Source organism: Pteropus vampyrus, unplaced genomic scaffold (assembly GCF_000151845.1).
Source record: "Pteropus vampyrus isolate Shadow unplaced genomic scaffold, Pvam_2.0 Scaffold97, whole genome shotgun sequence".
In the NCBI taxonomy this organism is placed as follows: Eukaryota; Metazoa; Chordata; class Mammalia; order Chiroptera; family Pteropodidae; genus Pteropus; species Pteropus vampyrus.
Genome location: NW_011888878.1, coordinates 6213923 through 6315260, shown reverse-complemented (window position 1 = coordinate 6315260; position 101338 = coordinate 6213923). Strand labels below are relative to the sequence as shown.

General features: G+C 36.4%; 2 protein-coding genes and 1 non-coding gene across 9 annotated transcripts in view; 2 read left to right on the top strand and 1 right to left on the bottom strand.

The window, feature by feature from the left end:
- The window catches only part of TRPC1 (transient receptor potential cation channel subfamily C member 1), a 90265-nt gene extending 72363 nt beyond the window's left edge, over nucleotides 1–17902 (top strand). For all 6 annotated transcript variants that reach the window (XM_011364447.2, XM_023533159.1, XM_023533162.1 and 3 more), the window contains 4 exons: nucleotides 12757–12932; nucleotides 14414–14615; nucleotides 14943–15137; nucleotides 16008–17902. In XM_011364447.2, the coding sequence (XP_011362749.1) occupies nucleotides 12757–12932; nucleotides 14414–14615; nucleotides 14943–15137; nucleotides 16008–16235 (801 nt within the window). In that variant the 3' untranslated portion in view covers nucleotides 16236–17902. The remainder of the gene's footprint in view (nucleotides 1–12756; nucleotides 12933–14413; nucleotides 14616–14942; nucleotides 15138–16007) is intronic.
- Nucleotides 17903–24745: 6843 nt separating this feature from the next.
- On the bottom strand, nucleotides 24746–86579 carry PCOLCE2 (procollagen C-endopeptidase enhancer 2). 2 transcript variants are annotated; one of them, XM_011364446.2, is made up of 9 exons: nucleotides 86370–86579; nucleotides 85223–85331; nucleotides 49681–49936; nucleotides 45081–45205; nucleotides 42161–42297; nucleotides 34368–34522; nucleotides 29584–29667; nucleotides 27321–27488; nucleotides 24746–25326 (listed from the first exon to the last, which is right to left on the bottom strand). In XM_011364446.2, the coding sequence occupies exons 1-9, from the start codon at nucleotides 86450–86452 to the stop codon at nucleotides 25196–25198; spliced, it is 1248 nt and encodes a 415-aa protein (XP_011362748.1). In that variant the 5' UTR covers nucleotides 86453–86579; the 3' UTR covers nucleotides 24746–25195. The 2 variants fall into 2 exon arrangements, with proteins under 2 accessions (XP_011362748.1, XP_023388926.1); XM_023533158.1 differs by having other exon boundaries at nucleotides 86513–86531.
- LOC111742582 lies at nucleotides 35392–35510 on the top strand. Its single transcript, XR_002781389.1, has one exon. It is a non-coding gene; the product is annotated as a 5S ribosomal RNA (ribosomal RNA).
- Nucleotides 86580–101338: the final 14759 nt, after the last annotated feature.

Below are 101338 nucleotides of genomic sequence, written 5' to 3'. Positions count from 1 at the left end.
ATTGTTTCAGGTCTTATATTCAGGTCCTTAATCCATTTTGAGTTAATTTTGGTGTGTGGCGATAGACAATAGCCTAGTTTCATTCTTTTGCAGGTGGCTTTTCAGTCATCCCAGCACCATTTGTTGAAGAAGCTTTCCTTTCTCCACTGTATGTTTTTGGCTTTTTTGTTGAAAATTATTTGACCATATAAATACGGATTTACTGCTTGACTCTTGATTCTGTTCCACTTGTCCATGTGTCTATTTTTGTGCCAATATCATGCCATTTTGATTACTGTCACTTTGTAGTATAATTTAAAGTCAGGTAGAGTGATGCCTCCAGCCTTGTTCTTTTTCCTCAGGATGACTTTGGCAATTTGGGGTCTTTTGTGCTTCCATGCAAATCTAATGATTTTTTGTTCTATTTCTTTAAAAAATGGCAATGGAATTTCGATGGGGATTGCATTAAATCTGTATAATGTTTTAGGTAATATGATCATTTCAACTATGTTAATTCTTCCAATCCAAGAACATGGAATATCTTTCCATGTCTTTATATTTTCTTTGATTTTTTTAAATAGTATCTTGTAATTTTTATTATATAGATCTTTCATATGTTTTGTTAAATTCATTCCTAGGTATTTCATTTTTTTGTTGCAATTGCAAAAGGAATTTTTTTTTCCACTTCTTTTTCTGACACTTCATTATTAGAGTATAGGAATGCTATGAATTTTTGAACATTGATTTTTGTATCCAGAAACTCTTTTGCTTACTGTTTCTAGTAGTGTTCTTGTGGAGTCTTTAGGGTTTTCTATATAGAGAATCATGTCATCCGCTAATAGTGACAGTTTGACTTCTTTGTTTCCTATTTGGATGCCTTTTATATTTTTCTCTTGTCTGATTGCACTCGCTAGGACTTCCAATGTTATATTGAATCACAGTAGCGATAGTGGACAGTCTTGCCTTGTTCCTGATCTTAGAGGGAAGGTTTTTAGTTTTTCATCATTAAGTATAATGTTGGCTGAGGGTTTGTCATAGATGGCCTTTATTATGTTAAGGTACTTTTCTTCTATACCAGTTTTGTTAAGTGTTTTGATCATAAATGGATGAAGCCCACTTGATCGTGGTATGTAATCTTTTTAATATGTTGCTGTATTCAGTTCGCTAGTATCTTATTTAGGATTTTTGCATCTATATTCATGAGAGATATTGGTCTATAGTTTGTGTGTGTGTGTGTGTGTGTGTTATCTTTACCAGGTTTTGGTATCAAGGTAATATGGGCCTCGTAAAATGAGTTGGAAAGTATTGCCTCCTCTTTGAATTTTAGAAGAGTCTGTGGAGAATAGGTATTAAATCTTCTTTGAATGTTTGGTAGAATTCACTGGTAAAGCCATCTGGTCCTGGACTTTTACTTTTTGGTAGGTTTTTGATGATTGTTTCAATTTTCATACTGCTGAACGGTCTATTTAGATTGTCCAGATCTTCTTAATTCAGTCTACAAAGGTTGTATTTTTCTAAGTACCGGTCCATTTGTTCTAGGTTATTAAATTTGCCATTATATACTTTTTCATAGTTTTTGTATGATCCTTTGTATTTCTGCTATGTTTGTTGTAATTTCCCCTCTTTCATCCCTGATTTTCTTTATTTGTGTCTTTTCTCTTTTTTCTTTAGTGAGTCTAGCCAGGGATTTGACAATTTTATTAACCTTCTCAAAGAACCAGCTCTTTGTTGCATTTATTTTTTCTATTTTTTTTTTGTTTGTTTGTTTTCATTTTCATTTATTTCTGCTCTAATTTTGATTATTTCTTTCCTTATGCTGACTTTAGGCTTCATTTGTTCTTCTTTTTCTAGTTTTTTAAGATGAAGCATTAGATTGTTTATTTGGGCTCATTCTTGTTTTTGGAGATAGGCCTGTAATGATATGAATGTACCTCTTATGACTGCTTTTGCCATGTCCCAAAAGTTGTGATATGTTATACTGTTATTATCATTTGTTTCTATGTATCTCTTGATCTCTCTTTTTATTTCTTCTCTGACCCAATTATTCTTCAGTAGCATGTTGTTTAATCTCCATATATTTGCGGTTCTTCCTGATTTCTTTTTGGAGTTGATCTTTAGTTTCAGAGTAGTATCATCAGAGAATACGGTTGGTATGATTTCAACCCTCTTTTATTAGTTGAGGTTATCTCTGTGCCCCAGTATGTGGTCAATCCTTGGGAATATTCCATGTGCACTAGAGAAGAATGTATAAGCAGCTTTTTTTGGAGGAAGTCTCTGTAAATGTCAATTATGCCAAGTTGGTCTAATGTATCATTTAAAGTTGTAATTTCCTTATTGATTTTCTGTTTGGATGATCTGTCCTTATCCAACAGTAGAGTATTTAAGTCCCCTACTATGATAGTGTTTTGGTCTCTTTCCCCCTTTAATGCTGTTAGTAATTGCTTTACATATTTCGGGGCTCCCTGATTGGGAGCATAGATATTAATAATTGTTATGTCTTCCTGGTGCATGATTCCCTTTATCATTATGAAGTGTCCCTCAGTATCTTTCTTTACCTTTCTGATTTTGAAGTCTATTTCATCTGATATTAGTACCGCTGCTCCTGCTTTTCTCTGAATGCCGTTTGCTTGAAATATCATTTCCCACCCTTTCACTTTGAGTCTATATTTGTCTTTGGAGCTGAGATGTGTCTCCTGAAGGCAGCACATGGTTGGGTTTGTTTTTTGATCCATTCTGCAACTCTTTGCCTTTTTATTGGTGAGTTCAGTCCATTTACATTTAGAGTGATTATTGAAATATGAGGTCCTCTTATAGGCATTTTATATTTTGCTTTCTGGTAGCTTGGTGTTTCCATTGCTTCCTTGTCTTTGTATTTCTGGTTGGCTTTTGTGGGTTTTCTCTCTGGTTCTTCTTGTTTTAATGTTATATACTTCAGTTCTGAATCTTTGGTGTGTGGTTACCATTACAAATATGTAAAGGATAATTATATGTGTGTGTGTGTGTGTGTGTGTGTAATAGTGTGTGTAATATATATATATATTACATATATATATTATATATATATAATAGATGACTGTGTATGTGTGTATATATATATATATATACACACATACACAGACCTCCATTTTCTTCTGCGCATGCCTTATCTTCATTCCTCTTTGCAAATTTGGATATTTGAATCTTCCCTTTATCAGTCATTGTTATCTCAATTTGTCCCTATGTATGCTGAACGTTCATTACTATCTTGTTATAACAATTTTCTTCTTATTATTTAAGCTTATAATGCCCTGTTCTAAGTAAAGCTTGCACTCCTCTGCTTCTATTGGCCTGATAGGCACTTTACTCCTAATTATGCTTTTTTTTTTTTTTTTGTCATTTTGTTTTAGGTGAGCTGACCCCTTTCAGTATTTCCTGTAGTGCAGGCCTTGTAATGGAAAATTCCATCAATTTTTGTATGCCTGGAAAGGTCTTAATTACTCCTTCATATCTAAAGGAGTGCTTAGCTAGATACATTATTCTAGGCTAGTAGTTCCTTTCACTTAATAATTTAATTATTTGATTCCATTCCTTTCTGGCTTGTAAGCTTTGTTCTGAGAAGTCCAAGGATAATCTAATGGGATAATCTAATGGGTTACTGTTTTCTTTTCCCTGGCTGCCCTGAGAATTCTGTCTTTGTCACTGATTTTTGATAATTTTACTACACTCTGTCCTGGTGAAGGCCTTTTTGGGTTGAGATAATCGGATGTTCTGTTGAATTCTTGGATTCCAAGCTTTAGTTCATTCCTTAGATTTGGGAAATTCTCATCCACTATTTGTCTGAAAATGCTTTCTAATCCCTGCTTCTTTTCCTGGCCTTCAATATTGCCTGTTATTCTTATGTTTCCTGTCCTGATGGTATCAGCTAATTCTTGTATTTCTCTTTCATTATTTTTTATTCTGTGGTTTCTCTCTTCTTCCTTCTGATTTATTTCTAGATTTCTGTCTTCAATATCACTGATCCTTTCCTCCATTTGGTCGACTCTATTTCCTAAGCTTGCTATTTCATTTTCAACTCTTGATGTGCGGTCTTTATCTCCAGAAGTTCTATTCGTTTCTTTTTGAGAGTTTCAGTCTCCTTGCTAAAGAACTCATTCTGCTCATCTAGTTTTTTTTCAATTCCTGAAATTATTGATATGATTTGTTTTGGATCTCATTGAGTTTTTTCAGAAGTACCATCTTGAATTCTCTGTCATTTAAGTTGCATATTTCTATGTCTGTAAGCTTATTTTCTGGAGATTTTTCTCTGTCTTTCTGAGAAACCTTGTTACCTTGGTTGTTCATAGCGTTTATTGGACTATTTTGCACTTGGGCATTAATAGAAGTGTATTCTGCTGTTTTTCCAGAAAGAATATTTATTATATAAAGGTCCCTCTTTAGCCTTCTACAAAGAAGGCGCTTTGTTTTTGGTTTCCAGTAGGTGGCATCTAACCTCTTGTATCTCTGATTTATATAAGTCCTTAAAAATGCCTTTTTATTTTTGATATTTATTTAATCATGCTTGCTACCCTCAGTTTCAGTCCATGCCAGTGTTAGCAACAGTTTTGGTAGCATTTGCTCAGATTCCCTTGAGGCTCTGCAGTGTTTGGTCACAGAGCTTATGGGGGGAGGGGCCCTCTGGATTGAGGATTGAGGGCTGCGGCTCAGCCTCTATTTTGCAACCATGGCCGGTAATAATCAACTGTTTTTTTCTGCCGTCCTGCTTCTCTGCCTTCTGCCCTGATGACTGGATCCTTACACTGGTCGGCCACAGGGAGCTCACAGCACTCCCAGGCAGGGCTGTTCAGGGAACTCACCACACTTTCTCCCCTTCTCCTCCTCCTACAAGAAGCTCCAGCTGCAAGTGGCTGCTTCTTTGTTTCTCCCAGTCCACTGCCCAACACGTGGGGTTCTGACCTGTGGTAGCTCTTATGCGCAAATCCTATGCTCAGACACTCAAAGCTAGTATGTAGTTTGGTGTTTTTTGTTGAGTTTTAGGTGTTCAGCTTATTGTTGTTTCAAGGGGAGAAATCCGGGGACGTCTCTCACTCCGCCATGTTTCCAAAGATCCTGTATGTGTGTCTTTTAATTTGAAGTGATTCTCTTGTAGGCAATATATGTAGGTATCTTGTTTTCTTATCCATTCAGCCACCCTATCTTTTGGTTGGAACACTTAATTCTTTTCCATTTGAGGTACTTGTTGATAGTTATTACCATTCTTTATTCATGTTTTTGATACATGTTTTTTCTTCTTAAAGAAGTCCCTCCAACATTTCCTGTAATACTGCCTTGGTCTTGATAAATTCCTTTAGCTTATTTTTGTTCGAGAAGCTCTTTATCTGTTCTAAGACTCTAAATGGTAGCTTTGCTAGATAAAGAATTCTTGGTTGTAGATCCTGGGTTTTCCTCTTCTCGGCTATTTTGTGCCAAGCCCTTCTGTCCTGCATAGTTTTTTGTTTGTTTGTTTGTTTGTTTGTTTGTTTGTTTTTTGAGAAATCAGCCACCAGTCTTATGGGTGCTTCCTTATAGGTAACTAACTGCTTTTCTCTTGATGCTTTTAAAATTCTTTCTTTGCATTTATTTAACCTTTGGCATTTTAATGATGATGTGTCTTGGTGTGGGCCTTTTTGGGTTCCTGGTTTGGGGGACTCTCAGAGCTTCCTAGCGTTGTATGTCTATCTCCTTCACTAGGTTAGGGAAATTTTCCATCATTATTTCTTCAAATAGCTCATCAGCTTCTTGTTCCCCTTCATGTACCCCTATGACCCAATGTTTTTAAATTTAATTTTGTCCCATAGACACCTTAAATTATTATTATAGTCTTGGCTTCTTTTTTCTTGCTGTTCTGATTGGGTGTTCTTGACTTCCCCATACTCTATATTGGTGACTTTATCCTCTTTATCCACTCTGTTTATTCCCTCTAATATACTCTTCATCTCAGATAATGTGTTCTTCATCTCTGACTTGTTCCCTTTTATAATTTCCATTTCAGTGTTTGTGTTTTTTATATCTTTGTTAAAGTTCTTACTGAGTTCATCTACACTTCCCCTAAGTTCATTGAGCAACTTTTTAACCAGTGTTTTGAACTCTGCATCTGTTAGATTGCTTGACTCCATTATTCCAGGATCTCTATTCTGTTCTGTCATATTGATTCTGCTTCTTTGTCTTCTCATTTTGGCTGCCTTTCTGTGTCTGCTTCCATGTACTAAGCAAAATCCTAAGTCTCCCAGTCTTTTAGCGTGGCTTTGTGTGGTAGATGTCCAGTGGCACAGACCTGAGAGGGGTTCAGCTGCAGACCAATTTTAGCCGCAGCCTGTGCCCCTCCCAGGCCACCTGTTAAGATTCAGCAAGCAATCCACAAATGCTGTGCTTATAGTTGCCTCAAGAAACCACACCAGAAACTAAGGCCAACTGCCACCAGTGTGAATCTTGATGCTGCTCAGCAAAGAGCACTGGATTCGCCGAGGAACACCTACATGTGGCTTGGGTGGGGCCATGAGTTGGAGGAGGCAGAGTTTCAGGGAATTCTCTGGGTGGAACGACCTTTGTTATCCAGTTTGATGATATTTCAGCTATGGTAGTGCGACCCACACACTGGGAGTGGGGAGGGCTCAACAGAAGAATAATGGATACCACCGGCACTTCTGCCTGGGAGAAAGCCTCGCCTCCCACTCTCACTTCGACAACTCAGTCTACCTGTAAGTCCCTAGTGCCCCTCGTGCAGCCGACGTGGCACTGGTGCTCAGAGCGAGCAGGTCCTTCACAGTGAGAGTCCTCTTGGGGGCATAGCCCCTGTAAGAGGCGTCTGTAGCTCCTACAGTCTCTGTCCCACTCAGCTGCTGAGGACTGGCAGCCTCGTGTCTTCGCCCCCTCCTACTTTCTACCATTGCAGGGTGATTTTTTATTTCTCTCCCTAGTTGTAGTGCTTGTCTTCATCTAGACCCCAACTCTGCTTGCTCTTTGCTCCATGTTTCCGTCCCAACTTTGATGTGGTTGCAAGGGGGATGAACAAAGTTTCTATCATCTATGCCATTTTTAGGGGTTTATTGTTTTTAATAGTTGTTCAGTGGAGTCTTTAGGGTTTTCTATATAAAAAATCATGATGTCTGTAAAAAGTGACAATTTGACTTCTTTATTCCCAATCTGGATGCCTTTTTTTTCTTTCTCTTGCCTGAGTGCTCTAGTAAGAACTTTCAATACCATGTTGAATATGTCTAATTCCTGATCTTAGAGGAAAAGCTTTCAGTTTTTCACCATTAAGTATGATATTACCTGAAGATTTCTCATATATTGCCTTTATTATGTTGAGGTACTTTCCTTCTATACCAATTTTATTAAGTGTTTTAATCCTAAATGGATGCTGTATCTTGTCAAATGCTTTTCTGCATCTATTGATACGATTATATGAATTTTTTTCTGTATTTTGTTAATGTGGTGTATCATATTGATCGATTTGCATATGTCGAACCGTCCTTGTGCCCCTAAGGCTAACCCTACTTGATCATGACATATAATCTTTTTAACATCTAACAGTACATTAGTTTAGTGTCTATATTTTCGATACTAGTATTTGATTTGCTAATATTTTGTTTAGGACTTTTGCATTTGTATTCATCAGAGACATTGATCTGTATTTTTTTCTGTGTTATCCTTACTAGATTTTGGTATCAGGGTAATGTTGGCCTCTAAAAATGAGTTAGGACATATTTTTGAATTGTACACTTGAAACTTGTATAATTTTATTATCCAATACCGCCTCAATAAATTTAATTAAAAATAAAAAAATTAAATAACAATTTAAAAATTTTTTAAAAAGACGTAAGGTGGCTAAAAAAATGAGTCAGGAAGCATTGCCTCTTCTTCAATTTATTTTAAGTGTTTGAGAAAGACAGGTATTAAATCATCTTTGGATGTTTGGTAGAATTCATTAGTGAAGCCATCTGGTCCTGGACTTTTATTTTTTGGGAGGTTTTTGATGATTCAATTTCTTTACTGTTGATTGGTCTATTTAAATTTTCCAGTTTTTTTGTGATTCAGTATAGGAAGGTTATATATTTTTAAGAACTTGTCCATTTGATCCAATTAAATTTGGTGGCATATAGTCTTCATAGTTTTCTTGTATGTTCCTTTGTATTTGTATTTGTATGATGTCTTCCGTAACTTCTCTTTCATTTCTGATTTCTTTTCTCTTTTTTTCCTTAATGAGTCTAGCCAGGAGTTTGTCAACTTTATTAATCTTTCCAAAGAACCAGCTCTTTGTTGCATTAACTTTTTTCTATTGTTGTTGTTGTTCTCTATTTCATTTAATTCTGCTCTAATTTTTATTATTTCCTTCCTTCCGCTGACTTTGGGCTTCATTTGTTCTTTTTTTCCTAGTTCTTTAAGATGTAATTTTAGCTTGTTTATTTGAGATTTTTCTTGTTTCTTGAGATAGGCCTATAATGATATAGGCTTTTCTCTTATTACCACTTTTGCTGTATCCCAAAAGTTTTGATATATTTTCATTCTCATTCGTTTCTATGTATATTTTGATCTCTTTTATTTTCTCTTTGACTCAGTCATTCTTTAGTAGCATGTTGTTTAATCTCCACATATTTGTGCTTTTCCCTGCTTTCTTTTTGCAGTTGATCTCCAGTTTCAAAACATTGTGGTCAGAGAATGTGCTTGGTATGATTTCAATCTTCTTAAATTTTTTGAAGCTAGTTTTGTGTCCCAACATATGGTCTGTCCTTGAGAATGTTCTGTGTGTACTAGAGAACATTTTTCCCTCTTATTTATGTTATGTGTCTCAGTTCTGGTGTTTTAAGATGAAAGGCTCTGTGAATATCAATTATGGCCATCTGGTCTAATGTGCCATTTAAGGCCAATATTTCCTTGATTTTCTGTTTGGATCATCTATCCATAGCTGTCCAAGGGATATTTAGGTCTCCTACTATAATTGTATTTTGTCAGTTTCTGCCTTTAGTTCTGTTAGTAGTTGCTTTATATTTTATGGTGCTCCCTAATTGGGAACATATATCTATTAAGTATCATGTCTTCTTGATGGATTGTCCCCTTTATCATTATGAAATGTTCATCTTTATCTCTTGTTATTCTTTTTATCCTGAAGTCGGTTTCATCAGATATAAATACAGCTACACCTGCTTTTCTCTAGATGCCATTTGCCTGGAGTATTGTTTTCCACTCTTTCACTTTGAGTCTATATTTGTCCTTGCCAGCTCAGTTGTGTCTCTTGAAGGCAACATATTGTTGGGTTTTTTTTTTTTTGATCCAATCTGCTATTCCATGCCTTTTTTGGGGGGTGAGGGAGTTCAGTCTATTTACATTTAGGATGATTATTGATATGTGATGATTTTCTATAACCATTTTATCTTTTGTTTTCTTATAGCTCAATCTCTCCATTGTTTCTTTGCCCTTATGTTTCTGTCTGTTAATTTCATTTGGTGGTATTTTATGATTTTTTTCCTTTCTTCATTCAGTTTTATGTTATGTGTCTCAGTTCTGGATTTTTTTGTATGTAGTTACCATTAAGTTTATGTAAAGGGAATTTATACACATATACAGACATCCTTTTTCTTCTGCATGCGTCTTACCTTCATTCCCCTTAGCATATTCAGACCTTTACTCCCCTTTTCTGTTTTTGTTGTCTCAGATTATCCCTATTTATGCTATGAGTTCATTTCTAGGTTGCACTAATTGTTGTCTTCTTCTCTTTTAAAGTGTTTTTTTTTTTTACCTTTACCATTATGTAATATTTAAGCTTATAATATTCTGTTCTTAATAAGGGCAGCACTTTACTGTTTCTGTCTTTCTGTTAGTCATCTTACCCATAGTTAGATAATTTTTTGTCCTTTTATTTCCAGTAGAATGACCCCCTTCAGTATTTCCTGTAATGCAGGCCTTGTGGTGGAAAATTCCCTCAGCTTTTGTATGTCTGAAAATGTCTTTCCTTCTTCATATCTAAAGAACTTTGCTGGATATATTATTCTTGTCTGGTAATTTCTGTCTTTCAGTAGTTCAAATATTTGATTTCACTCCCTCCTAGCTTGTAGAGTTTCTGCTGAAAAATCCAATAATAATTTAATGGGATTTCCTTTATAGGATACTGTCATTTTTCTCTGGCAGCCAAGAGAATTTTTCTTTGTCCTTAATTTTTAGCAGTTTTAATATAATGTGCCTTGGAGAAGGCCTTTTGAGATTGAGATAGGTGTTCTGTTTGCTTCTTGGATTCGAGGATCCAGTTCTTTCCATAGGTTTGGGAAGTTCTCATCAACTACTTGTGTGAATAGGCTGTCTGTTCCCTTCTCCCTCTCTTCTCCTTCTTGTATACCATTATTCTTATATTGCTCTTTCCAATGGAATCAGATAGTTCTTGTAGAGTTCCTTTTTGTTTGTTTTTTTGTTTTTGTTTTTACTCTCAAGTCTGTTCTTCCATCCACTTCATTTTGAGATTCCTATCTTTGCTATCACTAATTTTTTTCTCCATCTGGGCAACTCTATTTCCTAAGCTTGCTAGTTCATTCTTCATCTCTTTTATTGAGTTCTTCAGCTCCAGAATTTCTGATTCTTTTTTAAAGTTTCAGTCTCTTATGCAAAGTAATCTTTTTGTTCATTGATTTTATTTATGATTTCATTAAACTGCCTGAGTTTTCTTGCATGTCTTTGAGTTTTTTCAGAACTGCAATCTTGAATTCTCTGTTATTTAAATAATATATTTCCATGTCTTTAAGTTGATTTTATGGAGCCATTTCATTTTCTTTCTGAGCTACTTTGTTGCCTTGGTTGTTCATGGTATTTGGCGGATTATTTCTCTGCCTAGACATTTATGGGAATGAACTCTTATATATATATATATTTTTTTTTAAGAGTGATACCACTTTAGCAGGTTGATTAGCAGAGGTTTTTCTTCTTTTCTTCCAGTAGGTGGCACTGAAGCACAAATGTTTCATTTTCTCTAGCACTGCTCAGGCTTCTGGATCTCTGGCAGGAGGTGTAAAATGTTTTTTATTCCCTGAGAAAGTGGGCCTCTCTTCTGTGATCAGGTCAACCAGGTCTCAGGACACTGCTCGGGTGATCCGTGAAATTTCAATGCTGCCCCAGCAGCCAGATATAGTGTTGCACTACCTGAGGTGTCCCAGGTGCCCTGTCTTGGATCAGCCTTGATGGGTGGGGGTGGGGTGGGCTAGGAGAGGCCTCTGGTGTGTTGTGGCTTTATTATTCTCCCAGTAATGGCTGCTGTCAGACCTCAGCTGCCTTTCCTCTGCATCTCACTCCTGTCACTGGGACTAGCCACAGTGTGTATCTGCCTCTCAGGAGCTGTCTCTCAACTTCTCAGGGCTGTAGATATTCTGGTTTTTAACCCGACAATCACTGCTATAGTTTCTTCTGGGGCCCACTGCTAGTTCTGGGAAGGTGCAGAGAGGTGACCAGGCTCTGTAGCTTTGTTTTCTGCTGGGCAATGGCAGCTGCTAGAACCCAGCTGTCACACTTCTATATTCAGTGTCTCCCCCATCACTGATTTCAGCCATATTCTATACTGATCACTCAGGCAGGAATGCCTGGGGCTACAGAGAGCACACTTTTAGCCTGATTCCTCCCCCTTCTTTGAGTCATGCAGTGAGCTCTGGGCTGCATCCTGAGCACCCATCCATGGCACCTGTCTCTGCTCTTCTCCCTTCCCTTCTCCCCTGTTCACTCAGATTCTCCCTTCTTCACATGTTTTCATGTGGGGATCTCAGATGTGTTTGTGTGTTGAGGAGGGAATCCTTTGTTGAATTATAGCTGTTCAACTTGTAACTTCAAAGGGGGACCTCTCGCGCCGCCATGCTTCAGAAGTCACTAAGTTTGTGGTTTTCTTATTAAATATTGCTCATCTTGATGTTAAAATCGAATTACTATTACTCTTTAAAACAGTATTGTTAAATTAAGGCTTTTACTTTGGGACTAAATTTTTAAGTTAAAATGTCATACATGGTCATTCTTGGAAAAGCCTATTTATCTATAAGCTTACAGCATTTAAATTTTCCTCAAAGACAACCTTTTCTGTAGTTATTTAAAATAGTTACTATGGTCTTACTGTCATAGCTTATTATGTCCTCTACTATTATGGTTTTACTTTATTCTAAGCACCCATGAACTGAATAAGTGACCCATACATTTTTAGCTTTCCAATTCTAAACCTCCCTGATTTTTTTGATAGAATTTTTGCAAAGGGGCCAAGTGAGGTAAGCATAAGATTTTGAAAAGTACCACATGGCCTTATCACATGTGCAAATCATACATATTGAACCTCTCACTACTGCAGAGCCCAGGTTACTAGCTTGTAGTGTGCCTAAGAAATTTTAGCATACCTCTTATACTTAATTAGCTGGCCCACAAAAGTGAGCTAGAAGGGCTTGACCACTTGCCTGCTGCTCCCATTTTGTATCACCGGTGAGTGGCATGTGTTATTTTGGCAGGTTTGAGGCAATTAGGAATTTTATTTGAAGATGGGTTTAATTAATTATATAAATTTGACCTCGTTAAATTTGAGGAAGGATTATTTCTAAACACTATGTTTTGTACCTTAAAAGTAATAAATGCATATAGTGAAGAAGATTCCAAATGAGAAAGCCTGCCTTCCAACCCCTGGCTGTACCTCCCATAGATAAGGAGTAGACTGTGGCTGATGTGTTTGTCTTCCTTTCATTGCTTGGTCATTTAATATTTAATATTTTATTTTCCTGATAATTTTAATGAACACCTATGTAATATATTCCACAGATTTCTATGGGACAGATGCTACAAGATTTTGGAAAATTTCTTGGGATGTTCCTTCTTGTTTTGTTTTCTTTCACAATTGGATTGACACAATTGTATGATAAAGGCTATACTCCAAAAGAACAGAAAGACTGTGTAGGCATCTTCTGTGAACAGCAAAGCAATGATACCTTTCATTCGTGAGTGTCTTTTGTAATTTTTAGTAAATATATTTCTCTCTATTGTGTTACGTATGCATTAGTATCTATAGAAATAGGACTTCAAATTTTTTAAAAGAAATTTTCTAATAAGAATTTCTTATTTTTCATGAATCATTTGATAGTTATTTTTACATATAGAGTCTTAAATAATTCGTAGGCCCAAGTTATTTCATTGTCTCCCCTACTGCAGTATATCTTCACAGAGGAACTCTTCGCATTTTGTGCACCTGTAGCATTTTGAACAGGACAGTTCTTTGTCAGCTGTATGTATTGCAAGATTTCGACATCTCAGTTCCTCAAGTATTAAATGAGTAGCAACTCTCAGTCATTGTTGTAACCAAAACACTCTTTTACATTTTCAACACTTGTTAGTTTATTAGAAGTGAGAATTATTAGAGCTTAACGAACAAATTTTTTTCTCCAATTTATTGTTATAATACATAATGCAATTATGTTCAGTAAGGAATTGAACAACCAGTTGTGAGGCAGACAAAATACCTCCCCTCATTCTTAAATAAGATAATGGAGAAGAGGTGTGGAATTGCACATTCGTTGTGTTCTTATTTTGTACCAACTAGTCTTCAGTTACTTTCATGTCATCTTATTTAAGGATTAAGATGAAATGAATAATAAATATATATCTAACACTTTCTATATACCAGACACTTTTCTAAGTGTTGAGTGAATGAAATATGAGTGAACAAAACTACATCACGGAACTTATATTCTAGTGAGGTGATACAGGCAATAAAAAGAGAAATGAAATACACAGGATATTACACAGTGATAAGGGCTAAAGAGACAAAGCTTGGGCCGGGGGAATATATGTGTTAGAGGGTACAGTTTTAGATAGGAGGTTAGGGGTGGTCTCATAAGAGTTGACATTCAAGTAAAGATTGTAAAGCTGATGAAGGATCAAGCAATGAAGAAGATTAAATTTAGAGGAAGAGCTTTGGCAGATACAGGGAGTGGCAAAGGCAAATGCCCTGCGATGAGAACATGGCTGACATATTCAAGGGAAAGCCAGGAGGCAGGTGTGATTAGAATGTAGTGAATTCGAGGGAGAATGGTAAGAGATGAGGTAAGAAAGGTAACGGGGATCATATAGGACCTTGTTGGCCTTTTTAAGGACTTTGGACTATTGAGATATCCATTTGAAATTTTTGAACATAGCAGTGACAAAATCTAATTAGGCTTTAACAGGATCATAGATACCATTATGTTGAGAACGGACAGAAAGTCAATAAGAGATTAAACAGGAATAATTTATTTTCTTTTCGAGTCTGTTTCCTTGTTTAAAGTAAGGCATATCTGTACTGTTGGGTTCAACCTCACTTATAAAGTATTATTCTTGGATTATCAATATTTTCTTTAGGTAATGTTGATATAAATAAATTCTTCATTTTTCCTAATTAGTTTCTTTAATTTTCTCTTAAACAGAAATGTAATTGTCTTTACAGGTTCATTGGCACTTGCTTTGCTTTGTTCTGGTATATTTTCTCCTTAGCGCATGTGGCAATCTTTGTCACAAGATTTAGCTACGGAGAAGAATTGCAGTCCTTTGTTGGAGCCGTTATTGTTGGGACATACAACGTGGTGGTTGTGATTGTGCTTACCAAGCTACTGGTGGCAATGCTTCACAAAAGCTTTCAGTTGATAGCAGTAAGTGTTCGCTCTTTTAAAAACTGTATAGTCTCTTCAGATCTTACCAAATATATGCAGATAAGGCAACCAAAGAGTGTAAGAATTAAGAATTAGTATCATTTAAAAATTAGATTTTTTTAAATGTAATAATGTTTATTAACTGCAAATTAAACCAAATTTTTACCTACAAGGTATGGAAAAATTTGACAGTTTGAAACAATCTTTCTCTCTTTTTCTCCTCCATTCCCCCGTGTGTGTGTGTGTGTGTGTGTGTGTGTGTGCGCGCGCGTGCGCGCACGTGTGTGTGTTCATATCCTCTATTGCTTTTTCATTTGCCTCTTATAGAATCATGAAGACAAAGAATGGAAGTTTGCTCGAGCAAAGTTGTGGCTTAGCTACTTTGATGACAAATGTACATTACCCCCACCTTTTAACATCATTCCTTCACCCAAAACAATCTGCTACATGATTAGCAGCCTCAGTAAATGGATTTGCTCTCATACATCGAAAGGCAAGGTTAAACGGCAAAACAGTTTAAAGGTGAGAGATTAGAATTGCAACATGGAAGTTTTAACAATTCCTAATCTCAGATGTTTCCTAAGGCATAAATATGCAGTCTCCTTAAGGCCTGAGACTGATTTTTTTCACTCCTATATCCCCTGATGCATGGCATAGATATAACATAAAGTAAGGATTCAATAAATGTTTATTGAGAATGAGAGTCAGTTCTTTTTCTGGTCCTTCTGAAAGTTATTTAATACATGATTAATTCAATACATGTTGCTATAAACCAGAGGCTGGCAAACTTTTTCTGTAAAGGTCCAGATAATAAATAACTTAGACTTTGCAAGCCAAGATAAAATCGAAGGTTTATGTGAGTAGTAATATAACAAGAAAGAACATAAATTCCCACTAAATTTTTATTGATGAAATTAAAAGGGTAACCATTGAGTAATAATTTAAAAAAATTTTTTTTTATTATGGTGACATTGGTTAATGAAATCCAGTAAGTTTTATGTGTAGTAATTTTTTGTAATACAGGTCTATTAATGAAAAGAATGGACTTTCATTTTTTTGGTGGGGGGAATAATATTTTGTTTAATTGGGGTTCAAAATTATTGTTCCCTATTATCAAATTAATTTCAAATGTTCATCAGGAAAAACCGTTCTTAGCTCACAGGCCATAAAAAAACAGGAAGTGGGCCGTATTTGGCCTGTGGGTCATAGTTTGCTAATCCCTCCTATAAACTAAGCCTTCCTAAGACTACTTTTAAATCAAAATAAGCATACAGGTGAGTAGATTAAAGAAATATGCCTGCTATATGTGTTTGTGTCTGCAAATTTTTTAAAAAATCTACCTACTTTTAAATATCATTTATGCACATTGTATCATTATTGCTTGTTTTGAAGGAATGGAGAAATTTGAAACAAAAGAGAGATGAAAACTACCAAAAAGTGATGTGCTGCTTAGTGCATCGTTACTTGACTTCCATGAGACAGAAGATGCAAAGTACAGATCAGGCAACTGTGGAAAATCTAAATGAATTGCGCCAAGATCTGTCAAAATTCCGAAATGAAATAAGGGATTTACTCGGCTTTCGGACTTCTAAATATGCTATGTTTTATCCAAGAAATTAATCACTTTCTAAATTATGTAGAGAGTAATTTTCAGTAATAAAGACTATGTTTGCATAACTTGCAATTAAATCAATAAGATACATATTGAAACAATTATGTAAAAGCCATTCTTTAAAATATTTATAGCATAAATATGTTATGTAAAATATGTATATAGAATTAGTTTTTTAAAAACTTTCTGTTAATGGCTTTTTCCAGGAGCAAAACAGATTAAGGAGGTAGATTTTGTAAGCATGCTGCTTGGTTTTCTTACTTGAATAGTGCTCTAAAATTTTTTCTTTTTATGTTCAAGAAGGTCAGTTATAATTGTACACATTGCCAGAAAGTTCTATAAATGAAAATCAGTAAATACAGCTGATCTCCATCCATAGGATAACTTGAAATAATAGAATTCATGGTTTTTAAAATCTCTGTGTCAGGACTTCACATATAATTCAGTATTTATCATTTAAGAGTATAGTTTTATTTAAAATAATAGTCTATTTTTTTTATTTTGTTATAATCCTATTAAAAAACCTTAATGAATATTTGAATCTATTCATGTCTCTATAAATTTAAATTTACTTAAATTTTGTTATTGTACTATATTTACTTTTACATGGTTGTAATCACTATATTTTTAATTTTGCTTTTTTCACTTAATAATATTTTACATATACATTTCCATGTATTGATATAGTCCATGTATTTAAGTTTTTATAGAATTATACAATTTTTGAAAAATATAGTTAGTAGATTCTTCATTTTGTAGCTATAGAGTATTTATGTTGATAGGTTTGCACAGGTTCTTCTCTAAGATTAGGCATTTGGTGGCTTTTATTTTTTCCATATCATAATAGTGCTATAGTTCTTTTTCAAGTTGGAGTGAATGTTCAAACTTATAAAGCTAACCCAAAATAAGGATTTAGAAAATACTTCTTGATCATGTGTGGTCACAGCCTGTTTTGTTTTTGTAAACATTGAAAAACTCTTTGATGCAAGGATGCGTTTTATATTTGGACTAAGGTTCTTGAGTTTGTCTCCCAAATTATTTTTCACAGAATTTAACATAGCTTCTGTAAATGTGACTCCATGCTTATTTATGGATCTCTCTTGCTGCTTAAGGTGAAAAGTGTTCATTTTTTTTTTTTAATTGGAGAATAAAATGTATATTAAAATTTTTTTCCTGTGTTCATGCAAGAGATGTAGTTTAAATTTTTTAACAAGCCATCGCTTATATATTCTTGCAGCATTTCCAGTTAAGAGATTATTAGATATGTAATTATCTTCTTAACTGAATGTCAGATGGTCTTAAGGCCACAGGGTGCAGGTAGCCCTTGGTCCATAAGCACCACTGGCCCAGGGATCATTGTCTGAATATATTAGTATTGTGTTTCATCTTGCATTTTACTTTTTAATTTCCAAGTTGTGAGTGTTCCCTCTTTGGGGCTAATTCTTATAAAAACATTTATTGTAAAGTTATATATTTTGTCTACAATGGGATTATGCACTTCCCAGTTGGGATTTGACATCAGGATTTTTAGTCATTCTAAAAAATATCTAATTATTAAATCGAAATATTTATTGAGTGCCTACTGTATGCATGAATTGCTTATGAGGTATATTTTGAATGATAGCATATTGTAAGAAAAAAGGTGAATAAAACTTGACATTAGATTCTAAATTGACAGTCTGTCCACTGTATTATTGTATATTTTATACTTTCTTTGAGATATAACTCACATGTCATAAAATTCACTCTTTTAAAGTATACAATTGAGTAGTTTTTTAAAAAATAATGCTAAGGCCTAAAATGCAAACATTAACATCAGACCCCTTTGTGTCCCTTTCTTCTTCCAGTGGCAATCACATTTAACTTTTAAGCTGTTTCTTCCAATATTTATAAATACCATGATTTTAAATAATATGTCCTCGCAAAGACCTGTATGTGAATGATTATAGCAGCTTTATTTATTATCCCAAACTGAGAACAAGAAAAATGTTCATCAACTAGCGAATGGATAAACAAACTGTACATCTGTTCAATGGAAATCTATTCAGTAATACAAAGGAAATTGTATCAGTCAGAGTTCAATCAGAGAAGCAGAACAACTAAGATATTTGCAGGCAACGTATATGTTTGTATAGTGATTTGTTTACAGGGATTTGATGTTACACAATTGGAATTGGTTAAGCAATCTCGATGAGGCTGTTGTTTTTACATCCAGTGCTGGAGCTTGGAGTTCACGGGGTAGGCAGTTGGGAGGGGAAGAAAGGTATAACATGCAAGAAACACAGACAAGCTGGAACCTATGAGGATGGACTGACATTCCCATGTCACTTTTCAACCTTGATTGGTGATGTGGGTATCCTGTCGGAAAAGTTGCCCTTAGCTGACATACACTTGTCCCAGGAATCAGAGGAGTTGAAAGAGGATCCAAGGAAAGGTAGAATATTGTAAGCTAGACTGCTGCTTTACTTCTGCTATCCGAACTTCACACTAAAATATGTCTTGTGGCTCACCCTAGTTGGAAGCATACAACGAAGAGGATTCTGGGAAACATAATTCAGCCTAACCAAGTTGACACAGAAACAAACTGATACATGCAATAATATAGATGAATCTTAAAAGTATTATGTTAAGTGAGGAAGCTTGTCACAAAAGGTTACATACTATATGAATTCATTTATATGACATTCTAGAAAAGACAAATCTATAGAAACCAAAATCAGATCATTGGATACCAGCATCTGGTAGGAGGAGAAGACTGGTTGCACAACTCATCAAACTGCACACTTAAAAAGGGTATATTTTAGTTTATAGAAATTATACTTCAGTAAACCGGACAAATATACATAATGCTATAATATACTAAAATAAAGAATACGAAAATAATGGTAGAATCTTGTAATTTATTATCACTCTAAAAGAAAACTGTTTGAATATTCAGTTTGGTAACATCATTAACACAACATAGAGAGGTGAAGTACAGTATTAAATAACCAGTTGAAGAATTTTATTTAATTTTTTCAAAATTATTTGACTATTCTAGCTTCTTGACTTTTTCATGTTAGTAAATTGGAATCTATCAATTTCTACCAAAAAAACTTTGTTGGGATTTTTATTGGAATTGTATTGAAATTGAAGATTTTGTTTTCCTCAGAAAATATATTTGTAGAATACCAAGTAGGCTGAGTTTATGAGCCCTGGCAGTAAACCAGTTGAGTCTAATTCAGAATTACACTAAGAAAATGTTAATGTTACCAGGGATAGTGGCTGCTCTGAATTTCTCAATTTTAAGTTAATTTGTTAGCTTTCTTACATCACTGCCCCATTAATAAACATGTGTTTTTTGAAGATATTAGAAGAATTTCCAATTACGCTGTTTCCCTTCATTGATAATTTCACAGTGTTTTTCTTTTCCTGCTCCTGCTATCCCCAGTTTGAAATAAATACTTAAGATAGGCAACTCAGAATTGGGAAAAATTTCATGTGCTATTTACATGCTTTAAAAATATCCATCTTTAAGAGACATGATTTTTGATGAAGTTACAGTAATAAGAGAGGCAAAACAGGATTATCTAGGAAGCGAATGTATGTTTTAAAAAAAGAACTGCTTCAGCCAATCAGGTAAATAACAGGTAAACTCCATTTTCTTCATCCATCTATTGGCAATCTAGAGATCCCTCTTTCTCTCTCTCTCCTTGTGTCTCTGTATAGCTCTCTCCCTTCATTAAAAGGCTGTTTAATCTATCCTTCAATTTTAGATAAAATTATTGTTATTGAAAGATGTTAAAAATTATCAGGTACAATTTGAAAAGTATTTTGAAGAGGAAAATATACTAACTGCTTCAGTAACTTATCCAGAAATTGAATTAATTCTCTGAGGTAATTTAAAAATATTTCAAATTTTAAATATTTTAAAATTTATTTTCTCCATTTTATATTTCAGTGGAAATAGCAAGCTCACTGCATTTCCTATAACAATTGTTTTAAAGTATAAAACTAGGTGGAAACACTTCTCTTATTCTCCTTTGTAGCCTCAGTTTAAGTGATGTTGATGCCGAATGGCACAAGTTTATTGAATGAAAATTTAGCCATTATCAATTTGAGTAAATATACTAGGACTGACATCCAGTCAGATACCCATCTAACAACTGCGTGCCCTAGAATCTATTTCATCAAATTGGATTAGAAGAAAACTTAGATCATCTACTTCAACCTTCTCATTTTATAGCTAAGAAACTGGCATTGTAAGTAATTTGTCCAAGCTTCTATGATGACTGACTGGAGATCCTAAACTCAATTTATTGTTTTTATGAGGTAATATATATACAAAAGCTTTGCTTTTTTAAATTAATTTCTCATTTAGGTTCATCTTGGTCAGAGAACAGAACTTAAGATGTCCAGTCCCTGCTTTTCTAAATAACTAGTTTATTAAAGACTTTTCATTTATGACCAAGGACAGAAACAGAGACCAATGAGGTAAGAGTCATAGGGAAAAGATGAGCAGTGAAGTGAGTTAGGAAACATAAATAGAAAAGGAGTCAGTCTCAAAAAATAAGGCAGGCCATGAAGGAACCAAAAATATAGAATGGAGAAACTGGTTAATTTTCTCTATGTCCCGATCTATGTGGTTATTCAAGGACCTAGAAACAATGTAAGACCTATAAGATACCACAGAAAGAATCCAATTCAACTTAATCACTTTGCAGATAAGGAAACTAAAGTTCTCCCAGGGCTACACTGCGCAGAAGAATCTAAGCCTCCTCCTCGTCCCGGAAGCTCTTAATTGCATTACTGTTAATATTAATTACTGTTAATATTTATTTTTCATTTGTGAGATAAATTAATTAGCTATATGAAGTCTTATTTTAAGCTTGTAAACTTTCTTAATAGATTTCCATACTTAAAAGATGCATTTCACTGTTTAACCTAATCTTAGTATCAAAATGCCACAGGGACACCTTTCAAGCAAAAGATAATGTTTCAGATTTATGGCTAATCAAATTTTAACTTTTTAAACCTAATTGTTGACTTTGTTTTTAAGAGGAAGAAACAAATGACAAAAACAAAGTAAAAGTTAGGATTTAAAATAATTTTAAAATTCTTCAGAACAGTGTATGTCCCGGAGCTGCTCTGTCTGAATACCCAATTCTGTATATCGATGTCCCACTCTTGGACATCTATAAGATCCTATGTTAAAAAGAGGCTGTTAGTGTGTGAATAATGACCCTCATATATTTAATTCAAGATATTTAATTAACTATAAAAGATAAAATAAGATTCAATAGTTTGTCCTGGGGCTAAGGTTTATATATATCCATCTAAGGGACAAACTTATGAAACTATTAATTCTAATCACTTGCAAGTTACTTTGGGTTTTGTATTTGAATAATTATATCATCTTTGCGTTACAATAGTCTCATTTCTTTCTAATATCATTTATTTTTTTTTCTTGCCTTACTAAACTGACCAGACTCTGCAGGACAATTTTTAATAGAAATATTGATTTCAAGTATTCTTGTCTTATCTCTGATCTTAAAGAAAATACTCTCAATATTTCACCATTAAGTACAAGATTTACTGCAGGTTTTCTTGTCAGTTTAAGGAAGTTTCCTTCTATTCATAGTTTGCTCAGGGTTTGCTTTGCCATGAATAAATATTAAATTATACAAATGCTTTTCTGCGTTATTAAGATCAAATGATTTTTCTCCTTTATTATGAACAGGGCTTAACAAAACCTTTCCCCATTCTCTTAAGAGTTGACCTTTGTTTGACTCACCTAGTAATCTGATAATACATTATGCCGCCTATATTGCTAGGCAAACTGGCTTATAATAAAAATGACCCCTGATTGATAAATCGTGTTGGATTGGGAGAAATTATAAATAGCTTGTAGAGGAGCCATAGCTTTGGGCTTTTCTGAGTAACACTTTTAACTAGGCTTGTCATCTATGAGGAGTCTGGAAGCTATGCCTATGGAATTCTTATAAGAGATCTTGGTTTCTGAGGAGTTGTGGACTTTAAACTGGAGTGTTTGCACTCACCTGACATGAATCTTGTCTCCTGGCATCTGAGGCAGCCCTAGAAGTAAGCCAAAGAAAAGAGGTCAGGGATGGCTGTGTGAACTGCTGCCAAACTGCTGCAAAGACTCCCAAAGAAGAAAGTCTGACAGGGTCCGGTTACGCTCTGGTCCCCGGGCTATATCTTTTTGAGGCTATGTGGTACTGTTATGAGTCTAGTTGCATTAAGACTGCCTTCTCAACATTTGCAAATCCGTTAATGCAGTGAAGCATGATCATTGATTTTCTAATGATAAATCAATCTTTTGTTTCTGGGATAAATCCAACTTGATCATGACCTATTTTATTTGCTAAGTTTTGCTTGCTAACATTTTGTTTAAGATTTTTCACCTATGGTCATAAGTGAAATCAGACTGGTAATTTTCCTGGATCCTATTGTCTGCTCAAGTTTTGCTATTAAGATTATATTAATCTCATAGAATTGCTGAGTGTTACTTCTTCACTGACACTCTGGAATAGTACATTGGCAGTATTTGTCTCTAGACCTGGAATTTTGTTCAAAGATTTTTAATTGCTGACTAAATTTTTTAAAATGTTTATAGGACTGTTTCGGTGTTCTATTTCCACTTGAGTATGAGTTGATAAATTCTCCCGATTAGAAATTTGTCCACTTCATCTAAGCTTTCATCTCTGTTGACATAAAGTAGTTCAGAATATCCTCTTATTATCTCTGAAGATTATGTAACATCTGTAGTAAGGTCTATTTTCAGTTCCAAATTGTTTTGTTTGTCCTTTTTCACTTCTTGCTTAATCTTTTCAGACCTTTAGCAATTATATTAGTCATTTTAGATAACCAATTTTTGGCTTTGTTAACTTTCTCTTTATTTATTTTTACTATTTTCCTCTATTTCTGCTTTTATGCTTATTTCTTCCTATCTTTTAAAAGTTTATTCTTTTGTTCTTTTATTAACTTCCTAATTATTTTTTACCCTTTAAAAATAATGTAAACATTTAAGGTTGTGAATTTTAAAGTGCTATTTAAGCTGCTTTCCGCACATTTAAAATTCAGCATTTTTATTATTGTTCCGTTCTTAATATTTTTCTATTTTCCATTCTAATTTCCTCATGATCATGCATTTTTAAAATCACATTTCTCATTTTCAAACATCAGGTTTTTCTTATCTTTTTCTATTGTTTATTTTTTGTTATTAATTTCTAATTATTAATTGTTGTTGGAGAAGGACGTTTGTACATTCTCAGTTCTTTGAAATTTGTTGGGGTTTGTTTCATAGTACAGTAAATGGGCAAGTTTTGAAATTTTTCCATGCTGAAATTAAAAATGTGCTTTTGGTTCTGTTCTATATATATCCATCAGGTAAATCTAGTTAACTGTGTGGTTCAAATCTTCTATATCTTTATTCTTTTAAATCTGCCAGCTATTGAGAGATATATGTTTTAAATCTCCCATTATGTTAATGAATTTACCAATTTCCATTTACACTATACCAGATTGTTATATATTTTGAAAGATGTTAACTGCATGCAAATTTTAGAATTGTTATCTCTTTGTAACTCTCGAGTAATGCCTTCATTTTTTTCTATTAATAAAGCCACATTAGTTTTGTTAATAGTTTCCTGATATTTTTTTCTATCCTTTTTCTCTCAACTTTTTTGTCATTATGTTTTAGATAACTCTTTCAAATAGCATGTAGTTGGATTTTCACCCAAAAGAGTATTCCCTTATTTCTAACACTTTGCTTCTAGTAGTATGGGAGGCCTCGTGACTCAAGTCTTTGTTCATCCCTCATGCTCTTTCTACCTCCTCGACCGGGGTGGTCGGCCCCTCTTCCGCAGCTCCTGAGGGCTGGTGGCCACACCTATTGCAGGTACAGAGACATTTTAAGCAGCTCTGTGCGAATGATGGGAGTTCTTTTACAGTTCTTCCACCGCTGAGTGAAAATAGATTTTTCAAAGGCAACTGCAGAGTGCATCCTAGCTGACACAGCCTGATTCAGTTAACTTGAACAGGATAGGAGTGTTCATTTCAAGTCTTATAAAGTGACCAATTATGATTTAGGCTAGGAAAACAAGAATTGAACTCTGCAAGTGAAGATAAGAGGGCTTTCCTCTGGGGCAGCAAGGATCTCTCCTAGGGGCTTAAAGGGCACCGGGTTTGGAATTAGGACTTCTGAGCTTGAGTGCCTGCTCTGTCTCATGGGAGATGTGTGCCTGGACAAGTCACTAAATATACCTGAGCTTGTTTCTATTACAAATGGGGCAGTTGAACTAGATCCCTGAGGGATACCGTTCAAGCGCTAACATTTCTGTTTCTGCAGAGAAGAATCATAATCTGTTTACATTACTGAACCCATCCAGCCCCCGAAGTTCTGTGAAGGCTAACTCTTTGAGCATGGTGTAAATTGTTACAAAGACAAACATATAAGTAAATAGCAGAAAATATTCTTTTTATAGTGTCCCACTTTCTATAAAAACAAGTTTAATGGTTGTTATATAATCATTTAAAATATTTTATTAAGCATTGATTTAAAAATGCAAGAGAAGAATATGACACCTTGAAGCAAGCGCTTGAAGGTAAAACAAATACCACTATAAATATCGCACTTATAAAATCTTTTTTACATCTTCACAAAACTCATTTCTAAAATACCCTTGTACAGACATGTATAAATAAACTGCTTCCAAACTGTCAACGCTTGATACAGGTAGTCTCCTATCACCACAGTGAGTCTGCAGGTTCTCCATTAGATATTGCTCCTCTTGGTACAGGCACAGAACTTCCATCAGCAATATCAGAGGTCTCATACCTCCATCATGTGAAGAGTAAATCTTTCCGAATGCTCAATATTTAATATTACAAGATTGTTTTTCTACTGAGAAAAATAGATCTTTCCAAGGCAATGACAGAATGAAGCTTATATTGACACAGTTCACTGTTAACATTGCTTGTTTTCCAAGGCATTCAGGAACTTCTGATTCTTGGTCTTGAACATCATGATAAAGCTGTTTGGCATAATTTTGCCTCGCCCATCTTCGCCTACTTGGCCCATAATAATGTAATTTTGACCTAAAAAAAGAGAACATAAAATTAATTTTTTTCTCTATGTGTGTTTGTTTGAAACAACTTAGACTATAACTTACCTCTAGATAAATGTTCTGTAGGGATACAATTAAATATTTATTCTACTGGTTTAAGACTCTCATCAGCAAAAACCTAAAAACTGAGTAACATGTTCCAGCTCTGCTGACACTGGGAAATTGGCTGGAATAACTAGATCCGGTCATGTCTTGCTCTGCAGCGCTGTAGGTCTGGTGTATTTACTGAGTGTCTACCAAGAATGATGCACTATGCTCATGGGAAAGGCTCTCAACTGCTCCAGGGGCCTCCCGTGAGTGCCCCAGACACGCCATCCTCAGATGGCCTCTCGAAATCCCATAGCGCTTCTGGATTTCTCAGGTATTTGGCAACTAATGATCTACTGTCTTCAGTTGTCTTGAATGTTTTTGCAATATCTCAAGCATATATACTATGTAAGTTTCCTGAGGGCATGATTTCATCATATACTTCTTTGCAGTCCTATAGTCTCTTACAAAAACAGGTACTACAAAGTACTTACATCAGTTACACTATTTTTAAAATATATATAAGTGTGTCTGACTAAGTTTATGCCTGGACTGACTGGTGCCTAAGCTGACACATGTTGGGTTCAACTCTGAAGATTTATACTGCCTCAGAAAAATGCCATAAAGGAAGTGCATATTACTACCTTCTTTATCTTCCTTCCCTCTTCCCCAGAGCATCATAAGAAAAATACGTGTTTCTCTTTTCTCTTGTGTAATCCTTCCTCTGTGGGATAACACTGTCATCACAGTGGTCTTGAGCCTGTAAAAGCTTGGTAGGCTGGACAGGTAAATGCCACCTCAAGTCTGGACTGCTAGCATCATTATTTGCTGTTCCTGGCAGTTCTGGAAAGAAGCGTTATCTTTTAGAGAGCCTTTGCTGTTCCCTCTAAAAAGTCAGTGTGACGCTGCTGGCTTCCTGGCTTTTCTGAACGATCCAGATTCATAGTAAAGCCTTCTTGAAGTGAATATTCTGTATTTCTGTGTCTGTGTGTGTGTGCACACACACATGTGGTTTGGTTTGTTTTGGTTGTGGGAGAGGTTTGTAACGAGACCGAGGAAAGGAATGAGCTGAGATTGGATAATCATGGCATATCACACACGGGAATACCAGGCATTATTTACCATTCTAAAGAGAGAGATCTATCTATATGTGCTATTTGCAGAAAGGCATCTACGTAAATATCATGTGGGGGCAAGTTGCAGTAGATGTGTATAGCATGATTCCATTTCTCTAAGTGAGTACGTGCATGTTTTATATGGACAGAAACTTTCTGGAAGAAACTTTTCATAGGACCACTGGTTTTGAAAATGAAAATGCTTCACATTTTATTTCTGTACTTATTTAAACTTTTTAAAAACTATAGAACAGACATTACTTTTTCTTGAACATACACTACTTCGACAATGTTAACGAGCGTGTTTAAAAACAATGTGCCTCTGGCTCTGGAGCAACTCCCCTTTTTCCAAAATTTCTCTTAATAAACTCATTCCTACATATGGATTTAATGATCCTTTATCTAAAAATGATTCCCAAATCTCTTAATTCTAGCCCCTAATACCTTTCTCTTCTGAACTTCAGCTCTGAATTTCCTTTTTCTTACAATATTGGCACCTTAAGTGCAATGACTGACAATTTTCTCCTGAACTGCTCCTTTGTGTCTGTTCCCTGTTATCCAACTTCAAATGCTTCTTGGACTCGTTCATCATTTCTACTACCTTGTCTTTTTCACAAGTTATAAGAACTGGAATTAGAGCCCAGTTCTGCCTGACTCCAAAGGCCTTCCTTCTATACCAGAAGTGGGCAATATATTAGCCCTGATTTGATTCCCTAGACCAGCCATGGCATAGACAGACCCATGGCTTGCTCTGAGATACTCTCTTGTTCCCTTCTCTGTCCCTGAGTTCCTCTACAAGACGAAAGTTTTCCTTTTTACTTACCCCTTCTCAGGAGAGGGCACTGCTTGCAGACCACAATGACCTTGGCACTCATGTTCTTGCCGGCCTGCTGAATTGCCAGATTTCCCTCTTTGTAGATGTTGATGAGTGAGACTGTGGCATGCAGACTTCCACCTCGAGTGACCGTTGTGATAACGGTGCCGGCCAATACTGCAGAAGAAAACATTTTTGAAGTAATGTAACAGTGAAGGCAAATGTAAGCGAACTGAAAATTTTTTATTTTTCTAAGTTTCAGATGGGAAACATTTTAATGTTAGAGCGAATGCCTTAATAGAGCAATTGATTCTGTACATTTGTCTCCAAAATTCAAGTTGAGAAAAGGAGCCGTGGAGCTGTAATGTTGCCCAGGTGGTTGCCTAGGACAGAAACCCAGATAGCCGCTGCATTGCAGTCTGTCGCTGAGATGGGGACTCTTTGCAACGTCTCACCCAACGTGTGGTACAGGCCTATGAGCTGCTATTTAAGAAGGCCTTGAATCTTTAGAGGTGATACCATACTAGGAGGTTGCATGAGGGGTTTGAGACATGAAGATCAGAGTCTTTGTGTCTCTACAGGTGGGTGCCTACCTTTCTGTGTTTCCCCGACCTCTCTTTTAGCTGTCCACCCTCCTAGAACTTTGGTTCATCTCTTGGGTCCTCATCTCTCTTTAATTATCAGTAATATCTGTCTCTTTACGGGTCTTTGATATTCCCTTTCTTATCCATCTTGTTTATCTCATTTAACAAGTCAAAATATAGAACTGAGGGGTAACTTAAATCATTTTCTTGCTTAAAAAAAACTCTAGCAAAATTCAGTTGCTTTTCATTATGTAACTCCTTTTTCTATTGTGACACTCAGAGGAAAAAGTCTCATTTCTGAGCCATAGAAGGAAAGATGCTGTGTTTCTCGAAGGCATGCTTTTGGCATTTTGGTGGAGATAATTCGGTGTGGTGCAGGACTTGTATCGAATGACTTTTTATGAGTCCTGTCTCTGCCTAGAAAAACCAGTAGTGCCCCCCAGTTATTGTGACAACCGCAAACTACCCCTAGAGGAGTATTATCAGTGCTGGCTGAGAACCAGTAGGCCACTGCTGATAATATGTGGTCGTTTTGCCATACAAGTGACACACATTGGAATAAATCAAGTTTTGTACTTGGCTGTACTACCCTTATTGGGCAAAGTGCGAACTCATTGCTTACACAGTATGCAAAGCTCATAAAATCAGAATTCCTGTCATGCCTTACTTTGATTCCAGGTGATTAGTGTTCACTGCAAAATGTCAGTCTGTAGCTCAGTGGAATCAGGTGGCTCCAAAGGACAGGGAGGGAGATTTCCTTCAGCACCTCCTACAGAAGACTAAACTAAATATGGTTGGTGGCAATGACACCTGATGCTATTTGTTTTCATTTTTATGCCAGTTACTTGAATTTTGGCATGCAAACTCCAGAGGGGTGTCGGGCCCCAGATTTCTCAGTGCCTTCACTTCACTGCTATATAGTCTGACTGAGCTGCAGACAGTTACCACTTTAAGGCACAGAAAAAGCAAGCAAAGTTGCTTCTGGGAGGCCCTTTCTTTTGGGTAACCTATTTAGACTACAGCAATTTTCTTTTCCTCATACTTTTTTTAAATGTTCCTTTTGAAAATAACATAATTAAATTTGGTTATCTTTTGCTCTTGAGTGCTTTTCACAGAAAGTACAACTATTTTTTATTGGAAAAATCTCTTAGAAATTCTAAGTCATTAAGTAATATCTCCTCAGGTTCCAAATTATGAGTCTCCAAATAGATTTCAGGTTTCCAAGTTTTAATTTAGTATTTGGAAGGACACTGAAGAGGACATACCTGAATATCTTGTGAGAGAGACCAGCCTGGATATGTTTCTAATTTACTTAAGTTGAATTACAGATGTTTGAAAAAATACTCAGTACATGAAAAATATGTGAGAAAAGAGGCACGTGGGTTTTTTTTTTTTTTTCAAGAATACTGAGCTAGCCAGAATATGCAGAGTAGCAGTATCATGTACCAGGAGTCAAATTAAGTTTATGTGAAAAAGTACTTTGTCTGTATAAATATTTTTCTCAGTTGTGAAATCTAACACTTTGAACAGCACAAGTCAATATACCTTAGTGTGCAAGAAAATATTTTCTTGGGTAAATGAAGAGTGTAACTGACCCTTTCCCATCACCGTCATGGCGATTCCTTTGAGACTAAGCATGCAGTCTCAAGTTTCTTACTAAAGAGAAAAGGCTGGGTTTTATTTCTTACCAAAGTTACTTGCACAATAATTGCTCTCCAGAGTCCCTGTCCATCTACACTTTTGTTGACACAGGGCCACAGTGGGTTTTAAACCTTAATTAAAAGAAGAAAGACATAAGATTCAGGAAAATGAATTCAAATATAATTGGCATTTAGATATGAATCTATCCTTTTAAAATTCTCATTTATTTCCCCGAGCCACCAATCTGTCATTGCAATGAAATAATTAGAAAGCGTACAAAAGAAATTCTTCGTGCTACCAACTACTGCTCCAATTTCCTCAGTGTAACTCAATACCCTCTGCTGAATTTTAAACCTGAGATCAAAGATAACCCAAATTTAGCCCTATTCTCCTCTTCGTTTACATTTAACACTACAACCCAAAATAGATATAGTCACCCATGTGTCCTGCTTAGGAAAACCCATATTCACAACAAATATGAAATCAGAAAATATAGGTAAACTCTTCACTTCGCACAAGGAATCCTATGATGTTTCTCCTGAGGATGGAGGGAGGTTTTTTTGGTGCAGTTAAAACATGCAATTACCTAAATGTGGATAGTACAGGTTTTTTAGAAATACTGCTCACATGTAACGTGTTACATCTGTAATTAGATGCAACCAATTACTAAACATTTCTGTTGAGCCTGTTACTGCTTCTAAGGATATTAAGAATTGAGAAGCAGAGAAATTTAAAAGTAAAACTAAAAGATAAACACATTGGTTCTCAACTGGGGGTAATTTTGCCACCTGAGTGATATTTAGCAGTGCCTGGAAATATTTTGGTTGTCACAACGAGGAGGTGATACCAGCCTCTAGTGGGCAGGTACCAGGGTTACTGTGAGACACCCGTAATGGACAGGACAGTGCTCAAGAGCGACGAATTATCTGGCTTAAAATGTTAATAGTGCCAAGGTTGAGAAACCTTGGGTTAACGAAATGAAAATATTTAATCCTTATTTATCATCATTAAAAATGAATTGTACTTGGTAAGGATTTGTAATTGTAATATTGCCCTTTTAATATGTTCTGCCGAGCCTTTTGTGAATTTTTTATTTATTTACTTACTCTTAATTTGTATCCCTACTTAACTGCAAAAAAACATCTGAAGTGGATTACAATATTAAAATATATACAATTTAATGTTAAACTACATAAAATGGCTTACACACATAAACATACATACACACACATACACACTTTTTTTTTTTTTTTTTTATGAAAAAGAACTCAGCAACCATTTAGAGGGAACATTGTTCCAGAAGTTAGGGACCTAAATTTACTTAATTAACTAAGTCAAAAAGTAGTGGCATTAGTGGTTCTCCTGGGCCAATGAAAGGGCACCTTTCTAGGCGGACCACTGGAAACCAGCTCCTTCTCAGCCGCAGGACATCAGTTTGGAAGTTGGGTGGGTATCCCACATTGCTCCCTCTTTCCCTAAGTAGATCCCTGCTCTCTTGCCCTTAGATCATCAGCTATACTCCCCTGACCCTCCTCATCCTCCTGTGGTCTCTCTAACACCTACCCTCCTCAGCATGGCACCTAGCTCTCAGCCTCCCTGTGTGTTCCTGAGGCCACCTCACTGTCGACAATCCCTCTCAGTGCTGTGGCCTCATCCTTCCCAGAGACTTTTCCTCTGCTCCATCTCACTCAGTCCTAAGCTCACATGTTCTCCTGCAAAAGTCTTTAGTCACCAATCTTTCAAATTTAGACTTCCTCATATCCAGTATAGCCTCTCCTCTCCTTAGAGTTTAGCTATTTATTTACTTTCATGACTACTTTTTTTTTCCTGTCTTTAGAGGTTCAACACATTGACCTCTCTCATTTTCACCAATCACCTTTACTTCCTTGGCTACTCCACTTAGTTTTCGTGGTCCATTATTTCAGTCATTTTCTTGACAATATCGTAAACTCTCTTTCCTTCTGTCCTTCGACCCTGTTCGAATTCTGTAGGAGCCTGTTTATCTATGTTCACACTCAGCCGAGTGCACAAACAGACCCTCATCAAAGTGACAAGCTGTTTGGTGGATCAACTCACTCTCCAATTTCCACAGCTGTGTTTCAAATTCTTTCTCATTCTCCTAACCACGCGCACCTCCACCCAGTCTTCTACCTCCCTTCTCATTCTCAGTAGGTGGCTTCACTTATTTTCTAGAGAGAACAAAGATCATAGAAGAAAATGTCGAGATCCCCACCAAACGTCTGAGTTGTCTTTATCTGTACCCTCTCTCTTGCTTTCCTCCCCTGAGAGAGAAGGATGTCCCACCTCTAGTCTAAGATCTGTCCTTCTGAGCCCTCTGGAGGCCACACCTCACCTTCATAGAAATCACTTCTTCAATTTATTCTTTTTGTCCATCAATATGTTCTCCTTTATAGGTGATTTCCCATTAGCTTTAACTTGTTCCAGACACTCAAGGCTTCTCTCCTTCCTTAGGGCCAAACTTGTGAAATGAGTTGCTGGAATTTATTGTCTCAGTTTCTTTGCCTTGTTCCACACACCCCCTCAGCCCATTCTGTCTGGCTTCTGCCTACACAACTCCACTCACACGACTTTTGCTAGGGTCTCCAGGAGCCTCCACGTCATGAAATCAAGTGGAAACATTTTAATACTTCCCTTTTTTGAAGTCTCATCAACATTTGAATTACTCACCATTCCCTTCTTAAAACATTTTCATCCATGGCTTCTATGACACCTACTGCTGGCTTCCTTGCCTCTTCTTAGCTGCTGATTTTCAGTCTCCTTTGCCAGCATATCCTCCTCTTTAAAATGCTGGAGATTCTACAGATTTAATTCCAGCCCTTCTCCTTTTTTCATCCCTAATTTCTTCCTAGGTAATCTCACTCTGGATCATGATGTCAGCCATGTATATACTGATGACTCTCAAATTTAAATCTCTCTTCTGGTCTGGGGACCCATGTATAGCTATCTACACGACATCTCCACTTGAGTCTCTTACAGACACCTCAAACTCAACAAGGTCATACCCCTAAACTCAGTGCTTGACTTTGCCAAATGGTAACATTATCTCCTGTGTTTTGCAAGCCAGGGACCTGGGAAACACTCTTGATACTGCTCTGATCTCCCTACTCAAATTAATCATCAAGCCCTGTCAATATCTCCCAAGGTCCCTGGCTTGCACAAAGGTCAATACCTCTTGATGATCTCTTTATCTCTGTTATCGCACACGTAGTTCACATGGACAACCACGAGAATCTGTGGATCCTGTTGACCTCTACAATCCATTCACCTCACAGTAGCCAGAGTGATCTCCATAGTGTGAATCTAATCCTGAACTTGGCTTAAATCCATCAACAGCTTTTCCCACACTTAGAATAAAATTGAAAATACTTAGAGCACAAGGAGAGAGGTGGTAGGGACTAAAGATAAAACTACAGAGAGGCTAGAGATCAAATGTGAAGGGACTTACATACCACTTAAAGGAGCTGGGCTCCTGTGCTATCCAATATGGCAGCCACAAGCCACATGAGGCTTTTAAAATTTAAGTAAGTTAAAATTTCAGTTCCTCAGTATCATTAGCCACATTCCAAGTGTTTGGTAGTGCCTACTGTATTAGATGGCACAGGTGTAGATAATGAATTTAAGGGGGAAAAATGACATGGTCTGCTCTGTGGTGGTGGGGCATGCAGTGGGGAGATAAGACAGAGGAAGTAAAAAATGACCCTAAGAGGTGCTGTGTGTGGGCCATGCCAGGGAAAAAAGGTAGAAAAGCAGGTTTGAGGCAGAAAACTGTGATAAAAACAAGAGTTTCCTAAATTTTCACTGAAATGTTTAGCAGTTGCAAAACTCTAGAAGATAAATTACAAACCCATGTTTGCAATTTCAGTTTAGGACTCAAGATAAAAGCTGGGGAACCACTAAACCCCATGCTTATGACCATATAGATAATTCACTGAAAAGAATAAGGCCACCAGGGTTTACTGAGATGAGCTGGAGAAATACTGCTGTAACATGAGGCAGTATACTTCCAGGCCACAAGATGGCACAATTGGGGAGTGCTCAGAAAAATCAGCCTTTTGGTAAGTGCTTGTACTCAGGATGGCCCTACCCAGGGTACATACGGAAAATAGTTGGCAATACAATTGGTCTTATTTCAGTCCATTTCATATCTTAACCTTAGATCCTTCCCTTCCACTTTTTTCCCTCCTTGCATTTAGATGTTGAGATCTGAGGCCTGAAATCCCAGTGGGTGGAGCTGACAGAATGTAGAGACTAGATACAGACAGTGACCCACTCCTGCCTCTCCACTTCTTAGACCATACCCCAGACCAGAGTTTCCCACTGGCTTCTATGATACAGTGAATATTTTTGTTTGATTTACTCCAATTTGAAAAAATAATATATTTTGTATGACACATTTTGGAGCAAAGGGGGAAAAAAAGCCCAAATACCGGCATATGTGAAAACAGGTTAGCATCAAGCCTTAGAACTTCAACCTAAGATACTACAATTCTATGTAGTAAAAAGAAAACCATAATTTTATAATTGCCAGGAAAGAAAAATTAGTATTATAATGATCTGTGCCTATAATAGGGTTCCTAGTAATTGTTAAGTGGTCATAATTTTCTTAGATGACTTTTAAAAATTATTATTTTTATTCTTACATTTTATACTTTTCTTTCACTAATGGAGTTGCATTATTCTCTGACATAGGTTTTCATCTTATTTAACTTATTTTAGTTTCAAATATCCCCTTCTTATTTTTTCCTACTTCAGAAGAACTTTTCTTATACTCCTTAAGTTTGTGTATGAACTTCGAAACTGAAAAACTTACCTGTAGTTATAGGGAATGTGGTGGTAACAGGTAGTGCTGTAGTTGTAGGTAGTTTTTTTGGCCTGAATTTGTAGTGACCAATAAATCCATCTGCAGTTAAGCTTAAGTCTGAGAAAAACTGAATAAGAAGTTCATTTTTCTCAGATATAATTGGTCTAAAAGAAGAAAAACATGTTTAAGTATATATGTATATATTTCAAAGTTTAAGTGTAGAAATACACTCTAGTTGGTACTAAAATGTAGAATTTTCTAGCTTTCCATTAATTTCTGACAAAAGATTACTATTTGTTTAAACTTAAGAGCTAAAATACTTTTTAAAAAGGTGAAAGCTTTAATCTACTCAATCTTAATGCTTAATAGCTAACATTTACTGTTTGCTCAGTAAGGCACTGTTGAATTCTGTCTACACATCAATCCTATTACTATCCCCTTTTCATAGAACAGGTAACTGAAGTTCAGAGAGTTCAAGTGATTTGCCCAAGACTCTACAGCTAGTATGCAGGGGAGTCAGAATTTGAACCCAAGACCAGATGACTCTAGGGACAAGTATTTTTGAAACAAGTTATTTGAGTTAATTGGTGGTTTGACTAAAGTCCTTTTTTGAGGCATCTTCTCTCAGCCAAACCACTTCTTAGGCATCACGGACATATAAATAATTTTTTCCCACCTATCAGCTACTTTGAGTGGGAGTGTATAGAGGGGAGAGTAGATCTGTACTTGATCCAACCAGTAAGAAATACTGCAAGACCTTTTCTTACCTAAAGTTCTTATCTTCTGAGCCAAGGGATGGAGCAAACCTAAGAGTGGGCTTCATGACTTTTACAGTTCTGGTCACGAAAGTGGCCAAGGTCATTTAAATAATGCTTCTGAGAATCAAGTCTTTAACAAAAATATTCTATCTTGCTTTTGAAAACAAATTCCATTAAATAAATACAAATAGTGTGTATGAAACACAACTGTCAACTACAATTACAAACAAATGTTACTCTTGTTTAAATGATAAAATTACAAAAAGCAGTTATTAGTCTACGGCCATGCTACCCTGAACACTCCCGATCCCGTCTGATCTTGGAAGCTAAGCAGGGTTGGGCCTGGTTAGTACTTGAATGGGAGACCACCTAGGAAGACCAGGTGCTGTAGGCGTAAAAAAAAAAAAAAAAAAAAAAAAAAAGGGCAGTTATTATAAGCACCAGAGGAAACCTAAGTCCCAACCAGATCAGCCTTTTAGGCTATAATGATAGTGATCATTCACTGCCTTTTCTGTGAACTAATCTTCGAAGAATACATTGGAAACTAAATTTTCTCAGAGTATTTTAGTAACAAAGACATATTTTTGTTATGCTGCTACTGAACTTTAGTAAGAATGTAACATATTGGAAACCGAATTTTCTCAAGGAAGAGTATTTTAGTAACAGTCATATTTTTGTTATGCTGCTACTAAGCTTTAGTATGAATGTGACAGAATCAAAGTGACATAAATGTATTGAGGGCCAAGTGTTGTATCTGTAAATTAATGTTACAAATCACTAGAAAGACAAGAAGAAATTTCATTTGAATCCACCCCAGGAAATCCCAAGAATGAACTAAGGATACTGTTTCATGTCTTATAGCTGGTTATGTTGTCTGACTACTTTGTCATCCCACAGTGTTCCTCTTCTTCAATCACTACATTCAATCACCATGTCTTGCCAATTTTGCCTCCTAATATTTCTTGATCCACATCCTCCTCTTCATCTCTGTCACCCCTCCCTACCTTTGCATTTCAAGTACCTAACCTAGTGCCCACCACATGGCTGGGATGTAATAAATGTTTTGAACTGAATTCAGTGTTATTGATACTGCATTGAACCAGACATAGGTGATGTCCCACCAAGCACAACACTTCTCCTTCTATTCATACTTTTAACAGGGGAAAACCTCCCCAAACAGATTTTCTCATTTTCTACACTGCCCCATCCCAGAAATACTCTATGAAAAATTATCCCTCTGGTAAAAGTGTTAGTTGATGGTAGGCAGGCAGGCTATTCCAGACAAACTCCTCAGAAGTGAGTGGTGTTCAACAGCCTCCTCCATCGCCTCCCCCTCCCCGACCCCAACCACTGCCCTCAATGGTGTGTTTATACTTTTCTTTTATCTATAGATTTACCGATATACATATGCATCACTAAATAATATATTGTATAAGTTTGCATGCTTTTAAACTTCATATAAATGAAAGGGTATGGTGTGTATTTTTGTTATTTTTTTCACCTTCAACATTATAATGGTGAGAGTCATCTACTGTTTTCACTGCTGTGTAGTGTGTGCTAAAACACAATTTAACTATTCTCTTGTTCATAAACATTTGGCTGTTTACCCCTCTTCCACACCAGTTACAAACAATATTGCTGAGAACACTCTTTGTATATGTCTCGTGGTGCACGTGGGCAAACGTACCATTAGTGGGCACACTAGGAGGGTAGGATAAATGCTCTATGCTGTGTCACAGGATAGATGCTCATTTTCAACTTCATTAGATAACACCAAACCAATTGCCAAAATGGTTGTACCAATTTACACTCTTTTCAAAGACTATTCACTGTGTAGCTTTCTTCTTTTGGGAATGCCTTTCATGTCTTTTAACCATTTTTTTTCTATTTGTTATCTTTTATTAATTTTTAGGATTTCTTGATACATTTTGGAACCTAGTTCTTTGTAAAATATGTTACAAATATCCGTTTTGTGCCTTCTCTTTCCCCTCTCTTTAAGGTGAATTTTGATGAGCAGAAATTCTCATTTGGGTTTCTCATTGAAGTCCCAATCCATCTGGTAGTTGATGTTTGTGATATTAGATATGAATGTGATCCATTTTTCCCACATGAATAAAAATTGTCCCTGCCTTATTTTGCAATAGGGCTATTCTTTACCTGCTGACCTGTGAGTTTCTGTGATGTGCCCAATCTTTGGACACATGTGGAACCTTTCTGGCCTCTTTTTGGTGTTTTCACTACTCAATTTGTCTATCTCTTTGATGAAACCACATTGTCTTAATTACAACATCTTTCTGACATGGCTACATCATGGTGAGGCAAATCCTCCTGCCAGGTTCTTCTTCTTCAGAACTGACTTAGTATCACCCCTCCCACCCCCTTTGCAATTCCATGCACATTTTAGAACCAGGCTCTCAGATTTAATGGAAAACCAATTTCGATATTTTTAATGGTACTGATTCTTCCTATTCATGAGAACAATGTATAGCTCTATTTATTTAGGTCCTTTAAAATGTCTTTTAGTAAGGTTTTATAATTTTTTCTATCAAGGCCTTGCATAGAATTTGTTAAATTTATTCTTGAGTATTTTACATATTTTTTGCTATTAAAATAATATCTTTTAAAAATACAAATTTTAAATTCAAGCTATTTAAGAAAAGATATTTTTAATAAATTAATGTTTTCAACAAATAAAAACATAAATCTACAAGTCATACATCTGATAATGTATAAATTTAATAGATTTTCTAAATTCAAGCCAACCTTGAATTCCTGGTCAAAAGATATTTTTATAAATTTGGCTTGCTAGTATGTTTTCTTTTAGGATTTAATTTTTTTTATCACATTCATAAGTGAGATTTGTCTTTAATATTATTTTCTCATATTGTCCTTACCTTGTTTTGTTGCCGACTTATATAAGCCTTATAAAATTAGTTGTGGCACAATCCCTATTTTTCTCTGAAAGCATCTGTGTAGTGTAGAAATTATCTGTCAGCAAACATTTGTTAGAATTCACGGAAAAAAGCAATTTGGGCCTGTTCCCCTGCATGATAACTTTTAACTATAGATCAAACTTCTTTAGTGATTATTTGGCAATTCTGGTTTTTTCTTTTTCCTGTGTCCATTTTTTTGCTTGGAAAAAAAAATACATTTTCTCATCGTTGGACGCAGTGTTCTCTAGCCATTAGAACAAGCCTGTTAATTGTTTTTTCTTTTTTTGCATCCTGATTTTCCATCTTTCTGTAATTCAGTTAATCTGTCAATTATTAAAAGATGTGTTTGAAATCTACTACAAAAATGGTCTTTTAATTTTTATTCATTTTTTTGCTTTGCATATTTTTGATGTACATACAATTACTCCCTGCTTGGACCCTGAGCTTTGTCTCCTGTCCCCAAGCATGGTCTATTAAAAATGAAGTTCTAGGTCATCAAGAACTAGTACATGTCCTGATAAACTGCACTTTTTATCATTATATGGAACATTTCTAGTAATGCTTTCTGCCAAAAATCTGCTTTTTCTTGATATCAATAAAGCTATGCCAGTTTTCTTTCAATTAGCATTTGCCACCAATATCTTTTTTATCATTTTATTCTCAAATGCTGGGTTCTTATATTTTGAAGATGTGTCTTAAAAACAGTATATAACTGGATTTTGCTTTGTTATCCAGTCTGATACTCTTTGGCTTTTCATTAATGATTTGATTCATCAGCATTTATACTGATTACAGATACATCTAGAGATATTTCTCCTATTTTATTTTGTGCTTTTTATTTGGCCGCATTTTTTATGTTTCTCTTTTTCCCTTTATTTTGGATCAAACTTTTTTTCTCCTTTTATGTTTTTCCTCCAGTGTTTTGGAAATTAAAGACTATTTCTACTTTTCCTGTAAGTTACCCTAAATTTAACATCCATATTTACTTTAGCGTATTATAAAGTTTAATATCTTCACCCTGTTCTCAAATAATACAAAGACCTCAGAATCTTTCAACTCTTATGACCACTATGTGTTCAGTGTTTCTTCCTGCATCTCAGTCTTTTATCTGTGATCATTATCTTTCTGCCTGAAGAACATAATGAAGTTTCTTTGGTTAGGGGCTTTTGGTTGTAAACTCTCTCAGCTTTTGTTTAACTGAAAAGGCCTTCATTTCACCCAAATTCACAAAAGAGAGGTTTTTCTGGGTAAATAACTCAAGCTTGACAGTTATTTTGTCTCAGCACTTTGAAGATCTTCTAAGATCTTCTAACTTCCATTGTTGCTATTGAGAAGCTGAGTATTAGGTTAATTTTCTTTCCTTTGTCATAATCTGTCTTTTCTCTCTGGCTATTTTCAACATCTTTGTTATTTAGTGGTTTTACTATAATGCATGTAGAAATGGATATATTACTATATTTGTTGCTTAGGATTTATTGAGTTCTTGAATTTGATAATTGACATCTTTCATCTGTATTGGAAAAGTCTCAGCTATTATTTCTTCAAACATTAAACTCCCTACATTCTCTATTCTTTATCTGGGAACTCTTGATTAAATGTTTATTAGACACTTTCACTCTAGCCTCTGTGACTCTTAATCTATCCTTTATATTTTCCATCTGCTTGTCTCTTTGTGCTATATTCCAGGTAATTATTTCTCAGTTCCCTAATTCTTTCTGGATCTATGTCTTATCAGTTATTTACTCATGTATTAAGTTTTTTTTATATTATCATGTCTCAGTTCTAGAAATTCTATTAGGCTCTTTTCTAATCATTTCTGAAAGTCTCTTGTTTCTTATTCATACTTTTAAATAGCTGTACTTTATAGTCTCTTGTTTAATGTTTCACATGAATTTAAGCGTATTTATTTCACATTCTGTGTCTCATAATTTTACTACATATAGCCTCTGTGGGTCTGACTATACTGTTTGTTTCTGTTGATTTTGTTTATGTTGGCTTTCCTTTGTGTTTTGTGATTCTCCTTTTTTTTTTTTTTATTGAGAACTTATGTTCCTTGAAACTTTATAGGCACTCTTAAAGCCTAAGTTAAGATGCATTCTTCCAGACAGAATTTGAGTTTTCTTTTGTCACCCTGGAGAAACTATCAAATTGTAAACTCTTTTAAACTAAATTCTTGACTGTGTTTTTTGGGAACAGTGTTTTTTGGTAGTGTAAATTGTAACCTTCAAATGCACATGTTGACTGGTTTTTTATTAGGAATACTCATCAGAGGCTACCTCTTCTTCTCTTTACCAAAAGCCAAAACCAAAACAGCCAATATTTCTTATTATTTTCTTTGGGGAAGGGAGAGGATTAGTTCAATCACATTCGTGTCACTTTCTATTAGGTCCCTTCTTTATGCCGTGGTCTGTGATCCAATCTCCTTCCTTTTTGGACCCTGAGCTTTGTCTCCTCTCCCCAAGCATGATCTATTAAGAATGAAGTTCTAGGTCATCAAAAACTAGCACATGTCCTGAAGGAAGCTGTCACCTTCAAGTACTAGTTTATCTCTCTGGATTTGGGCTTCTCATCATTTCTGACCTCTGAGATTTTTGCCAATTCAGCAATGCTTCAACTTTTTTATTATTAATATTTACTTAAGGAACATTGGTGTTTATTCTGAGATGGTTTTAAAAGGTAGCTTATTTTCCATATTGCTAGGAAATGAAACAAAATTATTTTTTAAAATATTTGGATATTGACAGAAGGAGAGATATTGCAAAAATGCTAGAGCAGGACAGAGAGTCAAGAGAGTTTTTTCTTTTAATTTTGGAGAACTTAAGTTTATAGGTTATAGAGAAAGAACAAAAAAAGAAGGCAGAGGTGAAGATGGAGAAAGAGGACTACTAGGTAGAGGAAAGTTTCAAGGGACACAATGAGGAGGTTAGAAGGAGGATACAAATAAAAAAGACTGGTTTGGAATAAAGGAGGGCTCAATAATGGCCCCAAAAGATGTCTACATTCTAATCCCTGGAATTTGGGAATAGGTCACCGTATATGCAAGGGACTTTGCAGAGATGCTTAAGTTAAGAATCTTGAGGAAAGACTATCCTGGATTATCTAGGTGAGGCGTAAATGTAACCATGATTGTCCTCATAAGAGGAAGGTTTGACTCTCAGAGAGGACAAGGCAACACGATGACAGAAGCAGAGATAGGAGTTAATGTGCTTCAAAGATGGAGGAAGGGAGCCACAGCCAAGGAATGTAAGCAGCCTCTAGAAGCTGAAAAAAGACAAGGAAACGGATTCCCCTCAGAGCTGATGACACTTTGATTTCAGCCTTGTAAAACTGATTTCAGACTTCCAACCTCCAGAAATGTAAGACGATAAATGTGTTGTTTTAAGTCACTCCGTTTATGGTAATTTGTTACAACAGCACTAGAAAAAGAATACAAGGAACACTTTCTTTAGGAATGTAGAAATGGGCCTTTCTCCAACAAATTTGGGTATAGTAATATTTAAATTATAACTAACTTGAATATGTTAAAAATTCTTAATTATTAAAGTAACACGCCCAATGTCACACAGCTAGTAAGTGGCAGAGCATTTAGCACCATAAATGTTTGCTGATAAATACACAGAACCTTTCAGGCTCACTCAGCTGAGATTTGAGTAACAATGTGATGAGGTGCCACAAGGTTCTGAAAGGTCCAGGACAGATCTCTGATTAAGTAAGCTTCCTGGTTTCCTTCTCTGGATCCTCAGTATTCAGGCCCCTGCTTATTTTCTTAGAATTTTCCCCATTCTACTGTGATGCTGAACTTCACCTTTGCAGGGCAGTGACATATCCAGGAAACTGACGCAGTATCTGCCCCTGGGGCATCACCAACTCGGCTTCTGTTTATCTCTTCGGCTGTTGAGGCCTCTCTACAGTTGGTAATGTTGCCTTACTTTCTGGGTTGACTACTCTTCGTTTTGGTGCTGTATGGAACTCCACTGTCATGGAACCCAAGAATTTGTGAACAAAACAACAATAACATAAAGTCTTCCCCAAAATAAGATATAACTGGGCAATTTAATAGGAAAAGTCTTGGGCCACCAAAATATTATGAAATAAAACAGGTGCTACTTACGCAGGTGGACTATCACCACAATACTTTCCAATTCTTTTAGCATCATTGACTTCTCCACCATTAAACACAGCCACATAATCATATCGGCAGTAGTTATCGCGCTCAACATCAAACTTCTCAAACTTTAATTCTATAAGCTTTAGTGAAAGCACAACATTAGAAGCATCAAAATATCACTGCTGAATAACCTCAATGGAATTCCTTCTCTTCCCAGATTTATAGGGTACCATGATTTTCCTTTGTAAAAATGTATTGTTTAAATTATTTGTTTTTGTTTTTATATTTCTTCTGTGATATTTGTATTTCTTGTAGTATTCTTTGCTTTAATTTTTAATCATCTCAAAAGATCATCTCAACCCCAGATGAACCCTAGTTAGGATCTTAAACTTAGGAGCTCTGTTCACTTACATCTAAGAAAGTATGGAAACACTATGTAACCCTGGCAACCTACATTGAGACCATAATTGGGTATGTGTTGGAGTGGAAAGAGGGACTACCTACCAACTTCATTCTTCTTTAGAAGAAAACTAATAGAAATTAAAAAGTATCATCTAAGATGTCCCCTATATTAATGTGTGTCAGAGTGTGGTGTACGTGTGTTTGGGTGGGTGAGATGGTAGAGTTGTTGCCGTTTTGAGGGAAGGAAACTGATAGTCCCATCACATGTAAAGGAGTCAAATTCTTTTTGACTAGGGGCTCAGGGAAGTGGGCCTGTGGTGTCTTCTTGATTTATGTCTGAAGAATGTGCCTAGCACAGCCGATTGGTAATGTGGTTGATTTTTAAAGAGGCTTCATAAAAGCATGATACACAAAGTCGATGTTAGAGTTCTGAAGTATTTCTTAAATTTTTTTTGCACTAGTACCAATAGTAGAGACCTAAATTATTCAAATTAATAGGAAGTTTTGTTTTAATAGGCACTCATTCCCCTGTACAAGCAGATTTGTTCCAGAGCACTTCCAATGTGTGAATCAAAGTAAATTGTACTGTGTTCATAAATACCCATGGCTCCCAGACATCTGGTCCCCACTCTTGTGGGGCAGCAGGTGGGCTGGCAACCCTTCCTACTCTTAGGGATGATAATGGTCATTAATTCCTGTGAAGACAGGCATGTAGTTACCAACCAAAGAAGACTCAGACACAGCAATCTGGATGAAGATGATAATGGCAACAGCATCAGAGAGGGACCAAAGGTAAATTTTGGCTTTGAACATAACTGCCACATATCTACATAGTTACCCACCTTTAAAAAAGTCAAAAAACAGTGATGGGTGAATAATGTCTTATTCATACTTAGCATTGCTTTAAATTGTATTAAAATATTTCCACTTTGTGTCTAGTAACTTCTCACCAGTTAGTAATAAAATGCCTTCCAGGGTATTAAAAAATTGGCTGAACTTTCTCTAATTAGAGATTAGTCACATAACAATTTTTGTAGACAAGATAAATAAATAAATACGAGGCGAAAGAGAAAGCTATGATTAAAAAATAATGAAGGTAAGTATGTAGTAGAAGAAAATGCCCTTAGATTTGCAAAGAAATTTAGGACTATTCTCATTATATTTTTCTTTTTTGGACAGAGCTTCCAGTGATTTCACATACTACAACAATGATTAAAAACTCAATTGGCTGAAGCCAAAAATCATGTTAATAAAATAAAATCCAAATTTAAATTTAAATAATCAAAGAAAAAGACAATGAAAAAAAGATGCTGAATTGTAATCTCTTCAGTATAATTAAGCTGAAATTATTTAGTCTAATATGTATGCAATTGTCACAGAGAAAGATGACCAATACGATCTCAAGAACTACATAATAGTTTGTTTGAGAAATGTAATTTTTAAATGTTATTTTAAATTTTAAAATGTTCAATAGATTTATAGACTCGTTCATTAATACATTAAACAACCATGTTTTTCTTCTAAAAAATAAAAGTTTTGGAATTATGATCAAAGTGCCTACATGCATGTGGATGTGCATTCTAATCATTAAGTTGCATAGTATATTTGCCTAATTTTCCATTAAAAATGAATTTATGGCAAATAGTATTTGTCTAAGTGATACAAAAGATCAGATTAGAAACTTTTTAAAGAACAATGCTCACCATAGAGTGTTTGATTAAAGAACAATATCACAATGCTCACCATAGAGTGTTTGATTAAAGTCTATAGTGTTTGTAATAATAAGAATTTTTTAAAGTTATCTTCAAAAGTCCATAAAGTAGGCTTGGTCTAGTTCTATGCTAAGTTCTGTCCTGCAATTAATATCTGAAAGTGGTTCTCAGAAAGGGTAAAAAATTCATATAACCACAAACTAATAAATACTGGAAAACTAGACCTTCTCTGTTGATTGTTTTAGAGCAACGAATAAAGTTATTTGTGGGGAAGCTGCACAATTTTATTTTCAAAAACAACCAAAAGAAACCACAAAGCATGCTAGCTTTCACATCAGACCACTTGTTCTTTGAAGAGAAGACATGGCGTGCTTGCATTGGTTTTGTCAAAGTGAAGCAGTAAGGCTGTTTTCAATCTGGTGACTAGGATAGCTAATATGAGGACATATGATGGGTTTGCTATGTGAACAAATGGTAACCTGAAACACACGTGTACTTGGGGATTTTTATCTTCTCACAATTAGTCACTGCTGCTTATAACATCTTCCAAATCACATGGGATTTGCTTACCATTTGTAATTCAAAACTTGTTTTGAAAACTGCAGTTATATAATAGGAAACTGAATCCATGACTTTGCAAGTTAAATAACTTGCAAAGGCAATTTTAATCTAGGTCTTCATATGGAGAAATACCTGTGTCCAGCAGAGCCTTCTTTGCCCTGCATCTACAGCTCTTGAGAGCTGGGCCCCTCACAGTGTCTAGACAATTCACACAACCATACTTTCTTAGTATTTTCAGGGAATCTCACCTGATTTTTTGGAGCTACAATATGCCACACACAAGTGACTCCTGCAGGGTAATCACGGTCTGGCCAGTTGGGGGTTTTAAAAGAGCCGGAAGGTCTTTCAAGGCGTCCTCCACAATATTGATCTCCTGAAGTTATTAAATATTAAAAAAAAAAGTCCAAGTTTATATCCTCATATAAGTTATGGCAATGTGACCATGAGGAGATTAGGAATTTAGAATATCAGATAGATAGTACAGTAAATAAAGGCAATGGCAGAAGTTCTTAAATTTTCTCTTAAAAATGGTCACACTCTCCTCAATACACACACACACACACACACACACACACAGAGTGAGTGATCTTTGTTACTTGACACATCACATCAGCAACAAGAGAGTAAAGGAATGGAGTCAGGGCCATAGCTTCTTTTCTTTCTTTCATTTTTGGACAAGACAAAACATTTGGATGTGCATCAGAAATCACGTAGGCTCTACAAATTACATAGATTTTAAGAACCCTCTAGGCAGGTGTGTTAATAAACAGGGTTAAAATCCATGCCCATGGACATTTGAATTAGTTGGTATAGAAAACTTTCATTACCAGAAAATTTTATATGTTTGACATCTTTAAACATTTTTAAGAATAATCTGTTTGTAAAAACAATACGTTTTAAAAATTTCAACAATATAGAAAAGCATAACGAAGTAAAAAAATTACCCCAAATACCACCTCCTAAATCTAACCACAGTTAATATTTAATAAACATCATTTCAGACATCATCACTATGCATGTGTTGATGGACTGACAGTAATAATTTTAGAAAGATATTTTAGCACATAGTTCTAAATTTAATTTTTCTTGGATTTAACAAAGAAAAACTGAATTGAAAATAAAGGAATTAATATAATAAAATATTTCTTTGACACAGAAGATAATCATTCTTAAAAGAAATCTCTAAAATTAAGAAGATGTATTTTAAAAACTGAGGTTGGAAAAATGTCTAAAATTTTTTATTCACGCAACATTTCGAGCACATACAAGGTAAATAGAAAAATATAACTTCTACCCAGTTTCAACAATTATCATCACTCTACTATTCTTTTTATGAATACTGCTACCTAATCCCCACCACCTGCTTTTTTATTAACAAATTTAGGAGAGATAAATTCATATACTCTGAAATGCACAAAACTTAGTGGTAAAATTTTGAAAAATTAGTATATCTATGTAAGCCACACTCTCATGATGATATAGAACCATTTTCCACAAAATTCCTGTATCCCTTCCCAGTCAGTCTGCTGACTCTCCACACTACTTTTCTGAGCAATTCTACATTAGATTAGTTTTATTCTAGATCTTTATATAAATGAAATCATTTAGTATGTATTCTTCTGTGTCTGGCTTCTCCTGCTTATTAGCACAATGTATGAGATTCATTTGCATTGCTGTATTGGTAATCTGTTCCTTTACATTGCTGAGTAGTATTCTAGTGTATGCAAACACAATTTGTTTACCTATTCTCCTGTTGATATTCACTTAGATATTTCCAGTTTCCATTATTGGGTGAATAAAGCCAAGTGAACATTTTTGTACAAATTTCTTTGTAGAATGTATTTTCACTTTTCTTGCATAAATACCCAGAAATGCAATTCTTAGGCCAAGAGTGGGTGTAGACATTTAATCTCATATAAAACTACTGAAAAAATTTTCCCAAGTAGTATAAGTACTTTGGTTGCATTACATGCTTGCCATCATTTGATGTTTTAGCCAATCTGGTGGGTATGTAATGGTATCCCAATGTGGTTTTAATTTGTATTTCCCTGGTAATTAATGATACTGAGTAGTTTTTCATGTACTTATTAGTCATTCAGATAACTTCCTTTGTGAAGTGTCTGTTCAATTGTTGGTCCATTTTTATATTTATTGCAATCTTTATATTTTTATTGTTAAGTTTATAAGTTTTTGTTTATTTTGAATAAAAGTCCTTTATTAGATATTTTTGTGAACATTTTCTCCCATTCTATAGGTTGCCTATTGATCTTTGTAACAATGTCTTTTTATAAGTATTGGTTTTAATTTTAATGAAGTTTGCATGATACATATTTTTCCATCCTTTTACATTCAATTTTGATTTTACATTTCAAGTGTTTTCTTGTAGATCACAGTGCTGGCCTTTGCTTTTTAACCCATTCTAATAATCCTCTGCATTTAATGTATTTATTGAAATGCTTGGATTTAGTGTGTCATTTTCTATTTTGTTCTATTTGTTTCACCTTTCTTTTGTTCCATCTGTTCTTCTTTTCCTGCCTTCTTTGGGTTAGTTGAATAATGTTAGTATTCTAATTTAATATTTTCCCTTTTAGCTCTAACTCTTGCATTTTTAATGGTTACTTTAGGGATTACACCTTAAATTTATCACAATCTCACAATATGCCTAGAGTTAATATTGTATTTCCTCGTGTATTTTATATGTGTGTATATATACATCGGTATAGTTTCCATTTATGTTATATATGTGTGTGTGTGTGTGTGTGTATATATATATTCCATACACTATATATATTCCACACACACACATATATATATAAAATGTATGGTGTGTATATATATACATATACTATACATTCTACAATACAGTGTTAAATTTTTTTTTGTTTTGAACAGAAATAAGAAATTAAGAGAAAATAAAATAATATATAGTCCTTTATATTTACCATTTCCAGTGGCCTTCAATCTTTCCATTACCTTTGTGTTACCCTGTAGAGCCATTTCCCTTCAACCTGAGGAAATTCCTTCAGTATTTCTTGTGATACAAGTATTTATTTGAAAATGTCTTTACTTTACTTTCTTTTCTGAAGATTGGATATAGAATTCTGAATTGACAATTTTATTCCAGCACTTTAAAAATGCTGTTCCACTGCCTTCTAGCCTCTATTGTTTTTGATTAAAAGAATGCTATCATTCATACCATCTTTTCCCTTGTATGTAATTTGGTTTTATGATTGATTTTAAGGTTTTCTCTTTGTCTTTAGATTTCTGTAATTTAGTTTTGATGTGCCTAGGTATGGCTTCATTTTTATTTATGTTGTTTGTGGTTTGTTGATCTTGGTCTATAAATTGATGCTCTTCACTAAATTTTGGTAGCTTTAAGCCATTATTTCTTCAGGTACTTTTTCTGCACTATTATCACTCTCTTATTCTTCTCAGACCCAAATTACACATTAGACCACTTGATATAATTGCCTCACTAGTTTGGGGGGCTCTTTTTCTTTACATTTTTACTCTTGGTTCTTCAAATTAGATCATTTCTAATCAAATTCACTGACTCTCTTTTACTATCTCCAATCTGCCTGTAAGCCCATCAGGTAAACTTTAAACTTTGAAATTCTGTATCTTTCAGGTCTAAAATTACCATTTTATTCTTTTTTTATAGTTTCTTTCTGTTTCTCTTCTGAGATTCACAATCTATTATACATATATTTCCATTTATGTTCTTAAACGTATTTATAATAGCTGCTTTAAAATGCTTGTCTGCTAATTACAACATCTAAATTGCTTTAGGGTCGGTTTTTATTGACTGCTTTTTTCTTGAATATAGACACGCTTTTCTTGTGTCATCACGTGATTGGATTCTGGACATTATGAATGATACATTATAGAGACTCTAGATTCTGTTGTGTTCCTATGAAAAATTATTTTTGTTCAAGCAGGCATTTAACTTGGCTAGATCCAAGTTCAGAATATGTCTCTCTAGCAGTGGGCAGTAGCTGTAATATCTGTTAGTTCTTTCATCTTCCAGCTGATGCTTTCATGCAAGTCCAATTGAGCTCTTCCGCACATATGCAGAATTCAGCTGCCAGCTAAAGATTAGATTTTTGGTAGATTTTATATGTATATTTTGTGCTTCAATTCCTCTGTAGCTCCCAGCCAGAATTTCCTCTCAAATATTCTGGCTGCTCTGTCAGACCCAGATTCTGTCAGACCCAGATTCTGTCCTCTGATATCTCAAAGCAGTAATGTTGCTCTACAGCCCAAAGCAAGAGCAAATTCGGGAGTGTCATCAGGCAAAAGGTTGCAAACCTAACAGATCTTACCTCTGCAGTTATCTTTCAAGGGTAGAGATTTCTATCTTTGGGTTACTCACATATACTGACATGAAAATATCCCAACACGCAGTGTGAAGCGAAAAGAAAAAGTTTTGAAACAATATGAATGCATGATCCCACTAATACTTTTTAAAAGCTAATGTAAAAGTACATACATATAAATAAGTACACATAGAAAGGTATGGCACTTATTTCTAGGAGAGGACTGCAATGGGATGAAGGGGTATGTTTCTATATCTGAATGTGTATATATGTATGCAAATTTCACATTTTTACTCTATGAATTTCTATTTTGAATTTTTACAAGAATATATATGAGATTTTTTTTTAAAAGATTGATTTTTTTTAAATGATCTTTTGGTGGTTTGGTGGCATTTATTAGCTAAGAACTTCTCTTAAACCTTAAAGGAGTAAATCCATATAAAGTGCCTAGAACAGTGTCTGACACATTGTAGGCATTCAATAACTGTGAGCTATCCTTATTGCTGCTTTTGCCATAATGTGAAAACGATACCTCTTTCATTTGGTTCAGCGGCAGAGAACATGGCCATGAAGCCATTCCCAGCTGTGTTGGCATCGGAAATCATCTGCACCATCATCTTGTTGCCACTGGACACAAGGGCTCCAGGCCGGAACGTCCCACAGAAGCGTCCAATACGCTGACCATTGGCATGGCCATTGTACACATCCACAAAGTCATAGCGGCACAGGTTGTCACTCTCGAGGTCTATGAATCGGAAATTAAGAACGACTACTTTTCCCTTGGGAACCTGCCAAGAAAAAGGCCAATTGGAAAACCATGTCATGGAAACAATGTCTAAGGCTTCACAAGTAGCTGAGTACTAAAGAAATGATCTAATTTGAAGAACAGATAAAAGTTTAATATCCAACATGATGCTTTTTCTTCCCTTAAATCTGCACTAAGCTAGAAAAGGCATTCCTAAAAAAATATATAACTATTCTGACAAATTCCACAATTCTCTAGGGCACACAATGTTATTCTTAAGTAGTTTATCTCAACAAAGCTTCAAAATGTTGGATCAATTTTATTAATTGATAAGTCACTGCTTACAAAGAATACCAGTCCTGACTGGACCTTAGCACAGATTTTCATATTCTAAAACACCAAGTCATCCAGCGATACTGTTTGGCAAAGAAGCATTTGAAATGTCACGTCTCATAAATAATACAATCGGATAATCTCAATATATTGAATATTTCTAACAAGTTAAAACCGAAGGGATTATTTGGCAATTGTGCAGCTAATTTATAGATAATTCACTTTGGTTCCTGAAAAATACAGACCAGAAAAATACAGACCAACTACGTATACTGATTACATGAATTGAGTAATTGTTGAATCACCTCTTTTCAAAGTCACCGAATTTTTCATTGTTTGTTTTCTAGATGAAAACTTTATTTACAGGTAACCTTGAAACATAATGCACTGATGAAAAAGATGACTTTTCACTTTCTCTTAAGACTTGTTTCACCATAATTTCCTCCATATAATTCTTATGATGTGTCCCTCCTTGTTCTCTGAACAGGTAGAAAAAAATGGCTGCAAAAGCATTTGGAAGAATTCTTACAAAAGCCCCATTTCCTTCCCAGTTCACACCATCTTTTAATTTCTTTGTTCAAGTTGTTTAGTCATAAAGTCTCAATGAAATTAATCTCACATTTTCAACTAGATGAGGTCCCCATTCAATAGCATAAGAATTCCATTCTGTAAAAATTATGGATGAAAAAGTCAGTGATTTAAATAAAACATGACCCACAAGCAACACTGGTTGGTTTATATTCACCTTAATTAACTATCTCAGACTCAAGAGTCAATAGATGCTTTAACATAAATATGGCTTCCCCATGTTGGTCAGTTCAGTGCCATAATTTTTTTCTCTGTGATAAAAGGAAGTGTTTCAGTGCAACCATCTTTTGTGTCAAACATATACACATTCCAACATAGAAATTTTAATGGAGTAGTCACAAGAAGGTAAAGATTTTGGCTTGGTCATGGTTTCATTCTAATTGCTATCTTAATGGTGTGAATTTCAGAATGTCCAAAGCCATGGTCTAAGAAGCCGATGGCAGAAAATGCAATTTAATTTTTAAACATTCTCACTGAGATACCTGTTATAGAACTTCCTTGGTTTTTGTTGTTTTGTTGCATGCAATCTCCATTTATCCCATGATCAGAAAATTGTCAAAATGTGATCCCATGTTACCTTAAATATAAGCAAGCTCTCTATGAGTTGTAGAAAAATTCCCAGCTAAGGAAAACATTTTGAACTAAATTAATTTAATTTGTGCTGTCCTTGCATGAATAATGACTATCTGTATAAATGCATTGATAAACATTACGGAGGGTAGTTCAAACCTATGAGAATACCCACAGAGTGAGTAGATGAAAAAAAGGGATGAAGTCTAAGGATAGAGCCCTGGGGCAATCCAATGTCATCAGTTCCTCAAGATGAAGTCAAACCACCACAAAGACTGAGTCAGTAGGTAGAAGGCAATCAGAGCAGTGGGGTGCCCAGAAGCCAAGTGAATAGAGTGTGTCCAGGAGAAAGAACTGGTAGGTTGAATCAAGAGGAAGATGAGGATTTGTTAGGTCAGTGGTGACTCTAACAAAGCTGTTTTTGTGGAGCAGTAGGGACAAAGCCTGATAAGAGAAGAATAAGGATCTGAGAAAAAATACAGTGAGAGAAACTGGTGATAATGAATATAAATAAGCTTTTCAAGAAGTTTTGCTGGGAGGATGAAGAGAGTAATATGAGGGTTGCTGGAAGGGGAAGTGAGGTCAAGGCAGGATTTTACAATGGGCTATATTAAGGCATGTTTGCATGCCAATGGGAATAATTCTGTAGAGAGGGCAAAACTGATGAAGTAGAAGAGAAGGAGAATTACTGGAAAAATGAGCAAGAAAGGGGAGATTTGATCTGAGGCACAGACAGAGGAGGCAGCCTTACATAACAGTATGGATGGTTCTCCCAGTGAGAGGAGGGAAGGCAATACAGGCAGGTTAGCAGATGAGATTGTGAGAGCATAAGAAACTTTTCTTCTGATAGCTTTTCTTTTCTTAGTGAAATAGGTAAAAAGGACATCAGCAACAAGAGTGGATGCAAGAGTAGCTTTGAGAGTCTGAGAACAGAGATGTGTAAATGGACTAGAGAAATGCAGCAGCCTGCCATGCCGCATTCAGTTCCCTGGGTGGAGATGCAGAGTAGGTGAAGAGTTGGATTTAAGCAGTGGTAGGTTAGGGGCTGGAGGGGTAGGGGTGGCGGGTGTTTGTCAAGTGAGGACTAAGGACTAAGAGAGGGCCAAGAGAGTTGAGGATATAGGCAGGGGAATGACTGTAATGGTGGACCCCAAGCTAGGTAAGGACAAAAATCAGGATATAGTGGTGAAGGCAAGGTTATGACAATGGAAGTGGGCAGTTGAGAAATGATAGAGGAGAAGCTCATTGGAGGAGAGGAGGTTAAAGACTCAAAAAGATCATTCACAAAGATATTGAAATTATTGTGAATTATGACAAGGAAGAATGTTGAAGACAGCAACAGTGAACCAGGAGTTAAAATTTATAAGAAATGAAAAGGGCTGTCCTGAGGTCTTTAGATGACTACAACGAAGAGAGGCATGGGGCAACACAGTCTTGTTTCATTTAAGTTCTCGGTTCTTTGAAACTAAGAAAATTCTGCTGATTCACTTCTGTGGTCAGGCTGTTGAAATGGACACAGGCCTTGGATACTCATCTCCAATGAGATAAATCATTCCTTCTCAAAAGTTCTTTACTTGGTCTCACTGCAATGAAAAGTCGAAGCTTCTCTGAGAATTAGAGACAATATGTTCAGCAATAGAAACTGATTACATGATTGCAATTTTGAATACATGTTGATCCTAAGAACCCTGGCAAATATTCTTTTGAAGGAAGGATAAAGAAGAAATCTATGCCAGTAGTGGGTCTGCTGTAACCAGAGACGAATGCCATCTTGCACTGAAAGTCAAAGAGAAATTCTGTGGCAAGTGAGATGCGTCCTGCAGCAAACCCTTTTGCTATAACACAGGAGCTATTCTTCATATTTACGTGACTAATCAAGATTGTCTAATGCCCTGTGATGCAAACTTTGCTAAGAGTTCCAGTATTACCATTCTAAAGGACTTTGGAAAGCATATTCTCTGAAGATGACCCTTCCACTTGAAGAATCTATGGTCTTACTTGATTTTTCTTTGTTAAGAATATTTTTAAAATAGAGAAAGATACTTAGGATAACATAACAAACACCTGGGTACCAACAATTCAGAAGTGACTATTGCTAACATTTTGTCAACATATTTTTAAAGTCTCCTTTAATAAAGTAAATTAAAATTTTCCGATAAAATGAGGTTTCCTTGCCCTTGTTTTAGGTTCTATTTCTCCCTCCTTTCTCAAAAACAATCACTTATCATTTAAAATACTTTTATATACATGTATACATATCCATGCAAAATATATTGTAGTTTTGTGTCTGTTTTAAAAATTAATGAAAATGGGATAATGCTGTACATATCACTTGACAACCTGGGCATCCTGGGGAGGAAGAAGCGGAGAGAAATAAAAACAAAAACAAAAACAAAAACACATAGGGCTTTCACAAGCTATTCCTTCTGCCTAGAACACTTTCCCACTTCTGCCCTTCAGTAATTCATGCTTAGGATCTCAGTTTAAAGGTCACCTCTTCCTGGAAGCACCCCCAGACCTCCCAGAACTTTTACTCAAGATGGGCTGTGACCAGTTAGCAGCCTGTTTGTTCTTCGGATCTCTGAGCGTGAGATGGCTCAACCCATTTACTCTCTCATTGTCAGTTTTCCCTGAAAGATAAGAGTTCTAAGAGGCAAGGATCCCTCCGCTTTGTCCATTGTTGCATCCCAAGCCTCTGGACAGTGTGTGATCCCAAGGAGAGGTGCATCATAAAGATTTGTTAAATGCATGAATCCATCCGGAGCTAAATGGAACACCAGCTTCTTTGGACAAATCTTGGACAAGGCATTTCCTGAGCGACTCCACCTCTTGCAGTTCTAATAGCTCCTACCCTGTCCAGCATCAGATCTCCAGAAGGCTGTTCTCTTTTCTAAGCCATTCTTTACAAAATGAAAGATAAATATCTTTTGGGAAACTTTATACTTCATATCTCCTGTACTACTAACACTTAATGTGGAAACTCAATTAAGAAGCTTTTTTGGTGGCAATTAGACATTGACCAGGGGATTCGTTATCTGCCTGTAGAAAAACAATTCTATGCTTGTGTTTTCTCCTATCAACAGCTGAGTCCTATGTGAGCCAAAGCCTAGTTCTGCAACAATAACCTCAGCTCACCCCACAGCCCCTGGGATGTCCTTGTTGTCACAGGCTAATGTGCCAAGTCTCTCAACACTGATGCCAATGCTGGGGTTGCTGACAGAGAATGAATAGGAAACTGCATTTTAAGCTGATGGTTTGCGTTTTCAAGATAATATGAGCAAAATGCAAATATGAGACCAGCTTCTTTTGTATAGTAGATTTCTGTAGAAATGATAACATTCCTTTGTGTCTGCAGTGTCTTCCCCCAACACACCATTTACTAACTTGAGTAAAATGTCCTCTTTCTGCAGAATGTCTGATTTTTTATCATTCTGGTGAATGATATCACTAGGACCCTACTGTGGATGTAAGTGATGACAAATCATCTGAGCAAGTTATGCATTCATCATCAACTTTCCTGACAACTGAGCTTTTTTAGCTGCTCTTGAAAGGGTTTACTGCAAAATAAAGTATTACCAAATGATAAAATTACAAAGCACTATCAAACAATGAAATAAAGGTTTATAAACGAAGAGCTGTAGATTTATGCATAGCAATAAATAAGATACCACTGTAGTAAAAGCAGTCAGACTATTCAACAGCAGGAGGCTTAGCCTCCATTTCCCAGCATGCACAGCAAACCTGTACTTCTCATGTTGTCCACAAAAACAGGCAACTGGTATCCTGGCGGCTTCATGCATCTCATTGGCCATGGCACCAACCACGGCACTGGTACCATGTGACTGACAGCAGCAGCAGCATCAAATACTCATCCCCTACCCCTGCCCAAGACTGGAAGAAGTAGCTGAACCTACCTGTTGATGTCTAAGCTGTTTCCCATGACTCTTGTGGGTAAAGAATGCTATCCTTGAAATATGTTAGTTGTGTCAGAAAAGGGTTAGGAAAAGATAAATGGTTCTTACTGGTTGTCTTTCACTTTTAACTACATGTTGAAGGGAGAATTCTGCACATGTGTATGACACACTTCTAGACAAGACTATGGCAGAAGATGGAAGTACAAAATGAAGCTCCACCAAACCCATCCTGGATTACTTTAAAGCAATAATTAGGAGTAGTATTTCTTTAAAACAATGAAAAATCTATGACAAATGATAAATCATATGAGATGCCCGGAATGACAGGTACATATTGGAGCTGTCTAGGAAAAATGAGGACAAATAATCACCCTAGCCTTAGGGCATCAAGGTCTCTCCTCGAAAGTTTGAAGCTGCCCCACTGTATCCTAAAAAACCACACGTCAACTAAATGAATAGCTGCTGAAAGAATAAAAGGATGAAATAAAAACAATGCTTTCCTGTTACTTGTAGAATAAAATCCAAACTCCTTAGAATAATGGTGTGTAAGACCCACCCCAGTCTGATGTTCTGATTTCATCTACCCCCAGCCCTTTTCTTTTCCTCTGTGAGAGCACATGTACATTCCCTGCCTAGAAGCTTTGCTCCCTTTATCCGACTGTCAACTGCCTGATTTCAAAGTCTGGGCCAAAGGCTCCTTCTCTAGGAACGCACCGCCCTCCCACTTCTCAACCAGGGTGACCAGACTATGGGTGGCGTTATGTTCCCTCTTTCAACTGCCAGAGCCCACTGTTCTCCCCTCTCTTTTGGTAGACTCCTCAGCGTCTACTGAGTCCCACAGGGTCTCGTGGGGTCTGGGATATATCCATTGCCTCACAGTGGACTGTGAAACTGTCACAGGCAGGACTGTTCCATTCTGATTCATCTATGTCTGAAAAACTGAACCCACATGCAGCTGGGGGCTAGGCACCAAAAAAGTACAATGAAGGTGAGGACAGAGATGGGGAAAATTTTCTATCTTCACTTCATATATTTCAGTCTCATATCTCTGAATGCTTTTGAGATTTCCTATGTCATTTGATTATTCGTTTTGCAAATTAACAAGTATTTGTTAAATACCAGCTGCTGGCACAGCAACATACACACAGCTAGGATTAAACAGAAACTCCAAGGGTCCATGTGACCCAAAACCCAGCAGTATCTCCCTGGGACAAGCTGGGATCCCACTAAGACATGTGAGAGACGGCACCAAAAGTTTGTAAAAATATCCGTTCCAAGCAGTCAGCTTTGTTATAATCTCTCAATCTGCATAGACGGGATTATATATATATTTTTAAAGTAGGGATATTCATTTCCTTTTCTTAGCTATTTCATAATAGAAGACTGCTGATAGGTCATAGAAGTGAAAGCTAGCCAATTTCTTCACATCTTCAAAAATGGAACAAAGTACTTAAGTCATTTTAGGTTATTCTCAAGAAGTTGTCAACATGAGTTAATGGAGCATAGAATAAACACAGCTGGTGGAGATTCTGGGGAAAAAGTCACTGGTACATATTGTATGACAGCAAGACTTAAGAGAAACAGACATAAAAGCCAGGGGAGAGTTCTGCTAGCTAGCTAGGGCCCTTTTTGTGCTTTCTTCTTTATGACACGTATTATTATTATTTTTGGAACACTTTTATAGAATAGAGCTGATGTCTATGTAATTATCTAAGAAAAAATATGAAATGACATTTTTAAGAAAATACTTTTATAATCTGTAATGTCATCTGAGAAATCTGTAATGGATCAGGAACACATATTTTACTAGGAATGAAACAAAAAGCCCTTCCCTTCTGGGATGAGAGAATTCACAGTGAGGTAATAAACACATTTAAAACAGAACAGATGCAAATGTGAGCAGCCAGTGTTCTCTTGAGTCATAAACAGGGTTTACATAGTGGCGTTAGGTTGCTACAAGAGTACAATTGTTTTTAAACCTAATTCGTATATCAAAAGAATTAATGTCCATAATCTACAATCTAAAATAGTTCTAGTTCTACCAGGCTATAATGGAAAATAACTGACCTTGCCCCTCTTCCCTGATTCCCTGATTCCCACTCTTCACAGGCAACTAGTTTTATTCTTTTGACTGTTTTACTTGGAATTTACTTCCTTGTTTTTTAATAACATGCTTGTACTACTATTTCTTGATGTATCCTTTTAAAAATTTATCTCTTTGCTTGCTATTACTGTCCCCATTCCTTCACCAAAATTCTGGTTATATCAATATTCAGGATGTCCATTATTATACCTCATAAATATTACTCAGTTGAGCTAGGTTGTTACATTTTTTGTACAATTTTTTTCTTCCTAGGGCTAACAGATGCATTGTTCTTTAAGTTTTCTTAGTTTTGTATGCACCTATCACTAAAACCCCTTTCAATGAACCAGGCATGGGTATCCTATCAGTTCCATTTCTTGTCGGAAACATCCACTCTGGAGCCCTCTGTCCTCCTGTCTTCTCTCTATGTAGACTGTACTGGCTCCTCTCAAGACTGTTGCATAGCTGGGAGGATTGGACTTGCTTCATCATCAACTCAGGAAACGCCCCCAGAACTCCTTTGTCTTTTTTCTTGCTTGCTTTATTCCCTCACTTTGCTAGAGCTTATCTTTTTGTAATTTTCTTTAAAAGGGTGTACAGAAACAAAAAGTTTAAGATATTACATATCTGTGCTCACATTTGTCTGCCAGTTTGGCAGGGTACAGAATTGTAGCTTAAGAATAACTATCATCACAATTTTCGAGGTATCGTTCCATGGCCTTCTAGCTTCCAACAAGCTGATGTTCGTCTCCTTTTCCATATGATTTCCCCCCTTACAGAGGCTTGTAAGATTTTCTCATCTAAATTGAATGAAGATGCACCTGGATGTTTGTCTTTTTCCACTCATTGTGCTGAATATTACTTCTTTGCTAATTCCTTTCTCTCCATATTCTCTGTTCTCTTTTTCTAGAACTCTTATCAGTCAGATTGAGACTTCTTGCATAGATCCTCTAATTTTCTCATCTCTTCTCTCAAATATTTTATCTCTTATTCTGTTCTACTTTCTGAGTATGTTTTTCGAGTTCATCTTCAAGCCCTTCTATTAATTTATTTTTATCATTGAGTCATTAATTTCCAAGAGTGTTTTTCGCATCTTATTGTGTTTTTTTAGCACCCTGTTTTTATTTTATGTGCACAATATCTTTTATCTCTCTGAGGGTAGTAATCATTTTGAAGTTTTCTTCTGTTTTCTGCATTGTCTCTGTTTCCTTATAGTTTTTGTTTTCTGTCTCTTTGGGGCTCCACTGTTTCCTATAAGAGGCTTTCCTCAAATATCTAGTGAAATTCCACTGTTCATTCATATTCGGAACTGAGGTAATATTTACTGGAAGTTCTGTGGCAGGGCTTGTCACCATAGTGTGACTAGGGACAGGCTGGCTTTTTCACTGGGCCTCCCAAATGTCAGTATCTGGAGGTCCTTTCTCTGGGGCTGTTCACTTTCTCTAAGATCCTTCAGTGCCTTGCTGGAGGGGTAAAGACCTGGAAAAACTTTTATAAGAGAAAATACAGTCTGAGGCCACAGATGACTCATTCTAGCCAGGTGTCTCACAACCGCAGAGCCACAAAGAAATGGTAAAAGAGAGGAGTGTGTGCAAAGGGCTCAGAGGTGCCAGAAGCCACAAGCCAAAGGGCCCATCCTTGGGATGGTAGTTAATGGAATAAACAAAAGAGGCACCTGCATTATTTCCACTACTGTCTTCCTAAGCCACTGACAACTTTGCTTATAAATTCTCCTTAAATTGGATCAAACATGGTGGCATGAGAGATGTTCCCAGATCTTTCCCCTTGAAACGACAATAAGCTGAACACCTAAAACTCAAACCAAAAACACACAAACTGCACACCAGCACATCCGAGCGTGGGATCTGCACATAAGAGCTACTACAGGAATTGAAAAAAACAACTAGATGAGCAGAATGAGTTCTTTAGCAAGGCAATTGAAACCCTCAAAAAGAAACAAATAGACCTTCTGGAGATAAAGAGCACACTGCGAGAGTTGAAAAATGAACTAACAGGCTTGGGAAATACAGTCGACCAAATGGAGGAAAGGATCAGTGATATCAAAGACAGAAACCTAGCAATAAATCAGAAGGAAGAAGAGAGAAACAGAGAATGAAATATAATGAAAGAGAAATACAAGAACTAGCCGATACCATCAGGAGAGGAAACAAGAATAACGGGCATTATCAAAGGCCAGGAAAGAAGCAGGGATTAGAAAGCATTTTCAGACAAATAGTTGATGAGAATTTCCCAAATTTAAGGAATGAACTGGAGCTAGGAATTCAAGAATTCGACAGAACACCCAATTATCTCAACCCAAAAAGGCCTTCACCAAGACACATCATGTTAAAATTATCAAAAATCAACTACAAAGACAGAATTCTCAGGGCAGCCAGGGAAAAGACAGTAACCTATAAAGGAAAACCCATTAGATTATCGTCAGACTTCTCAGCACAAACTTTAGAAGCCAGAAAAGAGTGGAATAAAATATTCAAACTATTAAATGAAAGGAACTACCAGCTAAGAATAATATATCCAGTTAAGCTCTCCTTTAGATATGAAGGAGAAATAAAGACCTTTCCAGACATACAAAAATTCAGGGAATTCTCTACTACAAGGCCTGCACTACAGGAAATTCTGAAAGCATTTAGCTCACCTAAAACAAAATGACCAAAAAAAGTGCATAATTAGGAGTAAGGTGACTAGCAGGCTGATAAAAGCAAAAGAGTGCAATGCTTACTACGAACAGGACATTAAAGCTTAAAATAAGAAGAGATTTCCTATAGCAAGATAGTAATGAACATTCAGCATACATAGGGACAAACTGAGACAACAATGACTGAAAAGCGGAGGATTCAAAGATCCAAATTCACAAAGAGTAATGGAGATAAGGTACACGCAGAAGAAAAGGGATGACTGTATATATACAACTATCCTTTTCATATTTGTAATGGTAACTACAAGCCAAAGATTTAGAACCTAAGTATATAATATAAAACAGGAAGAACCACAAACCAACCCACAAAAACCAACCAAAATAAAAAAAAATAAAGCAGAAACACAAGGACAAGGAAGTAATGGAAACACCAAGCTACCAGAAAGCAAAATATAAAATGCCTATAAGAAGACCTCACATTTCAATAATCACCCTAAATGTAAATGGACTGAATTCACCAATAAAAAGGCACAGAGTTGCAGAATGGATCAAAAAACAAAACCCAACCAATGCTGCCTCCAGGAGACACATCTCAGCTCCAAAGACAAATACAGACTCAAAGTGAAAGGGTAGAAAATGATATTTCAAGTAAATGGCATTCAGAGAAAAGCAGGAGTAATGGTACTAATATCAGACGAAATAGACTTCAAAAGCAAAAAGGTAAAGAAAGATACTGAGGGACACTTCATAATGATAAAAGGAATCATGCACCAAGAAGACATAACACTTATTAATATCTGTGTTCCCAATCAGGAAGCCTCGAAATGTATGTAAAGCAATTACTAACAGAACTAAAGAGAGAAACAGACCAAAACACTATCATAGTAGGAGACCTAAATACCCATGTCAGATATGGACAGATCATCCAAACAGAAAATCAATAAGGAAATAACATCCTTAAATGACACATTAGACTAACTGGGCATAATTGACATTTACAGAGCCTTCCATCCCAAAACAGCTGCTTATACATTCTTCTCTAGCGCACGTGGAACATTCCAAAGTATCAACCACATACTGGGACACAGAGACAGCCTCAACAAATATAAGAGGGATGAAATCATACCAACCATATTCTCCGATCATAATGCTTTGAAACTAAAGATCAATTGCAAAAAGAAAGTGAAAAGAACCACAAATACATGGAGATTAAACAACATACTACTGAAGAATAACTGGGTCAGAGAAGAAATAAAAAGAGGGATCAAGAAATATATAGAAAATAATGATAATGATAGTACAACATATCAAATTTTGGGGACATGGCAAAAGCAGTCATAAGAGGAAAGTTCCTATCATTACAGGTCTACCTCCAAAAACAAGAACGAGCCCAAATAAACAACCTAATGCTTCATCTTAAAAAATAAGGAAAGGAAGAACAAATGAAGCCTAAAGTCAGCAGAAGGAAAGAAATAATCAAAATTAGAGTATAAATAAGCAAAATTGAAAACAAAACAAAACAAAAAAAATAGAAAAAATAAATGCAACGAAGAGCATGTTCTTTGAGAAGGTTAATAAAATTGACCATTCCCTGGCTAGACTCACTAAAGAAAAAAGAGAAAGGACACAAATAAACAAAATCAGGGATGAAAGAGGGGATATTATGACAGACACTGCAGAAATACAAGGATCATACAAGAATACTATGACAAAGTATATAACACTAAATTCAATAACCTAGAAGAAATGGACCAGTACTTAGAAAAATACAACCTTCCTAGAGTGAATCAAGAAGAACTGGAAAATCTAAATAGACCAATCAGCAGTATGGTAATTGAAACAATCATCAAAAACCTACCAAAAAGTAAAAGTCCAGGACCAGATGGCTTCACCAGTGAATTCTACCTAACATTCAAAGATTTAATACCTATTCTCCTCAAACTCTTCTAAAAAGCAAAGAGGAGGCAATACTTCCTACCTTATTTTATGAGGCCAATATTACTCTGATACCAAAACCTGGTAAAGATAACACAAAAAAAGAAAACTACAGACCAATCTCTCTCATAAATACAGATGCAAAAATCCTAAATAAGATACTATAGTGAACTGAATACAGCAACATATTAAAAAGATTACATACCACGATCAAGTGGGCTTCATCTCAGAGCCACAGGGATGGTTCAACAAATCGATAAATGTGATACACCACACTAACAAATTAAAAAATAAGAATCATATGATCAGATCAATAGATGCAGAAAAAGCCTTCGACAAGATACAGCATCCATTTATGATCAAAACACTTAACAAAATCTGTATAGAAGGAAAGTACCTTAACATAATAAAGGCCATCTATGACAAGCCCTCAGCCAACATTATATTTAATGATGAAAAATTAAAAACCTTCCCTCTAAAGTCAGGAACAAGGCAAGGCTGTCCAAAATTGCAACTGTGATTCAATATAACATTGGAGGTCCTAGCGAGTGCAATCAGACAAGAGAAAGATATAAAAGGCGTTCAAATAGGAAACGAAGAAGTCAAACTGTCACTATTTGCGGATGACATGATTCTCTATATAGAAAACCCTAAAAACTCTACAAGGACACTACGAGAAACAATAAGGAAATACAGTAAAGTCTCTGGATACAAAAATCAATGTTCAAAAATCCATAGCGTTCCTATACTCTAATAATGAATTGTCAGAAAAAGAAATGGAAAAAATAATTCCTTTTGCAATTGCAACCAAAAAATAAAATACCTAGGAATAAATCTGACGAAACATGTGAAGGACCTATATAATGAAAACTATAAGATTCTATTAAAAGAAACTGAAGAAGATACAAAGAAATGGAAATATATTCCATGTTCTTGGATTGGAAGAATCAACATAGTTAAAATGACCTCATTACCTAAAGCATTATACAGATTTAATGCAATCCCCATCAAAATCCCATTGGCATTTTTTAAAGAAATGGAACAAAAAATCATCAGATTTGTATGGAAGCACAAAAGATCCCGAAATGCGAAAGCCATCCTGAGAAAAAAAGAACGAGGCTGGCGGCATCACTCTGTCCGACTTCAAATTACACCATAAAGCGACAGTAATCAAAATGGCATGGTATTGGCAGAAAAATAGACACATGGACTAGTGGAACAGAATTGAGAGTCCAGAAGTAAACCCATATTTATAGGCAAATAATTTTTGACAAAAACGCCAAAAATATACAGTGGAAAAAGGAAAACCTCTTCAATAAGTGGTGCTCGGAAAATGGAAAGCCACCTGCAAAAGAATGAAACTAGACTGCTGTCTATCATCACATACCAAAATTAACTCAAAATGGATTAAGGGCCTGAATATAAGACCTGAAACAATAAAATGCATAGAAGAAAACATAGGAACTAAACTCAAGGACCTTGGGCTTAAAGATGATTTATGAATTTGACCTCAAAGGCAAAGGAAGTTAAGAGCAAAAATAAATGAATGGGACTACATATAACTAAAATGCTTCTGCTCAGCAAAAGAAACCGTCGACAAGGTAAAGAGACAACCATCCGAATGGGAAAATATATTTGCAGGTAATGTCTCTGATAAGGGCCTAATATCCAAAATATACATAGAACTTATACAACTCAATAACAACAAAAAAACAAACAATCCAATCAAAAAATGGGCAGGGGACCTGAACAGACATTTCTCCCTACAGGACATACAAATGGCCAATACATGAAAAGATGCTCAACATTGCTAGCTATTAGGGAAATGCAAATCAAAACACAATGAGATACCATCTCACACCTTTTAGAATGGCTATAATCAACAGGACAAGTAATATCAAATGTTGGAGAGGATGTAGAGAAACAGGAACCTTCATACACTACTGGTAGGACTGCAAATTGGTACAGCCACTATGGAAAACAGCATGGAGGGTCCTCAAAAAACTAAGAATTGATCTACCATATGATCCAGCAATCCCTCTACTGGGTATTTACTCCAAAGACTTGAAAACTCATATCCGAACAGATATTTGCACACCAATGTTCATAGCATTATTCACAGTGGCCAGGACATGGAAGCAAATGAAGTGTCTTACAACAGATGATGACTGGATAAAGAAGCTGTGATACATATATACAATGGAATATTACTCAGCCATAAGAAGAGATGAAATACTGCCATTTGCAACAACATGGATGGATCTTGAAATAATCATACTAAGCAAAATAAGCACAACAGAAAAGGTTGAAAGTCACATGATATTACTTATATGTGGGATATAAACCTAAAACAATAAATGAACAAGACAAACAAACAGAGACTCACAGACATAGACAATGGACTAGTGGTTACCAGAAGGCGGGGGGGGGGGGGGGGAAGGGGAAAATAAAAAGAGAAAATGTTTTAAAAAAACCTATGTATATATAGTATGAAAAAAATAATAAACTGCCATTTAAAAAAATAATAAATAAATAAATAAATATAAAAAAAAGAATTCTCCTCTTCTCAAGCTGCCTCCCCAAAGGCTTTAAAAAAAATGTAACTGAAATTAAAAACAAAAGTGGATGAACAGCATGGTAGTTCTAACATGCTATTTAAGAAAAACCTCAGATTCCCATAGGAGAGTTTAGCCAGCAGGAGAAAAGACAGTGAATCATTTCATTCAGATGGTGTGACATTTAAATGAAATGTTCTGTGACAACAACACATTTAGGAAAAATCATAAAAAGAAGACACTAGTGGGTAGGAAAAAGAAAACTGGGCAGAGTCTCAGAACGAACTTACTAGTCCAGACTGCATGTAACTGGCACAGATGGTTTGAAAAGTTATGGCAGGGTAGAGGTCATTATGTTCAAACATTCCTAGCACTTCCTCCCTGGTGTCCTCTGTCTGTTCTTGTTTCTTCAACTGCAAATCTTGGGATTATTCATAAATGAGAAAATCCAAGTTTCCCCAAGTACACTTTCTCAAAGCCCTAGGCTGCCTGCAGGGATGGCTGATATTGAGGAGAGGTGTTATCTTGGTGAGTTTTCAATTCAAGAAGATAATTCTTCAAACTGAGACTCCTATAATGGCAGGTGCAACAGTTCTGCTTTTATCACTCCTCACTTAGCCACAAGTCTCAAGTAGGGTCTTAGTGTTCCCTTGATATCTCAGACTCTATTACAGCCCGAAGTTTTCAATCTTAAAACACTTTTTAAAAACTTCACTGAGGTAAACTTTATGAACCACACAGCTCACTCATTTTAAGTTTGCATTTCATTGATTTTTAATAAATTTTTTGAGTTAATTAACCATCATCAAAATCCAAATTTGGGACGCTTCCATGACTCCAAAAAGATCCCTCATACCCATCTGCAGTCGTTCTTCATTTCCATTCCCAGCCTCGGACAACCACTAATCTACTTCCTGTCTCTACAGATATGCTTTTCCTGGGCATTTCATACAAATGGAATCAAATAACATGTGGTCTTTTACATCTAGCTTCTTTCACTTAGCATAATGTCTTTGAAGTTCATCCATGTTGTAGCATGAATTAGTACTTCATCCAAAAGCACATACTGTTTACTATTCATCAGTTGATGGACATTTGAGATGTATCTACTTTTTGGCTATTATTAATAATGCTTCTATGAACATCTCTGTGCAAATCTTATGTGAAAGTTTGTTTTCACTTTTCTTGTACCTAAGAGTGCAATCTCTGGGTCATATGGTAAATGTTTAACTTTAAAAAGTTTTCCGAAGTAGTGATGGTATTTTACATTCCTTCCAAGAATGTAACAGAGTTCCAATTTCTTCACAACTTCAACACTTATCATTTTTTAGATATAATTGACATATAATATTATGTTAGTTTCAGGTGTATGATATGATTTGATATTTGTATATATTGTGGAATGATCGAACTGTTTTTTTTTTTATTACATCCTAATGGATGTGAAGTGCTATCTCATTGTGGTTTGGGTTATATTTCTTGAATAACTAATGATGCTAACCATCTCTTAATGTGCTTATTGGCCATTCACATATCTTTGGTGAAATACCTATTCAAATCTTTTGCCTGTTTTTTTTTTTAATTGTCAACCCTAAAACACTTATAAAATACAAAGAAAAGCATCGAAACTTGTAAAAAAAAAACCACAACTTGTAATAAAGATGATCATCTGAGTCACACTGCAAAATCTGGTTTCATATATCCATTTTATGCTAAGAGGGACAGTCAAGGCACCCCTCATAAGCTTGTTTCATGAAATTATTCTACACAAAATAACAGTAGGCCGACACCAGTACCTCTTAAAGAATGAATTGGCTAAGAACATTGGTTTCTCACTTTAATTTCTGCAACAATTTCTACAGAGTATAAAAAGAAACACCTGTGAAAAATGAAAAGCCTCTCACTGTTTTTTAGAGGACAGTATGAAAGAATGACAATTAAAACACGTGAGGAAGTTTTGGATAAAACCTACAAATACAAATATTATGTAATCAACATGTGAACTCATGACATAAATATATCAGCAAAATCAAACTAAGTGGAGAGCTTACTGGGAAGAGAGAAAGGAAATGTGGATATGTTAAGATCTTTTAATCTAAGGCTTATTTTTCCCTTTTTAAAAAAATGGTTCACTTAATTTCTTGTGTGGTATCACATCACCATAATAATTATGTCTAAAAGACTCGCCACAAGCAGCAGAAAAATAGTCAGGATAGGCAAATAGATCAATGGAATAGAAGAATCCAGAAATGGACCCACACCTACAAGGTCAATCAATTTTTGGCAAAGGTGTCAAAGCACTTCAATGGGTAAAAGGTCATTCTTTCAACAAAATATGTTGGAAAAACTGGAAATCCACACAGAAAAATACAAATATTGACTGCCCCCCATATCATACACAAATTAATCTGAGATGGATCACAGACATAAATGTAAAAGGTAAACAGATTATACTTCTAGAAGAAAGCTTAGAAGAATATCTTTACAGTTTTGGGTAGCAAGAAAGCACTGACTGTAAGAGTAAAAATGGATAAATTGGACTTCAAAAATTTTTAAATTTCTGCTCATCAAAAATGAGTAAACTATAGATGAAAAGAAAATATTTGCAATACATATATATGATAAGAACTTATATTCAGAATAAACAAAGAACCTCTGCAACTTAATTACAAAAGACAAATAATACAATAAAAACATAGACAAAAGACTTTAATAGACACTTTACAAAGACAGACCACTATGCACATGAAGAGTTCAACCTCATTAGTCATCAGAGAAATGCAAACTAAAATCACAATGAAACATTACTACATACGCTCTAAAACAGCTAACATTAGAAAGATTGATGACACCAAATGCCAGATATGAAGGAAAAAAATTTTTCTATTATTGCCGGTGGGAGTGTAAAATGGTCAACCAATCTGTAAACTGATCTGGCAGTTTCTTATGAAGTTTTAAACATACATCTACCCTATAACTCAGCAATTTCACTCCTTGGTATCTACACAAGAGGGAAAAAAAAACATATGCATAAAAAGCCTTGTACAAGAAGGCTCAGTACTTTTATTCATAATAGCTGGAATCTAGAAAAAGCACAAATATCTATTAACAGGAGAACAAGTAAACAAATTGTTGTATGTTCACATAATAGAATACTTAGCAATAAAAAGAACAAACTACTGACACATGCAACAGTATGAATTTATCCAAAAACATTATGCTGAGCACATTCCATAATATTCCATTTTTATGATGTTCCAGAACAGGAAAAACTAATATATGTTGCTTGCCCCTTGGAGAGATAGGAAATTGGCTGTGAAGGAGCAAGAGGGAAGGTTCTGAGTTATACAGGTGTACCCAGTTTGTCAAATTTATCAACTTGTAATTTTAAGATTTGTGCATTTCACTGTATGTAAAGTATACCTAAAAAAAAAAAAAAAGAAAAAGAAAAACTAAAAAAATTAAAACTAAAACAAGCAGAAACACACACTGCCACGCAGGTGGTGAACATATATCAGTCTACTGAGTTGAAAACAGTGCTCACCACTTACTTAATGCTCAACAAATGTTGTTTAAATTACAAATATTATCTATCACAACAAAGCCACTAGCTAAATGCCGTTCACATCATTATGCAAACTTGAAACCTGTTATTTAAGAAGTTTGAAATCGATATGAAATCTGTATAACAAATTACTATAAAATCCAGTCATATTCTATCACCCTGTGATCTATCATAAAAATTCCATAATTTATTACATGTGACATCCCATTTATTCTGTCTTGTTAATATCAACCGTATCCTTAATTGGAAATAACAGTCACTCCAGATATAAATAAATCTAGCAATATCAGTGGTTAATTTGATAGTTTCCCAAAGGAGCTAAAGCAGAATTGTAGAGAGTTATAACATCGCTACTCAGAAAAGTATCCGAGATGTGATGTGTACCTGAAAACTGGAGCAGAATGTGTTGATGAAAACTTGTCCATAAAACTCAGAAATGAAATGGATGTAAACTCTTCCCAAAAGAACATAAGTTCCTTAAGGGGTCCGGAACACAAGAGAATGATGGTAATTTTTTCGTTTCTCCCAGAAAGGCTATCCAATTTTTTCAATAAATTAATCAAATATCTATTAAGTACCTACTATGTGTCAGGTCACATGCTGAGCACTAAAGAAAAGACAAGAGTAAGAATAGCTTTTGTTCTTAACGAGAATATTGTCTCACTGTTTCTTAAACTTTTGGCCTCCAATGACCAATTAAGGAATATTGGAATTTATACAGTTTGTCAATTTTAGGCCTGTTTTAAAAAGTTTAAAATTAAACTAAATTAATTCACTATCTTAAAATGAATACAATTTTCACACAAACAGGGCTAATTCTAATGTATGCTAATACATTTGGTAATAGTCACAAAGGCAGTCAGTTTTATTTTTTATTCTTCTCTCTACGAGTTAGAAAATCCTAAGAAAAATACGATGTCAAGAATGGCAGCAAGGGTTTGCTGGCTTCATCAGAAAATTCTGGATAGTCAAATAAAATGAAGACCCAGAAAAATGGAATGATTTCTCATTCTAAACTGCAGCGTTCTGTAAAATTTTAAGTTGAGGAACGTATCACCCTCCAGATCCAGAAAGCTGACAACTGCAAATGGGCAGTAGCAGTGAATGGATTCCCGATTCCGGCTTTGATAGCATTTAGCTCTAGAAAGCAGTTTTTCATGTTCTGCTGTAGCATTTAGTATGGTTTAAAACTATGCTCAATAATAAGTTATTGATTGATTTCTCTGAAAAGTGAAGGAAAACATCAAGTGTTAGGAATATGCCAAACTAGCAACCAAGCTTTTTGTACCACAGTTCAATTTCAAAAGATTCCAATACCTTATTCTCAATGTAAAATAATGACATTTTGACTCTGAATAATGGGTTTAGGCTAGGCAAGAAACAGAATTTATTGCTGTAATATACCAGAACAGTACATTTGATACAGAAGAAACGTCTTTATTGACATTATCAGTGAAGTGAATGATGTGAGGGGTTTTTGTTTTGTTTTGTTTTGTTTCACTAAATATCATCCTTCATTTCAAAAACTTGCATGAGCACTTTTATCTTCAGGCACCAGCAAACTGAAACATAGCCGTATACAACAGTCAGTTCCTGGAATTGCCTGCTTTAAGGACATAGGTTCACTGGCTGCCATTTGATGTTTTTAATTTGTTACTTCCTGAAGCACTGATTCAAGAATACCTGCCACCTGTTCTCTCTGATGGATTAGCAGTATTTGGAATGGTATTATGCTGCAGGATCTGATGTACACTCCAGCTTAACACGTCAAAACAGAAGCCCTGATTTCCCCTACCCCTGCCAAATCTGTTCCACTTGTCTTCCCTGTCACAGCTGACTGCGCCTCCATCCTTCCAGTTGGCTCAGGCCAATAACTTGGGAGCCATTCTTGGCTCTTCTCCTTGTCTTCTGCCCTATATTTTGTCCATCAACAATTCTTAGTGGCTCTATTTTACAGTATATATCCAGAAACTGACCATCCCTCACTACCACTATGACTCCCTTGCTAGTCCAAGCCATCCTCACCTCTCACCTAAATTACAGCAATAGCCTCCTGACTAGTCTCCCTGCTTCTACTCCTGCACTCCATGCTCTATTCTCAACATAGCATCTAGGGGGATCCTTTAAACACACAACTCATGTCATGTCACTCCTCTGCCCAAAACTCTTCGGTGGCTATTGACAGTCAGTTATACATGTCACCTTGGCTAGACTGTAGTATACCCAGTTACTGAATCAAATACTAATCTAGGTATTGCTGTGAAGGTTCTTCGTAAGAGTTAACATCTACAAACAGTTGACTTTAAGTAAAGGAGATGATGCTCCATCATGTGGATGGGCCTCATCCAATCTGCTGGAAGGCCTTAAGAGCAAAACAGAGGTTTGTTTCCCTGAGGGAGAAGTTCTGCCTCAAGGCCGCAGCTCAGCTCCTGACTGATGGATTCCAGCCTGCTGACCCGCCCTACAAATTTTGGGCCAGCCTGCCTCCACAAGCATATAAGCCAATTCCTTGAAACAAATATCTTTATATATGTATATATGTATGTGTATATGTGTGCATACTTATATGTACATATGTATATGTATGTGTGTATGTATGTATATGTATATATAGCTCTTGCTGGTTCTGTTTCTCTGGAGAAGGTTGATATGGGCTCCATGTGTCAAATGTCTTCCATTTGCCCCTCTCGATCCACTCTCCTCCCATCTCCACCCTACTCTCCTTCTGGGTGGTTGACCTGGATGAATGCATCAACATTCTAATTGTTTGGGGCCATGGGAAACCCCAACAGGAAATTGAATATAGGGAAGATAGTTAGGTCAGGATATTTACCTCCCTGGCTCTTTCTCTGTGAGGTCACCTGGGCTCTGGGGCTCTAGGTTTCTAGTAATGGCTCTTTTTCCTAGGCTTCCCTGCCCTTTTTAAACAGCCTCCTTGTAGATAAACCCTCTCTGAATCATCCTATTTTGAGTGTGCTGTTTTCTGTTGGGGCTCTGACTCATAGAATTTTTATCTCACATTGGTGCACAAGGCTTTATAGGATCTGTCCCTTCTTCTCTATGTGACGTTGGCTTCTGCTACTTTCCCCCTTGTCCACTCTAGAAGCCTCTTTCCTATTCCTAGTGTATGCCAGGTACAAAGCTCTTCGAGGGCAAGAGTTTCCGTTTGCTCAGTTCACTGATGTACCCTGAGTGCCTAAACGGTGCCTGACACATGGCAAGTGCTCAGTAAACATTTGTTGCATAAGTTGAATAAAATAATTTCATGATTTCCCATACCAGTATCCTTCTTTGTTGCATCCATAATAGGTGCTCTATCTTCTGCCTTCATCACAGCTTACAACATAACACTAAGTGGGAAAAAAATCTTGCCTCCTATTGTATGGCTTTGCAACATAAGCTATCAAGTCGGTTTCCCTCATAGATTTACTACACAATCACTGAATATATATCTTGGGTAAGTGTGAAAATCACTATTGAGCCGGAGGCAAGTATCATGCTCAATAAGATGACAATTTTACTATTATGTCATCTTCAGAAAATGTGAAGAATTCCCCCTTCACCCCAAATGATGAGTTTTTTTTTTTTCCAAAAAGATTTATGGCCTAAATGGAATACCTAAAACTTAAATATAATATTTAATGTGCTGTTATGTTATAAATGCTAGCTCACCAAACAATTCTATAAATATCAGAATTGTAATTAATCTAATCTATATCATTCAGCCTTATCTTACTTCCATTTTTATAAGCATTTGTTGGTTCTAAGAAAATTAATGTTTTTCCTAAAGTTAATTAGCTAATATGCTCTCTTAGTTCACACTATTTACCTATTTCTCTGCTTAATTGTTTGCAAGTTCCAATCCAAAATAGTTTTAGAAATAGTTAATAGCTTTCAAAGCCAACATTAGTATTACAACATTGTACTCTTGCATATACAAGAAGTATAATGTACATTTATGCTTCAACTGAGTAGTAGAATGTCAACACAGGAAGCTCATAAGAAGAGCTTCACTCATGAAGCATCTGGAGTGGTCACCTATACTGAAAAGTAAATATTCAGAAACTGACATTAAATCCAAATGGTGAGTCACTTTTTTGGTGTCACTGATGTTGTTGAGTGAACAATGGTCACCTAGTACAACCATATGGTGGCTGATAATTCACAAACCCAGGGGCTGGGGCAAAAAACACACACAGAACACAACTAGAGACACGGCAGGGGAGGACACAGGAAGAGAACATCTCTTAATTATAGCATTCTACAGACTATAAAAATTTATAGAATACGTATCCTTCTCCAGAGCTCTTTGGTGATAAATGGATAGTCTCCTGCAGAGATCTATAGCTTCTGTGCTGTTCCGCCTAGAGGCAGGTGGATGGAGTAAATGACCCATTCATTAATTTATACATTCTTTCCTTCACTCAACTACTATTACATGTGTCAAACACTATGTTAGCTACATGGTGAGTAGACAACTAGAACAGGGTCCTTGTCCTCAGAGTTTTACAATTGAGTAGAAGAGACATTAGTAAACAGACGATCAGTGACCAGTGCTGCAATAAACATAGACAGCATCTGGGGAACACAGAGAAAGTGGACACTCACTCTGCACTGGAGGATAGAGAGGCAGATAGGGAGGTTGCGAGGTAATTCTTTTCTGACAATAATTCTATTATTTATTTCTATTGTAAGAAATGTAGTTTCATTATTTTCAGATGTAATAGCTAAGATTTATAAGAGTAATGAAACAATATATGCATAGCTAAGATATAGAGATATATATGATGTATGGAGAATAAAACAAATTCATTAAAATTATAACTCGCAACTATAATAATAATAATAAAAGTATATGGTGCATCTCTTGGAGTAGCTGCCCAGCTTTATGTCATCCCAAACAATTCATGCTTAGTTGTAATCACTAAACAACAACTCAAGTTCCTATCAGCTTGATGTCTATGCGAGAACGCCCCCTACTTGCATCTCCAAGGGACGTCTGCATAGGCCCACAAAATAGTCTGGCTCCATACTGACAGCATTCACCACGTCTTTCCTTTCTTACTCCTGGAAAACATTTTGGTGTCTCCTCAAAAAGCTAAAGGTAAAATTACCATGTGATCCAGCAATTCTACTCTTAGGTGTACACCCAAAGGAACTGAAAGCAAAGACTCAGACACTTGGACACCAATGTTCATAGTAGCATTATTCAAAATAGCCAAAAGGTGGAAACAGTTGAATGGATAAATGAAATGTTCCTGCTAACGAATGTGTCCTCCAAGTTCTCTGCACAGGGCCCAAGAAGAGGAAGCTTCTACTGTTTCAAGGGGGCTGTTTCCTGATGCTCCTGAATCTTCTCCTTCCTAAGATAACAGATAGTTGTGAGTGGGGATGATGAAAACAGCTTCCTCCAGTCCTTCGCATCGTACTCCACCACCTAGGACTCCAGGCAACACTACTCACAAAAACAGACCCTTCAGTTCCTCTCCTTTCCACATCCCCAAAGCACCTCTCAGAAGTCAAAATCCAAACCAAACATAAATAGGCAAAGATGCAAACCAAATCCATATCCCCTCCACAGGAAGTAAACTGAATCCATGAGCAAGGCCTTTCCATTCATAAACATCCAGAAGACATTGTATACTCTATAAATAATGGACAAGAAGCCTCAAGGAGGTTGCTTAACACCACATACTGAATCATCTCCATGCGGAGCAATGGTGACCTCACAATTGCTCCAAGAATCATCAGTAAGGATCATCCAAGTTCCAGCTCAAATGTCACATCATCAATGTTGATCTCTAACACATCACTTTGTTTTATCGTCTTCATGGTAGTTAACCCTACCTTATCCCTTTGTGATCCAGTTTATTGTTTCTCTTCACTTATAGAATAGAAACACCAGCAGTGCAAGAACCTTCACTGTTACATTCCTAGAATATAAAACAGGGCCTGACACATAATAAATACAATAAATATTTAATGAGTGAATATTATTTTGAGTATTTGTCATATGCTGAGCACTGTTCTTAATATCGCACATGCAATAATTTATTAAATGCCCCCAAAATGATCTTATGAAGTAGGGAGTATTATTATCCACATTTTATAATTCAGGAAACTGGGGCAAAGATAGGTTAACTAACAAACACAAGATCATATAGCTAGTAAGTAATTGCTGCATAACAAACCACCTCAAAATGTAGTGGCTTTAAACAGCCCTGGAAGAGAGGTAAAAAAATAATCACCACTACCAGAGTGCTTGTTTGCATCAAGCACTGTGCCCAGGGCTTTTCATCTACCGCCTCCTTCAAGCCACACATCACCCTTACAAGGCAGGTCTGACCATGATACCAACTATGGAAAGTTTTGGAAACTGCATCACATTCCTAGCAAATGACAACAGTATGACTCTGCAATGTCCATTTTTCTAGTCACTGAGTAATTCCATATGTACAATCCTGCACCATTGTTATTCATTCCTAGGACACCCTGTGCCATTGTTATTCATTTCTAAGACATCTCCCTGACTAGTGAGAGCCTCCTCTCATCCTCCAACCCCGGCAGGGATATGGTTTTCCAATCATAGCAGTCTCTGTGCCCCAACCAGCACCCAATCTCTTGTAGGTACTTTAAACATAGTTTTAACAAATTAATAAATTATGATTCCTTAAAAGAAGGTCAATTGTAGCCCAGCTATTTTAGAAAATCTGTATCTAACAATCAGATCCCTATCAATTCATTTCTAGAAGCATTAAGCAGCAATAGAATCACCATTGGCATCCCTGTGCCCTTCTTCTTTAGAACAGCCCATCTCTGACTAAATGGTCTCCCCTCCCTCCACATTTTGGGAAACATTATTTCATTATTTGTAGTGCTCAGGAGTGTCCTGGGGGTGAGGTAATGAAAGAGAAGTGATATTTAGAGCAGGGCTCGTGCAGCTTTAATTCCACCTCCCCACTCTCTGTGGGTGTTCCATTTATTTTTAGATGTTTATATTGGTTTTCCAGAGACTTGCCACATTGACTTTCATTATCTAACAAAAAATATATCTGAAGAAAATAGTTCTATTTTTCCAAGTTCCTAGCCTAAGAAATTTAAGAGTATCCAAAAGCGCTATTGCCACTGTTGATAAAGCTGCTAAATTATGAGGTACAAATATGTACGCTGAAGGTAGTGATTACATGTCATAGGATCAAGGAACAAGAACAGATACATAAAACTTTGTGTGCAAGGAACATGGGACTGCAAGAACCCACAGGAATACTTTCCAATTCTAAGCAGAACAATGTAAACAAAGAAATCTTAGAATTAGGGGCTCTCTAAATGCTTCTCTGGTCTCCAGCTTAAAGCAGCTAACAAAATGAGAACACTCTCTTTTTTTGTTACTGTCAATATCTGATAGATTTTTAAGGAATCTGAACATTTATGGAACAACTCGAATTTGCCCATAATTTCACATCATAAATTGAACTCTTTAGGTGGAGAAGGGACATGAAGGTAAAAATCAATCTATTTAATAATATGTTCTTAGTAACATTACACCCTTTCTGGGTGTTATACCTCTGTTAAATGACTTCTAAATTAATGTTGCTTTTTAACAGAGGGGTACTGGATGTGTTATCTTTGTGCTCTATTATTATAGTGATATTTTAGGAAAGAATGACTTTTTTGGTCATTAATATGTTATTAAACAGATTTTCCAGCAAAAAGAAATACTCAATGAAGACTTCATTTTCATGTTTTCTCATTTTCTTCTGTGCTCATTAAGCCCTTTCTAAGGCATCTGTTTGACCATCACACTAAAAATACAAGCAGTACAAATAAGCACATTTATAAAACATCAGGTTTTCAATCAATAAAAACATATTTGAGTTCCATGTGAAAGAACAAAGGAAAACAAAACAAGAACAAGCAACAGAGGACCCAGTAGGAAAATGTCATCTACTTGCTTATTTATTTAGGATTTATATTATCCCTCCTTCTCAAGATTTAAGGAAGCAAGGAAAATATTTTAATTCCTTTAGTATCTTATTAACTGAAACCTAACTGAGACAGTTTAAATGTCATGAGAATCACAAAGTCTCTGAATCATACTCTATTAAAAAACAAAACAAACAAACAACAGCTATAGTGCTCTTATCCTATTCATACTAACCTGAAGCTTTGGTAAGCAAACATTCTCTGTTAATTATATTTATCTTTACTAAGGAATCAGATGTAAAAAATATTAACTTAAGCATTGGTTAAATTACTATTCAGGCAGCTGAAATAACCGAGCCTAGACCAACTATGTATAGGTATACTTAGAAAAAAAACAAAACAAAAAACATACTTAAGATTGGGATTTGAGTCTCTATATAATTTTGAATCCTGTATGTAGTTTAAAGCCAGGAAATACGCATATAAGGCCAAAATTCCATTCCCCTATCTTTCCTGTTATGGTTATACCCTGCAAATAATAGTTTTAGTAATTTTAGAATCCCTTGCTATGCCCTTAGGTATAATTGACTTAAATATTGAGTTCCTGTCTGAATTCACTATTTGTTTGCTCAAATTATATATCCTAGCACTTATCTCACTAGAACATCACTATATGTTTCAATTTTCACACAACCCCATGCCCTACCACAGATGAGTTTCTTCTCATAAAGCCATATGTACATTATTGTGAAGACATAAATCCTAATCACATTTTCAATCTACTATTTCTTTAAATGTGAATGCCATTTAAATTTAATCAGACTTTTAGAACATGGATTCCGTATGATGACTTTAACATACATTAGTAACAAAATTACTCCCCAGGCAATGGTACAGGAGTATCTTTATATAATTGTTTATTAGACATATTTGGAAATATCAAGGCATATGTTGTAAAATAGCTCTGTATAACACAAAGGACATAGGAACGATTTCTTAAGTCTTGGAGTAGCAGAGATGTAAAATGGGTCATGACATCATTTATTTTGTGCATGAGGCAATAAATTCATCTTAAATAATCAGACCTTTAAAAACTTAAATGAATGTAAATAAGCCTTTATTTCAAATTCTCAATACTTAAAACTACTTACAGTGAGCATCATAATTATTTACACATAAGTGTGTAACTCTTTACCAGATCATAAACTCTCTGAAGCAGAAACTATGCCTTATCCTTTTATCTCTTGGGCCTAACCCAATGCTTAGCATACGGTAGGTGCTCAGTAAGTGTTGAATGAATGTTTATCTATTTGCTAAATAAGTGCATAATAGTGCATTTGTATCGCCTAGTCAGAAATTTTATACTAGTCTTTTCGTACCATTTGCAAGCATGGCAATATTAGGCAAGATACAAGTTCTTCAGGCCTCAGTTACCCCACTTGTGAAATGGGCATACCAACACGTATCCCACCAACCTCACAGAATTGGACGAGGATGATACAATATATTTAAAGGTATGCTGAAAACCACACATTATTATATAATCCATAATCTATATAATAACTAGTATATTTAATTCCAGCTGAATAGAAAAAAATAGCTATCAAAATGATAGTACATGCATTACTCAGGGAATCCAAAGATCTACATATGATAATTTATGCTTTTCTTCGACACTAATTAGCTATATAAGAAAAAATTTGCCACATACTTTCAGCTTAAATGGAACAAATTCCATTCATTGTTATAATTATCCTCCCATTTCTGGCAAAGTTCTGTGACTTTCTGACCCTCTCACATTATTTACTTCAGAATTAAAGGACCTCAATAAATACTAAATTTTAAACTGCTGAAATGTTTGCTGATTTTTCCCAAGCCTGATTTATCCTGAAAATAATAACTGAAACCTTCGTTAATTGGTTCTCTAATTTCTGGACCTTAAGAAATTTTTTGGAAATAAAGAAGAGATATAAATAATAAATACCTTGTAATTTCTATGATTTGTAACAATAGGACTCCATACATAGATTACCTCATTTAAAAAACTGTTCTGTAAGTTACGCCCAGCTTTAAATCTAAGAATAAAATCATTTTTATCAATCTCTGCAGACCAATTGCTGTTTCTATTGGGTAATAACAGTAACTGCCTAACACATTCAAATGAGATATTTAGTCTTAACTTTGGAAACCAATTTTAAATAACAGTTCCTACATACCTATTGGAGGGGAGTTCACAGAGGTTCTAGGCTTCTAGCCTTTCTAGTTTGCACAGCTGTTATAAACAAAGGTTCAGCTGGTCCATATCATATGTAGCCCAAGTCAAATTCTGATTAGAGTTGCTTTCACAAGTTATTATTTTGCTACGCATATCAATTTTTCCTTTTAAAAAAATTGTGTCAAATTATCAATATGAATCTTTAATTCTACTACGGGGCATCATAAAATGAACAAGTTATGGGTAAAAGACCAAGGAATAAAAGAAGTATTGATCATTTGCCAAGTCTGCTATAAATTTACAATGAAACCAGTAATAAAATGGTGATCTCAGTGCCAGAGGTGCCTATGGAGCCTGTTAGGCTTTATCTCACTTCCCACTCAGCCTGGGGACACATCATCCCAGCCACCCCTCCCCACCCCATGCTCATATCGGCTTCATGTTCATCTATGTGTCTCCAGCACCTACTATGGTATCTGGTGGGCTCTTAGTATAAACGTGTCTTGTATGTGGCAGTGAGCTACATCACACTGGCTGTATTCTTGTTGACAATGGTCCACTCTCCCCAACTTCTTTTAAGAATCTCAGAGATCTCTTACTGTTGCCTGCACACAGTGCATACAGTGTTGCCCCTTTGGACATGTGTACCCAGCAGGAGAAACACCGTGACAGAAGAGATCAGGTGTTGCGTGTCAATACTTGGAGTTACATTTCATATTGCAGGGATAGGTATAAGTTGAGTTATGGTTCTCATCCTTAAATAAATTGGGGTGACTTTTGCCTCAACCCAGTCCTATTTTCTTTCCAAGCTGCTTAGAAGAAGACCAGCTACCATTTCCCAAAGGATTATTCATACCTTAGCTGTCAAATCATAGTTAACTCCTCCCTAAGCCCAACATATGTAGACTATGTATTTTATGCAGATGCCCCTTAGGTTACAGTTCTGAAAATCAACAGGAAACTAAGAAACCCTCAACTCCATCATGGATTACAAAATATTTAACAATTTCTTAACCATCAAATTCTCTAATTTAATCTCTAGCTATACATTTTTGAGAACATACTCAGCAAAAGTAAATTAGTGAAGCCTAAGACTACCGGAGGTCACCAAGAGTTGGTGGCCAGAAAAATAAAGCTGGGCCAAGAGGCTTGATTCCAGTCACAGCTCCAACAATCATGCAAAAGAAGAATCACCTTCCCATTTGCAAAGCAGAAGTACAGCTAAGCATCATGTAGCATCTTCATCCTCTACATATCTTTACATGAATAAAAATTAACTTCAAAAATTCTCTGAAACAGCTCTGTCCAAAGTAAGTTTTTTGTGATGATGGAAGTATTCATATTATATACTGTCTGATATGGTAGCCACTATCCATATGTAGCTACCAAGCACTTGAAATGTAGCTAGTGTGACTGAAGAACCAAATTTTTAATTTTTAATTTAACTTTAATTAATTTAAATTTATATACTCAATGTAGAGAGTGTATTAGACAGCAGAGTGGTCCAAGAAATCACTATGAAAACTTTAAAGTATTATAATTTAAGGACAAATATAAATTTCCAATCTGTATGCTTTACTTCCATACCAGAAAATCCAACACAGTTAGCTAGAAAATGTGGTTGTGACAAGTAGTGTTTATTTTTCTCAAAGCATGCAGATGCTAAAATCGGACCTTCTCCAATCCTCTACTGATAAAACAGAGTTTAATAAAAACAATTTGGTGGTGAAAACCACCTTGCTGGGACATATTTCCACTCTGGAAAAATCGTATGGGAGGCAAGTGAGTGGTGAGAGGCAGGATATTTCTAACTACAGGAACTCAAGTTTAAGGGCTACGCTAAACCACTCCCCATCTTAAGGGGTCTCTGATGTTTTATTAAGAGTGAAATTCAGTTGCCCAGTGGGCACTCTTTTCTTGGTGCAGGAGCAGGGAAACAGACTGGATCCACTGGCTTTGGGAACACCATTAATTGCCTTCCTCGGATGAGGCCACACCAGCGCACAGCCACATCTGGAGCAGCTGCCAAGTGAGGGTCCAGAGCCTGGTGCACCTGGCCTCTTGGCTGGTGACACTAACTGCCTTCAGAACTGTTGAGTCAACTGCTTTAGTCAGAAGACTCCATGCTTTTTCATCTCCTTTGTTACTGCCCTTGTCCACTCTACCAAGATGGGCAAGATCTCAGCAGCCAGAAATATTTTTTAAAATTAAATACAGTAGTCCCCTGCTCATGGATAGTTTTGCTTTCCATGGCTTCTGTTACCCATGGTCAACCATGGTCCGAAAATATTTCATGGAAAAATTCAAAAATAAGTTTCAAATTGCTTGACATTCTGAATAGCATGATGAAACCTTGCCCTCTCCTACCTAAGACATGAATCATTCCTTTGTCCAGCATAACCATGCTGTATATACAGTACAGTAAGATATTTTGAGAGATACCACATTTGTATAACTTGTATTACAGTTCTACTTCACTTTTAGTTAATATTAATCTCTTACTGTGTCTAATGTGTAAATTAAATTTTATCATAGGTATGTACATATAGGAAAAAACATAACATATGTATATGGTTCAATACTATCCTTGGTTTCAGGCATCCACTAGGGGTCTTAGGATATATCCCCCATGAATAAAGGGGGGCTATTACAATCTCATACATCTGCTTAAAATTTTCCAGTGGATTCCTGCTCAAAATAAAATTTAAACTTCTCACCATGGCCTGCAGGGCTCTGTTCACCTTTTTAAATTCCCCTCCCATTGTCCTCCTTGATCATTATGTCCCAGCCACACTGACATCCTGGCTGTTCTTCAGACAAATCAAGCTTCTTCACACCTCAGGACCTTCACACTTGCTGGTCCCTCTGCCGAAAATGCTCCTCCCCAGACTTTCACATAGCTAGCTCATCACTCAAGCTTCATCTTAAATGTCACCTCCTCAGAGTTGGCCTTACCTGACAATCCAACTAAACCAGCACCATAGCCAACCCAGCACAACATCCACTATGGGGTGGGTGGGTGGGTGGGTGTGTAGGTGTGTGTGGGGGTGTGTGTGTGTGTGTGTGTGTGTGTGTGTGTGTGTGTGTTTACAACTTTCTTGAGGTATATTTCATACATATTATAAAACTCACCCATTTCAAGTGCGTAATTCAATGATTTTTAGTAAGTATGCCAAGTTGTGCAACCATTACTATAGGTTAGTTTTAAAACATGTCCATCCTTGCAATAAAATCCCTCATGACCATTTACTGTTAATCCCCATACCGATCCCCTGATCTAGGCAACCACTAATCTACTTTTTGTCTCTACAGATTTTCCTTTTCTGAACATTTCCCGTAAATGGAATTATGTAATATTCTACCACTTTGTTTTATTTTAAATATATTTTTTATTCTGGTAAAATATACATAACAGAAGTTACCATTTTAACCATTATTAGGCATACAATTCAGTGGCATTAGAACATTCATACTGCTGTGCAACCATCACAACCATACAACTCCAAAACTTTTTTATCTTCCCCAACTGAAACTCTGTACCCATCAAATACTAACTTCCATTTCCCTTCCCCTCCAGCATTTTATGATGCTCCATATAAGTGAAATCCTACAATATTTATTGTTTTATGACTGGCTTATTTCACTTAGCAAATGTCTTCATCCATGTTGTAGCAAGTGTCAGAATTTCCTTATTCTTTAAGGCTGAATAATGTTCTTTGTATATCTATATCACATTTTGTTTATCCATTCATCTGCGGGCAGATACTTGTATTACTTCCACCTTTTACCTATTGTGAATAATGCTGCTATGAACATGGACACATAAATATATGTTCAGGTTCCTGCTTTCCTTTCTTGTGTGTATATATCCAGAAGTAGAATTGCTAAAGAATATGGCAATTCCACATTTAATGTCTTGAGACATTGCCATAGTTCTCGGTACTGTTTCATATTCCCCTAGCGATGCACAAGGGTTCTAATTTCTCCACATCTTTGCTAACACTGTTATTTTTTTTTATAGTAGCCATCCTAATGGGTCTAAAGTAATATCTATTCTATTTTACCAATACTTGATTTTCTTGTTTACTTGTTTGTTTAAATATCAACTACCTGTCTCCCCAAACTAGCTGCATGAAGGCAAAGAGCTTGGCCACCTTGTTTGCTGATATAACCCCTACAATACCCCACACTCAACACACATTTGTTAAACGAATGAAAGATCTCAGTGCTACCAGCTTTAGCTCTACCACAGTTCTCTTTTCTTCCCTAGGATTTACAGGAGCTGGGGAGCTCCCTGATGTTACTCTGACAAACCACAGGACCATGAAGATTTTTTTTTACAAACAAATTAGTACTATTCCTTGTGAATACAAGGAACTACAGATGTTGTCACACTGAGACTGTAAGAGCACCTAGGGCCTTTATGAACATTCTGCTGAGGCTGTAATTAAAACCAAGAGAAAGTGCTTGGCTCCTCTGGAAGTTTTCGGTAGCTACTCATATGCCCCTGAAATAAAAAAAAACTCAACTGGCTAAGAGTTAAAACTATAAAGTTTTTAACTAGAAAAGAAAATTGTGTAGTCCTTTCTTCTGTATTAACTATGCTTTCTAAAAAAATTGTTTCTCAAAAAAGGCTGGCATCTGTTTCTCAATTTCACAAACATTGGTTCAGGCAGCCTGAGCAAACCATGAATAAATATGTTACAAAGACTGCTTGTTGTCTGCTTGTTGTCCCTTCTTTCCACAGTGATAGAAGACCTGAATTTCTCATCTTCATTACTGCTAGAGGTGGCCATTTAACTAAGAACTAGCCAATGAAATATGAGTAGCAGGCTGCATGTAACTCTGAGCAATGTCTTTAAAAGGAGGATATATTCTTCCCTTCCTTTTAGCCAGCTGGAACATGAATGGCTGGAACTTGAGCAGTAATCTTGGATAATGAGGTGGCATGCTAAGGGTGGCAGAGCAGGAAGATAGAAAGATACTGGGTGCCTAAACGCACCATGCCTGGATTGCCTACCTCCAGATTCCCTTATGTGAGAGACAACCGAATTTCTGTTTGAGACATTCTATTATTGGAGCCAACAGCCCTAACTCACACAAAATTGCTCCAGTAAAATTACAGAAGAACCTAGGCACAGAAATAAGGTCTTCCTGATATAGATGACAATGTAGACTGTTCCCTAAAAGTCTTGAGTTGTTCTGAGCTGATGCCAACCCCAGCTTGGCCAATGTGGTGAGGAAGTAGCAGTATTTTGCCTATGCGGCAGCAGGAGGACAAATAAATACCAGCAATAATGATAATGAAAACTTAAATAGTGATGGCTAACAATTACTAAACACTTATATCCCAGGCACTGAGACAAATAACTTTACATGTCTTATCTTATTTTATCTTCACAACAGTCCTGAGGCTTAAAGAAAATAAATCTTAGTCACACAGCTTATGAGTGACAGAATGAGAATTTGAACCTAAGGACATCTGACTGCTGAGCTCACATGCTTTGCCTTTACACTGCATCCAAACGGTACATCCATTATACTTCCCTCACACATAAGAATGAGGCAGCCAGGCCTCTCCACTTCTTTACCAAGGAAAACCTTCACTGGACACCCCTGCCCCAGTCAAAGTTTGACGCTGCACCAACAATGTCCCATAATACCCCAAATAACAGGCCGACTGTGAATTTCTCAATTAGGTACATGATGCCTCTCAGTCATTAATGTTCTTGGATCATTTTTACCTTGTAGCCATTTAATTACAATTGGAATGCAACTATAATATGAAAACCAGGTTACTTTTATGTTTGTTTAAAAGTTTTATTTCACATTTATGCTAGTACCAATATTTCAAAGCAATTTTTCTGATTTACTCTCTCCTGGCGCCACGTGTTACAATAAAATAAATCTGTACCAGTTCATCAGAGTTGATATTTTATAGAAGGGCATCGATGCATGTAAGAGCCAAGGTTTATGTTAAGGACAGGGACTCCTCATATCTGCCTGTCAAATGACCTTCTTGGTGAGAATGCTTCATTGCAAAATAGGTTTCACTTTACATAAAGCTGGACTTACTAAATGTTTGATCAAGTCATTTTATACAATTGTTCCAGAACTCAGCATCCCCATCTATAGAATGGGGATAACAATAGTTACTTTGTCAGAGTGATTTTGAGAATTCAGTGAGATCATACTTGTTAATTACTTGGCATGGAGCCTGGTACCCAGTGAGTGCTCAAGAGGTAGCTATTTTTAAAAATCATAATCTGTGGGTGGCACAATCTGACTGAACAAAGCTCTCGGTGAACCAAAATGTTCAATTGCCAACTTCCTAACAAAAAGTAAACAGTCACTGCTAAGCTGAGTGGAAAGATGACTTGATCGAGCTGACTCTAAATCTAGACTTTTTTTTTTAGGTTGGCTGTCTCTAAATCTGACTTCTTATCTTGATTCCGAATAATCTATGCCATTACTAACCATCATGGGCATTTTATTAGCCCTTGTTTGATGTTTAGCCCTCCTACTCTCACCCCAGTTATTATTATTCTCATTCTTAATCTGTTTTTCTGTAATGGGTGTAAAGTAGTAAGAGGTAAGCACTACCTTTGATCTTCTATTCCCCACTAGGAGACATTTATGTAAGGTGCAGGCAACAAATAACTTCTAAAAATCACTACAACAGGCCTTTGACTGAAAATAGCCTTAATTTTTAATTCGTGAAACTCAACTGAGTCAGTCTGGGTTTTCAGAAACACATCTGCTTTAAGAATTTATTCCTTCAAGCATTATCTTGTACCCTTTCCAGTCACAAATGCAGGACACAACTAGTTCTATTAATAAAAATCTTCCAAATAGTTGAGGTAAATCCAACATTTCACTATTTCAGGCATTTGCCTCTAACCCAAATCTTGACAACAAAGGGGAAAAGCCCCAGACTGCCACTGTTTCCAATACCCACTTCGATGAGAATTCCCTTTTAAAAAAATGCTTACTGTGATTTTCCAAGTACATTTGCTATTTGGAGGGTACACTCCAGGAAAACCTTCGCTGCCAATAAATCCAGACTCTCCAGTAAAAACGCCACCACATGTGAAAACAAGTCTGGGAAATAAAAGGGGAAACTGAATTTGAAACATGTCAACTTCAGAAAGGTGTAGTCTATTAATATGGACGAAGTTAATATCGATTAGTAAATGTCTGCACCATAAGAGAAATTTGAAAGCTTGCTAGCTCTTAGAATATTTCAATTATAGCCTGATAAAACATTCAGTCAGTTGTCACCTGTCTCCATCATAATAACACAAGATCGATCGATTATTCTACAATCCATCCATCCATCCATCCATCCATCCATCCATCCATCCATCCATCAGCAAGCAAATTCTCCGCGCAGTGATAAACTCTTATAGGAAAATGTTAAATGGAAAATGCAACCGGCGGGAATGAGAGAGAACAGGAGAGCTGGGCTGTGAGAAAGAAGTGCATGGTTTAAAGGTAGACAAGCAGTTAGTTAATAAAAAGTTTTAATTTCCCAGATTTGCTGAGAAGCCTAATTCTCCTCGACTCTTTTCTGAAAATCGCTGGCCATTGGCAGAGCCTCCTACTGAAAAGGCTGATGGTGATGGAAGTGGAAGGGGAGCTGCCAACGTTGCCCAGGGGCCGGTCTCGCAGCCCAGGTGCTGGGGTCGTCTGGCAGCTCCCAGGTTGGCGAAGAGTTAACTTCCCGGGAGCAGTTCTCTGAGCGCCGCGCGACTCGAGTTTTTCCCTAGGCTTAAGTCTCTTTCCGGGAGAAAACAACAGAAGTAAACCAAAGTCCACATATTTGGGTCCTAACGCTTCCTTTCGCCCGCACAACGTGCTAGGAGGGAAGACGCAGGTCAGATCAAGTACCCGCCACGTGGTAGCCGGGCTAGCAGCAGCGCGGCCAACGCGGAGGTGGAGCTGGGCACAGCAGCGAGCACAGCGGACCGCCGAGGTCCTGGGGGCCGAGGAGTAGCCTGCGCCTGCGCCCGAGTGAGCGCCGGGTCGCGCGCTGGGTCCTCTGGCGGCCGGAAGCGGACCGCTTAAAGCCGCGGGCGAGGCTGCAGGGATTGAGGAGGGAAAGGAAGGAGGAAGGGAGCCCGGCGGGGGTCGCGTTACCTCTCCGGGGACTGCTGCCGCGAGAGCTGGGCGGCGGCGGCCAGCAGCAGGCAGAGAGCAAGCCAGGCGCCCGCGCCCCTCATGGCTGGTGTAGACGCTCGGGGCTCGCCCCTACCCCGGCGCGCACGCCGGTTCGCACTCACCCAGGCTCACGCCCCGGCACACACTGGCTCGCACCCGCACACCCCGGCGCGCTCGCTCGCTCTCGCGCGCGCGCGCACACACACGCACACACGCATACACGCACACACGCGCGAGGCAGCCCAGGTAGCCGGGTGTGCGCGGCAGGCGGGGCGCGGGTGCTTTTAAAGGCGGTTACGGTGCAGCCTGACTTGACGCTTAATTTCCCCTGAGGAGTATCTCTGGCAGCCAGGGGCTACTGCTGAATATCCCGTTTGTTCTCCTGCGGCGGGAGGGGTTGGCTCGGAGGCCAGAGCCGCCTCCTCTCCTCGGGCGGGCGTCTGTCTCCGCCCTGGCACTCCGGGACTTACAGCCCCTATTTCCCGCCTGCAGAGCTTGCGGGGAGAAGGATGAAAGGGGAACCCCCAATTGAGAGGTACCCAAGCAGGACTTGACTCCATGATCCACAGACGATTCACGGGGTGGGGATGGGGGTCATGGTTTGCTTTGGGGAATGTTTTTCCCTAGTTGCTTTTAAATAAAAAGTATTAGCTTTTGCTGGCTGCTTGAAAACCTAGACTTTCTTCTTTATTTCTGTTTCCTTCCAACACCCTCATCTAAAGCAAGAAACGGGAACACAGAAGACGGATTCTATCATTTTAACTCCTGCTCTTAATCTCTTTAGTATCTATCTATCTATCTATCTATCTATCTATCTATCTATCTATCTATCTATCTATCAAGTTTCTTTTATGTTTTACTGATGTATGAGAATAAGGAGGTAGTTTCTGTGTGGGGATTTAGAAATGCATTTTCAGCCAAGCGATTTGTGAGTGAATTGTCACTAACCATGTCAAATAATGAAGACAGAACTGGAATCATTACATCTCACCATCTCATGTTATGTTCTGAAAATGATGTTTCTTTGCTGGTGTGTTCTTGAAAGATCTTTTCCAACAATTTCTGTAGTATTGAATTAAGATTTACAGAGAATTTGTTTTTCTAAGAAGAACAATTCTAGCTTTGTGGAATCAAGGCTTTCCTTAATTTAGTTACAGAAAAATAATTTGAAATCTTTATTATATTAAGTGATTCCCAATAACTAAGATTAATAAAAGAAAGATGAGAACAGACTGGATTCATCGAGATTTTCAACAACCACAAAACTGCAGGAGAGATACAGCTGAATTTAGATGCCTCATTTGGGTTCTTCCACTTTCTAAGCAAAAAAATTAAGCATTAAATTAGTACTTTTCAAGACTCCACTTCTAATAATGAGCTTACAATGTTAAGAATATAAACACTTCTGGCAAGGAAATAAGTAAAAACTAGCTACAGGGAATAACCTGACTTTTAATAGCGGGGGAATCGATGAGCCAATAGTAGGAACCAGAATTTCCCTGTGGAGTTTACGTTATTTTACTATTTTTGAAAAAGAGAAGGAAAAAAACAGCAAGAATTACAACTGTTTAAAAATTTTCTAAAGGCACCACACCCTTGATGACATTACAAAATATAAAAAGGATTACAGAATTTGGCAAACTATTTTATATCCTGAAACATACACCCTCAACCCAATAAAAATTGCTTTAAAACAACAAACAACATAAATGATTGTTTATTTTGCACATATTTCAAAAATATGCTATCCAAAAGCATAAGTGTTTTAGATGATATGTATCAAAAAGTCATACTTTGAATTATAAAGTGAAAATATTGCCCAATTCACTTCTGGTAATGATTTGAAGTCATCATAGCCGGAAAATATTTCATTCTTAGGACCAAGTTTTCAAAATTAAAAATTAAAAAACAAGGTATTAAACATGCCTAAATGGATAGAAAACTATTTGAACATAAATATGCAACAGTATTTTATTTCCTTAATATATAGACTGATGATTGTGTTCATAGCCTCACTAAAGAGTAAGGTTTCTAATAATGATGGTTCTGTTGTTGAGACACATAGAAAGACATTGATGTTACCATGCTATATTAAAAGTTTACTAAAACCCATATTATTTGGTCTTAGAAACACATATTTGACTTGGAACTACAGTTCTGACCAAAATTATAAACCTTAAATGTCCCAAGACGCTTAATGTGTTAAAATTGAGACAGACCCAAGTGGACTCTGAGGGTGTGTGCAATGTCCTCTTCTGTGAGACTAATTTCTGGACTTTACCAAAGCAGAATTGATATAATGAGCTGGAAGCCACAGAACTTCAGGCAGTAGGAAAGGGGAGAGAGAGAAGACAGAATCCCTGTGGGTGGATTCTCAAAAGAAAAGCAGTTTCCTTAGATGAGATGATCCTTATTATCCAAAGTATATATTACCCACTCTCTCCAATTAACCAAGTTGCACAGAGAATCAAAGCCATGGGAATATGAAAATATTCTCCAATGAACTGACCACTTATAAAATTATAGTTCACTCAAACATTCCTTGCTGCATAGTATGGCATCTAGCTTGGCCCAATATTTCAACATCTTTGCTGGTTAGTCTCTAGTCAATCATCAACCTTGTAAACATCTGAAAATACAATATAAATACAATCCATAGTGCACTGCTAATCTTATAAAAGATCCAGAATTTCATAAAATGGATACAAGCGATGTTGAAAGAAATGGGGAATGATAGACTCTTTTGACAAATGAAGACCTGGATGAGTTACTACAATGAACTGAAGGAAAGAAACTAAATAAGGTTGCTGGCCAAAAGTCCCTTCAAAAAAGGATGATTTTTAATGCCAAAATATTAAATAGAAACCTGTGAGAAAAAATGAAGAGGCTCTATAATACTTTTTAAAAAGTAATCTACATTATAATGCTGTGAAAGTTAAAAGGAAAAATGTTTATATTGTGCTAGAATGCATTTTTTGTAAAGAAAATTTTGCTGAAAAATCCATATGTGGTTTATTCTTGTTCATTATGAGAATTGGCACTTAGCTGCAAAGTACTATTTTGTTAAATACAAAATAAATTTAATTTTTAATATTCAGTTTCATTTTTGAAGATAAAAATCCTAAACAATATCTGCCATGAAAATTTGGAGCCTGTTTTAAATAAATTGTAACTGTCCTTTTTTAATACAGTTAATCTCAGATATGGACAATATCCAATTATCTTGAAAGGTGGCTGAGCAATAATCCAAGGCAGTACATCAGATTGAGGTGGGGAAGGTGGGAGAGGAGATAATAGGGGGCTGGACTTTATCCTTGTATCCCTCCCATTGTTCTTTTAGAGGCATGGACCATATCTGGAACTCAGATGTGGTCTGTGCTTCCTTGAACATGATAGTGCTCCAAATGCACCATGTGGGTCTCTAGATTTATAAGTGCTACAAATGTATAAAAGGAATGAAAAGTATCTGGAAAGCAATTACTGTAGTATGAAAATTCTTTTATGAAGCCCAGTTTGTGACAATACAATGTTCATGACATTTCCATACCATCTGTATTTTGTAGAACTATCAAACTGGAATTTCCTCATGTTATTTTATCTAGGAAAATGTAACAGTGTAGAGTTATAATATCAATACCTTAGTGACATAACTACCTTTTCTGAATTCAGCTTTTTAGATACTATCAACATTGAAGATATCCCCGAAATCTTTGAATTCTTGTGCACAGATACATCAGCAGATACTCTTGTGAATGAGAATATTTAGAATTAACAGTTCAGTATTTTTTGATGGTTGTAAACATACGTTAGGGAGTAGACTTTCTCCCCTTTCTCCCAGACATAAAATATTGGAAGGGAATTGTATTGGTTAGGCTTCTTAGCTACAAGGAACTGAGTCCACTCTGGCTAGCTAGTTCAAGCAATAAAAGAGACACATGTAAAAATAGAAGGTAGTTTACATTACCATTAAGAGAATTGGAGAAACTGTTTCAAGGCTAATTTTCACAGAATAATGGCCAAAGCTTTGCTTCAGAAATTACCTAGTGAGAAATCAGTTGCCATTGCTGCCACCAAGGCTAAGCACTAAATGCAAGTATTCCAACATACTGCAATTGTATCTGCTATGAGCACATCAGATGCATTTCTGCCCTGAGAAGCTCAACCTGGCAACACTCCTACCCCAAAGGCCAGGCAGCTATGCTGCCACCCACAGAAGGAAAGCTCATCACAGACCCTCTTTCCTCATGTCAGTCTCTTGAATCAAAGTCTCACGCAAGTGTATATGATTGGTAATGTAATCACATGGCTGTGTCTCCACTGTGAGGGAGGCTAGGAATTCAACTCTTTGTGGAGGATAAAGCCATATACTGTAGAAATTTCTCCAAATATTAAAAGACTACTCAAAACAGAATAGGCAGGCACAAATGTGATTAATGTCCATGACAGGGATTTACAAAGTTCACTTTGTCTCCTTACACCCCTTTGCTGAGGAAAACAGGCTCAAGGGGATCTTTACGTATAAGGGTGCTGAGGCAATGTAATGTATATTGAATGAAACCAGCTGCACTCACCTGCCCATGCTGAACAAAGGAGTCAGCTGCTTTTTGCTGGATTAGAATTTTTTAAATTGTCCAATGGAGGTACTCATATAATGAATCATCAATATCATCATCCATAGCTTTTACTGAGCACTTATTACACACCAGTAACTGTGATAGGTGCTTTACAATATTTCAATTGTCTTGGAAAAAAAAAATGAGGTAATAACAATTATCACCATTTTACAGGTGAAGAGTCTGAGATTTGTAGAGGTTAGCCATAATCTAAAACTGACAATAAGTAAATGAAATGCTGGAATTTGAACCCAGGCTGCCTGGAAAGCCCAAGCTCCTAATCAATATTACATACCAATCCATGAGACCATCTCTTGGGACCCACGAATGCTCAGTGCGCATGGAGAATACAATTGTAATGGATGGACATATATTATTTATTTATCCGGAATCACTAATTCCATTCATCGATCCTCCAGCACTCAAAAGGGTCATGTAAATAAGGACTGTTCATAGAGCGTTCCAAGGACTTTTCTACTAGAGATACTGAGGAAAAGTACTCCAATATAGTTTCAGTCAAGATAGCGGAGTACATAAATACTGTGCTCGCCCCCTCTCACAACTACATCAAAATTACAACTAAATTATAAAACAACCTCACTTGAGAACCATCTGAAGACTAGCTGAACAGAATTCCAATAGCTAAGAGTATAAAGAAGCCATATCGAGACTGGTAGCAAGGGTATAGACATGAAACAGGCAGGTCCCACATCCACGATGTGGCAATTAAGAAACAGGACAAATATCTCTCCTGTGGATGTTCCCCTGAGAAGCGAGGCATCCCAGCCCGATGCTGGGCCCTTCAGCCCAGGGCTCCAGTGTCAGGAAGAGGGGTCCCTATAACTGCCGGCTGTGAAAACCAGCAGGGATTGCAGCTGAGTTACATGGAGAGCTGCTACATTCCCAGGTGTTCTCTTAAAGGGCCCATACACAGATTCACTCTCTGACAGACTCATTCCCTCTGAGCTCCAGCTCTGGGGCTGCAGCTCAAAAAGCATTAGGATCATAAAGAGAGAAACAATTACTGAACTGTTTTCCAAAATTCAGGTTTCTGTGCCTGGTGTGCTGGTAAACCAAATACTGAGACATCAGTACTTTGAGATAAAGGTTTACTTGATTTGACCAAAGCAAGAGGATAGGTGAGCAAGTTCTCTCAAATATGTCTTCCTCAAAAAGCAAAAGTAGGGACCTTTTATGTGGCTAGGGAGTAAGAGAGGAGGAGTTTCATGGGGAAGGTCTGTGTTTCTTCAGTCACAGATAACATTTTGTGCAACCAGATTTTTGAGCAGGAGCAGCAGGTCACAGCTTTCTTAAATGCATTTATTCCTTCTGTAAAACAAACTTATAAATTCTCCCGTGACCCTGGAGTTCTTTCTTCCTCATTGACAAAGACAGTACATCTACAACACAAAATTATATTGTGAGAACAAGGAGTGCTGGATTGAGGAACCAGGATTCTGCAAGATATCTCATAATAGTGCACCAGTGCCATCATCTTCAAAGCAGAAAGCAGAAACTAGACATATTGAGACTATTGCCATTGATTAAGCTACATTATTTTGTGCTTAACTAGCTATATTTTTCTATTATCTCAAGCAAATTGTACTCTTAAACACTTCTGGAAACTTGCTTTACAAGCAGGTCTTCAGAATGTAACACACTTTCTTAATTTTTGACTTTAAGCTCCATGGCAACCAGAGCAATTGAAGCATTTAGTTAAAGCCTATACCTATATCTCTGGATTCTAGGATTTAATACCTAACCATGTATGCTGTTAACTGTTGGTTTCAGAACTGAATTGTTTTGCTTCAGGGCAAGGGCTGGAGTGGCTTTTCCACACAAACAGACTGTCTTGGCTCATGCTGTGAACTTAAAAAAAAATCTTTAAAAAGTTCAAAAACCCCTCGAAAAGCAGCATTTGGCCTTTCTGTACCCTGAAACTATTACTACAGGGTTTCCCAAACCCCCGGGCCATTGACTAGTACAAGTCTGTAGCCTTTTAGGAACCAGGCCACACAGCAGGACATAAGCGTCAGGTGAGTGAGCAAAGCTTCATCTATATTTGCATCCGCTCCCCAACACTAGCATCACCACCTCAACTCCACCTCAGATCATCAGGCATCAGACTCTCATAGGAACATCTGTCCCTGGTGCCGAAAAGGTTGGGGACCACTGTTTTATTAAGCAGTACCAAGGCCAGCACTAGTGGCAGCTGGCCTCAGTTCACAGATCAGCCTCATCCAGGTGCATCCAAGCCCAGCACAAGTGGCAACATCTTCAGATCACTTTGTAGCTCCTAGCAGATGGCTCCAAGTCAGGCACAGGTAGTGAATAAACTTGGCCTGCACCAAACCCAGTCTCAGGAGGCCCCAGAACCAACACACTTGGTTCAGACCACACAAGAGCATCACCCAATTATCTCCATGAATGATACACTCAGCAGGCACCAGAAACCTCCTAAAGTGAATCTCATTCTATTGGGTCAGTCTCTGCACACAGCTTATCTGCTGTAGTCACAGCCAGTCCTCAACAACCAGTCAGCATTAGGGTAAATCCCTCCCACTGACATGCCAACATCATTCAAGGTTCAACTACAACAGGAGGGTACACATGACCCACACAAGGGACATGCCTAGAGCATCCAGCTCAGGTGACCAGAGAGACTGTGCCATTGAGCCCCACAAAACACTTACTACATAAAGCCACTCTTCCAAGTCCAGGATACATAGCAGATCTACCTAACACAAAAAACAAACACATGGTGGCAGCCAAAATGAGGAGACAAAGAAACATGTCCCAAATGACAGAATAGGACAGAACTCCAGAAAAAGAACTAAATGAAATGGAGACAAACAATCTACCAGATGCAGAGTTCAAAACTTTGATTATAAGGATGCTCAAAGAACTTAGGGAAGAGTAGATGAAATAAGTGAGACATTTAAAAAATATGAGAAAGATATAAATGAAGTTAGAAAAGATAAAAAAAAAAAAGAACCAGTCAGAAATAAAGAATACAATAACTGAGATGAAGAATACATTAGAGGGAATCTAGATTAGATGAAGCAAAGGATCGAATCAGCGATTTGGAAGATAAGGTAGCAGAGAACACCCAATCAGAACAACAACAAGAAAAAAGAATAAAAAAAATGAGGATAAGTTACGGGGTCTCTGGGACAATATAAAATGTTCCAATAATCGCATCATAGGAGTACGAGAAGAAGAGAAAAAGCAAGGAATTGAAAACCTATCTGAAGAAATAATAACAGGAAAATTCCCTTACCTGGCAAAGGAAATAGACGTTTAGGCCCAGGAAGCCCAGAGAGTCCCAAGCAAGTAAAATCCAAAGGTTAAAGACAAAAAGAGAATCCTAAAAGCAGCAAGAGAAAAGCAGTTAGTTACCTACAAAGGAGCTCCCATAAGACTGTCAGCTGATTTCTCAACAGAAACTTTGCAGGTCAGAAAGGATTGGCACAAAATATTCAAAGTGATGAAAAGCAAGGACCACAACCAAGATTACTCTACCGAATAAGGCTATCATTTACAATTGAAAGACAGATAAACAGCTTCCCAGAGTAAAAGCTGAAAGAGTTCATCAACACTAAACCAGTATAGCAAGAATTGTTGAAGGGACTTCTTTAAAAAGAAAGAAAAAAATAAAAAATATGAATAATAAGATAGTAGTAACTATATACTATCAATAATTACTTTAAATGTAAATGGATTAAATGCTCCAATCCAAATACATAGGATGGCTGAATGTATAAGAAAATAAGACCTTTACATATGCTGCCTACAAGAGACCCAATTCAGATCAAAAGACACACAGAGATTGAAAGTAAAGGGATGGAAAAGATATTTTATGAAAATGGAAACAAACCAAAAGGTGGGATAGCAATACTTATACTAGAAAAAAATAGACTTTAAAACAAAGGCTATAATAAGAGACAAAACATTACAGAATGATAAAAGAATCACTCCAACAAGAGGATCTCACCACAGTAAACACATATGCGCCGAACATAGGAGTACCTAAATATATAAAGCAAATATTGACTGACATAAAAGGAGAGATGGATATTAATACAATTATAGTAAGAGACTTTACCACCCCATTGACACCAATGGACAGATCTTCCAGACAGGAAATCAACAAGGAAACAGCTGCCTTAAATGACACACTAGACCAGATGGATTTAATCGATATTTTCAGAGCTTTACACCCAAAGCAGCAATATACATTCTTCTCAAGTGCACATGGAATACTTTCAAGGATAGACCACATGTTAGGCCACAAAACAAGCCTCAAAAATTAAGAAGATTGAAGTCATATCAAGCATCTTCTCTGATCACAATCGTATGGAACTAGAAATTAATTACAAGAAGAAAACTGAAAAACATATAAACACATGAAGGCTAAATAGCATGCTACTAAACAATGAATAGGTTAATAACAAGATAAGGGAATAAATCAAATGATACCTTGAGACAAATGAAATGAAAACACAATGACTGCAAATCTATGGGTCAGAGTGAAAGCAACCCTAAAAGGGCAATTCATAGCAATACAAGGCTACCTCAAGAAACAAGAAAAATCTCAAATACGCAGTCTATTCGTGTACCTAAAAGAACTACCAAAAGAAGAAGAAACAAAGCCCAAAGTGAGTAGAAGGAAAGAAATGATGATCAGATTTCAAATGAATAAAATTTAGTCTAAAATTACAATGCAAAAGATCAATGAAACTAAGCTTTTTCTTTGAAAAGATAAACAAAATCAATAAACTATTAACCAGACTCATCAAGAAAAAAAGAGAGGACATAAATTAATATAATCGGAAATAAAAGTGAATTAACAACTGATATCATGAAATACAAAGGATTATAAAGAAATGCTAGAAAAAAGATTGCCAGCAAATTGGACAACCTGGCAGAAATAGATAAATTCCTAAAAACATACAATCTTCCAAGATTGAATCAAGAAGAAACGGAAAATCTGAACAGACTGATAACTGCTAACAAAATTGAATCAGTAATCACTTCCAACAAACAAAAGTCCAGGACCAGATGGCTTCATAGGTGAATTTTACCAAACATTAACAGAAGAATCAACCTATTGTTCTCAAACTATTCCAAAAAATTGACAGGAGGAAAGGCTCTCAAGCTCATTTTACAAGGCCAGCAATACCCTGATTCCAAAACCAGAGAAAGATAGTACAAAAAAAATTATAGGCCAATATCCCTGATGAACATAGATGCAAAAATCCTCAACAAAATATTAGCCAACCAATTTCAGCAATACATTAAAAATATCATACACCATGATCAAATGGGTTTCATTCCTAGGATGCAAGATTGGTTCAATGTCCAGAAATCATTTAATGTGATATACCACATCAACAAAATGAAAGATAAAAATCATACAATCATATCGATAGATGCAGAAAAAGCATTTGACGAAATCCAGCATCTATGATAAAAACTCCCAGCAAAGTAGAAATAGAGGGAACATACCTTAACAATATGAAGGCCATATATACAAACCCACATATTATACTCACTGGTGAAAAGCTAAAAGCATTTTTTCCTTAAGATCAGGAAGAAGACAAGGATGTGCACTTTCACCACTTCTATTCAATGTGGTATTGGAAGTCCTAGCCACAGCAATCAGACAAGAAAAAAAAAATAACAGGCATTTGAACAGAAAAGGAAGAAATAAAATTGTCATTATTTGCAGATGACTTGATATTATATAGAGAGAACCCTAAAGACTCTATCAAAAAACTGTTAGAACTGATAAATGAATTCAGTAAAGTAGCAAGATACAAAATTAATATTCAGAAGTCAGTTGCATTTTTAATCACCAAAAACAAATTGTCACAAAGAATAATTTTAAAATAATCCCATTTACAATTACATCAAAAAAATTAAATGCCTAGGAATAAATTTAACCAATGAGATAAAAGAATTATACTTGGAAAATATAAGACTTTGAAGAAAGAAATTAAAGAAGATACAAAAAAATAGAAGCATATACTGGGCTCATTGATAGGAATAATTAACATTGTTTAACTGTCTATATTACCCACAGCAATCTACAGATTTAGTGCAATCCCTATCAAAATATCTTGGCATTTTTCACAGAACTAGAACAAATAGTCCTAAAATTGATATTGAACCAAAAAAGACCCTGAATAGCCAAGAAACTTTGAGAAAGAAGAACAAAGTTGGAGGTATCAGGCTACCTGATGTCAAACTATAATACAAGACTCTAGTAGTCAAAACAGCGTGCTCCTGGCATAAAAACAGACTGTAGATCAATGGAATATAACAGAGAGCCCCAAAATAAAACCATGCCTCTATGGTAAATTAATTTATGACAAAGGAGGCAAGAATATACAATGGGGTAAAGACAGTTTGTTCAGTTAATGGTGTTGGAAAAACTGGACAGACAGATGCAAAGAATGAAACTGAAACACTTTTTATTAACATATAAAAGAAAAAACTCAAAATGGGTTAAAGATTTAAATGTATGACCCGAAACCTTAAAACTCCTAGAAAGAAACAGACGGTAAACTCTTTGACATGGCTCTTAGTCATATTTTTGGGGATATGTCTCTTCAGATAAGGGAAATAAAAGGAAAAATAAATAAATAGGACTACATCAAACTAAAGAGTTTTCTTTTCACAGCAACGGAAATCATCAACAAAGTCATCCTACTGAATGGGAGAAGATAGTCCCCAATGATATACTCACTAAGAGGTTAATATTCAAAATGTATAAAGATCTTGTGCAACTTCACAACAACAACAAAAAAATCCTATTTAAAAAATGGTAGAGAATATGAATAGACATTTCTCCAAAGAAGACATACTGATGGCCAATAGACATATGAAAAAATACTCGATGTCACTAATCATCAGAGAAATGCAAATTAAACCACAATGAGATATCACTTCACACCTGTCAGAATGGCTATTATCAAGAAGTTAATAAATGAGTGTTGGTGAGGGTGTGGAGAAAATGGAACCCTCATGCACTGCTGGTGGGATTGTAAATTGGTGCAGCCACTATGGAAAACAGTATGAAGTTTCCATAAAAATTAAAAATAGAACTGCCTATGACCCAGCAATTGCACTTCTATATATTTATCAAAAGAAACCCAAAACAATAATTTGAAAAGACATATGAACCCCTATGTTCATTGCAGCATCATTTACAATAGCCAAGATATGGAAGCAACCTAAGTGTCAACAGATGACATAGATGAATGGATAAACAAGATGTGGTGTGTATACACAATGTAATATTACTCAGCCATAAAAAAGAAAAAAATGAAATCTTGCTTCTTGTGACAAGATGGATGTATTATGCTAAGTGAAATAAGTCAGACAGAAAATGACAAATACCATATGATTTTAATTACATGTGGAATCTAAAAAACAAAACAACAAACAAAGCAGAAACAAACTCATAGATACAGAGAACATTTTGATGGTTGCAGGTGGGATGGGGATTGGGCAATGGGCAAAAAAAGAGGATTAAGATGTACAAATCACCAGTTATAAAAACAGTCATGGTGATATAAAGTACAACATAGGAAATATAGTCGATAATATTGTAATAACTATGTATGGTGTCAGATGGGTACTTGAATTATTGAGGTGATCACTTCCACATGGAAAGAGACCTCCAAGAATTTGAAAAAGACTGTTGAGAGCCCAGGATTCTATCACATAATATGGAGACTTTTGTGTGAGAAAAGATATAAAAACGAGTATTAATCAAAAACTAACTTGATCTTTAAAAATTCTCAGTGTGTGGGCCATTGATAGTAATGAGAACCATAAACTGAGGAGTATAATTAACAAAAACACCAAGTCAAATCAAAACACCTTGGAATTATTAGCTGAATTTTCGGGATGAACTACTGTCTGTAAGAATAGTTAGTATCAACTATATCATTTTATTTGTTAGATATATTCTTCATACTTAAATAATCTTATTCAAGAGATTGACCCGGTTAGTCAACTAGATGGTTTTTGTGGTAACTCCTCTGGCTATCTCGCCAGGACTCAATATTAGTCATAATCATGAGTCATGCCAAGCTGGTAGTGGAGTATCAGAGGATAGTAGCCTAGATCCCTTTGGCTCAGATGACCTGAAGTCCTTCCTCACTGATTCTCAAAGCTTGGGGCAACAGTTTGGCATCAGCACCTGAACCCTAACCACCGCCAAGGAATGAAAACTAAAGCTCTCTCTTAAGCTGTGGGTTTCCATTTTTGGTCACCATGTCTTCTTCTTTTTGTTTTTTAAGTAAAATTTTCCCTGACTATAAAGGAAATACACGCTCATTATATAAAATCTGGAAAAAGGAAGAGACAGAAAAAACCCCACTATTAACTTTGCCTCCCAAAGACAACATTGATGTCACTTTCGTTCGCCTGCCTTCCCAATGTGTCTTTTCTACAATAAAATTATATCTGGGGATTTGGGAGTTTGCTTTAATTTCAAGTCCTTCTTTGCTTTCGGAAAAGTTACCAATAAAGAAAATTGATGATAATGATTTTATAGTGTTAACATTACTGAAATAGACTGAGAATGTCTTCCTGAGAGGAATGATAGCGGATATTTTTTTATTTTAATTCCATTCACAAGTAACTTCCTGTTTACTCATTGCTCCTCTAAACTGCTGTTTGGAGAAATCAATTCCAATCATAGACAGAGCCAATAAATCTACCTCAATTTAAATATCCCTTTATTTGTTCTTTAAGGAAAAGTTTAACATTCATTGCTCATTAAACATCTGAAATATAAGTTTATATTTTTAATTTGAGCCTGGTTTGTTATGAGTTACAAAATGGCTTAAGGGTTATTGCTTTTGAAAAAGTAAGATAACTACTTAAAAGGCATTATTCAAATAAATATTATATGCAAGCAAAGGTATTAAAACTATGAGACTGAGTCATTAAGAGATTCTTTAGAATTCTGATCTTAAAAGGAAACTAACTGCTAAATTCACAAAGGTATATAAAGTTTGCTTTCTTTTAAACATTTCTCCAAAGAATTTAAGATTTAAGAATTAAAAATTAAGAATTTCTCTAAGAATTTATATACATACAAAATTATATAAGGAGGGGAAAAAATGGTGTAGATGGTAGAGGCTCTGTTCATCCCTCTGATGACCAAATCAAAGTTGACGGAAAAAAGGAGCAGCAGCAAGGAAAAATCTCCTGGGATCTATATGAACAAGCCATACAAATAGAGAGAAATAGAAGAAATCACCTTGCAACGGCAGAAGGTAGGACGGAGCGAGGACACAGGGCTGCCTGTTCTCGAGAGGCTGAGTGAGATGGAGGCTGCAGCAGCCACAGATGCCTCTTAAAGGGGCCGTGTCCATGAGCGGATTATTGGCGATGACGGACCTATTCGCTCTGAGCACCAGTGCCTGTTTGGCTGTGTGCAGGAGGCACCAGGGACTTACAGGGAGACATTGTCAGAGTGAGGGCCAAGGCGTGATTTGCTCTGTACAGAAGTGCTGGCAGTATCCATTGTTCCCCGTTGAGCCCTCCCCACTACCAGTGCGAGGACACAGCGTCATCATAGCCTTGACATCATCAAGCTGGATTACAGAGGTCGCTCAGCCCAGAGGATCCCCTAAAACCTCACCTCTCCCAGCTTGTGGCCCCACCCAAGCCACATCCAGGTATATCCTCAGCGAGTTAGGTGTGCCTTGTTGAGCAGCACCTAGACTCACACTGGAGGCAGCTGGTCTTAGTTTCTAGTGTGGCCTTTTGAGGCCACTATAAGCACGGCATCTGTGGATTGCTTACTGAATCTTAATAGGTGGCCCTGTAGGGGTAGAGACTTGGGCTAAATTTGGCCAGAAGCTGAATCCCTCTCAGAACTGTGCCACTGGACACCTACTTCACAAATCCACACTAATATGACCGGGAGACTTAGAAGCTTTGCTTAGTACATAGAAACAGACACAGAAAGGCAGCCAAAGTGTGAAGACAAAGCCAAAACCACATGAGAGAAAAGAACAGAGATCCAGATATAATAGAGTCAAGTAACCTAACAGATGCGGAGTTCAAAACACTGGTTATAAAGATGCTCAATGAACTTTTGGGAACTATAGATAAATTCAGTGAGAACTTCAACAAAGAGACAAAAAACATAAAAATGGAAATGGAAATTATAAAAGGGAACCAGTCTGAAATGAAAAACACATTATCTGAGATGAGAAATATATTAAAGGGAATAAACAATGGAATAAACAAAGTGAATAAAGAAAAAGATCAAATGCCCTATCTATAGGACGGGAAAGCCAAAGACAC

Bases quoted from the DNA above. Each gene is read 5' to 3' on its own strand.
- PCOLCE2 (XM_011364446.2), bottom strand. From the start codon at position 86,452: ATGAGGGGCGCGGGCGCCTGGCTTGCTCTCTGCCTGCTGCTGGCCGCC. The intron at 27,489-29,583 runs GTAAGAAATAAA...TTTCTTCTGCAG, and splicing joins TTATTGTGCAAGTAACTTTG to TATTGGCCGGCACCGTTATC. The intron at 25,327-27,320 runs GTAAGTAAAAAG...CTCTTTTTTTAG, and splicing joins GTGCCCTCTCCTGAGAAGGG to GTCAAAATTACATTATTATG.